Genomic DNA, 108,879 nt, shown 5'->3' with positions numbered 1-108,879 from the left:
GGGAAGGCACCCAGGTGGTGGCAGCCAGGAAACAGAGTGCGAAGAGAAGAAGAGAAAAACCAGAGCAGAGTCCCCAAGGTTTTGTCCCCAGTGAGCATCTTCATCCAACTAAACCCTACCTCTTAAGTCTCCATCACCTCCCAATAATACCATACTCAAAATATGACCTCAGCTGTGTATTAAGCTACTGATGAAGTTAGAGCCTTTGTGATCCAATAATTTCTGGAAATACACAGTATTCTTTACTAATTCTCTGGGTGTTTCTCAATTTAGCCAAGTTGATGAGCACAATTAACCAACCCAGCATTTGAGGACATTTAGGGGATATCTTTAGAAAAGACAAAACACCAGGACAGATACCTTTTGGGCTAGGGCTGGGGCTAGGGAAGAAGTGATTTTTTTTCTTTTCTAAGACAGAGTCTTGCTATGTAGTTCAGGCTGGCCTTAAAACTCACTTATGTAACCCAGGCTGGCCTCAAACTCATGGTGATCCTCCTGCCTCAGCCCAAGTACGGAGATTCCAGGCATGTACCACCCCACCCAGCTTGGGAAAAAATGATTTTTGAAGAGTGTGAGAAAATTGAGGGGGATGCACAGTTCTGTTTCTTGATCATGGTGGGTGGAGTAGTTACACAGGCATATGCTTTTCTCCAAGCTCATAAGGCTGTGAGTTCAAAGGATACATTTTACCATATATAAATTACATTTTTGTTTTTAAAAAAATCTCTTAAAATACCATTTCCCCTAGCTGGAGTTCTGTTAGTTACTAAGAAATGGCAAAATAAAATACAAAATAAAAAAGATTAAATGAAATCACGTCGAGGGTATGCATTTGAAGGTACTCAAGGCTGAGAATTCCTAAATTGTTCCTTTCTTCAAGCTCACACTGCAAATGCTTCATTGGAAATTTGAACAAAGCTCTGAAAGACAGCTAGTGAGTGCGGGAAAGAGGGCCTTGGAAATCAGGACCTACATGTTGATCATGACCACCCCTTACTGGGATGGGGGTGGAGTGAAGTCATTGTGTAATGAGTGCAGACACATTTTTGAGATGAAGAAAATGTCCTGCAACATGTTGAGGTCCTGGTTATGCAACATTGTAAATGGACTAAATGCAGGGGAATGCTTCACTCTGAAATGGTTACTTTTATGTTAATTTTACCTCCATTGTAAATAACTGGATTGTGAAACTAAAAACAAGTGGAAACATTTTTACTTTTTCTCTCTGAAGTAGCTACACAGTTTCCACAGGCTATAGATAAGGAAGGAGCTAAAAGAAGTCAATCAACTAGGGAAGGTACACTGCTGTGTAAATGACAGAGCCAGGACCAGAATTCAAATTTTGGGCTTCAGAGCCAAGACTATACAGCAGCCAAGTGGCTTCCTTGGCTGGGAGAGGATCTGTTGAGTGGTCAGGGCCAGCTCTGCTCTAGAGGTGCCCACAGTGGTGAAGGTCTTCTCCTCTATGCTCCTTCAAGTCATGCTCAGCTGGCCCCACTGCCTCACCTTTGGTGCTCCCCACTTACCCCCTGTACAAGGTGTGACCTCCCCCAGGCTGACCACAGCTTGGCTCAGCCAGCACCCACCTCTCACATGCAAGGCAAGTGCTCTCCTACTGAGCTGCACCCCTAGCTTCTGTTTGTATTTCAGTTAAAAGTATTTCCAGGTCCCCCACCAGCTACAACAGCTTCTGCTTTCATAACCAGGATTGCAGCAGAGGAACACTAGAAATCACCATGACTTGGGCAAGAGAGAGACTAAGAATTCTCAGTTTCTGCTGACAGGGACAACTTGAAGACCCTAACAACTCCTGCGCTCCTGTTGCTATGAGCACCATTAGGGTAAAGGGGTGGTGCTGCCAATTGGAGACACCACAACCTTTCCAGGAAAGGAGAATGGGCAGAGTGCCCCACTAATGATGCACCCATTGCTCAGACTTATACAGTTCTGAACACGGCTCTGCGGTACTTGTCTCAGTGTCCTGGAGGCCCTGTGGGGTAACAGAGTGTTAGGAAGCAGGTCTGGATGCCAAGGCTACCACCCAGCAGCCAGGTGACCTTGGGCTGGTCCTCCAGCCTCTGAAAGTCTCTAAGCTTTGGCCACTGAGCCACTGCACCTCACTCCACACCCCAGTCCCACCAAACCTGCTCTGCCTCCTGCTTTACCCTGAAGGGCCCACATGCTGTGGGGCTACATTTCCAATGAAAAGGCAAGGGGACTCTGGGCCAGTCCCATGTGGTTCCCCAGGTGGGCCAAGGTGGGGTACAGCTGCACCCTGGTTGAGGGACTCTCAGAACCCTTCTATTCCATGTGCTAAGGATTAACCTGGGGGTGTGGATGGGAAGCTGGGGGCCTCCAGGAAAGAGCCTATGTACCCAAGAACTGAAAGAACACACAGAACAGTTGCAGTGGGTAAAATATTTGTGTCCTCCCAAACTCGTCTGTTGAAACAATTTCAAATTAATAGCATTCAGAGGGAGCCCCAGGGTAGTCAGGTTAGTAGGGTGTGGCCCTCACGAATGGGATTAGTGTCCCCTAAAAGCAGTGAAGACACAGCATGGAGTCAGCAGCCTGCAAGCCAGAAGCAGATCCTGCCTGAGCCCATTCAGGTCAGTACCCTGATTTCAGACCTCCCACTTCCAAGCTGAGAGAAACCAGTGTCTGCAGTCTGTAAGCCACCCAGCCATGGTATTTTCTTGTAACAGCTGAATAGACTATGCCACTAACTCACGCAAAAGCAAGGGAAGAATGAGCTAGTGTGGGATGTGGGTCTCCAGTCTTCTGTGGTAAGATGATCTGTTCTTGGAAGGAACCTCCATCTCCTGCCACTTGATCCCCACTCTCAACACCGGGGCTCACCTCCTTGCATACCTCCAAATTGGGGAGCTCACTCCCCACCTCCCACCTATGGCTGCTCAGGCTCCACAGGCCTAATGGCTGGAGTGCTGCCCCCCCACCCCCCACTGCCCCATCCAGCATCCTCCCAGAGCAGACCATGGATGAGGGTTGGTCCTGGAACAGCATCTTTAATGATGGTGACCCCAGAAAAGCATGGGCTTCCTGGGAGGGTCCATGGTCAAGGCTGGCCGTCCATGGTGCCATTCTCTGAGAGGTGAAGTGGTCCTGGGGTGGTGTGTGCGCTGCCCAGATGAGTTCCAGCCACAGCCCATCTTGCCCATCCTGGCCCCCTGTGTGCCTGCTGCGCCAGCCACCAACTACCTTGGTCTCTTAGTGGTGCCACCAAGTCGTCTGTGGGGCTTGCTGGGAGGCAGTGGGCTGTGGTGTTGGCCTCTGCTATCTGCGGACCCTGGGGCAGAAAGGAGACCTGTCTTGGGCCAGGCAGACTCAAGCAAAGCCAGCACCCCAGCGGAGACACCTGGCCTTGGACTCCACAGCTACAGGCCCTCCCTCTTCCAGCCCCTGTGAACTGGCTGACTGGGTCCTCAGGGCCTTTCCTTGCCTTCCTCTAGGTCTGGAATGGATTTAAGTGCTCTGGCGCTGCCAGGCTGTTCCTCAGGGCTCTTCTGAAGCCACAGGCACTCTCTAGTGGCTGCACCCAGCAGCTCGGCCAGATGCAATAGGACAGGGGTCTGGAAGTCAGGGGTCTCTCCAGCTCTGTCCCTGCACCCCTCCCAGGTCCTGCCTGGCCCATGACTGCACACAGGGGCTTACAGAGTATGAATCTCAGGCTTGCAGATCTGCTGCTTTCCCTCCAGCCCTGGCTTTGCCCCATTCCAAAGCCTTGTAGGGCAGGAGCTGCAGAATGGCAAAGGGCAAGCTGCAGTGACACTGACCTTGGATGTCCTGGGGCAGGAGAGGTCCCCGGCTGGGGCCTGCACTGCTCTGCCACATGGGGCTGGGAAAGGTGAAGCTGATTTCAGGAATGCGCAGCGTAGCTTCATCTACACAGCAAGACCAGAGACAGGGGAAAGTTATTTTTAGGATCACGCAATGAGTGGCAGAAAAAAATTAAAATCTATGAGTGCTGAGCTCCTTACCTAATTCCTTCAGTGGCTTCCCCCACCCCTGGAGGTTTATTTATTCTATTTCACTCGTTGATTTATCCATGCACTTGGGTTTTTGAGACAGGGTATCGCTAAGTCAGCAGGCTTGCTTCACATTCATGATCCTCCTGCCTCAGCCTCCTGAGTGCTAGGATTTCAGGCACCTGGCTAAAAGGTTATGTTTTAGGTAAACTCCTGTAGTGTTTTTTTCAGTCTCTCCCAACCCTACTCCTAGTTGATTTTTCCTTCTCCAACACCAACTAAACTTTTTTCTTCCATCCCTGCTTGCTCTCAGCTGCTCATTTCATGGCCATAAAGAGGACTTTTTGGCTTTACCAAACATCTGAAAACAGAAAGAAAGCTAGGGGCCAAGCATGGTGGCACATGCTTGTAATCTCTGCCCTTTGAAAGGCTGAGACAAGAGGATCACAAATTCAAACTCGGGCTGGGGAATTTAGCTTCAAAAAATAAAAATGACTGGGGATAAAATTCAGTTCAAAGACCCTGAGTTCAATCCCAGTACTGGTGGTGGGAGGAGAACATTTATTTATTTACCTATTTTGGTTTTTGAGACAGGGTCCTGCTATTTGTTTAGGCTGTCCTTAAACTCACTATTAGTTCAGGCCGGCATCTAACTCATGGCAATCCTCCTGCCTCAGCCTCTCAAGTTCTGGCATCACCACATCCCAGAGCATCCATATTTAAAGCCAGCAATGGGTGAGTGTGGTAGGGAGGCATGTGGGTCTCTCCCATCCGAGCTGAGTACCCTCTTCCTCTGCTCAGTGGTCACCCCACAGAGAGGCCTTCCAGCTGCTCAAACTCTAGTCGCACTTTTCCTGCACTCCAGCCTCCTGCCTGGCCTTGCTCCACTCCCAGCATACCTGTCCTGCAGGCCTTGGATGAGGCTGATCTCGGCTTCACGGGGAGATGCATGCTCAGCTCTGCAGGGAAGGAGTCTCTGGTCCCCTCCAACCCCTCTAAGTCTTCACTGTACCATAGAGGTACATAGAGGGAAGGCCCTGGGTCATCTGCTTGCCATGCTGCTGACACCCAGGATGACCCTGAGGAGGTTACTGCCCCCTCCAGCCTGGGCACATGGTACGTGCTCAGTAAGGGGGAGCTTTTGCCAGGGAAGCAGCTGTGCGAGCTGATGTACCCCATGATCTGTGGGGACGACTGCCTCACAGGTTTCCTTTCCATCTGCAGGAACTGGCACTTATATAAATGGAACAAAAGTGAATTACAGAAGTTTCACAAAAGTGAAAAACAGAACATGTAGCCACACTATGTTTCAATATGGGCTCTCTCTGTGACAGGTGGTGTGGGAATCTTCTGCAGGTGACCACTGGTCCTGCTGTGACCTTCTGACTACCTGGACATGGCTGGTGTCCTGATGTGGGGATGGTGGCAAAAGTCCACAGAGGACATCATTCTCGGTGGCTACTGCAACATGGTGGCACATGCAGGTTTTTATTTATAATTTGGATCTATATGGCAAAATGTTCACAATGAGCATTCACTTTTTTCCTTCTTTTTGTAATACTGGGGATTGAACCCAGGGCATTTGCACTGAACTACATCCCCAGCCCTCTTTGTATTTTTAAAAAATATATATTTTTTGAGACAGGATCTTAGTCACTAAGCTGTCTAGGCTGGGTTCAAACTTGCAGTCCTCCTGCCTCAGCCTCTCAGGGTGCTACAGTTACCAGCTTGGACCACCATGCCCGGTTCTCTTTTTGTATTACTCATACCTAAGGGGTCACCATTTGGACCTGCCCTGAACACACCCTCAGGGCAGGGAGTGTGGTCTGTACTGAGGTAGCTGACTCTGGGCAGGACATCAGTCACCAGCCTGAGCTCCACTGTCACTCCCAGCAAACCAGCAGCAAAGCTGGGTGCCCCTCAAGCGCCCTTCTTCACGATGCCAGCAGCCTCAGCTAACTTACTGTGCTAAGAAGACTTGAGGTCAGTCACAGAAAGGCACAGACAGGTGATAACCGCCCGGACCAATGATTGCGAACCTTTCAGAGTGTTTACTGATATAAACACCCCCACGGTGGCACGCATGCCATAGCTTTGCCACCACTGGCCTAGACTACAACATGTTTCAAATTCACAATCAAAAGAAGGAGCAATGCTGTGTTTAAGTGTTGGACACCCATAATCCCAGAACTCTGGGAAGCTGAGGCAGAAGAGTTGCAAGTTTGAGCCCAGCCCTGGCAACTTTGTGACTTAGCAACCCCTGTCTCAAAATAAAAATAAAGAGGAATGAGGTGTAGCTCAGTGCAAAGGCCCTGGATTCAATTAAAAAAAAAAAGACACAGCAAAGAACATGGGGGTCAGGGATGGAGCTCAGCAGCACAGGGCCTGCCTGGCAAGAGTGAGGCCCTGAGTTCAACTGCCGGTACCCAGGGGAAAAAAGAGAAAAGAACATGCTGGCTTCTTTCCCCAGTCCCAGACCTGTGTGGAAACCGAGGGTGGGTTTTATCTTGGAGGCCACAGGAACAGCTGGGAGAAAGCTCTTTCCTGGTGACTTTGATGGCTGGAAGTGTCCAAGGGGCAGCTGACTCCCAGCCAAATGCTCCACAGAGAGGGGAGGTTTCTCCATCACCTGCGGGGAGAGCACACAGCCGGGCAGGTGTGAGCAGGCATGCGAGAGGAGTGAAAGGTTAAGGTCACGCTCTGAAGAAGGGCTCGGTGTGTTCCGGGTGAGTGGATGAGTTCCTGCCGGCCCTCTCTCCAGTTCCCAGGGATGAGTAAATGAATGACACTCTGGCTGTGATTCCCTCCTCCCCTCAAATCCTCCTAATGGAAGGAACTCCCATCGAACCCCAGTGTGATGGTTAATGGTGCGTAAATCCACTGGGCCACAGTGAACCCAGGGACCTGGCTAACCAGTGTTCTGGGTTTGTCTGGGCAGTGTTTTGGGATGAGCATAAAGTTAAACAGCAGACACCCTCCATCATGTGGGTGGGCCTCATCCAATCAGGTGAAAGTCTGAACACAACAGCAAGGCAGGCTTTCCCTCAAACAGGACAGAACCCTCCTGCCTGCTGGCCTTCCAGCTGGACCCCGGGCTTCTTCTGCCTTGAACTAAAACCTCGCCTCTCCTGGGTCTCCAGCTGCTGCCTCAGCCTTGGATCTGGGGACCTGCTGGACTCCATGAGCCACTTCCTGGTGACTGATGTCTCTCTTTCTCTCTGTGTGTCTATATGGACACAGAGGGTTTTTGTTTTTGTTACATTTTTAGATATGCATAGTGATCACATTCATTACTGGGAGTTTATACCTGTACGTGACGTATCTTGCTTCTTCTTTTCCCATTCCCCTCCCCTCCCTTCAGCCCTCATCCCCTCCGCATCTACACAACCTTGTTTTCCGTTTTTTTCTCCTCTATTCTCTTTTTCCCTTGTCCCTTCCTTCCTTTCCCCCTCGTCCCGCCCATTTGAACCTTTTCTCCTCATTCTCAGTCTCCATTACAAATTTTGGTCCTTATTCATTCTTGCGGTTTCTCACACCAGAGAAAACCACGCAGTTCTGTCTCTCAGGAGAGCGCTGACCACAGGCCGCCCTGCAGCCCTTGCTGCTGCCTCCTCTCAGTCCTGCTGAACAAGGCAGCGGCTCCTTCCATTCCTGAGCCCGTGGGCACCCCATGCCCCACCCTATGGGGCTCTGGTTGGCAGAAGCAGGACCACACCCTGCCACACTCTAGCTACTGGCCTTGCACCCACTTGTGCATTCACCAGGAGAGCAGGGAGAAGGAACCCTGCCAAGGGAGACCAACTCCCTGGGAGCCCTGGGACCCACAGACAGGTTCACACCCTGCTCCTCAGACCTGCCCTCTCAGGTGTGTTTGCGGACATGCTAGGCAGGCTCTCAACGCTGAGCCTTGCTGTGGGTCACATCATGCAGTATCCCAAGCAAGCAATTCAAAGAGGAGACTATGATCCTACAGGGTGTTGGTCAAGTAAAAAAATTGAGGCTCCTGCGTGGCCACTGAAAGGGAAACAGAAATCCTCAAGGTGGCCAGAGTCTGCAGCCGTCTGCAGTCATTGGTCTGGAGAGTCATCTCTCTCTGAGATGAGAAAGGGGGCCTGGGCGGTAGGCCCTGTACTGGGCTCGGCAAGGGAAAGAGAGATGGTGGGATCAGCACCTAACAACCCAGCTCTCACTGGTTATTTACTAGGTTCTGGAATCAAGTAATGTGTTTTTCCTTAAGTTAAAAATACAAACACTGAGCCAGGGGTGGTGGTGCATTCCTGTAATCCTAGCACTGGGGAGGCTAGGGCAAGATAATCATTGCAAATTTGAGATAACCCTGGGCTACAAAGTGAGCCCAAAGCCAGCCTGAATTGAATATTGAGACCTTGTCTCAAAAAGACAAAAAACAAAAATAAAAACAAACAAACCCAAAACCCCAAATACTGGCTGGGTATAGTTGCAAAAATCTGTAATCCCTGGACTCTGAGAAGCCGAGGCAGGAGGATTGCAAGTGCAAGCCCAGCATGGACAACTTACTGAGACCCTGTCTCAAAAACTGAAAAGGGATGGGGATGTTGCACAATGCAGACCCTGAGTTCAATTCCCAGTGCTGCAAAGAACTAAATGTAAACTAAATACTGGCTGGGAAGGCAGGTTAGTGGAAGAGTGCTTACCTAGCATGTAGGGCCCTAAGTTCCATTCTCAGCACCAAAAGAAACAAAACCACATGAATATTTACAACATCATATTAGGGGAGAAGCAAACATCTTACAGTACTGCATGGGGATTCTAACTGCGTGGAGCCTGAGAAGCCTGAGAAGCAGACCTGGTGGAGGCCCCCAGCCTGCCCACCCCACCTGGCTCCACTCCAGCAACCAGGCAAGAGGTGCTGTGCTGACGGCCACCTACCAGTTGCATGCTGCGGGTGACTGAGGGCGACTGTTTCCTCGTAGCCTTCCTTTCCATGGAGCGGTCCCTGCTGGGGCTGGCAGGCAGCCACCTCTTCTCTGCAGGGCTGGGGTTTGGGGTAGCACTGGGCTTTGGGTCTCTGGAGTCCAGAGCTGCCTCCTCCAGGAGGTGGCAGGAAGAGTGGCTGCTACTGCTCTCCCTGTCCTGTGCTTTGGAGCGCCGGCTGGCTGCAATGCGGGCAATGCTCTTGGTGCCCAGGGCCATTTCCTTGAGGGCCTGGGCACTCAGGGCTGGGCTGCCAGCCTCCCCGATCAGCCAGGGTGTGCCCGACTCCAGACCAGCTGAGGGGCTCAGCTTGGAGATAAGGCTCTTCATGGTCAGGGTGCTTGGCTTCTGCTGGGAATCAGCACCAGAGGGGAAGGTTAGTGTCACTGGCTATCACTATGTTGCCAGAGAATCTCTGTTTTCTGGAGCAGACTCAAAGACAGTGACTTGAGACCAGGGTCAAGGCACCCAGGGTCATCCCTGGGCCAAAGTTTCTCCTGACCAGAGTCCCCGGTCCTGTGCATGGCAGAGTTGCCCCATAGCTGCCTGTGCAAGGGGTTTCCTCGCTGGTGGTCAGCAGCTGGAAAGTCTACAGCCTGCTCATTTATCCTGAGGAAGCGAGAAGAGCACTAACAGCTTCTTTCTTTTAAAAAATGGTGCCACGACTCAAACCCACAGACTCACACACATCAGGCAAGTACTTCTCCATGGGCTATGCCCAGCCCGGCCTGTGGGCTTCCTTATGATAGTTCATAGGACAGGACCAGTGACCAATTCAGGGGTACCCATGGCCTCTTCCTTCCCCAAGCCCACCCATTTGTCATCCTGCTTCCCTAAAGGACCTGTCCCACCCTGGTCCCCATGCAAAGGAAGACTGTGTGCTTGGTGGAGGAGGACAGGTGGACACACACCACATGGGAGTAGAGAGTGAGACACAAAATTCCAGTGCAGGTAAAGCAGCAGGACTCAAGGCTTTGAGTGACAGGGAAGTCAGAAGGGGACAGCACGGGGGGGGGGGGTTGCTCAGCAGCAGAGCACTGTGGGGGTATCACTGAGTTTGTTGGGACAAGCAGTGAGCCAGCTGATGTTCTTCAAGAGAAGTACAGAGGAATGAACAGCATTTCTCCTTTAGGCTACTGAACCAGTTTTGTTTTTTTTTTTTTTTTTTTTTTTTTGGTTTGGCACCATGCTGAGGCTCCAGGATCCCTCATTTTATGGTGAAGAAATAGACTCAGAGGTGTGAGGTAGGTTGCCCACCGTCACAACACAGCAAGGGTTAGCATCAGGATTTGAGTCCAGGTCCATCTATGTGCTGAGCCTCAAAGTGCTCACACCTGCGAGAGGAGAAGGTCAGGAGGAGGCCACTGGAACCTACGAGGGGCTTTTAACTCATGCACTCACCTGCTCCTTTCAAATAAAATACTCACCGCGTGCTGGTGGCCGCTACCATTGTGGGGCCTCCGGGACAGCCCTCCTTCTGGAAGCCCTCGCCCACCCATGCATGCAGCTCTGACAGGTGGGGTGTGAGGCCCCCTGGGACAGGACAGGCATACCAACCTCAAGCAGGGGAGGAGTCAGCAGGGTGCGAAGCTGTGGTGGAGGGAGGAGAGAATCCTGCCGGCCCAGCTTTCTGGATGGCGTGGCTTTCGATGACTTGTTACCATCCCTGCAGATGAAGCAGAGTGCCCAGCAGGGATACTATCAGGGCTTGGCACCTTTGATCAAAGCCTGAATCTGGACTTCTGTACCACCCCAGCCACAAAGGTTGTACCCCACTTTGGGGCAGGGCAGTGGCCTCAGTCATGTTGCTGATCCTCTATCATGGCCAGGCCAGTGCTGAGAGCCAAGGGTCCCTGGTCGAGGAGGCCCTGCCCCACCTCTCCATTAGTGGGGTCATGAGCCCAGTGGGTAAGGGATGTAAGCACAGCCCCTGAGTGCTGTGGTCCCTACACCCAGAGGGCTAGAGTATGAGCAGGAAGAGCCCTCCACAGACCAGAAGGCTACCAGCCTCAGGGCAAGTGCTCTGCAATCTTCTTGTTATATTGGTGAGGTAACTCCTGGTGGCCCCTGGAGAGACCCAGGTTAGGACCAGTTGGGGCTGAAGACTGAGCTAGCAACACACTCACACAGTGTAATGCAGGACCAGAGGCTGACTCCATACACGCTAGCCCCTCAGCTGCAGACACAGTGTCCCTGTGCCCCACGCACAGCTGGAGGGAGCTCAGCCCGGGGTCTGACCACATCCAGGCTGTGGCTGCAGGCCCAGCTCTGGACAGGGAGGCCAAGATGGCCTCCTTCCAGGGAGAGAGGTAGGGCTGGGCTGACCCAGTGGTCCTGCAGCCCCTCCTGAACACTGTGTTCTCAGGGCCGAGCCAACAGTGTTCCCATACGTGGGATGCCAGTGGCAAAGCGGCATCCAGCCCAGACCAGAGCAGGGGCACTTGTTCACATGCACGTGTGTGTACATGACACACGACACATGGACACAGACACGCACTGTACACAGGACATGTGTTGGGACCCAGAAAATGAGACTCCTACTGAAGGCATCAAAAGCAAGGTCCCTCTGACCTTCCCCTGCCCTCCTGTGTCTTGTCATTCTTCCCCACAGCACAGATCCTCCTGAGTAGCTGGGATTATAGGCATGCACCACCACCAGGGAAGATTTTGTTGGAGGGAAGCACTGGGGATCGAACTCAGGACCTTCACACTGAGCTACCTCCCTAGTGCTTTTTGTTTGAGACAGGATCTTATTGGGTAGTTCAGGTTGGCCTTGAACTCACAGTAATCCTCTTGCGTGCTGGGATTACAGTCATGTGCTCCTGTGCCCAGCTCATGTTATTCTTAAAATAATTCTGCAGGAAGGGGATGTTAGAGTCTCTTCACCAAAGAGGAAGGTTCTGGGAGGTCCTTGGTCCCCAAGCCAGCCCCGCCTAGCTTACCTATCTCTCTCCAAAAGCAGCAGGAGGAGCTCAGATTGGAGGCCACAAGGGAGACTTTTCCTGTCCTCGTGCTGGGCTTGGCTGGCCTCCGGCAGAGGTGATGTGTTCACAACAGAAGCATCCTGGGAGCAGACAGACAAGGCCAGCAAGGCCAGCAGGGCCCAGGTAAGATGACACCAAGAAGAGGGTCTCTGAGGGGTCATGGGCAGGTCACTGCCCTCCCTGGTACCACCATTCAGTAGGGAGGCCAGCGAGGCAGCTCCCTCACTGGAGCCCCTGCCACGGAGACAGAGGGAAGTGCTGTGCTCAGGGGGCCTCCAGGGACCATCACATGGCCTGATCCTTGGGCAGACGTGGGGCACAGAGGGACACCTTATAGTCAGAGCCTGGAAGTCTGCAGGTCCTCGAAAGGCTAGTCATGAAACTACTGTACAAGCCAGCAATTTCACTTCTGGTCTCTACCCCAAAGAATGGAAAGGAGGCTCTCAAAAGAGATATAGGGGGTGATTGAAAAATACACTGAAGGTTTAATTATCAAAAGATTCACCACATTAAAAGACACGTTGCCATTAATCACGCTCAAAAATACCCTCCCTCGCTCTGAACACTCTTATCCCGTCAGAGTTGCAACTTTTTGAAGCAGTTCCTTTCTTGTGGGTATTGTGGGGGCTGCCTCCATGTCCTGCACTGAGTCAGATGCTTCCTTTCCTGGTCATGTTGACTTAGGAGAAGAGCAGGAAGTTGCATGGTGTCGGAATAAAGTGACGAGGATGAGCTATCATGCTTTTGACAGAAATTACCATAAATGTTTTGAACCAACCTGGGACATAGAGGCAGCCATGAAAAGATATTCTGAAAGAAGACTTCCAGAACTGCTTCTGAAAGTGGCGAGAACAGAGAGAAAAGTCTGTTTGAAGACGGGGGATCTGGGTAAGGTGGCGCATGCCTATAAACCCAGCGCTTGGGAGGCTGAGGCAAGAGGATCTCAGAGAGCTCAAGACCAGCCTGAGCTATCCAGGGAGACTCTGTCTATAAAACAAAACAAAAGATAATAAATAAAAGAAAGAGAGGAAGTATTTTGAGGGGAATTAATGGTTGTGTGTCTCATACTATAATAACTTTTCTTAAATTTTAATTTAAACTCACTGTATGCTTTGATCATACCTCATATCTGCACACTGGTGTGCAGGGGGTTAGACTCACCTGCAGTGAGCTGGCCATCCTGGAGTGCAGCAGCAGCAAGCGGTCCAGCGTGCCCTCCCCCAGCTCCCGGAAGTATAGACGGTACTGCCTCTCCAGGGCCTCTGGCACCTGGACGCCACTGTCTGAGGAGCCAGGGAAGCAGGGGTTAGAGCGGGGTCAGGACACCCTCCCACACACAAACCAGGCAAGTGGCCACCACTTGTTAAAAAGCAGCACCACTGCTTTGAGAAGGCAAGAACTCCTGCCTCATAGAGGAGGCTTTTCTGATGTTCTCCTATTTTTTTCATTCATTTTGACTTTAAAAACATTTTGTCAATGCTGGCATTTGTACCCAGGGCCTCACACATGCTAGGCAAGTGGTCTGCTACTAAGCTATACACACAACCCAGGCTTAAGATTTGTCTATTGTTCACGTATTGCCTTTGAATCATAAAATATCATTGGTGATTCTAATAATGGGCAAATAAAATTTAATTAAAAGTTAAAGGACCACTCCTTACAACTCCAAAAGAACTGAAAACAAGTTTTTAAGAAGACTTGCCAGGCAAATTTTTTATAATCCCAGCAACACTTGGGAGGCTGAGGCAGGAGGATCACTACCTGGGCTACCTAGTGAGTTCAAGGCCAGCCTGAACTGTGTAGCAAAGACTCTGTCTGGAAAAAAAAAAAAAAAAGAATTGTAAGCAAATGTTCTTAGCAACATTATTCAGAATCACCAAAAGATAAAAACACCCAGAAGCACCTGAACAGACAACGGAGAAGCAAGATGGCCTATCCACATAGTGCAGGGCAACTCAGCCTGAGAAGGAATGAGGTTCCCACACCGGCTGCGACATGAAAGAGTCTAAAAAATATTTAACTAAGGGAAAGAAGTCAAGCGCAAAACATCACGCGTTGAACGGCTCCATTTCTGTGAAGTGTCCAGGACAGGTAAATGCAAGAGACAGAATGTGGGCTGGGGGCTTTCAGAGCCTGGGGTGGGGACAGTGGGGAGCCACTGTGAACGGGGTGGAGCTTCTGGGCCACTGGGTGCTGTGGGACCAGACAGAGGAGGTGGCTGTCTGTGGTGGGGAGACACGTGAGAGGCCCCTGAGTTGATCGCTTTAAAATGTGCAAAATGGTGAATTACGTAATTTTAAATGTTTTTATAAGCATTACTCATTTTACAAAATACTCAGTTTGAATGTGGTAACTTCGTACATACGACATGGTTTGACTGTAGCCACGCCCACTGCCCTCCCTCCACCCCGCCCCCCTTTTTATCCCCTCCTCTTGTCTGGTCAGGGTCCTGCTCCTAGTTCACGGTCCTGCTCCTAGTTCACGCCATCTTTCTCTCTTTGATTCCACACATTAGGGGAAACGTGGTACTTGTCTTTCTGGGTCTGGGTTGTTCTACTTAAGGCACTGATCTCCAGTTTCCTCCACTGCCCTGCAGATGACATAATCCTGTTCTTTATTTTATTTGGTTTTATAAAGTAACATTTACTGTAAACACCAGACTAGATTTGAACTTACTACGTAGCCCCAAGACGGCCTAGAACTCTTGGTGATCCTCCTGTCTCATCCTTCCACACACTTGGATTACAGATATGTACCACCATGCCTGGCGTGTTACTTTCCTTACCCATTCATCTGTTGATAGGCACCAAGGCTAGTTCTAGGGTACCACAGTAAACATGGGTATGCCGGTGTCTCTAGAGTATGATGACTTTAATCTGAGAGGAATACGCCAACGAGAAATATAGCTAGGTCAAAGGGTAGCACTGTTTGTAGTTTTTGAGGAACCTCCATGCTGATTTCCATAGTGACGGTACTAGTTTACATTCCTACCAGCAGGGGGCAGACGTCTTTCCCCCACATCCCCCCACCATGCTGCGTTTTTGTGTTCACAGGGGGAGCCTTTCTGACTGACACGAGGTGGACCCTCAGTGCAGTTTTCATTCGCATTTCCCTCATGTTGTGTAAGTCTCAGCGAAACCATTAAAGGAGGAAATTAAACAGCAGCCCAGTTATAGCTCTGACACAACTTGATCGCATATAGGCAGGCGGTGGATTATAGAGAATGGGAATCTGTTTTCCTTTCCATTCTTTACTGCATATAGGCAGGGGGTGGATTATAGAGAATGGGAATCTGTTTTCCTTTCCATTCTTTACTGCATATAGGCAGGGGGTGGATTATAGAGAATGGGAATCTGTTTTCCTTTCCATTCTTTACTGCTGCTATACATTTTTAATGCCTTTCTCAGCCAGGCACAGTGGTGCACAAATGGAATCCCAGCACCCTGAGAAGCTAACGCAGGAGGCTCACAAGTTCGGTCCCAGCCTGAGCAGTTCAGCAAGGCTCAAAAAATGTAAAAAAGGCTGGAAAAGGGCTAGGTCCAGTGTAGGCCTGGAGTTCAGCCCCAGTACAAAACAAATAAAACCCTGAGTAGACTGGGTGATTTTTGGTTTACGGACATTAAGGGGACAACAGGCAAGGCTAAGATACAGTCAGCAAATCGGTATTATATCAGTGTTGGTATCCTGTCCTCACGTAAAAAAATACACTTGCTTTTAGAAAATATCCCCTAATGTATTTAAGGGTTAAAAACATGGCTTAGGAGAGAAACAGAGAAAGAAAAAAAGAAAGAAAGAAGGAAAGAGAGAAAGGTGAAAGTGAGAATGTTACTACATGCGAGTCTGAATGGATTCTCTGTACTATTCTTGAAACTTTCCTGTAAGTCTGAAATTGTGTCAAAACAAAAGCTAAAAAAGGACCTGGGTTGGGCCAGTGATTTAACTTGTGGCGTATGCGCCTTCCTGGTAAGCACAAGGTCATGAGTTTGATCCCCAGTACCAAAAAAAAAAAGGAGCTGGGTGTTATGGTGTCCACCTGCACTCCCTGCTCCCTGCTGCTGTGGGAGGCTGAGGCAGGACTGCAAGTTCAAGCCTAGCCGGGGGAAACTAGTAATTCAGCATAAATCTGTATTAGCTTTTTTAAAAAGTAGGGAGGTGATGAGGATGTGTCACAGTCCTAGGTTCAATACTCAGGTCTCTCTGTCTCTGTCTGTGTCTCTCTCCCTGTCACACGCACACACACACATGCACACACACACACACACACACACACACACACACACACACACATGCACACATGCAAGAGAGAGGCAGATCTCACTCATCCTTACAGAACCACGCCCAGATGAGTGAGAACACAGCCCTGGTGGGTGTGCAGCACAGTCTGAGGATGTCAGGCTTCTGCCCAGCTGCTCTGTCACTGCACAGGCCATCTGAGAGGACACAGGGAGCTGCCCACAGCCGGCCTGGCCAGAAAGCAAAAAGGCTGAGGTCTACTCCATGCCACAGGGGACTATGCAGTGCTGTTTGTTTGTTTTGTGGTACTGGACCAAAGGGCACTCTACCATGGTGCGACATCCCCATCCCTCTTTCAATTTTTCCTCTCAGACAAATTCTCACTAAGTTGCTAAGTTGTCCAGGGGAGACTTGAACTTGTGCTCCTCCTGCAGAGGGCTGGGATTACAGGTGTGCCTGTCTTTCTTTTCTTTTGCAGCTGTTTTCTAGCCCCAGGTACAGCCTCCACTTTCTACACAATAACAACATAAGCCAGAGTATCCAGCAGGCTGGTCTCACCCTGCATCAACTGCCACTGGCCCCGGATGAGCTGCTCGCAGAGCCGCCGGTGCTGGTGGCAGTGCTGGATCACCAAGTCTTTCTGGCACAGCAGGGTCTTGCAGCGCAGGCTGTCGGCCCTCAGTTCCGTGTTCTCCACCTCCAGCTCATGGGCCCTGCACAGTAGCCGCAGCACCTCTCGCTGGTCCTCACTGGTCACCTGTGCAGGCAGGAGCGTCTCCATCTTTGAAGCCTTCTGCCTAGCAAGGGCAAGCCGCTGCTCCAGGCCAGCCTGGAGGGAGACCAGGACTCAGAGGATGCAGGCCAATACATGCTTGTTAAGGGACAGGTCTGAACACACATAGGTATGAATAGACTCAAATGCACCAAAGGTCAAGTGATTACAAACATTAAACACACCTCCAAACCCCTTCTCAGTAACCCTCAATTAGTACTTCATTAGATCACACATCCGGCCTGCTCAAGCTGACACTGTAAAGTAACCACCACACCACACAACTGTCCAGGCTGCCTCCTGGGCCCAAGCTGCCTTGAGGGCCTAGAATCTGGGCCCCAGGAATGAGTCAGATGATGGCTTTGAGCACACTGAGAAAGTTTCCAGCACACTGACAAGGCCAACGCCTTCTTGATCTGTGATCTGTAAGGAGAGAGGATTGGCTCAGCGCCCCCATCATGATCTTGCTCCCCAGTCTTCCACACAGCCTCGTGCCAGCTCCTCTGACTCTCTGGCTGAACAAACAGCTCGCTAGCATCCATCATGAGGACTATGTCACCATGCAGAACTGCAGAAAGTGGGGCTCCTGACTGTGTCACACAGTGAGCTCCTTCATCTTTTTATTTTAAGACAGGGTCTTGCCGCATTGCCCAGACTGGCCTCAAACTTGAGATGCCCCTGCCTCATCCTCCTAGGGAGCTGGGATTACAGGCCTGCACCACTACGCCTGGCCTCCTCCATCTTTAGATCCCCAGAGCCCGACATGGCACTGGACACTTACAGCACTGATTCGTTTATAACTAACTTTTCCATTAGCAGACCCATGAGCCCTAGACCATCCATATCAGCATCTATATCCAGATCTTCAGGTCACGGTTTCTTGCTGGTACACAGCACAAGCTTAAGCAAAAGAAATTTTTCTTCTTTTTAAATGTCAGAAGAAAAACATAAAGGTCAGAGGAAATCAGATTTTTAAGTTTGAACTGAAATTGCATAATCTCCAAATTGCTACAGCAGATGTAATAATCTGAAGACACCCTTGGTTTGGTTACATAGCTTTTAAGTGAAATAAGTGCCTCTTGCATTTAACAACCTGACATCATCAGACAGTTTGTGCCTTTGCCTGGAAATGCAGCCGCAAGCGTGTAAGTAAGGGTACAGCAGCATCAGGCTCCCTGGCATCACCCCGAAGTCTCCACCACGTGGCAGCTCAGCCATTTTCTTAATGAGACTATTAAGTAACCAGTTATTACATAAACAGCTCACGTAAATAAGTAGCTCTTCTCGAGATGCAAAATTGTGAGGACTTCCTTCTCTAGAAAGGAGGTTGGACACAGCTTTCGTCTGGCCCCAGGTCTGCCTATGACCTGCTTAACCAGAATCTGGCAAAGACTAAACAGATGCTCCTGGAATCACTTTGCGAACTGGAAAGTGAAGGAGCTGAAGGTTTTGCCATTCCAGGCTCCAGCCACAGAAGGTGAGGTGTGCAGGGGTCTCAGTGGACCGACGGTGCCACCCTTGCCCCATTTCCACACACTGGTCCTCAGACCCCTGGGGGAGCCATGACTGCACACTGTGGGCCCCAAGCACTAGGTCAGACGCAGGTCAGGCCTCAGCCAATGGCCTCTTGTTCTCTGGGGCTTTGGGACAATTTACCCAGTATCTCTGAGGCTCCATTTTCTCATCTAGAAAGTGGTCCTGCCTGCCCCCTCCCCATGCACAGAGGGTGATCACAAAGGATCACCTATGCTTGTTCAATAAGCCCCACCCCCTCACTGGACCATGCTGGCCCCTCCCCCTGACCTTGAGGGCTGAGGTTTTCTGATGCTCTGCTAGCAGTAAGTTGACTTCTTCTGTGGTCACAGCCACCTCCTGCGGCTCTTCGGGCACGTCCTCCCCATCAGTGCCTGCCAGCTCCTCATCTTTTTCCAGCTCACTCTGGTCCCTCTGCATGTGGAGGTCGCTCTTCCCCTGCTCCCAGCTGTGGCCACAACAGGGGGTCAAACTGCAAGCCTTGTTCAGAGCTGGGGGTCCTGGTACCTCCAGTCTCAGGAACCCCCACCTTTTATTCCCCTGCAACACTGGGGCTTGAACCCAGGGCCTTCACATTGAGCTATATTCCCAGGTCTTTATATTTTTTATTTTTATTTTATTTTGAGAACAGGGTCTCTCACTAAGTCACTATGTTGCCCATGTTGGGCTCAAACTTGCAACCACCCTGCCTCAGCCTCTCAGAGGGCTGGGATTATAGGCAGGGACCACCACTCCCAGTTCCAGGCCCCTTCTTGACCCCAGATGGTCTCCTTAAAGGTTTGGATGTAAAAGGGGCACAGAATTGGGTCTTATGAGCTGCTCTCCCCTCCCTCTCTCATACATATATGTTATATAATACATATAAATACCTCAGTTCACGAATGCTTCTGTTTGCAAACAATTCAGTTTGCCAACAAAAGCATTTGACAAAACTCTGCCTTTGTTTGCAAATTCCTCATGGAATGACAAATACAACCACAGCCATCTTCCCAACACAAACACAAATGCAGCCATTTTCCCCAAAATTGTAAAATAAATTAAGTTGGTAAACCAAGGTACCACTGTATCACTGTATATATAACTATATATATAAATTATATATAACTATGTACTATAAACTATATATAAATATAAACTCTACATATATATAAACTATACCTATATCTATATTTACATCTATATGTTAGTCTTCCCCAGCCACAGCCTCTCCTATCTACATGTGCCCTATTGCACCCTGTTTCCTTACTGTAGACTAGGACAATGACAGGACACAGTCCAGGGCTCTGAGAATAACTGCAGCTCCCCAGGCCCTGCAGAGAGGGTGCCGGTGAATCCACACACATGGGTACCACGGGGGAAAGCAGTGGTAAGGGGGCCAGAATGGAAGGGACCAGGTTGTGAGTGCACTTTTAAAATTTGAACTCCCCTAAGTAAGTCTTGTGCTGTTTGAATAACTGAAGAGAAAAAAAAGAGAAAAAAGGAAAAAAGGAAAAGAAAGTGAAAGGAAGGAGAAGCAGGGTCACTGTGGCTAGAACTTGGGAACTGGGAGCAGGGGGTGAAGGAGAAGAAATCGGTAAACCACATAAACAGGTGGTCGTGTGTCCTGGGTCATTCAGGGCTGTTTCAGGGCCCACCTGCTGTTCTGGAGCAACAGTTGACAGTGCCCTGTCACCCCCAAGGGCAGCCTGGTGTGGATGACATATGTGATACGGTCTCTCCATCTCTTGCAGAGAGGAACAGGGGACAGAGTGTGAAGGGAGAAGGAGCTGTGGCCTAGGGGATGAGTAGTGGTGGGCAAACCCACCCCTCTGAGCCTTACTGTCCTCTTCCATGAACACTGTTGATCCAACTGGCTCTGGACTCCAGCTGCGACAGACCAGAAGGAGGCAGAAGCCTCCTCATCTGGCTCAGCTTAATCACAGCAGCAGAGGAGCTAGGGAATGGGGACAGGAGTCCTGCTTTGACCCACAGAGAACAGAGGTGGCCAGACAGAGCAAGAACAGGGGCTCCCTTATGGCCTCTGCAGGGACACTCACTCCGCAATGGTCAGCAGGTGGCGGTACAGGTCCACATGCAGTTCAAGGTTGGTGTTCTCCAGCTCCACCAGGCTGTGCCGCATCTCCATCTGCTCCTTAAAGGCCCCGATTAGCTGTGCCCGGATCTTGTTCATCTGCAAGTGGCTCTCCTCTTCTGCACCATGGGGGCCAACCGTGACTGTGGGCAGGATGGGATGCTATGCCAGGAGCAGGACCAGCTAAGCTCAGGTTGAACCCCATAGTCACTCACTCAAGTGAGGTCTGGTTCATGGCAGGACTTGGCACCCATGTGTGGATGGATGAAAGATGAAAGGATGGATGGATTATGAATTGATGGTGGGTGGGTGGATGTATAGATAGATGGAAGGATGAATGGATGAGTGGTGGGAGAAGGGTGGGTGAGTGCATGGATGGGTGGATAGAAGAATGGATGCATGAATGAGTAGATGGATGGATGGATGGATGGATAAGTGAGTGAAAGGATGAACAGATGAATGGATGAGTGGATGAATGGAGAATGGAGGGAAGGAAAATAGATGGGTAAGTGGGTGTGTGGATGGATGAATGAATGAGTGGATGGATAGATGAATGGGTGGGTGGATGGATGGATGGATGGATGGGTGAGTGGGTGGAGCTGTGACCTAGGAGATGCATAATGGTGGGCACACCCACATCTCTGAGCCTTACTGTCCTCTTCCATGAACACTGTTGATCCAACTGGCTCTGGACTCTAGCTGTGACAGACCAGAAGGAGGCAGAAGCCTCCTCATCTGGCTTGGCTTAACCTCAGCAGCAGAGGAGCTAGGGATTGGGGATAGGAGTGCTGCTTTGACCCACAGAGAACAGAGGTGGCCAGACAGAGCAAGAACAGGGGCTCCCTTATGGCCTCTGCAGGGACACAGATGGATGCATGTGTGCACCTGTAGATGGATGGAGGGTAGGTGGGAGGATATTTGTGTGAATGGATGCATGTGTAGGTGGGTGGATCAGCAGACGAATGCATAGGTAAGTAGATGGATGGGACTGGTGGATAAATGAGTAGATGATGCAGATGGATTCAAACCCTCTCTTTGTCTGGTTTGGGGCCAGGACGCCTGTATTTGAGTCTCAACACCGCCCAGAGGGTGAGGTTGGGCTGGCCACATCAGCTCAGACCTCAGCTTCTCAGGGAAATCCTGCCACAGCATCACCAGAGTCTGCCGCCTGCTCTGACAATAGCCTTGCTTCTCTGTCACAGTTCTCTGCATGTCTGTAATGAGGAACATCTAGTGAGAAGTACTTCACATCTGCCTTTCCTGCTGGACTGTGAGCTGCTCCACAGAGCTGGAGTAAGTTCACAGTCTATTTCTTGTGGTAAATTCCTAACAGTTGACCAGTAATTAATCAATGGCTTTTTATTTTTGCTATGCTGGAAATCAACTCCAAACCTTGTCATGCATGCTGGCCAACCCTCCCACCCCAGGAAGGAGCTCTCTCTGGGCCTGCTGTTTCTCATCTAGTGCCTGACTTGAGGGCAGTGGACATGAGCTGCCCCTTCTCTCTACACAGCAAGCAGCCTAGATTGAGGAAATAAACTGTGGCATGTCTGGATGAGTGAGTCACCACCCACCATTAAAATAAGGTTTTGAAATACTTTAGAATTTTAGTTTTATATTGTTTACTTTTTATGTTTTATTCCCTACAATGAAGATGAAAGAGTTGAAAATAAATTTATTTATTTTATTCTACTTTCTTTTCTTTTTTTGCAGTGTTAGAATCTAGCCAGGGCCTTCTAAGTGTTACACAAGTGCTGTTTCACTGAGCTACACCCCAGCCCTTGAAAAGAGTTTTATAGTTCTATAGTTTTATAGTACAGTTTTTGTTCTCTAAGATTAAACTGAAAAAATAAAAAGAAACCAAGAAAAAAAACCCAAGGTTTTGAGCTAGATTTGGTGGCATACAACAAAAAGCCCAGCCACTCAGGGGATCCCAAATTTAATGTCAGCCCGGGCAACTTAGCAAGACTGCATCTCAACATGAAATGAAGAAGTCCAGGGGTGTAGCTCAGGACTAGGGTGCTTGCCTGGTATTTATGAGGCCTTGGGGTCAAACTCTAGCACTGCAAAAAATCAAGTTTTCAGGGAACATTTGGAAGCCCCACTTCTTGGTTTTTTTGGTACCAGAATCAAACTCACAGCCTCATGCTTGCCAGGCAGGCACTTGTGTCCCTGAACTAGATCCCTGGCTCACACACATCTTGTTAATCACCCAATGACCTAATGCAGTAAATTCTCTGCAACACCCCACTTCTCACCCCACTGAACCCTCCAAGTACCCAATAATCCAGCCTGTTACCAACCAAAACACATCCCCTTTGAGTTCCTTTCTCCTCTGGCTCCAAAAAGCAACCTTAACTTCTAGGTTGATCAGAGAAATACAGTACCCAAGGGCTCAGGAGGCCATGGTAAGAATGCCCAAGTACCCACCCTAGGACTGAGACCAGCATACTGGGACATACCCTCCTGTGTGACAGAGGCTGAGGTGGGGCCAACATGCAGAGAGATGGTCCCAGACATGAGGCCAGGGGGAAAGCAAGTGGAGAACAGTATCTGGGTGCAGTGGCCACCCCTGCAGTTCAGTTTCTTGGAAGCCTAAAGTAGGAGGATCTCTCCTGTCCTGGGAAGCCCAGGAAGCCCAGCCTGGATAACACAGTGAGACCCTATCGGAAATACGATCACAAATAAAAGGTATACAGGAGGATTATGCAGGTCACATGCAAACACTATACCATTTTATATGCACTTGAGCACCCAACGACTTGGGTATCCTGGGGGTTCCTGGAACTGATGCCCCTTGGACAGTTAAGTTCAATAGTATTTACACAAGTACCGTGGAGATATATTTTTCTTACAATAAAACATGAAGAATCCAAAGAACCCCTTGATCATCTGATCACCCCTCCCCACCTGTAGCAACAGTTCTCTGGGAGGAGCACCTCCCGCACCCTTCCCTGTGTGGCTATGAATGCAGGCCTGTACCTAGAGGTGGGTGAGGTTCTGTGGGTTGTTCAAATAAACAGCGCCAGATTGCCACTACTCCTCCCCCACTGGCTTCTGCCACCCCTGGCGTGTATCTGAGGACTTCGTCTGTCTGCACAGTGGCCCCAGCTGGCCCTCAGCCTCAGCTGCAAGGCATTTGGGGCTCTCTTGACCTGGAATCACTCTCTGGTTACAGATGCTCAGAATGGACCAGCAGGAGGAACCAAGCCCACACTCAACCCTACCTTGAACATCTGGGATGCCAGGTTCGCTTTTGTTCTTCTCTTGCTTCTCAATCTTTGATTTGAGATGCTCGATCTCCCTGCGCAGGTCCGAAATGACGTCTGTGTACTGTGCGATGCGGTAGGAGACGTTCAGCAGGTTGCGCTTGACCTGGTAGAGAAGACAAAGGCCAAGGATGGACCCAGAGGAGCTGGGTGTTGGAGCTGGTGTGTGAATGTGTTTATGTTGTAAACTCCAAATCGATGCTGTTCGACCTTAAAAAGGAAGTTGTGGTGATGCATACCTGTAATCCCAGCATTCTGGGAAGCTGAGGCAGGAGAACTTCAGGTGCAGGTCCAGCCTGGGCAACTTAGTGACTTAGTGAGAGCTTGTCTCAAAACAAAATTTTAAGGGTTGAGGGTGTCAGTCAGGGTGAAGGCTCTGAGTTGAATCCCAAGTACCTTCCCACTCCCTGGTACACACACACACACACACACACACACACACACACACACACACACACCGTGGGGTAACTCAATCAAACCGTGATCAAGAATATCAGGCTCCATGAAACCAGCCAGGTGAAAAGGGCAAATTGTGTGGGATTCTGCTTAAATGGGGTCCCAACGCTCATCAAATCCATGGAGACAGAAAGCAGAATTGTGGTGCCAGCCATGGTGGTATGTGCCTGTAATCCCAGCACTCAGGAGGCGTTGTGAGTTCGAGATCAGCCTGGGCTACAAAGTGAGCTCAAGGCAGCCTGAACTGCAAAAACACAAAAAAAAAAAAAAAAAAAAAAAAAAAAAAGAAAGAAAGCAGCACTGTGGGAGCAGGGCTGGGAGGGGCTGGGAAGTGGGATTTTAAAGTCAGTTTGGGAAGAGAGGAGGTTTCATGGATAGGTGATGGTGTTGGCTGTAGACCAATGCGAATGTGCTTAATAGCATTGCTCAGTGCACTTAAAATGCCTAAAATGATACATTTTATGCTACATATATTTTATCACAGTAAAACAGTCAAGTAGTCCATGGAGAATTATTGAAAAATCCTCCTACCAGCTGTCCCTCCTGTCATTTTGATGTGTGTCTTTCTAGGTTCTCCTGAGCAGCTCTGTACACATCTCTATCTAGAAAGACACAAAGTCTGTGTCTTAATTGTTAGGAGGGGCGGTGTCCAGGCTATAGATTATTAAAAAAATTTTTTGAGCTTGCTGTGTAGCCCAGGCTGGCTTCCAATTCCTGAGTTTTAGTGACTGTCCTGCCTCAGCCTCCTGAGTAGTTGGACTGCAGGTGCACATCACCGTGCTAGTTCACAGCTCCTGTTCCTCTACTTGCCTTCTCCCCAGCCCCACATCTGGAGACCATATGTATGCACACTGGCCCCACCTCACTCTCTGTCACATAGGAGGGTGCGTCCTGGCTTGCTGGTCCCAGCCCCTGGGTGGACCCTTGGGGTATTCTGGAGCTTCTGGCTGCAGCCTCCTGGGCACCCGACTGCTGTTTATCTCTGGCGGATGTGGAGGGTAATAGGCTGGCTCCTGGAATGTGTGCGCTGTGAGCTCAGCAGCAGGTAGGTGTGCAGTGGCCTCTGACTGTGCACCATACACGCATCCCGTGGTCTCAGCTTCTGGGTCACCTCCTTGACCTGAGGCCCCCTCTGGCCTCCTCTGATCACAAGGCTTCTAAATCAGTCTTTGCTGCTTCTCTCTAGCAGCCCAGTGTTCTCCTCCCGTGCACTGTCCACTGTGTAAGTACCAGAAAGCAGTGTCTCCTCTCTGCCCTCAAGCTGCCCCTCTGTGCTTTAGCTGCTGGTGCTCAGCTCAGAGCTGGGCCCTAGGAGGGGCACAAGAGTCCACATATCTAATCCAGCATTCCAGGAGACTGAAGCAGGAGAATCACAAGTTCCAGCTCAGGCTGGACAATGGAGTAACTTATCAAGACCCTGGACCAAAAAAGAGCTGGGGATGTAGCTTAGTGTGAAGGACCTAGGTTCAATCCCTATTACTGAAAAAAAAATTAAACAACTCCTATCAGCCTCTGACCGCTTGCTATGTGCCGCCTCTATACTAAGCTGCAACACGCACCATCTCACAGAATTCTCAGACTGAGTCGGAGCCTTTGGACTGAAAGAAAGTGTAGACAAAGAGCACAGTGGTTGCACAGGGCCTCTGGCTCCCACTGAGAGCTGCAGGAGGTGGGAGAAGTTGTTTTTTCCCTCCCTGTAAAGCGGGGAGGATAACAGGATCCACTGCTGACAGCTGCTGTGAGAATGAAATGGATTAAACCACACGTGGACTTTACAGCCTTGCCTGCCACACAGTAAGAGGTGACCGTGACCCTGCTCCAGGCCTGGGAATGTGATCTTGTTGGGAAAATGGTCTTTGTGGATGTAATGAAGGGCCACAAAATGAGAACATTCTAGATGAGGGTGGTCCCCAATCCAAAGCCAAGTCCTTATTCAAGAAGAGATGAAAGAAACAGAGAGAAGAGTGACAGTGACATATGCATCTAATCCTAGCACTCTGGGAGGCTGCGGCAGGCTGATCACCAGTTCCCGCCCAGCCTGAGCACCTTACCCTTGTCTTGATGTTCTTGGCCCTGTACGCGTAGAGCAGTGTAGTCCGTGACTCTTCAAAGCTGCTGCTGGCTGGGCTGATGTGGGCAATCATCACCGTGTGGCTGTTCCCTCCCAGGGCATCCTACTTGGGTAGAATCACTGAGCTGAGGTGACAGGGCTGCCCAGGGTGCCAGCCCTCCCCCAGCCACCACCAGGCCCACCTAGAGTCAACCTAAAGAGGACAGTTGATGCTAGGAAGCTGGGACCAGGCTCAAGAGGGGACCTTGGCAATGATGTGGGACCTTCCAGGCCACTCTGCCTTCTGTTCTGATGAGCAGATTAAACCAAGAGATAAAGTTTATAGGGATGTTTAACCACTGCTTTGCTTTTATTTATTTTTTGCCTTTATTCATGTTTCTCTTTGCTGTAGAACAAGGTGACGATTTTTAGCTCAGTATAAAGAGAACTCTTCTCACACCAGAGCCCTTATGATGGGGCTGGTAGCTTCAGAGAGGTAGTGGGCTCCCTGTCACTGGGGGGATGCAAGCAGAGCTGAATCACACTCAGAGGGGGAGAGGTGGGGCAGGCCGTGACCAGAGATGGCCTCTGTGGTGTCTCCCAGCCTACAGAAGTTCCTGGAAGTGCCCGAGACTCCTGCCTGGGCCTTGTCCTGCACCTGGAGAGGCCGAGCACCCACCTTCAGCAAGCGCGTGAGCTTGCTGTCCCGAAAGTTGACGTACTGCGTGCGGCTGCCCTTCTCACTCAGCGCGTTGATGCAGTTGCCCAGCGCCAGCAGCGAGCGGTTGATGTGCGCGCCCTCCTTCATCCTCTTGCCACGGTTCTGGGTCTGTGGGAGAGGCCAGCTGAGCCCGGGACCTGTGTCCCACCCCGCAGTCACCGCGCCCGTTCCCATGGTGATTGGCCTGCTCACCCTGCTTTCCTGGGGATCCTGACCTACAGCCTTGCACAGTGGGGGTCCACCTGGGAGAACCCGGCCTGCGGTGCTTTCCCCGCCATCCTGCTGACTCCTCACACTTGATTACATTCCTGCCCACTGCCCAGGGAGCACAGGCCCCCTGAGCACACAGCCTGGCCCTTGCTGGCCCCGGGCCCTCAGATCCTGGACACCTGCGGGAGCCTGGCCACAGCAGTGCTCGACTGCCCGCAAGTGCCAGCGAACAGGTGGACCAAACTGGAAACCAAAACTGCCGCTGGGCAAACCACCTCGCAGTGCGGTGACAATGGCGGGATGCGCCTTCATCCTCTTCCCTTTGCTTCCCTGCATCTTCCAGGTTTTCTGCACTTTGTGTTTTAGAAACCAGAAAAGAATTATTTACACTTTCTTTTAAAGGTGAGGGTTTTAGAGCCCACCGGCGCATGGTTTGGAGTAGCTGGAACTACTGATTGCAACCGACAGATCTCCCAGTCTGTCTAGCCTCTTTACTTCCCAATCAAGCTTCGTGGAGCTGTGGCAGGGTGTCACCGGACAGCATGTGTAAAGCTCAGCACAAGCTGGGCAGGGAGGCACTTGCCCAGCTTCTGAGCATTCTAGGAGGCTGAGGCAGGAGAAGCACAAGTTGGAGCCCATTAATTAATAAGGGCTGTGGTTGTATCTGAGCGGGGAAGGCAGGTTCGGTCTCCAGTACTGTGCACAGCAAGGGCACATAAGCAAGATGTCAGTAGACTCAGGCTGCCAGACTGACCAAGCTGGAGGTAGTCAGTCCTGTGTTGTGTGTCTATGTTGGGGCAGGAGATTTCTTGGAGACCTTGTGCCCATAACAAACTCTGTGAGACATTTTCTGTGAGGGCACAGCAGACCTCAGAGATAGCACTAGGTCACTGAATATGTCGCTCAAGCCCCAAGGCCCAGAGAGGGACACTGCCCTGCCCAAAGCCACACAGCAAGTAGAAGAAACAGAGCAGGGGCGCAGGACCCGGACTCCTTTGTGGTGCTCTCCCCTGTCACCAAGCCCTAGGGAGGCCAGTCTGGTCTCCACTGCTTCCTGAGGACACCCCTGCCCACAGCCAGTGCAGTCTCCTCTGTGGTGCTCAGTTCCTTGGTGACATACCCGCAGCTGTCTATCTACCAACCTTGTTCTCAGTATTCTGTGTTGTGCTGCTGTGGCATCTTGGGGTGTTGCTGATTTGGGGGGCACCCCTCCCAGGTCACCAATCCTAGGATGGCAAATGACCTACCTGCATGCACACCTTTCACCTGCATGCCCACCCCCAGAGCCTACTTCCCAGCCCTCCATGATTCTGAGCAAAGCTGAACCAAACCATCCTGGGCCACGCCTTCCATGCTGTCTAGTGGGCATGACGCTGCCCTCCTGGGATGGCACTGGTGTGTGCTAAGTGCGGGGTACACTGGAGGGATGTGACCAACATCACTTATGGATGACCTTCTTCTGACATTGCCTCTGTCAGCTCCCTCTGGATCTCTGGCCCTTGGCTGGGTCCCTGCACTCAGGGACTGCTCACGACACTGATGCCATTGCCAGGAGCTGCACACCCACACCCAGAGAGAGGAGAATCAAGGAATGGTGAGTCTCGCTAGGGAGGTGGGGGTTGGAGCAGCCCACTCTTCCGGGCCTAGTGCTATTCCAGGCATTGAAGGCCTGGTCAACAAGGACTGAAAAGGGTCTAAGGCAGTGGACATAGTAACATCTGATGGGGCACACCTGGGAGGCACGCTCGGAGCCGGCCAGGTCCACCATGAAGAGCTTGCCGAGGTGCACTTCCTCTGCCAGGTCTGGGCTACGCCGCCGCTGACACACTGTCACCTGCAGTACCGCATGGGAACGTGAGGATGTCTTGTTGGTGGCTGTGGGTTCCTGTGTACGCTGCCGGTTGCCCTTGGTGAGGAGCTGCATGATCTGAGGACAGAGGCAGAAGAGGGGTGGCCAGAGTGTTTGAGCAGCCAGGTGTGCATTCAAGGAACACCCAGAAAGTGGAGGGGTGGCGGTGCTCTATGTACCCCACAGAAGGGAGAATTTGTGGTTGATTGTAGGAAGTGATTCAAAAATTAGTCACATGTGACCAAGCAGAAACAGCAGAGTCCTGCCCCCTGCACTGGCTCTTCCCATTCTCCATCCCCAGCAGACGTCACCAGTGGATCCCCCACCTCTTCTCCCAGAGCAGCTCCAGGTTCCAAGGAGCTGCAGAGTTGCTGGCATTGGCTGGGGGACTGGAACCCAGCTGCCAGGCAAGAAACTGTGGAACTCAGGCCAGGGAGACCCTGTTGAGCACTCGCTGTGGACATCCCCAGGCTAGGACTGTGAGGTGTGTGTGGAGAGGCTGCTGAGAACAGGAGGCACCCAGCAGGCCCACACTGGGACACGAGGGGCTGGCAGCAATGGAGCTGGACCAGCGTGGCCATGCATGTGGGATGAGGGCTCAGCACTGAGGAGTCAGTGCTGACTCTGCAGGTGAGAAGGAGCCATGCAGACTCCCTGGGCAGGAGAAGGCCCACCCTGGGATGAGTCAAGTGTGGGATGGCACACAGACTAGAGGCAGAGAGAGGGTGGAGCTATAGATGTGTCAGGAGCCGGCCCTTGCTGAAGGAGCGCCCATTATGTCAGGTGGCAGGTGGACCAAGATCCAGATAAGAGGTCGGGACTACCTGTCATGCTGTGTGAGAGGCCTGAGCCTGTAGCAGGCGGCCTGGGTGAGGGTTGTGCCGTGGGTCCATTAGTGATGTCTGCCCTGAGTACTAACAGAGAGGCTGTCACCACAGAAATGACTGCCATTCCCTGAGTGCAAATCCCAGTGCTAAAACCCACAATCGAGCTGCATTTTGGTCTCTGCTCAGCAAACTTGAATCAGAACTTTGTGAGCTATGTGGTGTAGCTGACCCTCACCTCTTGGACATTCAAGGTGGAGACCTCTGTGATGCCAGGAATCTGGATGCTGCCCCTAGAATCTTCCCTTATGTCTAGAAATCCAGAAGATGGGTTCAGGAGGTCCCGGATCACTTCATTATATATCTGGAGTGGAACAGAAAGGTTGAAACAGAGAAGGTTTGGTGAGAAGAGTCCCCTGTAAGGACTTCCATACCACCAGGGCTTGAGTTGCTGGAGAAACGGGGCCAAGGCTTTGCACAGGCTGCCAGCACATGGTAACATGCAGGGCTGGTGCCTCACACACACACTCGGGTCTCTGATTATTACACACATCCTACAGACAAGGTGGTGAAGTTAGATAGGCAGGCTCACCTCAAGGTAAGACATGGACACACAGTAGTCCATGTGGTCTCGGGTCTCCTCAATGGCCTGGAAGAGGTCAGTGAGGGTCTGCAGATAGATGCCAGGCTCCGCGTCCATGCCCAGCATGGTGTGGGTCTTCCCTGCACCTGCGGGAGGGGTGGGCTCCTGAGACGGGCTCAGCTGTGTTGTTTCCCAAGAAGAGAATTAACACATCTCTGTGGGTGAGGGGTGTGTGTCTACAGGGGTGCCTCACCCCTTCACCCTGTACCCCATGAAGGTGAGGACCCAGCTGCTCTTTCCTTCTGAGTCTGGCATATACTAGAACTCAAAATGGGCACACACTGCGACTCTGGACAAGCTGCTTCCCTCCTGTCTCCCCGTCTGTGCAATGGCAGGACTAGGGCTGGGCCTGTCTGACTCTGATCCCCTTTGGTTCCACTTCTGAGAAATGGGAGTTTAGGTCTGCAAATGGTTGAACTCAAATTATACTCAGAGAAGAAACTGTGCTTCTCATGGGTAGCAGAGCACAGGCTTGGGCTGAATTCTAGATTCACACCCCGACCTTGTGGAAGTTGCTGTATCTCTGGGCTTATTTCCCATCTGTGAGCAGAGGTCATCCCACCTGCCTCTTATTGCTGCTGAAAGGAAGCCAGGGCCCAGGACGTAGGCTCCTGTGCTATTCAGGTTTTTCTGCCACCAACCCAGTTCCCTCCCCAGGACACTGTGGATGGTACCTGAGGGGCCGTAGGCAAACACTGTTGCATTGTATCCAGAAATAACGCCCTCTACCAAACGCCGGATGGTGGTAGAGTACACGTCTTCCTGCAGACAGACCGAAGGACAAGCAGTCAAAGGATGTTCAGCCTGAGTTGGCAGTGCGGCTGCTTGGAGAGGACAGTGTGGTGGTGGACAATGTGGTGTCCCTCTCTATGAGCATGGCACACAGAGGACAGAGCTCAGTGTTAGGAACTCCTGGGTTCCCATCCCAGTCCTGTCACTGGGCTGCTCTGGGCACACAGCCTCCCTGTGCAGAGCCTTGTGGTGTGAGATGGTGGTGAACTCAAGGGGGGTTTCGTGGGTTAAAACAAAGGCACATGAGAGCTGCGACCATGAGGCTTGACCTGCCCTAGCCCAAACACAGAGGATTCCCTCCCAGGGCTTCTCTGCAGTTGAGAGGCTGAAAAGGAGGCAAGTTTCTGGTAGGAGTGGTGGCTTGGGAGTCTTATGAGGAGCATCATGATTCCTTTTTTCTTGCAGTACTAGAGATGGTCTCAGGTGTCACACATGCTAGACAAGCCTTCCACCACCAAGCTATATCCCTGGTTCTTTTTAAAAATTTTATTCTGAAATAAGTTCTCACTGTCTAACCCAGGTTGGCTTTGGACATGCAATCTTCCTGCCCCAGCCTTCTGAGTAGCTGCGACTACAGGCATGTGCCACCACGCCTGGCTATCATGATGCTTTTTGTGGGCTTAACCTGGGACTCAAACAACAGGGGCAATTTGGGGCTCACAGGATGTGGTAAAAGACCACAGTACCTAGCAGTAGGGATGTGTGGGTAGTGAGCTCCCTGCCCACCAGGGAGTTCAAGGAAAGACACCATCAGGGCAGGCAAGTTCAGCCAGGCTGACAGAGCAGCAGCCCCCACCTCCTAGGCACCTTCTCTGCGTCCTGCTCATGAAACTGCTGCCGCTACTGCTCCTCTGGGACCCCACAGCCTGCACTGCCTCTCTCTGGCTGTGGACCTGGGCCTGATCAGGGTTCTGTGTGATCACAGGCAGGCAGCCTGGTCTTCCCTCACCAGGAGAGTGGGGATCTGTGCCTATGTATTCCACAAGCTCACTGCAAGAACCCTAGAACGAGGTACCCCAGGGCCTTGTGCACAGCACAAGCTCACAGTAGCTGCTGGATGAATGCTGGTACTCAGGCCCCTCCTACCCACTGCTGTGTAACCATGTGAAGTTCTGACCCAGGGGCACCCTCTCTGGCCCACCAGCATCCCTGCCGAAGGCAGGAGATGCCCAGGAGAGGCCCAGGAGAGGCCCCAGCTGGGGCCTTGCTGGCAGATCAGGGCACTGGCTGGTGAGAAAGAGTGGCAGGTTGAAGAGGCTATAGATGCTTCCCCTTCTCCTCAGAGGGGCCCAGTCTGATCTCCCACCCTTGAGCCTGGTCACCCCTGGGCACTGCTTGACTGTGAGGTGTGCACAGGTGGTTCTGTGCCAGCTGTGGGCCAGGACTCAAGGGTCCACCTTGTTCTCTTGCACCTCTAAGGCCACTGTGCTGCAAGAAAACCCATGCCACACAGAGAAGGCCTAAGTGGTCCGCTGGTAGATCACTTGGAGGAGCTGCTGGCCAGTGCCAGAATCTACGGAGGTCTGAGTGAGCGGATCACTGGGAAAAAACCTACTAAAGTTTGAGTGAGTGGATCACTGGGGACATCTGGCAGACAGTGTCCAGCCTGTGTCTGCAAGTCTGCCCAGGAGAGCCTGCCAACCCGCAGAATGGGAGGTCAAAACAGACGGTGGTGCAAAGCTGCCTTTGTCTGCAGGGGCGTGTCCCACTCTGTCACACCAGGCCTGGGCTGCTCAGAGTCAGGTTTGGGACCAGCTTTCCACTTCTCTGGCAGAAGGAAACCACTGAGGAGGGGCAGAGCACGGTCCCTTCACTGGGCCTTAGGGCTAAATGTCCCCAGACTCCATCACCTTGTACCCTGACTCGAAGGCCTGGGCTCAGATCTTGATTTTACTCATAGCTGTAAGGTGGAGCATCAGGCTCTAGTGACACAGGGGACAGCATGGGTCCTCAGTCACGTGCAGCACTGGTGGGAAGGATAAGGAAGGAGCAGGACTTGATGCTGGCCTGAATGTCTGACTTGGCCTCACTGTGACCTCTGGAGCCTTGGTGCACATTTATGCAATGGGCTGGACCCTCCTTCCTGTCCTCACAGCCGGCTCGTCCCCCTTTAGGCCTCAGTGTATTGTAGATGTCCCGGCTCAGGACAGCCCTCGCTGGCCACCCCACACCAAGCTTGACAGGCTGAGCAGCACGGAGGGTCCTCTGCTGCCCTCAGCCTTCCTGGGACATGGGCTGCAGCAGGTCTCCTCCCTGGGTGCACAGGAGGGGCCCCAGTTGGGGGAGTGAGTTACTGAACTAAAGAGAAGCCCCTGCTGGCCTGTGCTTGGGGGGAGGGGCTCCCAGTCCTGTTCCTGCTCAGGTTTTCAGCTCATACCTCCTTTGTCCTTACTGTGACCTGGGAGAAGTGGACTCGAGTAGGCTGGGGAGGGTGGGCGAGTGGGCACCTGTGTCGAATGCTGGTCAAAAACTCTGTCAAAGATGAAGGTGCGCTCCCGGGACCGGTGTGCACGCAGGGTGTCCTCGGGGTCCTCACTAGGGTCCATGAGTACAACTGCCTGAACAGGAGGGGCAGGAGAAAGCTGGTCAGACCCTTCCCTGCCCTCCCAAAGAAACAGGCCCAAGCTTCAAGTTGAACCAGGGCCAGGGTAAGACGTGGATGTTAGAGGAGCTGTGGGCCTCTGTGCTGGAGTCCACCAACCTAGCACCCACTCTGGTCCTCTTGTGCCAGGCAGCAGCTCCTGCTCCTGCACCCCAAGGCAAATGTGAGCTCCCCAGCATGCTGGGCTCTGCTGCCACATTCCCAACACACCCACAATATCTCTGACAAACCACGGCTCCTCAGGAGGGCAACTGGAACAGGTCGCCTGACACTACAGACCAGTGTCAGCAGCAACTCCCCTGGGGCCTGGGCCCCACAGTGACAACCAAAGAGAATCAACCCTGAACCAATGAAGACGGGAGGAGGAACTTTGTACACTATGGGTGCTGGGCTGGCCACCCACTGCTGTGCTCACCCTACGCAGCCCCGAGGATTTTCAGGGGGCGAGGGATAGTTCACGCACAGGAAGGGAAAACCAACCCTCCATTGTGGCTTTGTTCCTCAGGGCCTGGGGTCCCTGCGGTGTCTCCCACCCCATAGGAATATGCAATTATAAAGCGAAGTGTAGGAGGCTCTCTGGGGACAGAGCACTCAAGGGAGACCTTCCTAGGAATCACTATACACCCTGCCTGGTGGGAACTCATGGACTGGCGGGCCCTGGGAGGACCACAGAGTTGGGGAGCATGGCAGGGTGGCACCACAAACATGTGGTATGGCTACCAGCTCGTCTCCTTTAGTCAGAGCTTTGGAAACTGAGGTCCTGTGGGCCAGAGTCTGGAGCAGTTCCTGAGGAATCAGTGGCAGCTGCACCCAGGTCCCCAAGGCTGTTCCTGGCTGCTGGCCAGCTCTTGTTCCATGACGTGAGCTGACTCTGTGCTTTTCTTTTCCTTCCAAGGCCAGGAGGGCTATAGGATGAGAGGACACAGGGGCCGCCCTGTGTGTGCTCACGGTGGGCCAGGCCTGTGCTGTAGGACCAACTGGAACGGCCTCCAACTCAGAGGGCCATGGAGGGGCCAGTGGAGCTGGTGACCATACCAGGGTTCTGGAGCCCTGAAGCCAGGTTTCCAGCTGTTCCATGGTCACCAGACAGGAGGCCTCAAACATGTCACTGTGCTCCAAGCCTCAATTTTCTCCCCTGTTAAAAGGCAGTGATCATAGAATCCGCTGCCAAGGTGCTGAGAGGGGTGAATGGGACAGCCCCTGAGTCCTGGGCCCTCAAAAAGTTATCAGCTGCATTGGATGTGAGCTCCAAAAATACTTCTTTCTTTTGTTATAAAGAAATTATTGAAGCCAGGTTCAGTGGCACATGTTCTGCAAGCCCAGCACTTGGGGAGGCTGAGGCACGAGGATCACAAATTAAAGCCCAGTCTGGGCAATTCAGTGACTTAGTGAGATCCTGCCTCAGAATAAAAATTTTGAAAAGGGATTGGGGAGAAAGCAGTCAGTATGCAGGGGAGAGGGTTATGTCAGGTCATGGTTAGGAAAGCTTACAGTAAGATGTCAACATCTGGAAAATCCAGGTGCAGGAATATGGGGGGCTCTATAGTATTCTTGCAGCTTCGTAGTTGGTCTGAAGACATTTCAAGATCAAAGTTAAAGGAAAATGTAAGCATGTCACAACACAGATGAGCCTCAGTAACAACAGGCTACATAGAAGCTACACGCAAAAGGCCACATACTGTGGGTTTCATTGATATGAAACATCCAGCATCCAGGTAGAAAGCAGACCGGTGACTGCCAGGGGCCAGGCTGGGGGATATGACAGCTTAATGGGCGTGAGGTCTCTCACTGGGTGACCAGCAGAGTGGAATACACAGTGAATTTGTGTGGTATAAAACATAGCCTGCCATTCTGAAGACTGAGCTGGCTTCCTACAGCCCTGCCCTGCCTGCTGGCACCTGAACGATGGCCTCATCTTTGGGGTGTACTACCCTGTTAGAACATGGGCCCCATGTGCTGTTTCTGTCAAGTCTCGTCTCCTTCCTTGATGCTGCCAGGTGATGACAGCGCCATCTCCAGCACGGACTGTCACATGTGAATTTCAGCAGAGCAGCACTCAGTGTGCCCATGTTAGCCCTCTGCACTGCAGATCCTAACCACTGTCCTGTCCGGCTTAGCCTTCCATAGCCTCTGTGCTGCCCTCCCCTGGCTTCCCCATCCAGTCATCTTCCTCCTGACCTACCAGATAAGAACGAGGTGCTCCTGTCCCCGGGGCAAGCAATCACAGGGATCTCCCTCCACCAGCATCGTGAGCCTTCTATCCTGAAGATAAACAACCTCCCCAGAGCCACATTTCACTCTTACTTACTGAAGACAAGCAGGAGAATCCAGCCCACCGAGCACTTCTCCCCCTAGATTCTGCATTTATTCTTGCAAGTGACAGCCAAGGACAATGCTTCCCTGTGAGTAACTAGGCGCAACCCCCAGGGCTCTGCCAGCAGATCTAGACCTAGACCTGGACCTACCAGCTGTGTCCACTCCACCTCTCCTCCTGCTCTCAGGGCTCCTGAGGCCAAGCTGGCCTGACACATAGCTGAGCCCAGCTCCTACAGTTTTCCACATTCCTGCTCTGTTCCAGGGTCCCACTATGTCCTCCTACACCACAGCAGTGGGGTGGGGGGCATCATCCTGGCTCTACCCATGTCAGAGCATGTGGTAAATGAGGAAAGCATGCACTGTAACAGAGCCTCACAGCCACTCTGCCATGGACACGTCTCCTCTCTCTCCCTCACCTGGTCCCCTACTTTGTGGGCAATGATGGTGGCTCCTTCCTCCAGTTCAGCCTCACTGAGTGGGCGGATCCGAAGCGCCACCTGTGGGTAGGACACACACAGCACGTTCACAGGTGTCCTAAAACAGTCCCTCTCCTCAAGACTCCAAATCTCTGCCTTGCTCTTCCTCTTGGGGAAGGAGTGAAGGGCCAACCCTGAGCACCCCTTTGTTCTGTCCTAACTCCTCAACACTCGCACGAAGGTGCTCATGCCTCCCAGCAATGCTTTGAGGAACACAAGCCACTGTCACCTTCACTGAACACATGGGACTTTGAGGCATGGAGAGGTGAATTAACTTGCCCCAGGCCACACAGCTGCAGAAGGAACTTACCACCTTGCCCAGTATTGACCACCAGAAAGAGTGCGCACCAAGCTTAGCTCATCAGGCCAGCACAGAACACTTTGGGAAGACACCAAGAGGAAAACTGTAGGACTCCATTTTCTTTATCTGGCTCCCCTTTATCAAGGGAGCCTACAGAGACCCCTGGGGTTAGATGATACATGAACTGTAGCCACACATGCTGGTCTTTAACTGACTGGACTACAGGCTTGGGGCAAGTCCCTAGCTCACCCAAAGGCCAACCAAACTAAGGATTCAGGCAGTAGGTGCCTGGCATCTGGCATCCTAGTGTGGGCCCTGAGGTTCCTGAAAAAGGATGCTCACTGGGCAGGGGATGAGGAGGGGGTGGTAGGTTACCAGGTCCCAGGAAGGGAAAACCAAGGAACAGACCCGCCCTGAGGGTGCTTGGCTGAGAATGCCCAGCAGAGGACAGGTAGCTGGGACAGGGATACACTCACCATGAGCTGTTGGTCCTTGGGCTCCATCTCCCTGAAGGCTGGGCTTCCCCCGGATGGGGAGAGGTCGGTGGTGCTCTGGGAAGGCATGGTGCCAGCCAGGATAGACCCCTGCTACACTCGTTGTGGTGTTTCCTGCTATCCTGGCAGAGGCAGAGGCAAGGAGATGTATCTCAGTTCACCTCACCCAGCCCCATGACATCAGCTGAGTCCTTGGGGAGGGGAAAGCCAGGGCCATTGAGAGCTTGTTTACAAACCTGATGTCACCTCTAGCCCTCTCAGCAGTCAGAACAGCACACTCACAGCTAAGTGGGTCCCAGGCATGGGAGCAGACCTGATTTCGTCCACCCACAACAGCCACAGCTGGGAGAACAAGGCAGCCTTCCTGCCTGTGCACCCAGCTGTCATGGCAACCTGGGTCTCACGGGCCTCTCTGTGCACTGCTGAGCCCACTTGCCACCTGCCCTGCACATGGACTAAACCTGTCCTTTGCAGTGTAGAGCCCTTTCCTCCCACCTTGAGCCAAAGAGGAGGAGCTACAGGGTCACCGGAGATGTTGTCTACTGCTGGAGCCACTTTGCTATCTCAGGTCCATTGTCTTAAAGCTTTCTCGTTTGAGGGAACAAATAGCAAATGCTGTCAAGTTAAACATCTTGTAAAGTTCTTTTCCAGATACCTAAGATGACCTGTTTGGTGTATTTAGATGCAGTGTGAGTCTTTCTCTAAGTCTTTCACACTCATGGCCTGATCCATCAGGTGTACTTGCTGCTGGGCTCTTTTCACTGTAACCCTGGAGGACAGCCCTGCTCCAAGAATGTATACAGCCTGGCATGCAGGTAGCAAGGGTACAAGATCCAGAGTGATGTCCATAATGCTCTTGCAGTCTGACAAACTCACAAATCCTGGATCCAGGAATCCCAGACCTGAGCCCACCTACAAGGCTTCCAACTAGAGTTGCAAAGAGGGTAGAGAGGCAGAGTAGAGTTAGACTCACACAAGGTCACTAAGCTTGCAGGCTCTCATCCAACAGGAAGGATCCAGCCTTTCTTGGATCCAAACTGGCCAGTTTAACTGTATAAAGCCAGCACTGTGCTTGGTCAATCCTCCTCCACTGCTGGTGTCCAGATCAATGCTGAGCATCAGATAGTCCTTGCCACCCCTCCACTTCCCACATCCCTGACTCCTTCCCTGAGAAAAGTAAGGGTGGGTGTTGGTGTGGGGGGGGAGCGCCTGGAGAATCCAAGTCTAGGGTTCCAGCACTCTCCTAGACAGGCCTCGAAGGCAGTCCTGAGCCCTACGACACCCACCCACTTGCTCAGGAGCCACACACAAGTCAGGTAAGGAACTTCCCCTGCAGGAAGCTGCCCTGGAGAGTCCATCTCTATGGAGAAGAGAACACCAGTTTCAAATTGTTTTATTTACAAATCAGGTAATTACATTTGAGTTTAGAACAGTGAAACACTTTTGAAAGCTATTAAAAAAATCTGTTATAGAATTGTATGCTTTCTTCTCACTGCCATAAGCTGGACACACACATTTAAAGGACACGGGAATGACCAAGAATGCTATAAAAATGTGTGCTAAAGGGGACAGGACTCCGACAGTGACAGTATCAGAGGAACTAGAGGAAGAAGGGCCAGAGATCAGGAGAAAGGACAGCACCAAGTGTCCCTCACTGGAGGGGCCAGCCAGGACAGAGGCCCTGATGAGCCCAGGGCACAGCCTCATCCCGAGGACATCCGCACAGCATTCCAGGGGCTTGTCAAGGGCCACACTGGGCTTTGTCCCCTAGCCCAAGGCTTTAGACTGTTCTGGGAGTTCCAGTGGGCCTTGGGCCTCCCATGTCCTTGGCCACTGATCCTCAGTGCCCCTTCTGTGCCTCCAGCACCATGAGATGCAAGGGAGTTGGAGGACCAAAATGCACAGGGCAGACAGTGGCAGCACTGCGGGCAGGATTGAGCCAACACCAGAGGCTGCTCCTGCCCCTCCCAGACAGCGAAGGGAACACTCGAGATGACACAGTGCCTGAACTGAGCCTCACCACAAACTTTCCACCTTGCCTAGCTGCAAAGTTCAAGGGGTTTCATCAGATAAAATGACATGTTTCTTCACAGAAAACAAAAATGCAAGCAACTCCACTGAACTCTGTGGACTAACTCATGGCCAGAGACGGCACAGTAGGAGCAGACTCCACAAACTAGCTGTCATGAGGGTCCCCACAGGGCACTGTGAGTGCCGGGAGGCAGAAGGTACCATGCCTAGGCTGGCCAAAGACCCTTACCACTGGGGAGGGAACAGGCACCAGGGTCAAGGCCACGTTCTATGTGCAAACAAAGGAGAAAGACAGCTTGTTCATACAGGTTTGCTTTATTTCCACGGTCAGCCTGCTGAGAAGACCTGCCACTCCCAAAGGCAGGCGCAGGCAAGTGCTTCCTGGACAGCTGTTGGGTGGCTCCCAGTTGGTCTTCAGGATGCACCTGACACAGCCTACACAGAGCCAGTCCTCCAACACAGTAACCAACCACTCAGCTGCAGCATCCCTGTAAACACCACTACAGCAGGACAGTACCTACAGGAGCACTGCAGCCGGAGTCCAGGCGCAATCGTTGCGGTGGTGACATCCAAACAGGAAAAAGTCAAAGCAGTGCCCCAAAACTGCCCCCTGTGGATGGACACCAGGGGCTAAAGGCACAAAATCATGTCGAGATGGAAGGATCCCAGGTGTGCTCACAGTGGAGTGAAAGAAAGCACAGGTAAAAACCCAGGAGCTGTGCGGGCTTTCTGCAGGAGAGCCTTGGCGCCAGGGCCTGGCACAGTGACCTGAAACATGAATCACTGGTTACTTTACATCCTGCTGCGAAGAGGACCCACAGCAGCAGCACCCGCCTGAGAGCAGGCACGACAGCCGTGGCACTACAAGGCCAGGAGAGTGGGAGAGCTGCTTCAGTCTCAAGGACCACAGTGACCTCCGGTGTGCAGCCAGCCTCGAGTCCACAACTATTCGGCCCAGAGAGACCAGGCAGTATCTGAGCATTTCCGGCCACATGGCTGAGCCCTCTCTATCCCAGAGGGCCCTCGGAGCCCTGGATGTCCCTGCTGTGCTTCCACCTCAGAACTGACTGGCATCAGCCAACACAGGCAGTCACCGCTGTTGTGCCCACTCTCCTTCCTGGAAGGTGTCTCAAGGCTGTCCCCTGGCAAAGCTCCGTGGAGCCAGCCACGCCTGCCATTGCCTCTGCCCTGGCACTTCACACCAATCACCAAGGTCTCCCTGGCCACAGCTCCTCCTTAACCTCAGGCACCTGCATATCTACCAATGCTACCTCCTGACACCCAGGAGGGGCTCTGCACACCCTCGAACATCCCACACACCAGACTGTACCAGCCCTGCAGCCCTGGAGCTGGCCTCTCGATCTTACACAGGTATCTGTTACTTGGTGGCCCAGTGAGGCAGCGAGAAACCCCAGTTCACAGGTGCTCCCTTGGGGCGAGGGAGTTTGTTTCTCACCACAGTGCTCTGGTCATTCCTGGTTCCCAAGGGGAATGATCTCCTCTGTGACAAAGAACTCGATGGTCTCCTCCTCCCAGTCATCCACATTGCTGTCCAGTTCATCTGTGTCCACTCCTGAGAAGTGAGAGAGAAGGCTGACTCTCGGGTGGATCCTCACCAACAGGGCCCAGTGGGATGGGTAGCAGGCTTTGTGCCCAGCACTGGCACACAGCAGAGGGCACCGCTCCTCTCTGCACAGCCTTAGAACCTGCCAGTTACCTCCTCTCAGCTCTAAACGCTCATTCTTCTGCTCCATGTAGCGCTCCTGGGCCATCTTCCGGTATTTCCGGAAGTCTTCCATCATGGTTCTCCTCCTTTCCACCAGTTCCTATGGACAAAGTGCAGAGGCGTTACAGAACACAACTCCCATCAGCAAGCTCTCAATGCAGAGAAGAACGTCCTTCTGCAAGGATCCACACCTAATCAGTGGATAACCCAACAATGCATCCAAACAGGGATACTCAGACCTGGGGGTGGTGGTGCACACCTATAATCTCAACACTTTGGGAGACTGAGGCAGGAGGAATAAAAGCTCAAGCCCAACCTGGGCAATTTAGTATGACTATGCAAAAATAAATAAATAAATACAAAATATGGCTGGGGAAATGCAGTTCAGTGCAAAGGTCCTAGGTCCCATCTCTAATACCACAAAGCAAAAATAAAATAAAATAAAAAATAGAAAAAGACGCTCAGGGTGGAACTGTGTGCGGGATACACTTGTTCCCATGTTCCTCCTCGACATAACATCCCACCACCACCACTTATGTAACTGAGAAGATAACGCCAACAGATAGAGCCAGTCAGGCCATCTGTTCCAGGACCAGGACTGGTCTCCAGTTGCCCCTGCTGGTCCACCCCACAGACAGGGAACATGCTGGTGGTGAGGAGCAGAACTCTCCTCGCTGCCCAACACTGGCCTGCCTGTGTCATGCCCCGGACAGCAGCTGCCTTCAGCTGCCCTCTCAGCCCCCACAATCAGGCTCACCTTTGAGGCTTTGGACTGGCTCAAACGGTCCTTCTGCTCAAAGATCTTCGAGTATTTCTTCAGATCCTTTTTAATTTGCTGAATCAAAGACAAGTCACTCAGATTAACACTCAGAACAAGAACTACAAACACAACTTTCAGAGTCTCTGTCCTCAGTGATCAGAAGATCTCTGAATGCAGTCCTGTTGTCCCTTGTTTCTGAGTTCACTCCATGGAGCAGCAACTCTGTCCTGGGCTTCACACTCACTTCTTCACTTTAGCCAGGTACCACTGGCCTACTCCCCAAGAGCCATGTCTGCATGAGTCCCCAAGGCTGTGTTCCAGCCCCAATCCATGCAGTCCTTCCAGGCACAACCTCTGGGTCATCCTGACTACCCTGAAGCTCCTCTTCCCCACTTGCCCACCTTGCATTGCCAGGAGTACTAAAAATGTCTCACTTCTATTCCCCAGTCACCACCACCACAGTGGCTTCCACACCGCGAGCCTGAAGAGGAGCTCACACCTTTATCTGTTCCTGGCTGAGAAGTGTCGGAGGCCGAGGTCTCCACAGCAGCTGACAGAAGCGGTCCTTGTTATTCTTTTGCAGGAGGCGTCCCTGGAATGTCCACAGCCAGTAGGCATTGTCCACCTACAAAATAGCAGGGGGAACCCTGAGCTGCTCTATCAGGTCACATGAGACTAACATCCTAGAGCCTCGGCTGGCAACACAGCAGCCACTGCATCTGCCAAAGGATTCCCTGGGCGTTTGAGAGACAGCAGGGAACAACCCGGGCAACTTATTGAGACCCTGTCTCAAAGTAAAAAATTAAAGATGTAGTTCAATGCAAAGGCTCTGGGTTCAATCCCCAGTAACACAAAAATGAACCCCCTCAAAAAACAAACAAACAAATCAAAAAACCAGCCAATACCCACCCCCCAGCAAAAATAAATACACAAAAAAACAAGCAAGAAAGCAAGAGAAAAATAACCCTATTCAAGACACTATTCCCAGGGTATCTACAAAGTGGGTGTTCCTAAAAACTCATTGTCTTCACTAAACAATTACTCTATGTGATCTCACAGGTACTAGCTGCATGAACTTGAACTGTCAACATCTCCTTCCCCGCACTCTCTGAAACACCAACCGCTGCTCTTTGGAAGTCAGAAACAGGAATGCTGACATACTCTGACAAGCTAGACAGGCGCAGGAAGGAAAGGCCTGTGCTCCTTCCCTGAGGGTCCTGCACACCACCACCAGCCCATAAGGCCAGTCTGATGCAGCCATGGCTACTTGGGTCTTTCACCTTACCTTATGGCTCCACCAGGACACAGAGGTGACCACATAGCGTCCAGTGGGGTCCCATTCAACATCAGAGGCCATGTAGTGCTCTGCGATGTTCATGACAGTGCAGTCTGAGGTGTCAACGAATGCCAGGGCCCCATTCATGCTGTGGAGATAGCATACAGTTAAACCTCCCACATTTCCATAAAGACCAGTGTCCCAAAACAGACCAAGGAGCAGGCTGTGGGCTGATAGCACCCAACCTTCTGCCACAGCTGCAGAGTTTATACAGAACAATCATAGTGACATTCTCGGAAGGAGGGTGTGACACAGGGAACTCATATACAAACAGGGCACATAAGGCTCCATGCATTGTGATCATTGAAGAAGTGTTATGGGAGGCTGGCCAGCCCTCCAAAACTATAGCAGTGAGTTTGCAACAGAACAGAGAACTCAGAGGCAGTGTCATATGGCTCCACTTTAAGCTAGAACAACAGAAGGAGAGAGACATTAAGCTCTCATCTTTATACCAATCACAGCAGTAATGACAGTCACCCAGCTGTCTAGTTAAATGCCTGCCCTGGTAGAAGACTCAGAGTTTTCCAAGAGGACGGCCAGCAAGATCTTTTCTAAGTGCAGGGGAACATCTGTAAGAGCTTTCAAAATTCCTCACCCAACTCTCAGCCCTGTGATGGATACACAATGGAAAGACAATGTCCCATTCTCCCCAACAGAGCCTCAAGGAATCAGAGCCCTGCTGAGACCCAGCAGAGCCTGGCCAGCACGTGGCTGCAGCTGGCAGAGACGCTGGGACTCACCTCCTCAGACCAGCTAGCACAACGAACTGCCCTTGGGGACTCCAAAAGATGGTGTTTGCCTGCTGCTTATCGAACATTTCTGGAAGGAAAAAAAAGTGCTTGTGAGTCTGTGCCACAGCCAAGATGCAAAGTTCCCTAGGGATGGTCTGGTAAAAACAGACTTACAGCTGGGACCCGCTGACTCATTAACCTGACCAGTTACCTCTGAAAACTACTTCAGAAGGCCTAGCATTTAGGTACAGTTTAGGTCATGAGCCACACTTAAAAGAGGAATAAAAGGGAGCACAAGGGTCCTTTAAAGCTAGAGTACTTTCTTAAAAAACTTCCCAAGCCAAGTGAACAAAGGGCCCATCATCCACAGTTAAATGTCGTACTTATCATGCCTAGAAGTCCATGCTGCCTATCAGCTAATCCGGGACATGATCCCAACAAGAGCATGGGCTCCTCTAGAGACTCCCAATACCTTTTTTCAATTTTAAGGTCACAGAAACTAAGTTTATCATCTTTCTACACATGCTCATTCTCACAATTAAGGATAGTTCCTGCCTGAACTGCATCCCCCACACTACCCATGACTGCATGTCAGGCTGTTAATAATAAGCTATGGTGAATTCCTCTTTAGCTTCAGGAGACTCCAAGGACAGATGTGAGGAGGGAAAGAAGATGCAGTGGAGGAACATTACCCTGTGGGCATTACACCCACTCCAACAAGCAACTGGACAGTGACAAAAACATTCTTTCAGTAGGTCATGTTCCTGACACACATTACAGGATGCAGATGACACAAAACTGACAACCAGCCTTAATAAAGGCACGTGACACACAAAACTCAGAAGGGAGAGGGCACCTTTCTCTGCATATATTTTGTAACTTCATATGAGATGCCTTCTGTTTATAACTGCCTTTTTTTTGAGATAGTGTCTCATTGTGTACTCTAAGATGGCTTTAAACTTGTGGCAAACCTCTTGCTTAAGCCTCTTGGGTGCTCACGTTACTGGCATGTGCCACCACACCTGGCTTTGGAACAGCCTTTTATCTTTTTTTTTTGGTACCGGGGATCGAATTCATGACTGCACGCTTGTAAGGCAGGCACTGAGCTAAATCCCTGGTCCCTGCCTTTATCTTTATATCCAAAAGAATACTACAACCAAGTCTGTGATGCACAGCCCACTGTTCCTGCTAAGCTGCAGCAGAGTGAAAACTTAAATTTATGCAAGTATCTCGGGAAGAGTGATTCCCAGGACACCTGAATCCCTCTTGGGTACTCTGTGGCCCAGGAGTGAAGAAGCACAGCCTGAGACACCCTGATAGATCCCCATGGATGAGAAACACTGGTGAAGCAGCCACTGCTTGCTCAATCCCTTAGCACTTGCTGAGACCGTGTGTGCCCTGATCCTTGCAGAGCAGTGAGGGCACAGTGGACAGAGCGAGAGGCAGCTATCCTCAGGGCCACCACACAAGTGAGAATGACAAGGCCCTCTCAGGGGAGAACAGTGGGGTGATCCAGCACCCTAAGGCAGAAACAACCCTTCGAAATGGCCTGGCCACTTGCCCTGGGACAGGGGGACTAACCCAGGCAAGAAGGAGCCATGTCTACAAGTTGACTCTTGTGCCCAAGGGCAGATCTACTGTCACTCAGAACAGTGGTCAAGGACTGAGCTGAAGGCTTGGACGGCTCAAAACCTGCACCATGACCAACGTCTCCCTCAGGCAGCCACACACCCATCACCAGGCACAGTGTCACCTGAACCCACAGCCAAGCATTTACAGTGAGTGTCCTCAGGTAAGTCACTCTCTCCTCCTGGGCAGTAGCCACATCCAACCATTCACCCTGACGTGGCAGAGGCAGAGTCCCCCAGATTCACCAACCACTTACTGATGAGCTCGATCTTCCCATTGTTCTTGACATGGTAGAAGGAGACAGATATCCGTGGTGCCTCTCCATGGAGCACAGCAAACTTACTACCATTGGGTTCCCATGCGAAGGCTATGATGGTTTCTGAGATCAAAAAAATGCCCCTTGTGAACATCTGTGAAAATATCTTCATCAGTTAAGATGCTCACTACTAAGAATAAATGATATTCATTAGTCAACCAAAGGGAAAAAAATTCAAATTCTAAAAATCACTGCAAGGACCACAGAGCAAGTGACAGCAAGAAGAGGCGCACATTTCCTAAGTTCAAAAGCAGGGGATTTAACCTTTGTGAGATATCTTGTGTGAAACCTTCCCTGATTCCCAGAGACTACTGCTTTCCCATGCATCACACACACCGTGGACAAGCTGACATCTGGTGTGGCTCAGGGACATCATCTCTTATATTCAGCCTGTGTTAGCACAGGAAGACTATAGCCTCTTCCACCCTGACACATGGCTACGAGGCATACCTTCTCATCTCTGAACTTCTTTTTTCAGTCACAAAACAAAATCCAAAGTAAAGACACATGCTGATGCCCAACTAAAGGCAGAAACACAGCACTGAGTAGCTTGCATTAGACAGGCAAGGCAAGGAAAGTAAGCTTTGAGAAACATAATTAATGTTTCTTTTGTTAAAAAAAAAAAAAGGGCTGGGCATGATGGCATACACTGGAAATCCTAGCCCTCTGGAAGGCTGAGGCAGGAATTGGGACAAGTTTCAGGTCAGTCTGGGCAACTTCCTGAAATGCTGTCTCGAAATGAAAGGCACTGAGGATGTGGTCAGTGGAAGAAAGCACTTTCCTAGAAAGCATAAAGCCCCGGGGTCAAGCCAAGAGGCCCTAAAAAGACTAAACCAAACCAAAAAAAAAAAAAAAAAAAAAAACAAAAACACCTCTGCTAGCCCAAAAACATGTTTAACATGTAAGTGGGGACTTTCAATCAGCAACTGGAAAACAAGGACCCCAACTGGAAAGTGCAAGAGCAAAACTAGGACTCCAACATGTGCTCCAACTCAGAGAGGCAAAGAGCCTTAAAGCACCTGCTCAATCAGTTCACAGCAACGGTGCGGAAGCTAAGCGTGAAGCAGCGCAGAAGGTCCAGCTGGCTACCAGACTACTAAAACTTACCTTTCATTTCAACCACATCGACAGGCACCTGTTTCTCTCGCATGCGGAAGATCTCAAAATTTGTGACCACACCCTGTTTATTAAAAAACAAAAACAAAGATGTAGTTGACATTCTGGGGATTCTTAAAAGCATGAAGATTTAAAGAACCTAACAATAAGGTAAAGATTAAACTCATGTGCCCAACAAACACACGACACCTGAAATGATCGTAGTCGTACCCTCATGAGAAAGCGGTTCCTAAAGCTAAGGAGAATGAAGAGGCACGGCTGTATTAGGCTTTGGCCATGGTCACTCTACCCAGAGGTCCTACATGCACACAAGAGCTCCCAGATACATACTGCAGCACACCAACCCAATTCCCCAGTGCCTTAGGCAGTTGTCAATGGCACCAAATGAATTAGATATAATGGAACCTCCGGCTCTGGAATCTAAGGCAGCACCTGGGCCAATGAGAAGGGCACAACTGCCAGTGTATGAGCAGATGAACATAACACTGCCCATCAGCAACAAAAAGAAACACAACACAAACGCACATATGAACTGTAAGGACACAAGTGAAAGAAGCCAGATACAAAGGGCCACAGACTGATGCCATCAACATGCAAAGTCCAGAGGGAAAATTCAGAGTTAGAAGGGTGAAGAGGGGAATGAGGGGCAGCTAGGGAGTTTTTTTTTGGGGGGGGGGGGAGGGGGAGTGACGGCAATGTGTGTGTGTGTGTGTGAAACAAAAATGTTCTGGAATTAGTAGTACCCACTGAATTACTTTAATAGTATGTGAATCAAATTAGCAAGTTCAATGCAGGAAGAAGAAAATCTCCATTAGAAGAAAAATCTAGGCAATTACAATGGTGCCTCTGTTCATGAACTTCTTTCCTAATTCTGGTCACAGAATTGTTTAATCAGAATTGTGGAAAGAATTAAGTTTGTGAACAGAGGCACCACTGTACTGATAAACAATAAATGATGAAAACAAATAAATCTGGTGCAGTACATGTAAAGAACGCTATTCTAGGTATTTAAAAAGAGAGGAAGGTGTCTGGAGATATTATAGCTCAGTTCAAAGGCTCTGGCTTCCATTCCATTGTTAAGAGGGAGGAGTGGGAGAGGGTAAAGCTCAGAGATTTTTCACTCAGAAAAGCAGCTATCCTCCTCAACTAGAATATGCCAAGACCTCTCAATCTGATCAGCTAACTGCTTTCAACACCAGGAGGGTCTGAAAATAATCCACAAACTTTAACAATAAAAAATACCCATTAATAGCTTCCAAGCAAAATAGTTAGTTTACAATCAACTTGAAAAACAAACAAAAACTTGTTTCCTTGGCATCCACTTACCTGTGTGCCTTTTGGAGTCCTGTCTACTTTAACACACAGGTAATCTCCGTTTTTCTGCCAGTGCAGCTTGCAGTCCACCACGTTGAAGAGATTCCTTACTCGGATCTCCTGTCTGCTGGGAAGCTGCATCAGGGTCACTCTGGCTGGAATATCTTTGTCTTCTGGCACCCAAAAGGCTATTATGTTACCACCAGGAGACCAAGAAAAGTCTCTGCAGGGCAAAGAAATAAAATGTCACCCAAAGACTGAATAAAAGTGAACAGCGGGGAAGAAGAGCAAAACTCATTTATTGTATAAATGCCCCATGTGGGCACCCTGACTCCGAAGCAGAGAGCTGACCACACAAGAGCCCTGTTCCTGGCAGTCTGCCTGCAGTTCAGCTGTCCTCATGACTCTGGGGCACAATCCCATCGTTTTAACAGTGAGGCAGTAGAGATAGATGTTATTAACTCTGCCCATTGTGCCATGGCAGAATGACCCAACTCTGAGTCACCACATACTCCTGCTACAAGATAAATTTTAGGCTGATGAGTCAGGTGCAATGATTCATGCCTGTAACCCCAGCACTCAGGAGGTAGGAGGACCACCTCAAGTTTGAGGCCAGCCTGAACTACAGAGAAATCATGTCTCAAAAAATTTTAGGCGAGGGTGTGGTGGCTCACACCTGTAATCCCAGCACTCGGGAGGCTGAGGCAGGATGATGGTTGGCTATAAAGTGAGCTCAAGGCCTGCATGAACTGCATAGAGAGACCCTGTCTCAAAACTACAAACAAAAAACCAAAAATTTAGGGTAATGGATCTAGTTGTATTACACAAAGATAAATTAAGAAGCTGGGGAAAACAAGTGCACCATCCTCGGGTTTACCCCAACAAGTGCTGCTTCTTTCTGGCTGCCTAACAGCTGAGTGGTAAAAGAGGGATAGCAAGTCAAACCACTGCAGGGGGTCAAGCATGTGCATCCCCAATATACACATGCTGAAATGCTAACCACCAAGACAATGGCATTAGAGGCAGCCTGTGGGAGATACGGAGCAGCCCACCTCTGAGGAACTCCTCACCAGATAAAGTCTGTGGGTGCCAAACCTCAGACTTCCAGCCCCTACATGGAGAGGAAGACATTTTGCTGTATGAAGCCACCTAGACTGTGGTGTTGTGTTACAGCACCCAGACACAATCAGACAATGATAGAAACACTCACTTACTTTATTCCAGAGATCTTCAAACTCTTCTTGTCCAAAAGACCCATTGACTGTGCAAAAGAAAGAAGAATATAGTTGAGTGCACAGTGCAAATGCTTCAATTGCACATATTTTAAGAAAAAATCTGCAGCACTGGGGACTGAACTCAGGGTTGCTCTAGCAATGAATTACATCCCAAACCCTTTACTTTGATGCAGTCATGCTAAGCTACCCAGGCTGCCCTCAAATTTGTAATCTTCATGCCTCAGCCTCCAGAGTAACTGGGATTACATACGTGTACCACCATACCCACTTATAATGATATAAATGGTTTTTAACATGTTAATGCTGCAAGTTTGCCTAGGGAACAACAGAAGTACCCAGGCTGACAGATGACCTGGAAGACAATCAATCCCAGCAGTAAAATGTATTCCTCTCAAGGATTTTATGAATCCCCAACCCTATATAATTCCTGCAGCAGCCATGGCAGGGCAGGCATGATTCAGCTGAATCCCACACTGAGGGCCAGAGCAGTGCAGGAAGCACACTCTGGCCTGCACACTCTAAGCTGCATTTCCTCTTCACTGCACCTCAAATCAAAGAGCAGTGCTACCTTCTCTAGCACACATACTGCTGGTTATGAGTGATGGACAGACTAGTTTGTCAGATCACTAAAATCACTCACAGGAGTTTCATAGATGCTAAGGGTGTCCATTGTCATTCTTGCAAAAAATTTACCATCATGGCTCCACCTAAGAAGAAGAAAAGAAGTTCCAGGAAACAACAATGAAAAAAGAAAAGGTACAAAGAGTCCACTGCTGTGGTCTACTTACTTGAAAATAGGCCAGTGTGCTGAGCTCTCACAGTGAAAACCTCTCTTCTTGTGCCCAGTAAGGATGTCCCAGATGACTATAGCCTGAGGGTCATCCTGAGTGTCCATCAGGGGGCTAAAGGTCACCAGGTATCTGTAAGACAGGGGCCCACTCAGCATAACCACATAACTCTAAATCTTGTATGTATAATATTCGTTTGTTTTATGCATGCCTAAGATTAACTTATAAAGTAAACAAGATAGGAAATCAATGATAAAGTTGAACAATTCTAACAATGTACTATAATAAAAGTTAAGTGAAGCCAGGCATGGTGGTGCATGCCTGTAACCCCAGCACTCAGGAGGCTGAGGCAGGAGGATTGCTATAAGTTCAAGGCCAACCTGGGCTACCTAGTGAGTTCAAAGCCAGCTTGAGCTACACAGCATGACTCTCTTCATTATGTGAATGTGGTCTCTCTCTTAAAAGAGGCAAGACATAAAGCAATGTTCTTGTGCTGTGGCTGATGGAAGGCGCTGAAACCTTAGAATGTGAAGTGGGATGGGGGAACTGTGACACTCCCAAAAGGCTTAGGGGAAAATGCTTACAGGGTGTTAAACAGAAGAAATAACAACAAACCCAATAAAATATTACATGGAGAATCTCAACAAAGAAAGTATACAGGATTGTTCTCGAAGTTTTCTTTTTTTTTTTGGTACCAGGGATTGAACTCAGACTACGCACTTGCAAGGCAGGCACTTATGCTGCTGAGCTAAATCCCCGGCCTCTCGAATTTTTCTATTAAATTTGAAATTAATCATAAAACAGAAGTGTTTAAAAATCATCTGCAGAAAACTGGCACGAGGCAGGAATAAAGAACACATCCACGTAATTGCTTCTCCAACAGCTCACCTCTCACAAGGCGAGAAGTCGATGAGCTGAACCCCCTGGTGGCTGAACCTCTGGATCTGTTTGAATTTCTCTCCTCCCCAAAGAGCAATGCCTCGCTGATGGAAGGTGGCCAGGTAGGTGCCCTTGGGAGACCAACGCACATATGTCTCTGTCCACCTCTGTGGAAAAGGAAGGTCAGCATTACCACAACAAAAAAGTCAGACACAGAGACCCTTCCTCTTCTACCGTGAATCTACTTTTCACATCTCAGAACTTATTTCAAAGCTGCATGTTGGGAGCTGCAGCCCCGAGCCCGGTCGCCTCACTTGGCGGACGTGAGGCCTGTAGTAAAGAGTGAGGCCTGAGGTAGATTACCCCTCCCATCGAATATGCTAGTTTCCTGCTTACCGCGTAAACAACCCGCTCAACAATATAGTCTGCCTGGCAACTGATGATGTTAGCCAATCAGCTTGCCTTGCTTACTTTAACATGATTGGACACTGTACCCGTATATATACTGGTGCCACCCCTGGGAGGAAGTAGAAGCCAGGTAGAAGCCCGAAAGTAGAAGCCCAGAAGGAGCTGCGGAGAGCGGACCGATAGAGGCTTTGGGGCAGACTAAAGCACAAGAGGAGCCGCGGAGAGCGGACCAAAGGAGGCTTCAGCTGGGAGAACCTAGGGCAGGCTGTACGGAGAAGAAAAATAAAAAAAAAAGGTTGTCCACTACCAGACTGTGTCGTGTGTCCTTCCTGCCGGCCGGGAGCGGACATCGACATTTGGAGGCCCGCCCGGGGACTGATCACCCCCGAGACGTGACAGTGGACAACGCTCCAGTACAGAGCTGCGAGACAGGTGAGTTGGGGATAAGCCTGGGCTCTGGGTGGCGCGCACCTACAGGGCTTTTAGACTCCCCTCAGGCTCACGCGTAAGTGGCGGATTCCTTGGGCCTCACGCGGTGAGTAACATATTAAAAAATGGGAAACATGCTAGGTAGCGGCACTAAGAGCGAGGGTGGTTGTGGAGAAAGCTCTCAAGAGCTTACAAAAGTATGCAGGGTATCTGAGCAGGCCCAGTCAGGGAGCTCCCGAGAGGGGTCCGTCAAGGGGAACAAGGATGCTAAGGAGGAGGACGGGGCTCTAGCCTCGGAGTCGTCTGACTCCGAGGACGAGGGAAAGTTAAATGGCAAGGAGGCCAAAGAGACTAGCTGTCAGGAGCCTAAGTCGCTCCATAAGGAGTCGGGTCTGCGGAAGAGTAGAGAGCTCCTGAGTGCGCCCCGACGCGAGAGGGAGGCAAAGCCTTCCGCCCCACCTCGGGGGCCGTTTCCGGAGGCGATTCCTCGCCACGAGGCGGCCGCCTGGGAGCCCCCCCCCCTTTCGTCAGAACAGGAAGTGATGCACGGGCCCCCATTTTCCGCCCAATCACGGCCGCTGTCTTATGCTCCGCCGCCGGCGGATCGGTATTTTCACAGGTGGCTTTGGCAGGGGAGACGCTTGTTTCATGAGGTACATCCACCACCTGGGATGGATAGTGACCCCTACGAGATATTTCCTGTACAAGTAGCTATGGGCCAGGGACGCAATGTATGGGAGCCTTTTGAGATAAAGCAGATTAGAGAACTTAAAAATACAGTTACAACCTTTGGGCCGACTGCGCCTTACACCATTGCCATGCTGGAGAATCTGTCTTCTGGGCCCCTCACCCCCGCGGACTGGATTCAGCTGGCGGGGGCGTGTCTGCCCTCGGGTGGTTACCTGGATTGGCGAGCCTGGTATGCAGAGTCCTCTGCAGAGCAGGCTGAGAAAAACGCCAATCGGGGAGACCGGGGGTGGAACAAAAAAATGCTTGTGGGAGAGGGTCGGCGCGCTGATGGTCAGACTCGGTTCCCCGGCGCTCTCTGGCGGGGAGGAGATAGAGAGCCATCCGCTCCGCCCTGGAGCTCTTTTCTAAAAGCGGCTCCCCGCCGAGAGGCCGCCACAGGAAACCCTCCCTTCCCTCAGCCGGCACAGGAAGTGACGCCCCGTTTCACTCTGTCGCGACCGCAGTCTTATGACGTCGCGCCGCTGGGCAGACGGTATTTTCATGGGCGGCTACTCTGCCGAGCAGGCTGAAAAAAACGCCGGTCGAGGAAAAAGGGGGCTGGGGATTTAGCTCAGCGGCATAAGCGCCTGCCTTGCAAGCAGACAGTTGTTAGTTCGATCCCTGGTACCAATAAAAAAAAAAAAAAAAAAAAAAAAAAAAAAAAAAAAAAACGAAAAAGATAAAAATAAAAAATAAAAAACAAAAAGGGGGAGTAAACCCTCGAGGTTTGATCCCTGGTGATGTTTGGCAGATGGACATCACACATATACAGGAGTTTGGGACTCTTAAATATGTTCATGTTTCCACAGACACCTGTTCTCACGTCATATTTACAACAGCAGAAACAGGTGAAAAAGTGTCTAATGTGATCAATCATTGCCTGGCGGCTTGGGCCGCATGGGGCAAACCAAAGATATTAAAAACTGATAATGGACCAGCCTATATAGACAAAGCTTTCAATGAGTTCTGCAAAATGATGGAGGTTCAATTAAAACATGGTATCCCATACAATCCCCAAGGTCAAGGAATCATTGAGAGGGCTCATAGAAGCCTCAAAGAAATTTTACAAAAACAAAAAGGGGGAGTAGGCCAAGGCCTGGCCCCAAAGGCACGATTATCCATGGCACTATTCACACACAATTTTTTAAATTTAAATAATGATAATCGCTCCCCAGCTGTGGAGCACTGCAACCCTTCCCCCAACCATAAAGGGTGGGTGAAGTGGAAAGATGTCCTGACAGGACAATGGATGGGCCCGGATCCAGTGGTCAGCTGGAACCGAGGCGCGGTTTGTGTTTTCCCACAGGAACTGGGACGAGAACCACTGTGGATACCGGAGAGACTGACACGGGCAACAAAGCCCTCGACTGAAGATCAGACCTGCCCTACTGGAGATCCATCACAGACCAACCAACAAGATGAATAGAAATAGCGGTAGCCCGAAATGGACAAAAAGATCCTCAGGCATATGCATGGCTTGCTCGATTGGCCCACGACCGAGTCTAGATATGGCGGGCATCCTTCATTCTCCTCCATAAGGTGACAATACACAGCAGGGTAGATGAGTCAATGACGGGTAAGAGCGTGCCTCCCCAGCACGACTCGACCTAAGCCAGGCCCTACCCCATCCTGCACGTAAGCCGCTGAACTGTTAGATGCTGCCCAGGTCTAAATTTCTCTCCAAGGGGATTTCTTTACGGAGAGGAAATGAGTGCAAGCTTGTGTGCATCCAGGTTCCGTCCAGTTTGTGCCTGGCCCTAGAAAAAGGACGAGGGCCTCAGGGCCTTGGCAGACCATGGGACGGCCGACCAGGGTCTAAGCCAAGGACCTACGGTGGGCCTACGCATAGGGCATAAGCCTCTGCACCCAGTCCAGGAAGGGCTACGATGCGCACATTCATAAAAAATAAAAAAGGGGGAGATGTTGGGAGCTGCAGCCCCGAGCCCGGTCGCCTCACTTGGCGGACGTGAGGCCTGTAGTAAAGAGTGAGGCCTGAGGTAGATTACCCCTCCCATCGAATATGCTAGTTTCCTGCTTACCGCGTAAACAACCCGCTCAACAATATAGTCTGCCTGGCAACTGATGATGTTAGCCAATCAGCTTGCCTTGCTTACTTTAACATGATTGGACACTGTACCCGTATATATACTGGTGCCACCCCTGGGAGGAAGTAGAAGCCAGGTAGAAGCCCGAAAGTAGAAGCCCAGAAGGAGCTGCGGAGAGCGGACCGATAGAGGCTTCGGGGCAGACTAAAGCACAAGAGGAGCCGCGGAGAGCGGACCAAAGGAGGCTTCAGCTGGGAGAACCCAGGGCAGGCTGTACGGAGAAGAAAAATAAAAAAAAAAGGTTGTCCACTACCAGACTGTGTCGTGTGTCCTTCCTGCCGGCCGGGAGCGGACATCGACAGCTGCACAAGGAATAAAGAAATAAAAGTTGTTCTCAGAAAGTAACCTCAGACGGAAACACTCTTATTGCTCTTTTACTAGCTTCTCAAATAGTTTTTCTCTCTTAAAGAAACAGAGAAGAGGTCAGTGCAACAAACACATACCGCTCTTTCTTCAATTGAGACAGGATCCTTCACATCATTCCAGAATATGGAAGTCCGGTCTCCACTCTCAAAAATCACACTGTATTGATCTCTACATTCTGTCTCTTCGAGCCAGTAACGTAAATTTCCCTAAAAAACCCCACGAAAACCCAAAAGCAAGAGATTTAGTAACACTTCATCAATGTTAATCCAAGAAAACTCACCCATAGCTACTCCTTTCAGAGGACAAATTTGGCAAGTATCTTTTTACTCCTAGCCACTCATGATCTCAAGATACCCAGCACTTCTGTTAGCTTAGATATAGATGGCACACACTTACCAGGTCTTTGAAAGGCTGTTTTTCTGGAATATCCCATTCGTCACTGATCATCATGTACCTGAAGGAGAGAGGACAAGTCCTAAGCAGTACCAATTGGTGACCATTTGGTGGTGACAGGGAGGGTACAATGTCAACAATCAGTGGTGCACACCCAGGCAACCCGGTTCCCCCTTTCCCTGCCCACAAGGGGACAGATAGAGGGACAGACAGAGGAGTGCTCAGCTGGTCTAAGTAATGGTGAGATGTCTGCTGGCCAGGAACACAGGGCACACAAGAAAGCACTACTCTTGTCTGACACTCTGAAAAGCCACCAACACCCATTGAGAGGCACATTCTTGAAGTCAAGTGTGAACTCACTTGTCAAAATCGGTCAAGAGGTTGACTCGGAACGTGTGCTGCTTGTCAAGCTTATAGCCATCAGCATTTTTCACAGCGTCCACAGCGTGGGCAGGAGATGCATATTCCAGGAAGATATACCTGAAGAAAGAAAGCAGGCAACATACACACATGCAGGCTGTCAGTTCAGGCAGGTCACACTACGTACACCAGAGACCTCACCCTGTAATGTACCTTACTACCCCGGCCCTGAGGCAATCAAATTGAATCATACCACAATCCACAGGCTGAGCAGCTTCTCAAACATGAATGCATCCTAACTGTGAGAGCCAGTGTAATCTCAGTCACAATTTAGAGGTTAACAAAAATGTGTGATTTTTTTTTTTTTTTTTTTGTGTGATAGCACTGGGGATGAAACCCAGGCACACAGGGCCTCTGCACTGAGTTACAACTTCAATCTTTTTTTATTGTTGAGACAGTAAGTATCTCACCAAGTTGCTTTAGCCTGGGCTTGTACTTATGATCCCCCTGCCTCAGTCTCTCAAGATAGCTAGGATTAAAAGGTTCTACCACCACATTTGTCTGAAAACATGTGTTAATCTGACTGAAGTTAGACTCATGATATTTATGTAAGTCAAAACTTAGCAACTTGTACACTTTAAACTATGCAAGTTTTTTGGCTATCAAGTACCTCATGGGGACTTTTAAAAGTAGCACATTATTAGTTAAGCATGGTGGTACACAATGGTAGTCCCAACACTTGAGAGGCTGAGGCAGAAGGATTGCCATGAGTTTGAGGCAGCCTGAGCTAGGTAGTGAGCTTATAGCCAGTCTGAACATATAGCCAGACCCCGCTTCAAAAAAAAAAAAAAAAAAAAAAAGAATTTGAGTTGAAGGTGTACGCAGCTCTGTGGCAGAGCATTTGCCTATCGTGCAGGACACTTGAGTTAAATCCCGAGCCACCAAAAAGCCACCAAACAAAATTGAATATTATCATTCTCATGTTCCCATGACGCCAACTCTGTGATCTCAAGAAGTCTCTGATGGTACTGGGAAGCAGCAAACCAGCTTCCATCAACTGCCAGCAATAGCTGCTCTGACCTGCGCTGCACTGGCCAGGGCATAAAGGGCATACACTGCACATGGCTCAACAATCTTGCTCTTAAATATGACAAAGAAGCTCTCACACTTGCACATGAACATGATGGATACAAGACTGCTTAGATGTCTACCAACAAGAAAATGAACACCTCACAGATAACAGAATACCAACAGCATGCACAATGGATCAAAGAAGGCTGGGGTTGTAGCTCAATGGTAGTGTGCTTGGCCAAGCATGTGCGAAGCATAGGTTTGATCCCTAGCACTGCAAACAAATAAACAAAAAATAGAATGAAAAAAAAAAAAAGAATGAAGAAGCTGGCCATGGTGGTACATGTCATTAATCCCAACACTCTAGCCTGCAAACTCAGTGAGACCCTGTCTAAAAATTTAAAAATTTTTAAAAAGGGTTGGGGATGTAGCTCAGGATGAAAGCCCTGGGTTTAAGCTATAGTACCACCAAAAAAAAAAAAAAAAAAAAAAAAAAAGCAGAATGAAATTTATCGATGTGCAAGATCTAATTTGTAAGAAAAAAGGCAAACTTCAGGTAACATATCTACATCACAATTTTTGGGGGGGACTAGGAATCGAACTCATGACCTCATGCTTGCCAGGGAGATACTTATTCCCAGCCCTTCTACAACCCCAATTTTAAAAGACACACTGCTACATTTTGCCAAGTAGTGAGAGTTGCTAATTAACTGGCAACATGACACTTTCACTTAAACTGTAGGATGCACTTCAATTTCAGAGATGTGGGAAGCCGCCTATGATGGCGCCCATTTCCTGCTTCCGGGTTCTTCCCGGCCTGAACAAGCCCGCCAAATTGTCATATCTGCCCAGTTACCCGTGACGCTAGCCTATCAGCTTGTTAGGCGCGCTTCTCTGTGGTTGGATACTGCTTCCCCTTATAAGAGGTTGTTCCTGCCCCCAACGGGCGGAAGAGGAATCAACGTTGAGGGTGGCGGACCTTGTTAGGTCCGGTTCGCTGTACGTAATAAAGTTTGAGAGCTGATCCTGCTCGAGTTTGGCCTCCTGTCTTCCGCGGCTCCGGTCATCTGGTGGCCCCCGTACGGGGAAAAAAAGACTCAGCGACGTGCCTCTTCGGCCCGGAGGTGCGATTGCTGTCGCCTGCGGTACGACGGAGGACCTGGCCCAATAACAACGGAAGGCCGCGAGCGCCTCTTCTCTTCACCCTGATCAGCTACGTGAGATACAGCGGTTCCCGGGACAGGTGAGTACTGGGTCACCTGGGTTGGGTGGACGCACCTAACAGATTTTGAGTGCCACACGAGTGGACGCTGGGTTTTTTTTTTCTTTCTTTTCTTTTCCCTTTGCATCTGTTTTGCTTTCGCTTCGCTAATATAGCCCGACAGGCTTTTGAGCTCGATCGGAATGCTCAGAGGAGCCCGGAGCCACTGCCGATTGTGGGTCTCCGGAGGACCCTCAGGGCTCTAATTCTGATTCGGATTCGGAAGGCTCAGAAGAGGAGGTCGTCTTTGCTAAGCATGACCCTCCTACACCGTTAAAAGAGGAACTTAGGGCTCGGAAAGATAACACCACCCTGCCCGAGCTACTCTGCCTTACGGGAGGAGCTTAAGCCCTTCCGCCCTTTGGCAAGTTCGCGACCCACGATCGCCCCTTTCAGGGCGCCAGGCCCCACTGCACCGCTGTGGCCGGAAGAGGAGTTGCTCCCTGGGCTGCCACCACAACCTATGGCACCGCCCTGGTTACACCGCTTCTCAGGTTATGTTTGCTTCGGCAGAACCTGGAGAAAGGGCCACCCATGCTATTAATCATTGTCTTGCAGCCTGGGCTGCTTGGGGAAAGCCCAATATATTAAAAACAGACAATGGTCCTGCTTACACCAGCAAAACTTTTGTACCCTCAAGGACAAGGCATCATTAAACGGGCACATCGGACACTCAAGGGTGTCTTACAAAAGCAAAAAGAGGGGATAGGCCACGGCCTAATGCCCAAAGGGAGAATATCATTGGCACTCTTTACCATAATCATTCCCCTGCCATGGAACATAGCAATCCGTCCCCAACCGACAAAGGGCTGGTTAGATGGAAAGATGTCCTTACAGGACAATGGATGGGCCCGGATCCAGTGATTAGCTGGACCCGAGGTGCGGTTTGTGTCTTCCCACAGGAACCAGGCTGCGAACCGCTGTGGGTCCCGGAAAGATTGATGCGAGCAGTAAACTCCCCACCAGTTCCTGATAAAGCACAGGAGGATAAGCCCGCGGACACAAGTCAACTCGACCCTTCTGGGACTGACGCTCAGCGCCCGAGACCATCTACAAACTAAAATGTCTGGTTTGGAGTTTTTTCTATTCTGTGGGTTCCTATTAATCACCCCTGTGATATGCTCAGATTCCACAGAACCACCACAATATCTTTGGGGTCCTTGGCACCACCCGCCTACATTGGCACCTTTTTCGGTGGCCTCGCCCGCCTCACCCAGGGTTTACACCATCAATCAAACAGTCCTTGATTATGACCCACCCGCTTAACTCCAGTCGACCCTCCATTTCTCTTCCTTCTGTCCCACGATTACCTCTTTTTGGATCCTAATTGCCATGGCCATCCTAGTGGGGCTTGTTGTTATTAAATGCTTGTTAGATCGCCTCATACAAGCTCAGCAGCAGGTTAAGATCACAGCCATGGCAGCCATGCAAATGGCAGCAGGTGGCCCATCAGGCCAGCAGGCCGCCGCATATCTCCTTCACATTGCAGAACATCAGCTATAAGAGCTGAGTGGGCAAGCCAATGACGGGTAAGACGGGAAAAGCCCTCCCGGTCAACCTAAGACAGGCTCCACTCAGATATACATGGCCTATAAGGCCAGGGGTCCCTCCTGGAGTCAAATTATTGGCATTGAGATGCGAAACCAAGGGTACTGCAGTGCCATCCGCCCCAAAGGTTGGGGGGAAGGCAGGAATGAATGTCTATATGCATCCAGGTTCGGTTCACAAAAGCCTGGCCCTGCGAAAAAATGAACCACTCACCTTGAGCATGGTCCTGGCGCAAGGATATGCACAAAACAGGGTGATGCACAGCAGGGTATAGACCTCTACATTCTCTCATGCCTCGGCCTACAAGGTAGGCCCACTCCTAGGTGTCTAACAGCAACAAGGTCATAGACACCTTGGAGGGACCCACAGACCATCCTATTTTAATAAATAAAAAAGGGGGAGATGTGGGAAGCCGCCTATGATGGCGCCCATTTCCTGCTTCCGGGTTCTTCCCGGCCTGAACAAGCCCGCCAAATTGTCATATCTGCCCAGTTACCCGTGACGCTAGCCTATCAGCTTGTTAGGCGCGCTTCTCTGTGATTGGATACTGCTTCCCCTTATAAGAGGTTGTTCCTGCCCCCAACGGGCGGAAGAGGAATCAACGTTGAGGGTGGCGGACCTTGTTAGGTCCGGTTCGCTGTACGTAATAAAGTTTGAGAGCTGATCCTGCTCGAGTTTGGCCTCCTGTCTTCCGCGGCTCCGGTCACAGAGATGTTTAAATGTGGAGAAAAATGGTCAAAACAAAATTTTATGTGCAAAATTTTCTTAAAATTCTGCCAGCTTCCAAAGGTTACCTAAGGTTTTACCCAAGACATACCTAATTTGTCAGTTAATGTTCTGAGGGCAAAATTAAGAATCAAATCCTGATTCTTTACAAGTTTTCAGCCAGCTCACACAGTAACTCAAGAGCTGTCCTGTGTCCCCAGTACTGGGGAACCAGGACCCAAATCTCAGCTTCTACAACCTTCTGGGCTGGCACTTGAATCAACCTTACCCCGTAAAGCATGGGTGTACAACAGGTTTCCACAAAGGATAACCATTACCAGCACACAAATGCTACTTCAGAAACGAGACAGCAAACTCACCCTTTTGTCTTTCCATCTTCCTCTGGATAATAATCATTTGTGATTTTGCCAAACTTGGAAAAGATCTTGTGAATGACATTTTTGAGTTTCTCAAGTCGATCAGGTCCCACTTGAGGAACATTGTCCACTACAATCACTGAATCAATTCCATCTGCTTCCTGAGGCCGATCTTTGAGTATATCACCAAGCAGTTCTGTACAGGTGAGAGAATTGCCAAAAATGATCTTTAAAATACAAACAAACCAAGAAACAGCCAGGTGTAATAGCATGCACCTGTAACCCCAGCAGTTGTGAAGTGGAGGCAGAAGTACTACTGCAAGTTCCAGGCCAGCCTGGGCTACATAAGGACATTAAGTCCAGCCTGATCTACACAGTGTGGCTGATTGAAGCCTTTCCCCCCAAAAAACAAACCACTAAGAATCACACTCAGGTGTACTGAACAAACTTCCAGGTAGCAAAATATGAACTGTCTAATCTGCTTTCATTGTGACTAAAAGAACTCATGAATTAAATGTTATAGCTTGTCTGTAACTCCAGGACTCCGGAATTTCAAACCCAACCTGAGCCACTTAGCAAGTCATATCATTAGCATATCAAAACACATCAAGGAAGTCCCCAAATTACTAGGTGTTGTAGATAAGAAAGCAAATATGTACTTCCTACTGTATATCAAGGTAAGAACACTAAACTAGGAGACTTCAGCACATCCTTATAATTCCAGCAATTTGGGAGGTGTAAGCACAAGAATCATGAATTCAAGGCAAGCCTAGCCAACTACAGAATTAACTAAATAAGCTAGAATATATAAACTTCTATGCATGTAATTGATAGCATTTTCTCTTTTTCTTAGTGATACACAAAATAATGAGGCATCTTCTCTGCTGTGATGGCACATGCCTTTAATTCTAGCACTCAGGAAACTGAGGCAAGAGGATCACTGTGAATTCAAGGCCAATGTGGGCTACACAGTGAGTTCTAGGCAACCTGAACTATAGAGGAAGACTCTGAAAAACAAACAAAGAACAAAAAAGAGATGTATCTTGCAAATGATGGTGTCTTTAACTTAATGAAATGCCAGATAGGGAAGCAAAAAAGCACTGGATGATGGCAGACATTAAGTATAGAAATGCTTAGGATGGTGCTTGGAAGACACAGTGTGTTTATTTTCCATGTGTTTCATATGTTAATTTATATACCTAAAGGTTCAAAATGTGCTACATTCATGCCACCTGCTTTTAAAGCCCAAAACTTTAATATTCAAAGTTCTTAAAATAAAACAGCTGGCTAGAATATGAGAAACAGAAGGTTCATGTTATAAAGAAAAACAGGAGAGTAAGTAACCCAACAGGTCAGTGACTCAAAGGCACTCTGTTGCTGCTCTGTGTGAGGCTGGTATCAGGCCCAAGCCTTGGGACCAAGAAGCTCCTCGGGCATCACTAAATAAAACGCCTGACCACCTGCTGGTGGAGGCGCCTGACCACCTGCTGGTGGAGGTGGCCACAAGGGCAGCAAGTGAGACCCCAATGAAATGAAGCAAATCTCCATCTCCTCAGTATGGTTCTGTACACATCCTAAACCTGGGTAGCTTGCCTACAAATCTGTAAATTAGAGTACCTAGAAAAGTAAGGCATCTTTTATAGCCACCATTAAAGTGCACTCACCAGGTGAAACCACATCAGTAAACACAGCCAAAATGATTACTAGTTAATTTTTGAATAGCCAAGAAAAATGGTTGCAACATGAATTTCTTGTTCTGGGAGCTAATTATCACTCTGATTTTTTATAATACTCCAGAATTTCAACATATTAAGTGATATATCACAAAACACTTCAGTTTGTTCTAAAAAGTTAAAAAGTCATGAGTTCCATCCCCAGTACATGGGTGGGTGGGGGGGAGTGGCCAAGCATGGTAGCTCAAACCTCTAATTTCAGCAATTGGCAGTCCAAAGAGGATCTTGTAAATCTGAGACCAGCCTGAACTACATGGTGAGATCTTGACTCATCATATCAAGTGTGAAAGCTGTGAATAATTAACTGTCAAGAGGCAATGTTATTGGGGCTGGAGATGTAGCTCAGCGGCATAAGTGCCTGCCTTGCAAGCAGGCAGTCGTGAGTTCGATCCCGGTACCGATAAAAAGGAAAAAGACAAAAAAGAAAAAAAAAAAGAGGCAATGTTATGTCTTTTGGCAGAGTGAGGTTTATTTCATTTTATGTTGGGTTTGTTTTCTCCCTGTTTCTAGTATTAAAATTTAAAAACAAAACAAAAAACCAAAAAGTTAAAAACTGAATTCTCTCCACTCCTTTATGCAATCTTTTCATTACTGTTGTTTGTGTTTTTATCTGTAACAAAAACTTAAAACGTTTTTTCAACTTGGGTATTGTGGAGCACATCTGAAATTCAAGCTACTGGGGAGGCTGAGACAGAAAAACTACAAAACAGGCCAGTCTGGGCAAAACAGCAAGACCCATCTCAAAAAAAGGAAAAAAGGGGTGGTTCCATAGCTTAATAGTAAAGTGCTGGACTAGCAGGCCTACTTAGTTCAAGACATGGAAGAGGGGCAGCACATCTGTTCAAAAGGGGTAAATAGTTTCAAGTAATAAGCTGTCATAAACCATTTTGAATTAATTTCAACACTTCATGAATAGTTACCTTAAAAACTGCCACTGGGCTATGGATATAGCTCAGTGAGTATTTAGCATGTGCAAGGTCCTGGGTTCTCCCCAGCAACTTTTCCTCTCCCAAGTAACAGCCACTTGAATACTAAAGGTGCTTAAATTGAGATCAGACAAAAAGGAAAAAGCAAGGAATGTGGCAGGTCAAAATCACAGCAGTGCCAGAAATTCCTTATATGATGCTGGAGTGAAACCTCTGGGATACTTTTACAAGGTGCTCAGCAAAAATGGCCTATTAAACTTCATCTGAAACTTACACAAGTTTATACCATAAAAAGCTCAGCTTCTATACAAATTATAAACTCCATCCCAGAAGTTCAGAGTGTCTACTTAGTCTTAAAACAAAAACCTGCCCTTAGCTAAAAGGGAACAAAGTAACTATACAATGTGAGACCCATTTGCTATCAGGTACTCCTGGCTCTTGGACTCCCAATCTGGCTCCAGAAAAGAATTTTCAAAACTAAATAGGAAAAATGTAGACATAAACTACTTAGATAAAGAAAACATTTGAAATTAAAAGTTTTGATCACATATTTGTCTAGCCAAACAAAAGGAGCATCTGAAATACTGAACAGAATGAAAGACAAAGATTAAGGTGTGATTGTGGGAGAGAACAAACTCTTGTGGGAGAGGCAAGACAAACTCCACACTGCTTTTCTTAAAACCCAGTCCATTTTGGAGAGGGATGAAGATCCTCTCTTACCTTCCCCAGGCCCCACTGATCCTACAAGGGCACACCTCAACCAGGAGAGTACTAGTTCTTCAGGTCGAGGTAGCTTTCCCTCAAGCTAACAATACACACATCAGGACCCCTCTGGCACCTAGAAGTCACAATGACTTCAACCAGCCTGGGCATCCCTGCAATCAGGGTACCATTCCCTGGCTATCAAACTCCAAATTCTGGAGTTTGATAAATAATCTTAGTGAGTATTTAGCATGTGCAAGGCCCTGGGTCCTCCCCAGCAACTTTTCCTCTCCCAAGCTAACAGCCATTTGAATATTAAAGGTGCTTACATTGAGATCAGACAAAAAGGAAAAAGCAAGGTCAAAATCATAGCAGTGCCAGAAATCCTTTATATGATGCATTATCATCTGTGAATCAGATGGGCTCAAACAACCTGAACTGAAAAACCTGAACAGGGGATAGCAAAAAAAAAAACCAACAAAATAAAACAAAACATCTATAATCTCAACTAACACTCAAGGTTGAGGTGGAAGAATCCAGTTCAAGCCCATCCTGGGCCAAATAGTGACTTCAAAGCCAACCAGAACTACACAGCAAAATCCTGTCTCCAACAAAAAACAACACAACCTAGAGCTGGGAGTGGCAGCACATCCCAGTAATCTCAGCACCCAACAGGCTAAGGCAGATCTGAGGGCAGGTCACTAACCTGGGCTACATAGTGAATTCAAGGTCAGCTTGAACTATGAAGCAAGAATTTGTTTCAAAAAACTGAAAAAATGATCTTCAAATTACAGGGATCCTTCATTACATCCATATTTTTTTGCTACTATGAATCGAACTCAAAACCTTATGCTTGCCAGGCAGGTGCATGTGCTCCTGAGCTATATCCTTGGCCCCACACCTATCTTAAAACAACAGTTTTTGTTCGTTTTTTGGAGACACGGTTTCATTATGTAATCCAGGCTGGCCTTTAACTCATGGCACTCCTCTTGCCTCAGCTTCTGGAGTGCTGGGATTACAGGCACTATGGCAGAGGTAACCACACTCAGGAAAACTTAGTAGTATCTTAAAACGTAAGAAAAACTGGTATGTTGAAGACACAACTGCTCTGGGCAGGAGACTAATGTGAATTCCCAGCAACCTGCCCCACTTGAAGGGAAGGATGCACTTTTGCAAGAGTGACAGGCACAGACTAAAAGCTCTTAAAGTCTCAAAGTATATGTTTTTTTAAAAAAATTTCTCATGCTAAAATGTCTCTTATAAAATAAAAAATATTGAAAGTAACTAGTGACCCCCTAAAAATGTTAAATTAACAATTTTATTGGATCTTTAGACTTGATGTATCTCCACCTCCTTCAACAGTGGAGTCTTTTTCACTTTGGTATTAAGTTAGTTGACATATACAAGAACTGCATGATGCAATTCCAGCTCGGAGAATTAAAATAGCTGGAAAAAAAACAACCTGTCATCAGAAGTCATTTCAGCAAGGACACTCCCAGGCAGCGAGCAGAAATAATGCCCGTAAAGCCACAGTTACAAAAAAAGCCAAGTAAGTTGCAGAACCAACGATGCTAAAACCAGAAAAAGTAATCTACCAACAAAAGTAAGGAACTAACACTAATGGTTGAGGCAAGAGAGAATCCCTACAAACCTATAAGGATAAAAACCGAGAAGCAGATGGGATTTGACAGGTTCTGCCCTACTAAGACATTTCTGTGGGGCGGGGATGCAAAGGCAACTGACTCGGCACAACCTGCCAAGAGGTCTGACTGGTCAGCTCCGCTGAACTTGGCCTGGAAGGCAGAGGTCTTGCCTAGTTATGCTCCCAGCTGCTCCTCATGCACACTGGGCCACCGTGGAACCCACTTTGGTCCCTACTCCTCTCCAAATGTGCGGATATGCTGCAGATCACTGGCTCCCAGTGATCTCTTCTGGATCCCTCTCTGAAGAGAAGAAAACACGACCCGTGTACTTGCAGCACCGCCCCACGCGAGAACGCCAGCTGCAGACAGAGGTTCCTCCACCTCACGGCCACTCTCGCACCTCTTACCTTCGTCGCTCACGTCATCCACAAAGTCCTCGGGGTCGCTGAAAGAGGGTTCTTCCGCCTCGCCGTTCTCCACCGGGCGCTGCGCGGCCTCGGCTGCACTGCCCTCGGGCCCGGCCGCCTCCTCGGCGCACTGCTCGCGGGCCTGCTCTCCTGGGGACTCAGACTCGGACTGAGGCACCAGCTCCTCGGTAGGCGGCGGCGGGGGCGATGCAGCCAGGCCAGGGATTGCCTCCTCAGTCGGCTCGGGACTCACCTCAGGCTCCGGCCCAGCTGCCGTCGCCTCTTCCTCAGCTTCCTCGCTCCGTGCCACCTCAGGCGCGCCAGGTCTAGCCGACACCTCCTCAGGTGGAGGCTGACCGGCCAGCTGATGCCGGGCGCGCCCTGCCCGCTCCTCGGCCGCCTCGGGCGCCGCCACGTTCTCCGCGTCCTGCATGAACCGGAGACAGTCTTCGCGCGGCTCTGCGACGCGTTTCCCGCAGATTGCCCAGCGCCGGCTAGCACCTAGCCACGTGCGTGCGCCGTGAGGGCTGTACCAACTGCGGCGCGGGGATTAAACCAAACCCCGCCTGTCCCAAATCACCAAAGGAACTCCAGTGCGCAGAAAAGTGTTTGCCACTAATTCTAACGATGCTTTTGTGTGAATGGAGAGCTCAGTTTTCTACCAACAAACTTGCTCTCTGCAGCCATTACTCACGGGGGAACTATTATTACCCCGTTTCTGACAGCAGATGGTTCCGTCCAACATGGTAGCTACACCCTTCCTTCTCCCATCGGGCCATTCGGTAGAGGACAGGACTGTTGAAGGCGCTGACAGATTCCAGCAATCATTTAAAAATAGGAATTCGCATGAAGATATGCTGTAACCAAAAAATCCGTACCATGAAAACTTCAAGTTCAAAAAACTTTCCTACTTGGGCTATTTTAATCTATAGCCAGACAGCCCATTTAGCTTACTTACTTTTGAAGTCCCCCTTTCCGTTTTTTGGATTTTAGTCGCGTCTACCGATGGGGGTAAAAGAACGGACCATTCCAAACTACACAATTCGCGGCTGGCGAGAGACGCCCGTTACAAGTAGAAAAAGGACATCTCCGCTCAATACAAAAGCGAAGGCAAACGTTTCATTTACTTAGGCGTCCCTGCCCGCAACACCTGTATCTCAGGTGCGCCCCCCCCCCGACGGTCACTATGGTTTGGTCCAGGGAAGCCGCTGCCCTACTCTCAGGAAGGGGGTGAGGCAAGAGTGGTCACGTGGGTCTGGCGCCTGAGTTTGGAAATGCACCGCGTTAAATAGGGTATCCTGTGGGCTGTAGGAGGGGCGTTTGTAACTGTCTTTTTCATATTAAGCTACGTCTCAGCCCTTTTTAAAAGATCATTTTGCGACAGGCTCACTTAGTCGCTAAAATTCCCAAGCTGGGCTTGAATTTGGACTCCTTCAGCCTCCTCGGGTCACAAGATTATACGCGCGCGCTACCACGCCGGGTTTCTTGTTTTGCTGAGCTCAAGAGCAGCTGCTGGTTTGTTTTAATCGTGCTACAAGGGGCGTCAGGGGTCTATGTGCACAGGAGGGAAGCAGAATTTTTGGTTGGAGAGATCAGGAGCTCTAGAGATGGCCTGCAAGACAGTGAATGGCCCTCTTGGCTCTGCATACTTTTTTAAAAAGTCATTAGGATGGAGCTTGGAATAGCTCAGATACTTTCGGATGGTAAAAAGTATGTTGTTGACAGGCAGAAACCCTAGGATTCATTTCTAGCACCAAAAAATGTAGTATTGAGAAATACGAAGTGAACGTCTTCCATCGGATCAGTGGGCAGCATTGGGGGACGGGGCTGCCTCAGTTGGGGGTGCAGGACGGGGAGCTATGTCCCTCAGCGTTCTGTCGATAAGAGGGAACGCTGTGCAGGCCATTGATCACAGGTAGGTGAAGAGGAGGAAGGCAGATTTGGGAAGTGCCTTGGCCTTCTGCAGAAAAGCGATGTGAACACACAAGCCGTTAGGGAGATGCGCATAGGAAGCAAGAGGCGGGAACTGAGCAAAGGTGGGTGGGCCCGGGCAGAGATTGCTGGTGTATGATTATTTTTGGGGGTCCCTGCTGACTTGCTCTTCAGAGGTTAATGTATGCCCTGGACGTGATGTGTGACCCACCAGCTCTTAAGGAAGTGGAGCATCTTCACCCGCCTTCATTTTGCTCGGAGTATTAAATAGAAGCAGTGTATTTGGGGCATTTCCTGGGTGCCTCTCGTGAGCTGCCACTCTGTTTGGAAGACAATGACGTGAAGAAATGATAGAACTACAGTAGGATAGTGATGACAACGGCGGATAGCAGACTGTAGCAGGGATGGTGCAGGCCGCCTCTGCAGGGGAGCAGAGAGGCCTCTGAGGAGGAGGAGGTGCTATCCAGCTGGGACCTGAGGTGCTTGTAAGGAGCCAGCAGTGGGAGAATGGCACAGGGCTGGGGCTGCCTTTGCTTAAGGGAATGGAAAGTGGAAAGGCCTTGGTGAGGTTTGCGCTCAGGATTAAGGAGGGCGGAGGGGATGGGGATTAAAAAAAGAGTGAAGGTGTCCTAGATACATGTATCAGCTCCCTGTGAGGAATGAATCATTATGTACTCCAAACGTGCTAAGAAAAATAAAATCATCATTGTTTTGTAGTATTTAAATTTAACCATGGATTCTTTTCCACATCAGCAAAAGGACATTTAAAAATGGGAAGTTGGGGGGCTGGGGATTTAGCTCAGTAGCATAAGCACCTGACTTGCAAGCAGGCGGTCGTGAGTTGGATCCCTGCCAGCGATTAAAAAAAAAAAAAAAAAAAAAAAAAAAAAAAAAAGGGAAGTTGGGGCTGGGGATTTAGTTCAGCAGCGTAAGCACCTGCCTTGCAAGCACGCTGTCTTGAATTCAATCCCCAGTACTGATTAAAAAAAAAAAAGGGAAGTAAACACAAATCAAAAGGTGAGTGTGCCTATGCCTGTAATCTAGCACGAGGTTGAGTATATAGCAAGACGACCCTTTCTCAAAAAAACAGCTGAATGTGATAGTGCACATCTGTAATTCCAGCAATTCTGGAGCCTGAGGCAGGAGGATTACCAAGAGTTCAAGAGAGAATCTTATTCTTCCAATATACTCATGCGTAGCCAGGCGTGGTAGCTCACGCATGTAATCCCAGCACTTGGTAGGCTGAGGTGGGAGGATCATTGCGAGTTCGGGACCAGCCTGGGCTACAAAGAGAGCTGAAGGCCAGCCTGAAATGCATAGCAAGACCCCGTCTCAAAAAAAAAGCAATAGTTATGCATGCTCTGTGAAGGGAGTGAATTCTGAAAAATATGCCCTAGGGCAAGTTTGTCATTTAGAGAACAACATAGAGGACTTCCACAAACTGACAGTGAGTGTGTCATCAGGTGATGCAGTCATGAGGGATCACCATTGTATATGTGGTCAGTTACACATTGAAACACTAACTTGTCATACATGACTGTATTTGAAAGCATACTTATTAGGACACAGAGTCTGAATGTCTGTTTTGTCAAATAAGAATCCAGACAGCTCTGATGTAGCAATTGTAACTGAAGGTGAGCAGTTTCCTGGCCATTGACCTTGTACTGTAATGGTAGTTGCTTCCTCCCACTGCAAGGCCTTTCCTATCTATGAGGCGCTCCAAGGGGATCCAGGGCCTGGAGGAAGCTTCTCAGTTAATTCACAGGATATTTGAAGCTCCCTAAAATCCAAAGATCCAGAACTGCACGGAGCATAAACATTTACTTCCTGAATGCTGCATTCACTGATGTGAAAACCTCATGCTTGGTGTGAGTAGGTGAGACACAGGTAGGGGATAAGGGTACAGAGAACCTTTACACACAGCACAAATGACAGACAGGTTTCTCATCAATGGATTGCAGCAATAAATCAAAAGTAAATTTAGAGCCCAAGTGTGAAAGCTACCCAAATGTCCCCAGATAGACAAATGGCTACAAAAAATACGGAGTCTGCATGCACTGGGCTATCATTTCTCTCTTAGAAAGAAACAGACATCTGCACCAATGACAGATCCTGAAGACATCACACTCACTGAAGTGAGACACACAAGGACAAATGCAGTTTGGTCCACATGACGGCAAGGCACATGAGGGGCCCGAAGCTATCCATGCATAGGGACACAAAGGAGAACAGTAGTCACTAGGGGCTGCAAGAGGGGACACATGAGTCAGTGTTTCATGCGGGTAGAGTCAGTTCAGGATAATGAAAAACTCTCAGACGTGGGTGGTGGCAATGGCTGCACACGAAGGCAAACAAACAGTTGTGTGCTACTTATGACATCTCGGCCAACCAGCTCGGGACCACGTAGAGGAGGGTAGTTGTAGGAAATGGTGTCATGCAGTGACATCATGACCTTGTCAATTGGATAGGATCACTCTATAATGTCAGCATAGTGGCAAAATCAACTTATTACAGACAACTAAGTTAGATAAAAATGAACAGGCAGTCATCCAGGGGCCAGGCTCTCAAAGCAGTCAGTGCAGAATTGAGACACATCAAAACTGTGGCTGGAGACATGGGAAGAGAGCCAGGCCTGCAAGCCTCCCTATAGACAGCAGCTTGAGATCGTACTGTAACCATCACCACCCGGTCCAGTGAGCCTAGATAAGGCGTCACATGCACAGGTGTCCTAATCCAGACTCCTATCCCTTCCCTGAACTGCCTTTGACCTTTCCATGTTACAAGTTATAGATAAGCTAAAGTTAGTGATGCCCACCGTATACCCTCACTTTGTGCCTTGCTTCCCTATTGAATCAACAGTAGCTAAGCTACTGTACTTGTAACCCCACAGGTTGGCCTCAGGTTGTCCCAGAGTAGTCTAAGATGTGATCATTTTCACCTATAAAGAACTCCAAAGTCCTTCAATGGCACCCACTTTCCAGAACCCCTCCTGTCCCTCAGGAATTTTCTCTCAACAAACTTTCCTACTCTTAACCTCCTTTGCCCTCATATCCATTCTCTGATTATTGAGAGACACAAACTTGGCACATGTGACACCTGACAGGTTGAGTGTCACTTGCCTGTGAAAGCTGACAATAGCTTTCTCAGAACATACCCTGTCATGAAGAGTGCCTTAAGGCTCTCAACCCTATACTTTAAAATGATACAAACTAACCAGGCATGGTACCGAATACCTATAATCTCAGACCACAGGAGACCCTATTTGAAAAACAAAACCAAACAAATGAAACAAACTGCTACAGATCAACTGGGAGTGGTGGCATAGGCCTGTAATCCCGGTGGGGAGGGGGCTGCAGAGGCCTAGACGGTCACCTTCTTTCTGCGTCACCCTCTCATCTCATCCCACCTCCACAGAAAAGATGGTATTCTGTAGATTTTCCACTTAGTCTTTTACCTGCAATTTCATACCTATAGTACAAAAGTGTTTCAAATTTCTAGGCCAATGGTGATACAGTTGCTCCAGCACTTGCAATGTATACTATCAATGGCTAATAGGAATTTGGGGCTGGCTTTAGGTGATCCATAGACTCAGGAGGGTCAGTACCAGTGGACGTATATGTCCAGATGCCCTTAACTAAAGGAAGATGAAAAGGAAACACCAGTTCTCAGTGGAACCTTCAGTAGGCTTCTTGGTAAGGAGACAACTCACAGTACCTGCCACCCAGCTCTTAAGGAACACTGGAAACTTCTGGTCACTTCCTTCACTGTTGAAGAGAGCCTGCTGTGAGTTCTGAGCTCACCATTCCTGGAGGACTCCAGTGCAATCCCTCTCCAGGGACACACAGATGACAGTGGTGATGTGGGCCTTAAACTTGTTCTCACTTGGGATCGCAAACCTTGGTTCCATCCAGCCTCCAAGACATCCAGCAATTACTAACTTGCCTAAATTGGAAATGATAGCAGCACTCGAGGGGTGACAGGATCACAAGACAAAGTGACACAGATGCCTTCTGACTGTTGAGGTGAGGCATTCATACTCTAAGGTCCAAACCAGGCAGAGTTGCTGCTACCCAGGTCCTCCCTCAATTGCTCCTTTGGAAGTCTCAGGGCTGAGCACCTGTCCCCTGCCTGGTGAGCATTCTTCTTCCTCTTCCCATTCACTTGTCCCCAGCCCCATCCAGAATCTTCTCTGTGGCAGGCACAGTTCTGTTCCCTAATTTTCTTCCTCCAGGGACTCCCTTGCCAGGCTACAACTTAACACTGAGCTCTCTTCACAGAGGATCTGGTCATCAAGAGTTTCTTGGGCTGGGACATGAACCTGAGGGCCTCTGACAAAGTGAGGTCCTTTCCCCCTGAGCTGGGCTCTCTTTGTGGCAAATCCCAGGGAGGGAACGATCCCAGTCCCACAGTTACTCTTATGTCCCTGCTAGGAACTCCCACCACATCCTCCCAAACTCCAGCCCCTTTAGGACTCAGCATTTTCTGCCTTTCTGGCCCACCTGGGCCTGCAGGCTGCACCCTGCTTTGCCAGGGCCCTCTGTGAACTGAGCCCAGGCAACAGTCTCCCTGCATACGCCCTCTCTGGCTGGGGCTACATGAAGCACCTGGTCTTGCCTCTCAGCTTTCAGGGAACCCCTTTTCTCCAACTTAAAAGACCCCAGTCTGATCCAAGTGACCTCAATGCCTAGTCTCAATTAGATCCTTGGAAGAGCCACCTGGGCATCATGTACTCCCTTTTCCTCACAGCTCTCATTTGCAAATGACTTCCAGCCCTTGACTTTCTCCAAATGACCAGGCCATTCAACATCAGAGCCTTTTCTCTGACTGGGGCCCTGCTGCCCCTTCTCAGTCCATGTCCCCACATCCTTCCTCCAGCTGTGCCTGCTGAGAGTCCTCTCTCCCTGAAGAACCTCCTGGCCATGGTCATTGCCTACCTCAGCCGGGCTGGCCTCTTCCCCTGACAGTACCAGAGGATCCACTTCTTCCTGGCCCTGTGAGTACTGCGCCTCCCCCCACAGGCCATGGTCAGCCCCAGAGGGTGGGGAGGGGACTCTAACCTGGCCTCTGGCTTTAAACCTCTGTACTGCTGACTGTAGCACAGGGGCATCACACTGCATGCTCCCATGCTCCTCTTAGGAATCTTGCAGTCTGCCCTCACGTTGGTTAAAGCATGCCACCAGGGGAAACTGAGGCCCCAGACAACAGAGGCAGGAAGAACCCATATGTGGGCCTCAGTCCTCAGGCCTGAGGGTGGGCATTTCTGACCCTTTGCGGTTTCCTTCCTTAGCAATACCAAATGTCTTCTTGTCCCCTCCTCTGGGTTTCCTAGACCCATGGCCCATGCATGCCCTCCTGACAGGCACACACTGAGTGTAATGTGCTCCCTGCTGGTCCTTCTGACAAGTCTCTCCACAAACCAGGGAGCCTAGGAGCCAGGGAGCCAGGGAGCCTGTTTTGCCTGATCAGCTTTCATAGACAGGCTCAACGCTCACTTGCCACGTGGCTCCTGCACTGCTAAGTACTTCATGCTAAATTCTTCACCAAGGCCTAGCTGTCCCCAGAACTCACCCGCTCTACAATCTCTCTACACCCACACCAGCTCATCATCTTGATATTCCCTCCCTTTCTTTCAATGCTCCTGCTGAGCACCCTTCTCTGCCTCTATCTCGTGTTTTCTGTCCATGTCTTCACAAACTGAACCGGAATAAAAAGTATGTATCTTCAAGTCGGTCAAAATACCCAAACCTGGACAGCTGTGGTGCTGCACACTTACATTCCCAGCCACTCAGGGTGCCGTGGGGGTTGGATTATTTGAGTCCAAAGGTGAAGCCCAAGGGTTCAAGGTCGAGTGACTATAATCACTTTACTGTGGGAGACTGAGTTAGGAAATGGCAAGTTTGAGCCAGACCTGGGCAACTTAGTAAGGTAACAAGATAATTTCCAAAAGGGTAATTTTTAAAAAAGCAATGGGGATATAGATCAAGAACTCTGGATTAAGTTCCCAGTATTGCAAACAAAATTAAAAACTCTAAACTGTGTGCCTCCTTCCCTGATCTCCCTTTTGTATTCCGACGGCACTGTCCTCAAGTCCCTGCTGACAAAGGACATTCTGTACTCTAGATCCTTGTCTCCCCTCTCTCTACCTAAAATACCCTTCAGAGAGACAACTGCTGACAGCTGGGTCTTGCACTCTAAAATAGCCAGCTTAATCCTTTTCATTTCATTTTCTGTTCTAGCACCAAGTCCACGGGGCATGCACCATGGCGTTTGTCTACAGATAAAGCTGGCATTCCTTCCTTCATTCATTCACTCACAGAAACATTCTGCAGTGCACCCTCTGCCTGAGATCTTAACAATGGGAAAAGACGTGGGAAAGACTGTGGAATTCACGAACACTCTCAGCAAAGTCCTCCTGTACTGGGCAGGGTGGGCAGGACACAGAAACATACCAAGGTTACCCTAAGCAGATGCTCCCCTGGGGTCAGGAGACAGGTATGTACACAAAGGACAAGCTACAGAGAAAGGACAGGATGCACATGGGGAGATAAGAGATAATTTCAGCTGGTGACGGGGCAGGAGGCCACCTCAGGTTCTACACAAGGGTCCTGTCTTCATCCCTGGCTTGGAAAGCGCCTTCAGAAGGGCCCCATGTAGCCTATGCCTCTGCACTCATACCTGGCCCTTAGGAACTCTGGGCTGATGGCATCCTGAGCTGGAAGGGGCTCATCTGTTCTTCCCAGAGCTGACCCAGGACCCAGCTTCTTTCTAGTTATGCCCTGGACCAGAAACTTGCTTTTGTTCCCAGCTTCCTGGCCAATGACATGGAGGACGATGACCAGGTTCCTAACCTAACATATTATTCTTCCTCTATAGGAGGAACTTTGCCAAGATTCTGCAGTTCCATACACTGAACTACCAGTTCATCTGCATGGGCTGGGACCTTAGGATGTGAGGTGGGTGAGCCTGGGCTGGCAGGGACAGGCTAGATTGGCACAGATGGGAACAGGGGATACCAGGGATGGGTGACAAGGAAGACTGGCTGGACATGAGGGTGGTGTCACTGCAGGTCTTCATTCACTCTGGAGTTGCTTTCCTTTCCAGATCCAAGCTTATGCTCCTGTGTGCTGGGTGTGGGGCTGAGGTCGCACCCTCATTCCAGGGACCCTGGAACCCTGAGGACAGTGACCTCAAGGTGTGTGTGCATGTGTCCCAGAGTTCAGACAGCATCGCTGTGGTCTATCTAGAGAATGCAGGGAGCACAGGGTAGGCTCCTCTCATCACCCTCCCACCCTGTGCACTGTCCACACATCAGGAACCAGCCCAGGCCCAGGCCCAAGGTTGGCCTCTCCCTGTCCCCTGACACAACCAACCAAATTGACAAGCAGACAACAGAAGGTATGACAAACTCAACTTTGGAGTGTTGTCTTGGGTGGTACAACACTGCACAGACTTCACACACACACACACACACACACACACACACACACACACACACACACCATTGTCTCAGAGGCACAGATTTGGTAGGGATTATTTAATTCAGAGCAATGGGGTCCCAATGACAGTGCAGATTAAATGCTGATTTCTATCCCCAGTGCATACCTACTAGACACAAACTTCCATCTCTCCTTCTAAAAGTTGTTTCTGTTTGTCGTTTATTGAGGGGGGTATAATCCCTTATGGATATCTTTTGGAATTTAGTTAAATGTGGAACAAGGAGGTATCATATGGAATGGAATTAGCCTATGTGTTCCTCCTAGTTCACATCCACAGTGATATGGCTTGAGTGCACCTGGGGCATCTTCTGTCTCCTGTGCCACTTCTGGAAGAATTTCTCCTCTTGAATAATTACATGTCTATGTGTCAGCAGTGCAGAACCTACCTGACAGACACAAGATCGTGAGTTTGTTCCCAGGTACCATAAATAAGTAAATAAATACATATCCACCTTCAAATTTAGGGCCATGGGTATCTGTCAGAATCATGGCAGATCCACGAGCTCCATGGAGGTACTTTGTCATTTAACACATTACAGTATGCATTTGCACAGATGAGTAGGCCAAGATAAACTGTATGCGATCAGCCAAATTTAGGAGCAAACATGTTGGTGACATAAAAGGGAGTGGGATTATAGATTAATCCCATTCATGGTCATGACGTTGACAGATTTACTAGTTATGTTTATAGTGTGGTAACAAGTGCAGATGTGAAGGGACAAAACTGAAAAATGTGAGTGACACGAAACATGCCATCTTCTCCAAGGGTGCTCTAGTCCCCAAGCATAATCACCTCAAGGCCTCATTGTAAAGCATGAAGCTGAGTCTAACTGAAAGCATCTTAAGTGATTTTTGGAATGAAGTACAAAAATTTTGAACCACACCTGGGGTTAACAATGAAGGATTAGAGATAAAGTTGGATTTGTAAACTGATTGAAACTACAGTTGGGAGTGAGTTAATGTGTCACTCTTCATCTAGAAAACTGACCCCATGAAGCCTGACATAGTCTCTCTTACCTATTTCCAGATCTCTGGGCCTGGACAAGATGAACCATTTCAGCACAAAACCATGCTGAGACTAACCATGGCCTAGGAGTGGGTTAGAAAGCTTCTTGTTTAGATATCTCGAAGAATCCAGACTTTTCCAGAAGAACTCAAAGATAATTAGTGTACTGTATTTCCTCCTGGATCTGGGGAGTTCATGGAGGGACAATGAGCAGCCACAGTTTTTGGAGTCACCTTCTAAATTTTACATTCCTAATTCCAATTGCTGCTGAGGTGGAAGTTGGTGGTATGGTTGTCTTAGTTAATTCTTGTTGCTGGGAAAAAGTACCCAACATTCACAAGTTAGAGGAGGAAAAGGCTTACTTTGGCTCACAGTTGACAGAAGTTTCAGTCCATAGTCAGCTGGCTCCAAGGCACCATAGCAGAGGGACACTGCAGAGAAAAACAGTACATGGCAGGGCAGGCATGAGGCAGCAGTGGTGGTGGCAACCCTAGCTTCTTTCTGTCCCTTTATATTCCATCCAGGCTATAAACCTATTGATTGGTGCCACCCACACCCTAAGTATGGCTTCCCATTACCCACATGCAGAACAGGACTATAAACCAATCAGTAGACTAATCAATTATCATATTCCTAATTCACATTCACTCACCCTAGATCTACCACCTCTGAGCAGCCCCACTTCTAAATGCCTGAAGCTATGGGGGGGGGACAGCTAGATACAAGTCATAACAATGATTTTTGATATATTTGGTTTCCACAGTCTTAAAATCAACTGGAGACCTGCAGATAGTTTGGGAGGTAATTATTTTTAAAGTTTGATGTGAAGGTCACAGCAGTGTCACAGTTTGCTTTAATACACAGTACAAATTTTATTTTTTAACATATTTGGTATAGAAATGTTTATACTATAGTATTGTACTGTAATTCTGTGATATGATAGGTATTTATATCTTATAATACTGTTCTTATAATGTTCAGTGTCGGACATTTCAAGTGATAAATATATCTATTACTATATTTATATCTAGACATATATCTATATCTATATCTATATCTATATATATATATATATCTCCTCCTTTAAGAGTTCTTTGGTCTTTTATCTGTTGTACTCACAGATCCATTTTATTTATAGGTAGGTGTTGCTGTCCCCTTAGTTTTGTGACTAGAAATGGTAACTGGATTCTTGTTCTTCATTACTGACTTGTGACCACTGAGCTGTGTCTTGAATTCAGCTTGATTCATGCGTCTGATGTGGGACTGAAGGCAGAGTCATGCATTTCAGGAAAATAAAATGAAGATGAACTGTCTTTTCACCTTCTTGCATGTCGATCTGAATTGCTTATTTGCCATCAAATGGTATTTTCTCCCTGCCCCAGGGGTCTGTGGCTATTTGACTGAACTTCTTCACTCTGAAAAACAATCTCACTGATTTTTTACATAGGCAAAACAAAACCCCAAAACACTACAAAAGATAGATTATAACCAGACTTAGGCAGGAAAGAAGGGGGCAAGATTGAAGTAGAAAAGACAGTAAGACTGAGAGGAAGGAAGTAAACTCTGTGGGTAACTGGATAATCACCGTAGATTCCAAATACAGGAAAGGCGTCCCAGTGAGGGATGCCTGCCTGGGAATGGCCCAGGTAAAGCAGACAACACACAGGCAAAGTGGAGCCTCCCTTTGCTATTCCAGTGTCTATGAGAGGTTTTCTCACAACCTGTAATTCCAATTTTACACAACAGGTAGAAAACTTAGAAAAATGTAAACTGGAAAGAAATAAGGATACAGGAGCAATTTCTGAGCCCGGGGAGATGATTAGGAGGGCAAAAAACTGTCAAATAGAGGAGGGTAGAAAGGAAAGGGCTAACAGCATGGATACTGAATGGCTGCAGAGAAGCACCCTGGCAGGTGGGAGCATCAGAGACCAGGGAGCAGCCGAGGAACTGGAAGGAACTTCTGAGCCAGAAGAAAACAAGACTATAAAGCAGGCAGGCAAAGAGATGCAAAAGCAGTTAGAGGAGAAAGTGGGATGAGGGTTGAGTATGAGAAGAGCTGAAATGTGAAATAAGCTCAAAGTCTGATGAAATGTGTAAAGGAGAGAAGGAGGAAGGGCGAACAGAGCAAGTAAAGAGATGGATATTGGAACCTTTTAAAGAAACCGGTGTGTGGTTGTGAGTGCCTCACACAGTAAGTGTACAGTCCTGTACTGCACAGGACACTTCAACCAATGAGGTATCACATATACCGTGGTGGTTCCATGACAAGACATCGCCTACTGATGTTCTAACTTACACAGATGGGTCAAGAGGTCACTGTTGGCTGTTTGGACAATGACAATGTTAGCAAATGATCCGTTCCTCAGAACACGCCCCACCCCATCATTATTTCCTCATGCCTGACCTCAATGCCAATCAAGTCTACCCTTTAAAGATTGGAAAGTGCTTGGCATAGTGATTCCACCTGGAATCCCACCACTCTAGGAGCCCTCAGCAGGCACACCATGTATATATAAGGCCAGCCTAAAGGAAAGTCCAGTTTGAGCAGATCAAAGTTTACATTTTGTGGAATGGAAGAAAGCATCTGTCAGAATTCATGGCCACTTGTCAACCTTTTTCCAAGTCTGGGACCAGAGTCCCTAGCCTGGCTCCTCAGGATAGGTATGGCCTGGAAGTGGTATGGATGACAAAATTCTAGAATCATCAGCCGAGAGCCTGAAGACAGAAGAGATCTGAGAATGTGACCAGTTAAGAAAGAAGGGCTACAGATAAAGGAAGGAATCAGGAAGCCAGGGGTGGGAGTGGGAAAGGACGGGGGGTATAGGACAAGAGTGTTCAAAGGATGGAGAGCTTGCAGATCCAAGGAAGGGTTTAGAAGATGAGATCCAAGAATGAACAGGGGAGAGGTGACTCAAGCTGTGATGGTGGAGTGATTGTGTCAACTGGAGAAGAGAAGCTTAACTAAATTGATCAGCAATTCTACACCCCAGGGTGTAGAGAAACCACCCTAGGGCAAGTAATCAACTGGATGGTATAAGAGGAAATGAAGAAGGATGGATCTTCTTTTGTTTCTTCAAAGGAGCTCCAGTCTTTGCCTTCAACCTGGACATCATCTCCTGGCCTCCAGCAGACTCTTCAGCTTCTCACACAGATCCTTCAGCCTGCTGGCATAGACTCTTCAACCTTCCATCGCAGACCTATCAGCCTCCTGATACAGACTTGCACAGGACACTACAGTGAGCTCCAGACCTTGGCTGAATCCTTTGGTCTCCAGTGTGCAGACACCTTCTGCGTGCTTCCTCATCTGATTCTGTAGGTGGCCGCTATAAGACAATCTTGTAAATTCTTACACATTTGTAGTCTTGTGTTGTATCTGTTTCTCTAGTAAAACACTGACACACAAGCACAGTCCCCTCACTATGTGGGAAAAGGTGTCTACCAGAGGAAGAGTTTGTAGGCAAGGGAAGAGGGGATGATAAGGAAAACTGGGAGGAGATAGACATCAGCAAAGATTAAAGATGGAACATTGGCTGGGGGGGGTGGATAACAGTGAAGTGTTCAATGTTTTGGGAAGGCAGAGTTGGACTTAGGTGATCAAAAGCTGAATTCCAAAGACAGAGGCGTAACACTCAACTTGGGTTTCATTCCTTAGGCATGTGAATAGCACTCAGCCTGCAATCTCAGGCCTATGACCAAAGATGAGGACAGATTGGTCTTCATTTGCCCAGAAGGAGCAGAAGAAGAACCTACCTGATCATTTTGATCAAGTCCCTTGGTTAGCACCCCACTTCTTGCCTCAGTCCTTTAGGGAGTTTGGGGGGATAAGGAAGAAGGAGGAAAAGGAGGAGGAGGAAGAGAGAGGACAGTGAAAAGGAAGAACAAAAAGTGAGAGGAGGAAGAATACCATAGGGATAAAGGGGTTGGTTTGACTCAGGACCCCAGCTTCCTACATCTGTCCTCTGGCCAGAAGAGAAGTGTGAGTAGTCACTGGAGTTGGAAGAGAACTCACACAAGCATATATCTGGGTTTTTTGACTTCTCTATGTCAAAGAACCTGATACAGTGGGAAGAGAGGTCTAGGAAATGCTGTTGGAACTCATGCACCCCCCGAGCCATGCAGTGTTGGTCACTTGGGGGCAGAGGGATGAATACCCAAAGAAATCCCTGAATAAACATCTCCATCTGAAGCTTCTCAGTTGGTGGGGCGTCAGGAGTGTATACAATGAGATCCAGGGAAGGAAGGTGATAGAGGCAGGGAGATGGTGGCATCATCCACACAGGACTCCTTGAGACAACAAAGGTACAGTTGCTTCCTTGATCAGACCAGATATGACTACTCATAAGCCAGAAATGAGCTGAAAAATTCATCCACGGAAAGGAAGAACCTGCATGAAGGGAGCCCAGAAGACATTAAATAAAAGAGTGATGGTGGTGCGGAGAGAAATCTTTGTATATATTTTACTTGTTTCTTTAAATTGCTTTAAAAGAAATCAGATCTCAGGAATTGAGAATTTCAGCTCTCAAAAGTGGGATTCCTGGGCATAGGCATGTTTTTTTGTTTTTAAGTTACCTGATTAAAAATGGTGAAAGTTGTCCGTAAAAAACACAGTGGACAGAACACTGGACCAAGCATTTGAGTCCTATCAACAACCTTACTCAGAAACCCACCTGCACTGCCCCAGTCTTTCCTCTACCAACCAAGGCAGTAAGAGATCTGTTTTGCACTCCACTGAGTCACTAAGGGCACACGTGAGGGAAGTCAGCAGACAGAGTAGGGTGCTAACCGACACTTGCAGACATCTTGGGAGAGTCTGGAGCGCCAAGACCATGATGGAGTTTCAGGGAGCATCAAGAGAATCGAGGGCTGATGTCCGCAGCTGAGGCCGGTGTCCCCAAGACACCGACCGCATCCCTAGATTCTCAGGTAGAGAGCGCCTCAGTCTTGCCAGCTTTCCTGTTTGCCTTCCACACCTTCCCTTGGCCCGCGCTCCTGACCTCGCCGGCAGTGGTGTTCCCCCCGCCACCACTCCTGTCCTTTCTGGGACCATAAACTCACGCCCTTCCCCAGTGGGCTCCAGGTCTAACTGCTTCGCAGAGTCAGCGAGGCCACTGAAGAATCCGTCCATCTGGCCCCTCTGGCTTCTGCTTCGGGCTCTGCGCTCCCGACTCTTGCTCCTTTCCAGCTTCTGCTCAGCCACACGAACCTTGGCCCGCACACCTGCGCCTGTTTGGTACCAGGCTTGCCAGTACCCCTGGCCCCGAGGGCTACGAAATCGTAGCCCAGGAGCCAAATCCTGTGGTCCAGAAAAGTCAGCACTTGATACCGGAAGCTACCTCAGGCCAGAGCAGGCGCGCATGCGTAAACACGCAAGCGCGGGACGACAGGGACATGCGCAGAGCGCACCGGAAGTCCACGGCCCAGGCCTGGCCTTTATTCCCCCACAATTACCTGAACTTTGTTCCCTTAAAGACTAAACACATCCTGATTTAGGGAACTGCATAAGGTCTCTGCCTCCTCCAGTTATACACAGGCGCTAACTTAGGCGCAAAGGCTTCATGCAGCCCTGCATTCGTCTGCATTTTCTCCAGTTCCTTGTAGCGATTGCGATTGTGATTGTATATACTGGAACCCAAGTCCTCTCAACGTCTGCGACTTTACCGTTGGAAACGAGATTCTGACAAACGGAGAGTGCTTCGCGTTCCATTAACTGAAATGCTACCAGACGTTTCCCTCAGCATGAGGGTACCACAAATGCTCAGCGATGCTTTGCAAAGAAGGAGTAGAAATTGTAGCATATCTAGGATCAAGCACAGTGCTTAAAAACTGTCAAAGAAGAATCAGAAAACACCGAAAGAAGAAAACTGATGCCTGTGGTCTGACCTTGTGAAGACTGTTCAGCATTAGGTAGCATTGTCAGTTTTAGAAAATGACATGGCCATTGACTGGTCATTTCGGTTTTTTGAAGCTGAAATAATAAAGTAGTGCTCTTGCCCACTGGTTACTTAAAAGCTAGTAGTAGTGGGGATTAAAATTGCCATCGCCTGCCAACTGAGAAAATCCTCTCTGTGAATGCAGACAATGAAGAAAACAGTTTCATTATGGGAGAAGCATGAAGCAAGACTGGTGCCCATCACATGCAACACACTAAAGCACCTTTGAGAGAGAAACCTGTCTGTAGCCCCGAGGATCTGCGCCACCGTGCACTTGGTCTCAGGCTCAAGGGCAGCTGCTGCTAATGAAAGCGCTGGACTGCGGCTGGCACTGCATTCTCATGGGCCCTTCAGAAATCACCTGGTCGTACAAGGGGTTATCAGTGCTAGTTCATTGCCTTTATCTAGAGAAAAAGCAGAACTTTTCTGTGACAAACAGGCAGCTACAGCTGAGAGTGAGGTGCCAGGATGAAACTCCCAGGGCCACAGGGATAGAGAGACACTTGTCTTCCTTTTAGTTGACCGTTCAGAGAACTGTCTTCAGAAAAACGTTCCTGATTCTAATGCTGGCAAGCAGTTTATATAAATTTTTAAGAAATTTAAATATGAATCAAAAAGATAGAGGAGGGTGAGTTTTCTCAAATAAATGCTGTTTTTAAAAAGTGGGGGGGAAGTAGTGGATATGGCTCAGCGGCACACTTCCTGCCTGGCAAGTGTGTAGTCGTGAGTTTGATCACCAATCCAAGAAAATAAAAATAAAAAGGGCAAAAGACATGATACTAAGTGGACAAAAAATTGAAAGCGTTCACTCTAAAAGCAGCAATAAGACAAGGATCTTCATTATCACCACTCTTATGTAATATAGTTCTGGGAATGGTAGGCAGATAAATTAGACAAGAGAAAAAAGGAATAAGGATAGGAAAAGAAGTTAAATCATCATTATTCGTAGGTGACGTGATAACTACACAGAAGACCCCCAAAACACCACCAAAAGACTCTTAGATTTAATAACTAAATTCAGTAGTGTAGTTGGATACAAAGTCAGCACTCAAAAATCAATAGCATTCCTGTACACAAATAACATAAATTAGGGAAACAAACCTTTGATAACAGCATCCAAAAAAAATGAAACATCTAGGAATCTAACAAAGGAAATAAAAGAACTTTATCTTGAAAACTACAGTACTCTGAAGCAGGACATCAAAGAAAATATCAGAAAATGGAAAGATATCCCTTGTTGTTGGATAAGAAGAACCAATATAGTGAAAATGGCCATAGTTTCAAAATTATATTTTAACCCCTTTCTAGCTAAGTGGATGCACCTTGATACCATACTCTTAAGTGAAATAAATAGGATACACATGTTTAAATAGCACATCATTTCTCTGTTGTGAGAAACTGTAAATAAAGATCAAAATGTGTAGTAGGTATTACAAAACAGTGTTCAAATGGGGAGGGGACAAAGGGAGTAAGATGAAAAGCAAAGAAGAGAAAATTTAAAAATGAATGAAGAAGGAAAAATGGAAATAAACTTTTGTAAATAAGGAGTGGAAGAGAGGTTGAAAGGGAATGGGGGGAATTAAATTATATTATGTACAGGTTCCAATTCCTGATGATGAAAGTGACCATTATCAATACCTAAAATGTACCAATAAAAATTCCTTTGAAGATAAACTCTAATGTAAATCAGGTCTCTGCCCAAGGCATTGGATTTTTAAAGAATGTCCTCCTTTCTGGTATAGGTTATAACTGTGTGCTGTATGCCTTGTTTGAGAAATAGAGGCCCTGTTTCTTTGCATTTTAATAAATGATTGTAAATGCAAAAGGTTGTTATAAAGATGGAAAAGATTTCAGAATAGACCCTGAAGTATAGTAATGTTCAATAAATCACTCAATAGGCCTTCCTGTAGGTTGACGTTCATAGTCCAAAAGGCAGAGATTGTATGAGCTGTAAACCTCATAGCATAAAAAATATCAGCTCTTCACCAGTGTTGGAACTGTGAGGGCTGGGAGAACACTGTGAACTCTAATAATATGATTTTTAAAATTTAGAAAGAAACATAAACATCCCTGAATCCTTACAATTGTACCCATGCTTCTACTATTTAAAAGAAAACAGTTTTGAGAATCACAGGAGAACAACAAAGTTGCATGATAAATAATCCCCTGGTGCGAGCAGGGTAAACGAGTGTTCTGTTTCAGTTGTGTTGGGTAACTCATTAATTAATCTTGGGCTGCAGCTGCTCTATTATTTAGTTTGTATAACTGGTGGTGTTTGGTAAGAATATTATTATCCTGTTGAAAAGGACTGTATGGTGATTGATTATATCTACATACTTTAGGATTCTTGTTTTTGTTTTGTGAAGTGACAGGGTTTAAATTCTAGTCCATTTTTTTGCTGTTAGATTGCAAAGTTCATGGTAAAAAGCTAAATATAACTCACCTTTGAAACTTTAGTAACTTGTTTAGATCCTAAAATATGAATCTTAATACATTTTTAAAAAGAAGTATCAGAGTGCAATAGAAATGCCTTGCCAATACCAGCCTTTCAGCATAAGGGTCATTTGGAGAAATATTACAATGGAGATAGATGCCTGGCCACCTGGTACTAGACAAAGGAGGCAAGACATACCTTGCAGAAAAGACAGCCTCTTTAACACAAGGTGCTGGGAAAACTAGATATTTACTTTAGAAGACTAAAACTAGACCCCCTGGCTCTCGGCCTGCCCCAAAATAAATTCAAAATATATCAAAGACCTAAGTATACAACTTGAAAGTTTGGAACTCCCAAAAGAAACACTTGAAGCCATAAGCACAGGCAAAGATATCCTGAAATATGTCAGGAAATAAATCAAAATTAAGCAAGCATGTATCCAATTGAAAATTTCTACTCATAGGGAACACAACTGAGTGAAGAGACAGCTGTAGAATGAGAGAAAATCTTTGCCAGCTATGCTTTTGACAGAAGATTAAAATCTAGAATATATAAGCAACTCAAACTTAACAAAAAGTCAAATAGTCCAATCAAGAAATAGGCAAAACATCTGAACACACACCTCTCAAAAGAAGTACAAATGATCAATAACCAGATAAAAGTCAATGTGTTTACCCACTAGGGAATTGCAAATCAAGCTACGTGGAGATTCCATGTGTTCCCAGTTAGTATAACTATCTCTGGAAACAAAAAGAAACAATAAATTCAGGCAAGGCTGTGAGGAAAAAGCAACTCTGGGACACTGGGGATGGGATGTATATTAGTGGAGCCACCATCGCAATCCATGTAAAAGTTCCTCAAATAAGTTAACATCCACTAACATTTGCTCAAACCATGTCATTCCTTGGTACATATTCAAAGGAATTACAGTGACCATACCGTAGGAACTCCTGCATACTCAGATTCATTATGGCAAAATTCACAATAGCTAAGATAATAGGTCAGTCAAGGAGGCCACTGACACATGAATGAATAAGGAAAATGTGCTTCCCTACACAGTGGACTACTATGAGCCATAATGAAGAACAAATAAAGAACAACAGAGCGATACTTGAAAGAAATGCACAAAACTGTGATCATATGGGCGGTGCCACAGCAGGAGCCCTGCTTAGGGGAGAAGTACCTCACCTTGTCAGATGCCCTCAGGTTCTTGTCCCAGGCTAGGAATCTCTTGAGCACAGGATCCTCTGTGAAGAGAGCTCTTCATTAGCTTGGGACCTGGCACAGTGTTTCCCACAGGGCAAGAGAACAAGCAGTAGAGCTTGCCTGCCAAAGGGTGCAGGGCAGGCAGATGAAGAGAGGGGTTAGAAAGACTTTCAGCTGGCAGTGACACCAGCTGAACCCTCACTCATGGAAGAGCAACTGAATGAGAGCCTGAGTAGCAGCAAGTATCAGGGTGATTAGGACCTTTAAGCACACCATGGTGGCCCTGAGGCACGTGAATGCACCTCTTTCCTACTCAGAAACCATACAAGCGCTTTCTCCAGTTGTGAATGTGACCCTGTTACATGTCTGTTACCAAAATCATTTGCACTGAGCAAAATCACCAGGAGTTCTATGAAATAGGGGACTGTTGGCAACCAGGCTTTCTAATGTTGGTGGGGACATGTTTTAAGACTTATGTGACGACTTTCTTCTCTGTATTGCTAAGGAGGGATGGGGCCAGAGTCCTCCAGGTGTTGTGAATTCCTGGTTTACAGTGCCTTCCCTCTTTTGATCCAGGGTCTCCTTATCTAGCTGCCCAGTGTAGACCTCTTGTCCCTCCTGTGTCCCTCCTCCCATTTTTTGTAGCTCTCCCTCCTGACTGGTAACCTTCCCAGACCTCTTCTGTCCAGGCCCTCCCTTGTTAGCCCTGGAATTTTTTCATCTAACCCTACTTCCAGGGAATCCTTTAGGAACTTGACTGGGGACCCTGTTTCACAGACTGGGGAGAAGCATGAGGAGTTGCCATGAGTTCACCCAAAGGCTGCCTTCCCCTCCACAAAAAAATCCGGATTCTACTCTCCAAATTGCTTGTTATCCATGCTGTGTTTATATATGCAGAGTGCTTTGCCTCAGGCTCCCAAGTGATGGACTTGGAGCCCAGCCTCATGGGAGGTGGGGTGAGAGTCATGGGCCACCCGCATAGCACAGCTGACTTATTTCTTCACAACAGACATGTGGAAATAATGATGGAGATGTGTTGTGACAAATGGGTGCTTCCTTGACATCATCATGGAGCCAGTATAACAGTATGAACTCACCCAGTTGCGAGCCTAGGAGGGATAGGCAGACAGCGTCTCACACAGTCACCATCGCCTCTGTGGTCCATCACTGCCAACATGTAATATGTGACACATGACTGTCCACTGATTCTGTTGTCCAGCCACTCACTCTATGCACTTGCAAAAGATTTTCCTTATCCTGGAGCAGAGAGTCTCCCCCTGATGGGGTAAAAATGGACAAACAAATCTAAGGCAAGGCCCAGACCAGGATCACAGAACCACTGGCTTAATAAAAGCATGAAAGCCTGGTCTCCTCTCACAACCCCTAGGAACCAGCATTCTCCCTTCTGTTCTATGAATGGACAGCTCTGCACTCCCTGTGTGCCCTGCAATCCTGTGCACTAAGACCATGTTTGTCTTTGGGCACATTTCCTCTTCTTACTACAGCATCTTCACGGTCCCACCGTGATGCAGGATGTCAAGAGTTTCTCCCTTGTTCCGGGAGGAATAACAGTCCACTGTGTGGAGAGATGCCATGGATTTGTCTAGCCATTTGGCAATGGGGGACATTTGGGTGGTAACCACACTGGGATCCTCAGTCTTGTTTTAATCCATCTTGGTGACAAGGTCTGTCTATTCTTTGGGCTATGTCTGAGAGTTATTTGTTACTTTCATCCATGACACATTTTTTCATCAACCCTATAAAGATTTAAAATTGGAGAGTCCTTCCTGTGAGGACCTTTGGCCGCTCTCCCAGGGCCTCAAAAATTCCTCAAAATAGTAAAATCAGAATGACAATGTGCTCAAGCTATACCACTGTTTGTATATACCTGCAGGGGTGAAAGGCAGAACACCACAGGGATATGTGAATATCTATATTTATTGTGCCACAATTCACAAGAGCCGAGATACTGAACCAGTCTAGCTCACCATCAACGTGGCACACACACACAAAGACAGTGAAATATTATCAACCATAAAGAACACCAAAATTTCATCATTTGCAGAAAAATGGATGGAAATGAAGGTGATATGTTGAGGAAAATAAGACAAATACAGATATCATTTGTTCACACTGATATGGGGAATCTAAACCAGATGACGTGAAAGTAGAAGAGAGAATTTATTTGACAACAGGGAAGAAAGAAGGTAACAGGAATGAGGTAGTGAAAAAGAGCAGTGGTGAAGGAATATGATGAAAGTGTGTTTATGCATTGAAATTCAAGTTTTATAAAAGTAATGATAACTAATCACAAAATTGGAAAATGCAGATGCCAGAGCCTACCCTCATAGATCCCCATGTAGTGACCCTGACCTTCAACCTGGCTTCCAGGCCTTTCTTTTTCTTTTCTGACTTCCATTTCTCACTGATGTCCCTTCAGTTTTCATTTCTCTGAGTGAAGACTGCAGCAGGACCCCAGTGGAAGCCAAATGCCCACTGCAGTACAACAGGAAGCAAGAGTCAGAGGGCGGCGCAGTGGACGAGGCGTGACGCAGCAAGGTGTGCGGCAGGCCGGAAGGGTGTGTCTGAGGGGATGCTGGCAGCAGGCTGCAGTGCTGCTGGCCAGTGACAGCCTCTTCTGCAGCCTTGGTGTCCATGTGGCCATAGAGACCCGAGAGGGAAGCTCAGCCCAGGCCTCCACCAGCAGCACTGCGTGGAGTCCAAGTCACCGTCTCTGACCATGAGGACAGTTTCCACTTTGGGCACCCAGAAACCCCGGGAAGACTCTGGGGAAGAAGAGAATGAGTGCTGAGTGGGGAAGCCCGATGCTTCTGCCTAACATGGACTGAAAGGATTTAGATTTTCTGGCCTAGCAGAGACAAGCGTGAAAAATAAGGGGAAATACTGGAAACATGGTCGTAGGAACCTAGATCATGGGAGAGAGGCCAGGCGTGAGAGAGCTCATCTTGGTGTCCAGATGAGGAGCTTTCAAGCATCGAGCAGGATGGGACCTGAAAGGTGCAGGAAGGTGACTGAGCACAAGAGACGGAGTAGGATAAAGCAGCTGGAGGTTACTGGGAAAAGGCCAAGAGATGAACCAGATGCAGAGATTCCCTGACTTGGACTCAGTTGGGTCAGTGCACAGTGCCAGGTGACAACTGGGGACTAGAAATGTGGGCTGATGTCCCCTCTGCCTCTCTTCTACAGGCAGCTTCCAAGGCATCCCAACATGGCTCTCATCCTCCAGGTGCTACAGAAAAGCACATGGAGGAGGTCACCTGAAGGTGGAGGACTTGTCTCTTTACACCACTGTCATCATCACCTCACTGGGGAGAATCCACATGCAGTCTATGTTTGGCAGCCATGAGGGCTGGGCAGTAGGGTCCTGGATCATGGCCACCATGTCCCTTTCAGAACACAGCAGTGGAGATGTTCACATAATGCAGGACGAGTTGAATTTTGCAGAGGAGCTGCAGGCCCACAGCATCAGGATGGGCCTTGTGCTCGTCTGTGCGTGTTCAGTACTTTGTATAGAGGGAAGAGGACTCTCAGGGCCTGGAACCTGCTGGCAAACTTCTCGGCCAAATGACTGAGCTCTTCTGCTGCAGTGGGGTGGGTATTTCATCCAGGGCTACTTTATTGCTTCAGAGCTCTTTGGGAAAGCCATGGGGACTCCAAGGACCCCCATCCTGACAGCCTCCTTTAAAGACTCACACATCACATGGAAGAAAACTCCAAATTCTCAATCCTATCCTGCTCTACCACACTGTATGGTATGATAACCCTCAACTCCTTTTTGACCTGAAGAATTTGACACCAAGTACTGCTTTGTATTGAACAGAAATAGTGACACATTGTATACAGTAACTGAGAATACATATTACTACCACCCGTTATTTCAAGAATCAAAAAGTTCTATGTGAAAATGTTCAGAAGAATTTTGTGCAAACAAAGATAGCTTGGACCTCCCTACCAGTTAAATCAGCCTCTGGCATTTTTTCTTTTCAGATTGGGATGAGGTGGCCTCTCAGGGAGGTTCTAAACTATCATGCAGCAGGGGCACCTATCCCGAGCTGTCTATGCTATAAAAATATCAGGAAGTGAGAGAACAGCATGGAGTACTGATGGGACGGTGGAGATGTTAAGTATTTAGCTAATTCACATGAAAAATTTTATACCTCAAAAGAATGGACAAGTTTGATGGAGCAGCCAAGGCCCACTGCTATAGGCTTGGTCTCTGGCATAGCCATAGTGTGTAGTGGGGATCCTTTTGAGGTAGGATATATCAGGAGGAAGGAGGTCACTGGAGCTGTGCCCTTCAAGGGTCAGCAGGAGCCCAGCCCTGGGCTCTTGCTCTCTTTGCTTCCTAGCTGCTGCGAGGTGAGATTTGTTCTTCTCCCTGCCCTCACCATACTCTGCTATCCTGGCACGGAAGCAACTGGCCAAATTCCATCCTATTTGAGCATTTCTTAATGAAGTAATGAAGGCTAAAAACATCAACTAAGTAACTTGAGTTCGTTTTTCAAGGCTCTCCACAGGGACTGAAGTTTAGTGAATCTGAACAAGACAGAAAGAATCCAGGTCTAAGTGAGACCTCATTTTTGATGGTGGAGGTTGGTGTGTCTCAGTGCTTCTGAGTATAAAATGCTGCCTCTTGCAAGAGAAAGATTCTCACCATGTTACCCTGATGGAATAAAAGTTGGAATAGAGAAAGGAGGGATTATAGTACATTGAGCTGGAAAATATGCAGTAACCTCTGGACAAGAATTACTGCCCAGAAATTGTATGTCATTGAGCAGCCAATTTTCATTCTAGATCTTTTTTTCTCATTTTAAAAATAGTAATTTTGGGTGTGGTAAGCACACACTTGTAATCCCAGCTCTAGGGATGTCGAGGCATAGGAATTTCTATGAATTCAAAGCCAGCCTTGGCTATATTGTGAGTTCCAGGCCACTCTGACTACATAGTGAGAGATACTGTTATTTTGAGGGTTGACAGCAATATGGGAACCATAAATTTCTGTGATATGAAAAGGGTTTGCTACATTTTCAGCCAATTTGAGAATTAAGAAATTTGACAGAGGCATAATGACCAGGCCTATATTACACTCCTGAAAGTTGAGTCTGGATGATCACAAATTGAACCCAATAAGGGAATCTTAAGAGATCCTGCCTCAAAAACAACAACAACAACAAAAAATCCCAGGCATGATGGCACATGCCTGTAATCCCAGAAATTGGGAGGCAGAGGCAGGAAGATTGCTACAAGTTGAAGGCCAGCTTGAAATGGATTGAGACCCTATCACAAAAAACATAAAGAAAAAAATTACTTAGAAAGAAGCTCAATTGTGTAGACCTGGGGTTTATTCCATAATATCATAATTTAAAAATGTGATTCATTAATAATAATTTTGGGTTGGGAATGTGGCTCAGTGGTAGAGCTCTTGCCTTGCACGTACAAGGCCCTGGGTTCAACGCTCAGCACCACCAAAGAAAACCCTAAAAAACAAAAACAATAATTTTGTGGGGTTTGGGATATAGCTCAGTGGTACAGCGCCTGCCTGTTAAACAAAAGGTCATGAGTTTGATTCCTGGTATCAAAAAAATTGTAGTGAGTAACAAGCAATCCATCCTGAAACAGTCACAAAGATTGAGAAGATGAGAGTGCAGTTCATCTTCATTTGATTTCCCAGAGAGATGTATGTTCCTCTTTAAGAAACAGGGAATACACACGTCTATATACAACCCAACTCCTTTTTGCAACACCAGACACAGGAGCCAAGCGGATGAAAGAAATGCAGCTCAGTGCTCTCAACTCAATAATGAGGAACAAACATGTATGAGAGTATTTATTTATAAGAATTTGGGGATACTAACCCATAATTATAAGGATAATGCATATATTAGTATAATAGAGATAAAGATAAAAATCTCCCTTATTTATTCATGTAAAACAGTTAAAATATTAAACAGAAAACTGTATAAGAATAGCATGTTTTCTTTTTTATTTTATAAGAAACCCACAAAATTTCATAATAAAATAATAAGGATTCCACTGTGTATCATTATTTTGAAAATACTGACTAAAAGCCATAAACCAAAAATGTTCCTTTTTTTAATCCCTAGCCCCCAAACAAAAAATATTCTTACAAAAAGGAAACAGATCATAACATTTCCTTTCAATGAACTAAGATAAACTGTCAGTATAAATGAAACCAAATAGTGTTTCTCAAAAGTCCACTTCACATGTTTTCTTTGGATAGGAGCCATATCAAGTATTGAACTGAGAAGAAGAGATACTACACTTGGTCTTAGCCAAAAGGCCAAGAAGCAATGAATACAGTTTTCAAAACTACCCAAACTCAAGGTGTTTAAAAGAGGCATACTAACTATTCTGTGCTCTGTGTGCTGAAAATGAACTCAGGAGATTTACAACATATCCCAGAGCAATCTTGACAATCCTGGGACTCTAATGTAATACTTTGAATTAACTTTTAATTTCTTCTCATTCTGAGTCCATACAAGTCATCTTGAAATTATCTCATGCTTTAGAAATCAAACAATTCTTTAAAAAAGGAAACCAGTCCTCCAACTGACATTAGCAGTGAGCATGTAAAGTTGAAAAGTGCCTCAGGATGAAGGGGACCAGAGAAACTCACCCTGTCACTTGTCCCTGTATGGATTCCCAGTTCCTGGGAGTCTGGTGGAGGGGTCCACTGGCTCCTTCTGGACGAGTCTGCATTCTTCTCCGTGGTCTGGACAGGAAACTCTGTTCCCTCCCATGACTGTCATTACTGGCAGCCTGGGCTTTGGGCTGAAATTGCTCCTCTGCCCTGGGCCAGGAGATGTGGAAGGAAGAGAGATGATGTCAGACCCTAGGGGGCTGCCTTTCCTAGATGAGAAGATTGACATTCTAAGTGCGTTCTAACCAGAGTTTCCACCAACTTGTTAGTCCAATTTTCTCACTAGTCTTTCATTCTTAAGCCAAATCCTGAACCACCATTTCCCATCGTGGTTCTCAGACGTTGGTTAATCTTGTCATTCTGATAAACCTCTGTGATAATCTACTTGAGGAGAACATATGTCATTGTGCAAGAGTAGAAAGTTACCTAGATAAGGAAACGGGAAAGGAAGCTCTCCCAGGTGCACTCAGGCCATAAGCAGTGTGTCTGCAGGCTAACTGGAATGAACATGTGGTTAGGGATACTTCTCTGTCATTTCTGGATATCTGCCCTGTGCTGTCTAGTATCTCACAGTGAAAATACTTTGTTATCAATGAATGTCTACTGTTGCAATCTCTGAAACTTTTAAATTGATGACAACAGAAAAAAACCCAGAATTTAAGTGGAAATACAAATTTATATAGGCTGATACACACCAAGTACAAAAAAATTTTCTCCACAGCCTCATATGGACCCAGCTGATGGTAGTGAAGAGATTTTCTACCAAAACTGCTCCTCCAGGAAGATGTGCTTTCTAGGAGGTCTGCTGAGCGGCCTCCCAGCACCCAGGGCTTCCCTCCCAGGATGTGTGTATCTGACAGTCACTTCTCTGAATGTGAAGGAAATGTTACTGAGTAGTTCCTTTGGTAAATGGCTCATCAATTAAAATGTATTCCAAGTCCCTCTCACCTTGAACAAAGAATCGAACGAGACAAGGGGAAAATGTGCCAAAAGTTTATTTGAAGAAGTAAAATGAAGAGTGATGGGTGAAGGGGTAAGGGAGCAAATGGCTCTGTGGAGCAAACTTGGGATGAACAAGGGGGACAAAGAGACAAGCAAAAATAAAAGTACGCTCTGGGAGATAGATACAGGGTGGGCTACTGTGAAAGAGACGTGGCTCCTCCTGGTGTCCGTGTCCTTACACGTCATCCACATTTCATGGGAACCCACGAGAAGTTCTACACACAGGGTCCTGAGAGGTGGTGCTATGCAGACTCTGGGATCCAAGCCAGTCTAAGCCACGCCCATCTCCTGTCTCAGGAAAGAGGGAGGACGGCCTTGTGCTGGGGACCACGGTGTGTAGAAGGTGGATGAGAGTTGTGAAAACTGGTCCTTGACTGAGTTTCCTGAGCTTGCCAGATTGACAGAACCCCGTGCAGTGGTGTACCCCAGGGATGCAAAAGATCTGCCCTCAGGCCAGGGTCTTCAGGGGTCCAGATTCCTTACAATGCAAGGTTGTGATCTCACTGCCACCCTGAGTTCAGGATCATAAAATTGGATCTGGAAAGAAAAGCAGGTCTCTAAAAGGATGAAGACCCCCAAGGACATCACCGCCTGTTCAGCCTGCAATTCTTTCTAGTCCCCAATCACCGCAAAACTACTCCTCCTCTCTTCTCAGCTGAGCTCTCTCTCTCACATCCCATTCGAGCAGACTGCCCACCTCCACACACTCTGCCAGGAACATCCCAGTGTCTCAGTGCATGCAGCTAATGAACTGCTTGTGGAACTAGGAATCTTGGCAAAGTTCTGCCATAAAGGAAGAAGACTATGCCTAGTTTAGGAAGCTGGTTTTTCTCCTCCACATCATTGACCAGGTAGTTGGAAAAGAAAGCAGGCTGCTGGTCATGGGCACAGCCAAGAAAGAGCTAGGTCATCTCCCTGGGAAGCATGGATAGATTGCCTCTATTTCAGGAGATCATCAGCCTGGGCAGCACTCCCAAGACCATAGCTGCTTGGGGAGGCCAGACTGCACGTAGCCCTAGAGAAGGGGTCTCCTATCCAGAGACCACGACAGGAGCCAGGTGGAGAGACCTGGGAAGACTCCTGTGCTAACACTGCAGTTGTCACCACCGTATCCCTACCTCCCTTCCCTGCGGCTTGTCCTGGGGGAACACACCTCTGTCTCCCCACCACATAGCAGGGTGACCTGGGCTTCTTTTTGCCTTCATTCCTCTCCTCCCTAATGGCCAACACCAAGCTTGGCTTATGGGGTGCATGAAGTTCACCATCATTTCCTAAATCACTTCACTGGCCCAATCCCATTCCAGTGAAGTGAATTCTGCAAGGAAGAAAGTCACAGCCAGATTAGTATTCCAGATTCAGTTTCTGCTCCAGCCCACAGCCTGTCCCCTTTGCTCTTGTGACTGTAAATTACACAAATCATGAACACTGCCCTTTGTTTTATCTGCTGTAACCATGTGAGCCTTTCACGGTTATAATTTTCTGGAAGTTAATCCACACACAGGACAAATGTCTGTCAGAGCACAGCCCTGCTAGCACAGGGTCATGGGTATTCTTTTAGGCTGGCTTTCCTGGAAGACTACCACTATGCACAGAGAATAAGGCCAGTGTGCTGGCCTCCAATCAAGGGAGAATGCACACGAGCAGAAGGAAAGGCCGCTTCAGGACTGCATGTGAGGCCCAGTGATGCCTCAGCATTGTACTCTACCACTGAAGCCCTGTGACAACACAGGTGACAGCTGGTTCACAGACAAATAGTGTTTGGCCTGTTGGTGCTTTCTTAAATATTTAAACTTGCTGTTATCTTAAAAAAAAAAAACAGGGCCAGGGATATAACTCAGTTACACAGCACCCGCTTGGAAATTGTAAGGTCGTAAGTTTGATTCCCAGTACTCAAAAAAAAAAAAAAAAAAAAAAACCAACAACAACAACAACAACAAAAAACTCCAAAAAGCAAAGAAGAAAACTAAACTCTTAAAAAGTCAATTACACCTGGCCCTTTGTGTAGGCACATACTTTCTGGTTTGCCAGTCCTGCAGTTGTCACGCTGAAGCAGAGCCCAATACAGAAGCTGGCTAGCAGTGAAGCTCACAAGGGTATTTAACTGATATAGAGCCAAATATTTAAAAAAAAAAACAAAAGCCATTCAACTAGATAATCTGATAAATCAAACGCAAACTGAGAAGCAGTAAAGCCTGACAGGAGCAATGACCTAGTGCAGTTCAAGGTACACATGGCCTTGACATGAAGTCCTGGGAACTCTGGAGGGCAGGGCCTGCCCTGAGGACCACATCAAGCCTCTTGATCACATGGGCACAGGGCCATGATCCCTTAGGGACAGCAGATGGAAAAATAGCAGTCCTAAGACAGCTATGTGGACATAAGATGTCCTTTTAACAGGATCACTTTCCTGATGTCTAACATGGGTTAAAATCTATCTGACCCCTGAGTAGAGCCCAAGTCCACAGTGGGTGCTCACCTTTAATACACTCACACCAGGTGTTCCTCTTTACTGCTGTGCTGAGAGTCTCATACATTTAGTATTTTGAAATAAAGGACTTGTGAACAGTGGAGAGCTCCAAATCTAAACTGGGGTGAGCCCACATCCACATACAACAGAGGGGTTGATGGCCCCACCACTGAGACTGCCAGAGATGGACAAGGACGATGGCAGTGGATGACACAGTATCCCCTATGGGGAGCTTTGTTTGCACCTTTGGGATGCCCATGCATTAACACCTGGGTCCGCTTTAGCTGAACTATTGGGCTATTTTATTAGTGACCCCTGGCCAGATTTGCTGCCCCACCCTGGCTGTGCTGGTGAACCCAGAGTGCTTTGGAAGGTCTCTGTGTTCTTGTGCAAAAGCAAGTCCAGCAATGAAAACCTCAGACTGAATGCACTTATGCTGAAATATGTCCTCCCACGAGCTGCTTTGAGGTGGAGACTGTGCAGCCCTGGTCCCTTTGCCCCTGGGTGGTTGACCTTAATATGTAAGCTTTATTGAACTCTCCATCATGCATTAGACTGATTTTATTTACTTCCAAACTTTCATGCTGTTACTTTACTGATAGTAAAGTGTTTGAGCAAGGCAAGTCGGTCACCCTGACATGTGTGACTGGTGTATATGCACCTTGGCTCCCCGCTGCCTGAACCTGGACCAACCGCGATGCCTTCCGACTGTGGCTCACCCTTGGGTCAGCTCTTCCAGGGACTGCAGCAGTGGTGGCTCAGCAGTTGACAGAGGGATGAGCTGCTTCCTCTCCTCCCTATTTATTATCTAACCCAGGTACGGCCCTGGGGATGTGGAGCTTTGTGTTTTAGGGTGTTGACGTGAGCATGGAGTCACCTAGTGGTGAATCATTTAGGTCACAGAGAAGGCCCTGGTGCTGAAAATCTTAAGTGACTTGCCCTATCAAGAGCATTCCATGAAATCATCTAACACCAGGTTTTTTTGTGACAGTATTAACACAGAGGGCATCTATCATGTCGTTTACCTGACCTCCACCAGGCAGCCTAGAAGTGAGGATCCCCACCACACTCCACCACAGGAGCGGTGAGGCTCAGTCATGCTCATCACCTCCCCCAGCCCCCCTCGAGGGTCTGCACTCCGTTCTGAGTCATCAGTCCCAACTCTGGCCAAAGCAAAGTTTCTTCCAGAGACAAAGGGCAGCAGGCAGTTCTGAGGAGGAAAACTGGGAGGGAGATGGCCACCCCACAGCACCTCTAGCCGTTTCGCTGGGCCCGGGTATCATTTGAGGTTTATTTGGAATCACTCTAGATCCACACCCAAAGCCCCAACATGTCCAGGGTCCTGAAACACTTTTGAGTAGTTTCACAAGTCCCCACCTCCAAGGAGAACAGACTACAAGTCACTGAGACAGCCTTGACACCGTGAAGGTTCTGCTCTAAGTCACCTGGACCTCATCCCAACACAGTGGCCCTGTCAGGTGACCGGTGTGCCCCAGCCTCGGTGTGATCTCTATGCCTAGGCGCTGAGCTCTTGGGATGGGCTCTGCTGTCTGGGTAGGGGACATGGGCTTCTCATCCCAGGTGCTTATTCAATGAAACCTGATTCAGATGGGGGAGCCCTGCTGGCTTCTTCCAATGAGGGAGGAGGGGGGAAACAGCCTCTGAGCTTCCCTTGCCAAGGCTGCCCTAGTCCTAGAAAGCTGATGGGGAAACAGAGGTCTCTACATGCTCCAGTGCTGACTTGGAGTTTAGGACCTTCCATCTCTGCTGCTGTATCCTTAGCTCAACCACAGGGAATTAGGTTTTCCTCAGGATTTCAGTACCTTCTCTGTCCCTGCTTAGTGCTTCTACAAAGAAAAAAATGAACAGGCAGGAAAAATGCTTACCCTAATTAGTGAATTTTTGTTGTGTTTCCATGGCAACAGTTAGGAAACTTTTTAATGACTTTGTACAATTTGTGGTGTCTGTGCTCTGAGTATGCATTAATTGGTTACAAGGAGACTGTTTTCTTGTAATTTAATAGTGGCTGCCATCGGTCCAACATCAGGTTGAGCAAGTGCAGGCTGACACAAAACTGCTACAAGGATCTCCCAGAAAGAAAACTGAGTTCCCACAACAGTGAGGGCCTCTGGTCTCATGGAAGATGCCCCAGACACTGGGGATAGGGAACAGGCCACACCCTGTCCATCACAAGTCTGAGTTCTCACAGGAGGATTCAATGAACTTCAGGCCAGGGCTAAAGAAATTAACTGGATTTGAATGGAGCCAGAGGTCAGGGGTTTGCAGGAGAAAGGTGAGTGGTCAAAGGTCAGGACACAGGAAAGTACTGGCTTCAGCCAGGCCCCCTCTCAGGAGGCCCGGAGTCCAAGGGCCCTTGGTCTGTGCTCGTGGCAGAAGTGCTGGCTGCAAACCAGTCATCAGTGGTCCTGCACTGGGGACAGAATGGGCCACCACTCAGGCACGACCTGACTGCAACACCTGCAGTGGCTTAAAGGACGCAGCCCTGAATGCCATGCCAACACCATGGAGGCTGCTGTCCCCAGATGGGTGGGCTCTAGCTTGACCTGCCCTGCCAGCATGAGGGATTCTGACAATATGGGAACCCTGCCCAACACACAGACCAAATCTGTGTCACTACCTGATCCTCAGGTAGCATACAGAGGTCAGAAACACCCATCCCTTCTGCAAATCGCTGAAATGTTAATGTGAAACCACTCTGTGCATGTAAATAATTTCTAAGGGTGAAGAGCAAATGCCGCACTGCCTCCCTCCAGTCCTGGCAGCAGCAGTGAGTCTGCCGTGCTCCCTGTGGTGGCCTCAGCCTTCCTGGAGCCCGCTTCTCTTCACAACTGTCAGAGCTGCACAAGGATCCCGGTCTGCGGAAGGCAGGAGCCTGGCCCTGCCTGGGCCTCCCCAAGAGAACACATTTCAACCACTGAGGACCCAAAAGTCCTCGGGGCAACCGAGGTGATGTGTCACAATCCCTGCACTGATGTGCATGGCCTTTACTCAAGAACGTGACCCTCAGTGTCTAGGGCAGGGCCTGGCTAAGTTTCTTCCCTGTGAAGGGCCAGGTGACACACACTGAGTGTGGTGGGCTGTGAGGTCTCAGCGGTGACTACTCACCTCTGTCAGGAGCACCAACCTCACACAGACCACTGCATGCCTCAGCCAAAGTCTACAGACACTGACATTTGGATTTCACACATCGTTCAGGGGAAGCAAAGTGCTGCTGCTCTTTGGAAGTTTTGAAAACACGAAAGCCATTCTTACTCACAGGTGATGAGCGACAGGCACAGGCCCGGCTTTGGCCTTCGAGACGCAGCTTGCCAACCTGTGCCCGGCCCCAACTCCCATCACTTTCACTCTTAACAAGCTTCTCAGGCCTCCTCCTCAGGGAACCAGTCACAAAGGGGGAGGGGCTGCCCCACTGCAATCAGAGCACAAAGAGCAGTCTACACACAGGAATCCGAGATGCCCGGGAGCCCAGAGTGGGATAGCAGGCCAGGAGCCTCAAAGGCATCCCTGCTAGAGGAGACCACTAAGATTTCTAATGGCCCAGGTCATCAAATTATGAGCTAGGATCCATTCTGGATGCTTTAAGGAATCAGGAGAGTAAAGCAAACACTGCAAAAGCATCGCTTTCAAAAATGCATGAAAAACACAAAAGTTCTGTCTTGGGAGCACATACTCAGACACCCAGAGTGCCTAAATTCCTGGGTCATAAATTTCACTTCCATGTAACCATCCTTTGGTGCTAGGGATCAGTGTCAGGCACCCAAACTACACAGAGACAATGAGTGACTAGGGCCTGGGAGTCAAGGTGGACAAGGCAGGAGCCCTGTATCACTCACGCACCCTTTCAGGCCACCTCAGGTTCCATCTCTGTGTGTCAGTCACCACTTCAAAAACCTTGTCAGAGTTTCTCTTCTCAGTTCCAAGAATCTCTTCTTACCCTGGCTATAGGCCAACACATGGCTCTGGTCGGCCCTGCCCTGCATCCTGAAATGCTTCATTTTCTTTCAGAAAGATCCAATGCCTTTCAACCAGGCCATCAGTGAGCAAAAAGCTGCCCTCCGGTCTCTGTAAATAGTTGACTGTCCCATTGCTCGAGGTGTTCAGTAAGGGCAGTCCTGGCTTTTTGCAGAATCTGATTTCCCCAAATGCCTCCTGTTTTTCTTTTTGTTCCTTTTCTTTTCCATTTGTGGCCACTTCACACTGGGCTCCCTGCCTGCCTAGGGGGTGTACCTCTCGGGGTAGTATCTACACTGATCCCACCACATCTTCTCGGGTCACACTTTGCTGGGAACCGGGCATGCTTGCTGCCCGAATGGTGGTATTGGCTCCAGTTCTGCTCATCCCTTCTCCTGCTTAGGAGGTGGTGGTAGCTGTACCTGCCCAGACTGCAACGCTCCCTGGGACTCAGCTCTCCACATAGCACAGAGGGTGCCAGCTCCCACTGTGGGGCTGCACAGCATGACACTCCTGTTTACTGTGCTTTCTAGTATAGAAGTACTGCTTTCTGCGACAACGACCCTCAGTCTTGCTCCAACTCAGACTCTTACTTTTCTGCACATGTTCTCCACGGAAGGAGCAGTCTGAACGGTTATGATAATGTCCTCGGTCAACTTTCCTAAGGCTGCCAATTTTCTCTTTAACTAGATGGCGATCCAGAACTTTCTGGCCGGCTTTACCTTCAGTGCACCTCTCCCCTTGACTGTGCTCAGGGCCATCAGGATGGGGGCCTGTGTGCTGAGCAGAGGGCAGTGCATTGGCAGATTCACCTGTGCTCTGAGATGGGGCCTTCGTCACCACACTGGTCTCTGTTGAGGGAAACCGAGAGCTCGGGCTCACATACATCTTCTGGATGTGGGTGGAAGCTGGGCTCAGCTGCTCCACTGTTTCTGCTGGACAGAGTCCTGCTGGCTCTCAGAAACCCTTTGACCTCCTGGGGGGTTTTGCTGCAGTCCCGTGTTCCTTTCTCAACTTTAGATTCAGGAAGTGTATTTGCCCCAATGCTGTTTTTATTCGTATTATAAAGATTGTTTATGATGGGCAAAGACTCATCAGGTTTGGCTGAGCTGTTTTCTGAGACAACTTTGATAGACATGAGGTTGCTTTCAGGGGGCAGCAAAACCTCCTTAAACTGGCTGCACAGATTTATTATTGGGTCCAGTTTCTCATGCCAACCAGGAGTGGGGCTACCAGCCTCAAGCACCACAGTGAGGTCCCCTGATGGACTCTGCCCTGTTCCAGGTGGACTGCATCCTCACCAAAAGAAAGAGCCAAGCCAGTAGTTGGCATGACTGCTATACAGGTTTTGTCATGGCTTACATTTTCTAAATATTTTATCAGTCTAAATATAGCCGGCCACAAGCCACTAATAGGCTATCATCTCTAAACACCAAAAATTTTTAATAAAAATTCTGTAGCTCTAGACTTTTCCTATTTCCAGATGCATGTTTAATTCTTAAAAAATTAAGTCTAAACAAACAGCCGAATCACGGACTGCTGACTTTTCTGGCTCCCTTCTTCCTCTTGGAGCCTCAGAAGCACAGCAGCTATTTCCAGACAGAGCCAACAGCTCCTTGAATCGTGGAAAACAGGGACTCACTGAGGCTCTGGGGAAACCTTCTGCAGGAACTGCAGGCTGCCGTTGGCAGCTGGAAAGCTTCTGACACACTCTCAAGGTTAGCTGCCAGCTGCCAGGAAGCAATAAATCACCCGCCTGGATCTCGGCTCTTCAGTGAGGAGATAACTTGTCCCCAGTCCCCACGGGGAAGTTCGTTGTCCTGAGAGTAGAAGTGGGGTTCTTGGGGCCACACGCAAAGGAAGGCGTGCTTGGCTGCAGTACATACATGGCCTCATTTACACAAATGTGTAATTACTCTCTTGCACACTGAATTTGGGGACCAGGGTGGGTTAGGAAAGAAACCAGGGAAGATCACTGTGAAATGACAGCGCAGCCCTGCTGCTCTATCTTAAGGTCAAGTGGGAGTGAGCGTTCTCTGCCTCTTCACTCTTAACAGTTCTGCACCCTGACTCAGGGTCTCAGGGGCCATCTGGACTGCGCAGTGCCAGGAGGAGGCTCCTCCCCTGCACGTCCTCACACCCATGGGTGAAAATCCCAGTCGTGTTACTGCCACAGTTTTCACGGACACTACACTTCCCAGGAATCTAACAATGGTTTAAACTGAGAAATGGTCACATTTTGCCCTTCACATACTCTGTCATTAAAAAGATGAAATGAGAAAGTACGTGGGGTTGGATTCAGAGGTGTGCAAGGACATTGCTGGCCAGGGCAGGTGACGCAGAGGAAAATGAGAAGCAGTCACAGACAGCTTTCTCACTCTCCTCAAAGGCAAAAAACGTATCCCATAGTTTATTTTTCAAATATATTTTTCAATATTGATGGTGATTTTTTGTTTCTCAGGGTGTTCTGGAACCTCAGGGGCTGTTAACTGACCAGTTTTGGATAGAAGTATTAATATTAACAGGACTAGGCCTGTTGACCCTAAGACTTCACTGGGACTTGACATGGAACCTGTTGGTGTGTTTTTCCATGGCCTGGTTCCATTGGAGCGGGGTGAATCCTGCAAGGAAAAAAGCCACAGTAGAATCAGGGCCTGCTCCAGCCCACAGCCTCCCTTTGTTCTTGTGACTGACAAGTTACACAAATCTTGAACACAGTCCCTCTCTTTCACCTGCTCTGCCCATGTGCACCTTTCACAGGCCCTCATTTTCTGGTTAATCCACACATGGGACACACAGTGTCTGTCAGAACACAGCCCTCCTGACATGAGTTTAGTATTCTGTCCTCGGCTGGCTTTCCTGGGAGGCTACCACCATACAGACAGAAGTAAAGCCAGCTTTGTGGCCTTCAAGCAAGGGAGACAGCACACGGGCAGAAGGAAAGGCCGCTTCAGGACTGCATGTGAGGTCATGGCCTCTGCCGCCCAGTGATGCCTCAGCATTGTACTCGTGCAGCTCTGTTGCTCCAAGTTACATGACTACCACTGAAGCCCTGTGACAACACAGGCGACAGCTGGTTCACAGACAAATAGTGTTTGGCCTGTTAGTGCTTTCTTAAACATTTAAATTTGCTGTTATCTTAAAAAAAAAAAAAAAAACAGGGCCAGGGACATCACTCAGTTGAACAGTACCCAGTTGGCAATCATAAGGTCCTAAGTTTGATTTTCATTACCAAAAAACCAAAAATCAAACAAAAAACCCAAACTCTTAAAAAGTCAGTTACATCTGTCCCTTTCCCTAGGCACATATTTTCTGGCTTTCCAGTCCCCCAGTGCCACACTGAAACAGATCCCAATTCAGAAGCTGGCTATCAGCCAAGCCCATAAGGGTATTTACCTGAAATAGAGCCCAATGTTTATCAAAAAAGCATTTAACTAGATAATCTGATAACTCAAACCAAACTCAAACTGAGAAGCAGTAAACCCTGAGAGCAGCAATGACCTAGTGCAGTTTAAGCTGCAGATGGCGTGGGAACGGAGTCCCAGGAACTCTGTAGGGTGGGCCCTGCCCTATAGACCACATCAGGCCTCTTGATCACACAGGTACTTGGTCATGATCCCCTGGGGGACAGCAGTGGAAAGACAGCACAGTCCTGAGACAGCTATGTAGGCATAAAGTGTCCTTGTAACCGGGTCACTTTCCTGATGTCTAACATGGGTTAAAATCTATGATCCTTGGGTAGAGCCCAAGTCCACAGTGGGTGCTCACCTTTAATACACTCACACCAGGTGTTCCTCTTTACTACTGTGCTGAGGTTCCCATACATTTAGTATTTTGAAATAAAGGACCTGTGAACAGTGGAGAGCTCCAAATCTAAAGCAGGGTGGGCCCACATCCACATACAACAGAGGGATTGATGGCCCCACCATTGAGACTGTCAGCTGGACAAGGACAAGGGCAGTGGATAACAGTCTCGCCTACGGGGAGTTTTGTTTGTACCTTTGGGGTGCTCCGGCATTAACACCTGGGCCCTCTTTAGCTCCATACATGGGATGTTTGATTGGTGACCCCTGACCAGACTTGCTGCCCCGCCCTGGCTGTGCCAGTGAACCCAGAGTTTGCAGCCTTTGGAAGTTCTCTGTGTTCTTGTGCAAAAGCAAGTCCAGGAATGAAAACCTCAGACTGAATGCACTTACGCAGAAATACGTCTTCCCATGATCTGCCTTGAGGCAGACACTGTGCCGCTCTGGGCCCTTTGCCTCTGGGTGGCTGACAATGTGTAGCTTTATGTCATACCAATTGGTGTGTATGCAAGTTGGCTCCCAGCTGCCTGAACCTGGACCAACCTCAATGTTTGCACACTGTGGGTCACGCTCGGGCAGCTCTGCCAGGGACTGCAGCAGTGCTGACTCAGCAGTTCACACAATGATGAGTGGCTTCCTCTCCCTATTATCTAACCCAGGTACAGCCCTGGGATTGGGGAGCTTTCTGTTTTAAGGTGTTACGTGAGCATGGAGTCAGCTGGTGGTGAATCTTTTAAGGTCATACAGAAGGCCCTGGTGCTCAGAATCTTAAGGGACTTGCCCTATCAAGAGCATTCCATGAAACACCAGGGTTTTTGTGACAGTATTAACCCTCAGTGTGTCTGCCATGGTGCTGCATACTTGGCCTCCACCAGGCTGCCTAGAAATGCGGACCCCACCACACTCCACTACAGGGGTGGTGAGGCTCAGTCATGCTCTTCACCTCCCCACCTGAGGGTCTGCACTCCTTCCTGAGTCATCAGTCCCGACTCTGGCCAAAGCAAAGTTTCTTCCGGAGACAAAGGGCAGCAGGCAGTTCTGAGGAGGAAAACTGGGAGGGAGATGGCCGCTCCACAGCACCCCAGCTGTCTTGCTGTGCCGGGTATCACTTGAGGTTTATTTGGAATCACCCTAGATCCACACCCAAAGCCCCCACGTCTCTGGGATCCTGAAACACTTTCAAGTAGTTTAATGTGGCACCAAATGGACTCAAAGATGTTTATAGGTGAAGCAGCATTTAATGCTTCACACAAAGCAGGGCCTATTTTGAAGGTTTCAAATGCACACATCTAGGCAGATGTGCTTTGCTGAGCAGTTAGGTCTATTATAGACCAGAATCCACATGTTGTAATTTCTCATTTTCTTATTTTTCTTTCCCTCAGAAAACATTTCCATTAACTAAATATAGTTAATATACAAGTAATGTGCATATACTGATTGGTGGGGTGTTTTGTTACTCAATGTATATACGCCCTACAATTTGTATGAATTTTCTATTGATATCAAAATATCTACTGATATTTCATTGCAAAATGAACAGTACAATTGAAGGTGTAAGCTGCCAAAACTTGCAATATTGTCCTCACTAAATCTCATGTTGTCAAAACAAGGTTGTCTAAGACTTGCTTCTTTAAAATAGAGATGTGTTGGGTCCAGCAGACCACTTCCTGGTTCTCCCTGACCCACCTCTGAGGTCTGAGGCACCTCCTGAGACGCCAGCCAGAGCTGTGGAGGTTTGAGGAAAGTGAACCCAAAGTCAGAGAAGACATGGCTGGAAGCAAATGGGGAAAACAAGTAACAAATGGCACAAAGTGTTTAATTTCCTGCCATTCGTGTGCTCTACAGATTTTACACGCTGTGTATTTACAGGGGCAAGTGCTTTTTAAATACTTCATAAAACAAAGATCAAACTTTACACATCTCTGAACACAAACTAAACCATACAATTTCTTCACATAGAAACAGTTTCCATCTGTATTAAATGCAATTTTCCCCACTCCATCTCCTGATGCAGGGCCAGTGAGTTTTGAGTGTGTCACAGTTTGATAGCATATCCATATTAAAAATAAAATCACAGCATGATATTGTCTATTACTAGAACCTTTAAGGCACCCAAGCTGACAACTCAGACTCTAATATCACACAAGTGATGAGACTCAGCATAAAAAAGTATTACATAATAAAAACATATTGTGAGCTTTACAAATGTTTGGACTATACATTCATAACGTGAATACTTATCATAACTGGTAAGTTGATTGGAAAAGTCCCACAAAGTTAATAAACAGAACTTGTCTAGAAAATAAAATTTTCAAATCTGGAACACAGCTAAAATAGGAAGCCAACAGTGTCTACAATCAAACATCACAGAAAACAGACTGCCCTCAAAGTCTAGTTGAGAGTTTGTAAACTTTTAAATAAGTCTTTAAATTAAATATGTGCACTGTCAGTTTATAATTTTAAATAATTTCATGGTTTCCCAGTTGGCCTTGCATCAGTTCTAACTTGGAGGAACATTACATGCAATTCAAGTAACCAATCAGAATCTGGAATCAAGAAGCATTTGAGATGTTCTATTCTAGGTCATTATCTTTTTTTTTTTTTTTTTTTGTACCAGGGATCAAACTCACAACTGCATGGTTGCAAGGCAGGCGCTTACAGGTCATTATTTTCAATGTGATTTGTATACGCTATATTTTACAATAGTCAACAATTGTAGAAAGTGTTTATTCTTTTGGAATAAGGGTAACAAAGGAATGGTTAAAAATTACAAACAAAAAAATAAAAAAAAAAACATAGTAAAATCTGCACAGTACTTACCGAGGAAGTACCATGAAGATTTGAAAAAAATTTTTCTTTAAAAGTTAAAATGAGCTGACATGGTTTCTTTGGAGCATGCTGAATCTGAAAGACGAGGCATAAGCATTAGTTGAAGGCAGAGACCCCAGGAAGCCAGGCCCCCCTTTCTGTCCCACCCTGCGGCAGGTCCCCTTGGTCTTTGGGAAGCTCTTTTCCCTTGAAGCCATCACTGCCTTCCTGAATGGCAGTAGAGAAACCCAGGGATGCCAGGCAGCTGCAGAGAAATGGCTGGCAGCCTGGTCAGGGAGGCGCCATCTGCTGGGCCCTGCTGCACCCGCCCAGCCTGAACCCCAACTGTGGCTTCCAATCCCAGTCCTCAGGAAGAGCTTAGTTCCTCAGAGTTAGTGCTTTCCCTTGAGGACACACAGATAAAGTATGTTAATTAACTGTATACTGATATTCTATAGATAATTTGCCTTGAAGTTCATTTGAAATCACCCGTGCGATTGGGTATGAGACACAAGAACAGTTTGCTTTCGTGGCTTAAATGGTTCACCACTCTCTTTACCTCCAGAAGTGCACAGCATGAAACACAAGTCCCCACCTTCCAGGACCACAGAACGCAAGTGATTCAGACCCAGCCTGGACACCATGAAGGCTCTGCTCTAAGTCACCCGGGCCTCATCCCAACAGAGCGGCCGTGTCAGGTGAGGGCTGTGACTCAGCCCCAGCCTGACCTCTAGGCCTAGGCGCTGAGCTCCTGGGATGGACTCTGCTGCCTGGGTAGGGGACACACAAGGGCTTCTCATCCCAGATGCTTATCCAATGACTGCTGATTCAGATGGGGGGCGCTGCTGGCTTCTTCCAGTGAGGGAGGCAAGAGGAACCAGCCCTGCACTTCCCTTGCTGAGGCTGCCCCAGTCTCCGCGCTCTCCAGTGCTGGCTTGGAGTTCAGTGCCCCCCACTCCTGCTGCTCTTTCCACAGCTCAACGCCAGGGAATTAGGTTTTCCTCAGGATTTCAAGTCTTCTCTGTCCCTGCTTAGTGCTCCTACAAAGAAGCAAAGGGACAGACAGGAAAAGTGCTTACCTTAACTTGTGAATTTTTTGTTTTATTTAGAAAGCAATACTTAAGAACCCTTTTAATGACTTTGTACGATTTGTGGTGTCTGTGCTCTGAGTATGCATTACGTGGTTACAATGAGACAGTTTTCTTATAATTTAACACTGGCTGCCTGAGATCAGCCCCACATCAGGCTGAGCAAGTGCAGGCTGGCAATACCCCTCCTGCAAGGTCCTCCTGAGAGGAAAGCACATTCCCATGACCATGAGGGCCTCTGGTCCAATGGAAGATGCCCCAGAGCCTGGGGCTAGGGGACAGGCCACACCCGCCTCATCACACTGCTGAGTTCTCACAGGAGGTCAGAAGGGACTCCAGGCCAGGACCAAAGAGATTAACCGGATTTGAATGGAGTCAGAGGTTAGGGGTTTGCAGGAGAAAGTTGAGTGGTCAAAGGTCAGGACACAGGAGCACAAGTGCACAGAAGATGGCAGAGTGCTGGCCTCAGCCAGGCCCCCTCTCAGGAGGCCCGG

At 48.5% G+C, this 108,879-nt stretch overlaps 2 protein-coding genes, 2 long non-coding RNA genes and 1 pseudogene across 8 annotated transcripts; 1 reads left to right on the top strand and 4 right to left on the bottom strand.

Annotated features, from left to right (window-relative positions):
• Nucleotides 1-2,403: 2,403 nt before the first annotated feature.
• LOC100720704 (kinesin-like protein KIF19) lies at nt 2,404-39,678 on the bottom strand. 5 transcript variants are annotated; one of them, XM_013152789.3, is made up of 20 exons: nt 37,518-39,678; nt 36,681-36,761; nt 33,794-33,904; nt 31,229-31,316; nt 30,504-30,640; nt 30,150-30,275; nt 28,971-29,165; nt 26,987-27,136; nt 26,309-26,431; nt 23,760-23,907; nt 20,498-20,675; nt 18,732-18,909; nt 16,715-16,985; nt 13,085-13,206; nt 11,882-12,003; nt 10,497-10,605; nt 8,895-9,290; nt 6,465-6,615; nt 3,795-3,902; nt 2,404-3,307 (listed from the first exon to the last, which is right to left on the bottom strand). In XM_013152789.3, the coding sequence occupies exons 1-20, from the start codon at nt 37,602-37,604 to the stop codon at nt 3,216-3,218; spliced, it is 2,973 nt and encodes a 990-aa protein (XP_013008243.1). In that variant the 5' UTR covers nt 37,605-39,678; the 3' UTR covers nt 2,404-3,215. The 5 variants fall into 5 exon arrangements, with proteins under 5 accessions (XP_013008243.1, XP_013008244.1, XP_013008246.1 ...); XM_013152790.3 differs by having other exon boundaries at nt 8,895-9,287; XM_013152792.3 differs by lacking the exon at nt 8,895-9,290.
• A 184-nt stretch (nt 39,679-39,862) lies between these two features.
• On the bottom strand, nt 39,863-67,077 carry LOC100730358 (eukaryotic translation initiation factor 3 subunit B-like). The gene is made up of 19 exons (XM_003470046.5): nt 66,560-67,077; nt 61,152-61,344; nt 56,187-56,306; nt 55,830-55,887; nt 55,511-55,639; nt 51,406-51,563; nt 50,518-50,649; nt 50,370-50,436; nt 49,709-49,755; nt 48,507-48,717; nt 47,172-47,244; nt 46,005-46,127; nt 44,129-44,207; nt 43,338-43,476; nt 42,552-42,677; nt 42,050-42,127; nt 41,284-41,392; nt 41,023-41,139; nt 39,863-40,334 (listed from the first exon to the last, which is right to left on the bottom strand). The coding sequence occupies exons 1-18, from the start codon at nt 66,990-66,992 to the stop codon at nt 41,036-41,038; spliced, it is 2,379 nt and encodes a 792-aa protein (XP_003470094.1). The 5' UTR covers nt 66,993-67,077; the 3' UTR covers nt 39,863-40,334; nt 41,023-41,035.
• Nucleotides 51,679-54,508, top strand: LOC134472485 (uncharacterized). The gene is made up of 2 exons (XR_010042330.1): nt 51,679-52,236; nt 54,269-54,508. It is a non-coding gene; the product is annotated as an uncharacterized LOC134472485 (long non-coding RNA).
• A 9,052-nt stretch (nt 67,078-76,129) lies between the features above and the next one.
• On the bottom strand, nt 76,130-86,685 carry LOC134472367 (uncharacterized). Its single transcript, XR_010042174.1, has 4 exons — nt 86,546-86,685; nt 78,113-78,256; nt 77,356-77,424; nt 76,130-76,373 (listed from the first exon to the last, which is right to left on the bottom strand). It is a non-coding gene; the product is annotated as an uncharacterized LOC134472367 (long non-coding RNA).
• A 6,035-nt stretch (nt 86,686-92,720) lies between these two features.
• Nucleotides 92,721-92,897, bottom strand: LOC111756958 (U2 spliceosomal RNA; annotated as a pseudogene).
• Between the last annotated feature and the right edge of the window lie 15,982 nt (nt 92,898-108,879).

This window comes from Cavia porcellus, unplaced genomic scaffold (genome assembly GCF_034190915.1).
Source record: "Cavia porcellus strain 051 isolate PalLab524CR breed Dunkin Hartley unplaced genomic scaffold, mCavPor4.1 scaffold_23, whole genome shotgun sequence".
In the NCBI taxonomy this organism is placed as follows: domain Eukaryota; kingdom Metazoa; phylum Chordata; class Mammalia; order Rodentia; family Caviidae; genus Cavia; species Cavia porcellus.
The sequence above is the reverse complement of the archived record's forward strand: the minus strand, read 5'-3'. Positions and strand labels throughout refer to the sequence as shown.

Coding starts and splice junctions, on each gene's coding strand:
- LOC100720704 (XM_013152789.3), bottom strand. CDS start 37,604: ATGCCTTCCCAGAGCACCACCGACCTCTCCCCATCCGGGGGAAGCCCA. Junction 33,905..36,680: donor CCCACAAAGTAGGGGACCAG/GTGAGGGAGAGA, acceptor CCTCCTGTTCAG/GCAGTTGTACTCATGGACCC. Junction 9,291..10,496: donor TGACTCCTCCCCTGCTTGAG/GTTGGTATGCCT, acceptor GCTGATTCCCAG/CAGAAGCCAAGCACCCTGAC.
- LOC100730358 (XM_003470046.5), bottom strand. CDS start 66,992: ATGCAGGACGCGGAGAACGTGGCGGCGCCCGAGGCGGCCGAGGAGCGG. Junction 61,345..66,559: donor GGATGACGTGAGCGACGAAG/GTAAGAGGTGCG, acceptor TCACCTGTACAG/AACTGCTTGGTGATATACTC. Junction 50,437..50,517: donor GCACACTGGCCTATTTTCAA/GTAAGTAGACCA, acceptor TCTTCTTCTTAG/GTGGAGCCATGATGGTAAAT.